Source organism: Cyanistes caeruleus, chromosome 14, assembly GCF_971803275.1.
Source record: "Cyanistes caeruleus chromosome 14, bCyaCae1.hap1.1, whole genome shotgun sequence".
NCBI lineage: Eukaryota > Metazoa > Chordata > Aves > Passeriformes > Paridae > Cyanistes > Cyanistes caeruleus.
In genome coordinates, this window is record NC_141714.1 from 1,354,607 (window position 1) to 1,472,500 (window position 117,894).

The window sequence follows — 117,894 nt, forward strand, 5'->3', positions numbered from 1 at the left end:
TCATCCCCTCCTTCCCTGTGATCCCCACGTGTGTCCGAGCAGAAATGGCACTTTCACTTCTGCCCTGCTCCCTGGAGCGTGGCTGCAGAGCAGGAGGGGGTCAGGGCCCCCTGCCAGCCCCTGGGGTGCCAGGAGGGCTGGGCAGGGCTGGCAGGGGACACCGGGGGCTGCTGATGTCCCCGTGCTGTGTGATGTGACCACCAATGTCTGTGATAGTCAGGGGCAGCCAGGAGCTGGCTGAGAGACTGTGTGCCAAGGTGGTGACACTGAGGGGTGTTTGTGACACTCAGGGGTGTCTGTGACACTGAGAGGTGTCTGTGACACTCAGGGGTGTCTGTGACACTGAGAGGTTTTTGGGACACTGAGGGGTGTCTGTGACACTCAGGGATCTCTGTGACACTCAGGGGTGTCTGTGACACTCAGGGATCTCTGTGACACTCAGGGCTGTCTGTGACACTCAGATGTCTGTGACACTCAGAGATCTGCCCGTGACACTCTGTGGGGACTCACAGCCCCCATCACTGGGGCCAGGGCGGTGTGGGGACTGTCCCCAGCGTGCTGGTGGCACTGTGTCACCTGTGGTTTTCCCGAGTCCCTGCTCTCAGTGTTCTGCCCTCGCTGCCTTGCTCTGGCTCTGATGTTTGTTCCACCCCCGGCACCACCAGCTCCTCCTCAGCCTGTGTGGAAGGGGCTTTAAAAACCTGGCTGGGTCCTGACTCGGGCTGTCACTGTCCCCTCGTGGGTCCCACCCCCACGGCAGTGGTAAATGTTGCCAAGCTACAGAAATAAATATTTTCCAGCCCCAAAAGTGCTGAGGCCGATAAGCCCCGCAGGCACAGCCCAGCTCTGGTGCTGCTCCGGGGCTTGCTTTGTTTTGGGGGTTGCCAGGAGCAGGTTGGGGTCACCCCGGGCTCCTCCAGCCCCTCGGGATGGGTGGGTGGGAGCTGTCCCCATCCCATCAGCACACCCAGGGCCACAGACCCCAGCATCTGCTCGGCCTGGGGGGCTCAGGGGGTGTCTGGGCACAGCTCTGTGCGTGGGGTGACAGCCCCTAATGCCAGCCCTGTCCTGTCACCCTGCACCTGAACCTCCCTGCTGGGCTTCCCAGGGCAATGGTGGAACCTCCAGCCCTGGAAATAATAAAAAACCGTGTGGATGTGGCATTTGGGGACAGGGATTAATGGAGGCTTTGGCTGTGCTGGGGGAACAGCTGGGATCAATGGTGTTTTCCCACCTGAAGGATCCCGTGACCCTGTGGCTCCTGCATGTTGCTGGAGCAGCTCCCTTTGAGCACAGGGGCTCTTCTGGGGGGACAGGGGCTGGGTTTTTTTCCCCTGGGAACCCCAGCAGAGCTTGGGGACACACCAGAGTGGCACTGAGATGGAGGCTGTGACATCCACAGACCTGTGGAGGGGCAGCTGTCCAAGGGCAGCCTAACGGGAACCCTGACCTTGCTCCAACACTGCTGGGGATAGAACGCTGAGGGGTGGGGGGTCTGTGGGTCACAGGCTCTGTGGGTCAGAAGCTCTGTGGGTCACAGGCTCTGTGGGTCACAGGCTCCGTGGGTCACAGGATCTGTGGGTCACAGGCTCCGTGGGTCACAGACTCCGTGGGTCACAGGCTCTGTGGGTCACAGGCTCCGTGGGTCACAGGGTCTGTGGGTCACAGGCTCTGTGGGTCACAGGGTCTATGGGTCAGAGGCTCCGTGGGTCACAGGCTCTGTGGGTCACAGGCTCCGTGGGTCACAGGCTCCGTGGGTCACAGGATCTGTGGGTCACAGCCTCTGTGGGTCACAGCCTCTGTGGGTCACAGGCTCCGTGGGTTGCAGGATCTGTGGGTCAGAGGCTCTGTGGGTCAGAAGCTCTGTGGGTCACAGGCTCCGTGGGTCACAGGCTCCGTGGGTCACAGGCTCCGTGGGTCACAGGATCTGTGGGTCACAGGCTCTGTGGGTCACAGGTCCGTGGGTCACAGGATCTGTGGGTCACAGGCTCCGTGGGTCACAGGTCCGTGGGTCACAGGATCTGTGGGTCACAGGCTCCGTGGGTCACAGGCTCTGTGGGTCACAGGCTCCGTGGGTCACAGGTCCGTGGGTCACAGGCTCTGTGGGTCACAGGCTCCGTGGGTCACAGGATCTGTGGGTCACAGGCTCCGTGGGTCACAGGTCCGTGGCCCTGCACGTGCCCTGGAGCTGCTGTAAAATCAATCATGGTGAACACGCACGTCCTGCCATACAGGCAGTTCCTCCCCAGGGTCCTGCTCCCCACAGCAGGAAAAGCATCCAAGGCAGGCCTGGCCAGGCTGCAGTGGGGCTGTGCTGCTGCTCAAGGCCACCAGCGAGGCTGTCCCTGCTCTCTGCTGCTGTCCCCAAGGGCCCCGAGCGCGCTCAGAGGCAGCACTTGGGTGGGACGTGGGGAGCTCGGAATGGTTTGGGGTTAAAAGGGGCCTTAAAGCCCATCTTGTTCCACCCCAGCCATGGCAGGGACACCTCCCACTGTCCCAGGAGCTCCAGCCCCAGTGTCCAGCCTGGCCTGGGACATTCCAGGGATCCAGGGACAGCCCCAGCTGCTCTGGGCACCTGTGCCAGGGCCTGCCCACCCTGCCAGGGAGCAATTCCTGCCCCATATCCCATCCAGCCCTACCCTCTGGCACTGGGAGCCATTCCCTGTGTCCTGTCCCTCCATCCCTTGTCCCCAGTGCCTCTCCAGCTCTCCTGGAGCCCCTTTAGGCTCTGGAAGGGGCTCTGAGCTCTCCCTGGATCCTTCTCCTCTCCAGGGGAACATTCCCAGCTCTCCCAGCCTGGCTCCAGCTCCTTTGGAGCATGGAGGGATTTTCCCACCTTTCCAGGAAAGGGAGGATTTGGGCCCTTTTGGGTTTGCCAGGGGTTGGGGCTGCACCCAGGGCTGGGAAGATCCCAGCAGTGCTGGGACTTCAGCGGTCCCTGTGGGACAGGAGGGCTCCTGGAGATCCCAGCCCCTAGGGATGGAAGGAGATGGGACTTCAGTGGTCCCTGTGGGACAGGAGGGTTCCTGGGGATCCCAGCCCCTAGGGATGGAAGGAGATGATCTCCCCCTGTCCCTGGCAAGGCGCAGAGCATGGCCACTGCTCAGGGTTTGGTGTTTGTCCCTCTGCCACTGCTCCGTGCTCAGCCTCTGACTTCACCCCGCAGCTATCCAAAGAGACAATGCACAGCATCCTGTCCCCTGGTGTCCCCCCTGCCCGCTCCCTTCCCGGGATTGTTCTGCTCCATGGCCGGGCCTGCCTGTGCTGTCCCCCGGGAGCAGGCAGGGATGAGCCACACGTGCTCATCCATCCCCCTGGAGCTTTGCTGGGGCATGGAAAAGTCATCCCATCCCTGAGCTGGCACCTTCTGCTCCACCAGGAGCTGTCCTGGCGGCACCAGCCCCGCTCCCATCCCGGACAAAACCTTCTCCTGCCAGTTCTGAGCTCAGGGAGCTGGACCCTGCTGGATCAGTGCTGTTAACCTCAGAGCTGAGCTGTTTAATCCAGCAGCAGGAGAATCCAGCCCTGTGCCACCACTCCTGGCTCTGAGCCTCCATTCCAGCAGGGGCTGAGCCTGCAAACACCCTCCTTGCCCTAATTCCTGATTTCTGTGCCCAGGGGCCAGCAGTGATCTTTGGACCTGGAATATCTGCTTGTTCCTGTGCAATTCTCTGTGTTCTGGGAGCACAGTGTCCAGCCACGCTCCTTCCTCGCCGTGTCCCTCCGTGTCCTGCCTGTCCAAACGCTGCTGGGAATGCTCAGATTGTAAAGTGCAGCTCTTTTCCCATTTGGCTCTGGTATCTACTCTTTTTAGGGATGTGTTCATGGAACCCAGGACTAGTTTGGGTTGGGACCTTAAAGATCCCATTCCACCCTCTGCCATGGCAGGGACACCTCCCACTGTCCCAGCTGCTCCAGCCCTGTCCAGCCTGGCCTTGGGCACGGCCAGGGATCCAGGGGCTGCTCTGGGCACCTGTGCCAGGGGCTCCCACCCTGCCAGGGAAGGATTTCTTCCCAATACCCCACCTGCCCTTGCCCTCTGTCTGTTTGAAGCCATTCCTGGCTTGTCCTGGGGAGCAGAGGAGCAGCAGGGAAAGCAGCTCCTCTCCCCGGGGTGCCCTCTCCAAGTGGGGTTCTGCTGGGATCCAGAGCAGCCCAGGGCACTCAGGGATGGTTCCTGGAGCACTCAGTGCTTTGGGCTGGGTTCTGTGGGGATCCAGAGCAGCCCAGGGCACTCAGGGATGGTTCCTGGAGCACTCAGTGCTTTGGGCTGGGTTCTGCTGGGATCCAGAGCAGCCCAGGGCACTCAGGGATGGTTCCTGGAGCACTCAGTGCTTTGGGCTGGGTTCTGTGGGGATCCAGAGCGGATCAGAGCACTCAGGGATGGTTCCTGGAGCACTCAGTGCTTTGGGCTGGGCTCTGCTGGGACCAGGTGGGTGGGAGATGAGGATCAGCAGTCGAGGCAGAGGGCAGTGGGCTCATCCTGGAATGATGCCAAGGGCCTGTGCAGGGAGCTGGGGGGACACTGGATGCTCCCAGCTCCCCCTGGCCACGTGTTTCCAGCTTGTGCTATTTCAGGGCTTCCTGTTTCCCTCAGCAGAGTGCATTCCCGGCAGGCTGGGACCAGCCTGGGGCTGTCCCCGGCTCCACATCCAGCCAGGGGGGTTTGTTCTTCCTGCTGGTGCTGCTCCCGAGCGTGGAAAACAATGGGCAGGAAGCTGGGATGGGGTCTGTGATCCTCCCCCATGGAGCAGACCCGGCTGGGGGAGCTGGGGGGCAGAAAAGGAACCTCAGGAGGGACCTCCTTCTCCTCCTTCTCCTCCTTCTCCTTCTCCTTCTCCTTCTCCTTCTCCTTCTCCTTCTCCTTCTCCTTCTCCTTCTCCTTCTCCTTCTCCTTCTCCTTCTCCTTCTCCTTCTCCTTCTCCTTCTCCTTCTCCTTCTCCCTCTCCCTGGTAACAATTGGCGGGACAAACCCCTCAAATTGTGCCAGGGGAGCTTGAGGTTGGATATTGGGATAATTCCTCCATGGAAAGGGCTGTGCAGCCCTGGCACATCCCTGGAGGGACGGAACAGCCTCGTGACACTTGTGGGTTCGGGTGGCCTCGGCAGGGCTGGGATCTTGGAGAGCTTTTCCAACCCCCAAAATTCCCCAAAACCCCCAAAATTCCATGAATCTGTGATGGCTCCGTGCTCCTCTGGGTGGCTCCCAGCAGGGACCGGACACGTTTCCAGAGCCGGAGGAGAAACCGGCGGCTTTTGAGCCAGTCCTGGTGGGATGTGAGGAGGAGGAGGAGGACGAGGAGGAGGAGGAGCAGGAGGAGCAGGAGGAGGAGGAGGATCTGGCTCTGCCCCTGCCTGGGCCACTGCCGCCCTCTAGTGACCCCCAGCACGAGGACACTGGGGGACACTGGAGGGATACTGAGGGGACACTGGGGGGACACTGAGGGACACTGGGGGACACTGGAGGGACACTGGAGGGACACTGAGGGGACACTGGAGGGACACTGAGGGGACACTGGAGGGACACTGAGGGACACTGGGGGACACTGGAGGGACACTGGAGGGACACTGAGGGGACACTGGAGGGACAGGACGGTGATGGTGGTGGCGCTGCGTGGGGGGACAAGGGGAGATCATTGGTGGGGGGCTCTTCTGGGGAGGCCAGGGGTCAGTGATGGGGGGGTCAGTGATGGGGGGTCAGTGATGGGTCAGTGATGGGGGGGTCAGTGATGGGGGGGTCAGTGATGGGGGGGTCAGTGATGGGGGTCAGAGATGGGGGGGGGTCAGTGATGGGGGGGTCAGTGATGGGGGGGTCAGTGATGGGGGTCAGAGATGGGGGGGTCAGAGATGGGGGGTCAGTGATGGGGGGGGGTCAGTGATGGGGGGTCAGAGATGGGGGGTCAGTGATGGGGGGGGTCAGTGATGGGGGGTCAGTGATGGGTCAGAGATGGGTCAGTGATGGGGGGTCAGTGATGGGTCAGTGATGGGTCAGTGATGGGGGGTCAGTGATGGGTCAGAGATGGGTCAGTGATGGGGGGTCAGTGATGGGTCAGTGATGGGTCAGAGATGGGTCAGTGATGGGGGGTCAGTGATGGGTCAGTGATGGGTCAGAGATGGGTCAGTGATGGGGGGTCAGTGATGGGTCAGTGATGGGGGTCAGAGATGGGGGGTCGGTGATGGAAGGTCAGTGATGGGTCAGTGATGGGCAGTCTCTGCTGGGGGACCGGGCGTGAGGCTGTGACAGTGACGGGGGTCCGAGGTGGGGTGCGAGCGATGGGAGGGAGAGCACAAGGCAGGACAGGACAGAGCCCGGTGCCGGTGTCCCCGCCGTGTCCCCGCCGCGCAGAACGAGGCGCTGCCGCTTTAAGAGCGTGCTGCCCTCACCCAAGATGGCGCCGGCGCGGTCCGCCCGTGCTCCCAACGCGCACGCGCGAGGCGTGACCTCGCTGACCACGCCCCCAAACAGCCCCGCCCCTTCCGCCCGCCCCGCCGGAGCAGCGCCGGAGGGGCCGCGGGCACCGGGCCCGGGACGGGCCGGGCCGGAGGTACCGGAGCGGGGCCGGGAACGGGGCCGGGAACGGGGCAGAGCCAGGGGAGCTCAGAAGGCGGCAGCGCAGCCTCTTCCCCTCCCGGTATGCGCCCTGGGCCCTGGGGGCGGAACGCGGCCGCCGCGCCGGGAGCTTTGCAGAAGGGGCCGGTGGAAGCTCGCGGCGGGGTCTGAGGGCTGCAGCAGTGACTGCCAGAGGACAGGGCTGGATGGGATTTTGGGCAGGAATTGTTCCCTGGCAGGGTGGGCAGGCCCTGGCACAGGTGCCCAGAGCAGCCCCTGGATCCCTGGAATGTCCCAGGCCAGGCTGGACATTGGGGCTGGAGCTCCTGGGACAGTGGGAGCTGTCCCTGCCATGGCAGGGGTGGGATGAGATGGGCTTTAAGGTCCCTTTTAGCCCCAAAGCCCTGTGTGACCCTGTGAGTCCCTGCGGGAAGTGCCCGCAGCTCCCCTGCTCCGGGTGCAGGGCTGGCCCTGCCCCACAGCCCAGCCTGGGAAGGGCTCCGTGCCCCGGCTGGGCTCCCCTGCCTGCAGCCCTCCTCCTCATCCAGCAGCTCCAGCAGCTGCCAGAGCGGCGCCAGGAGCTGCGGATCCTTGGCAGAAGGGACTGATGCAGCTTGCTGGATGGATAAATGGATAAATGATCCTCTGGAATGGTCGCTGATCTCTCCGGGGGGGAATGCCGGGTCTGGGGGCAAAGCATGGGATGGTTGGGATGGGATGGGATGGATGGGATGGGATCCATGGGATGGGATGGGATGGGATGGGATGGATGGGATGGGATCCATGGGATGGGATGGGATGGGATGGGATGGGATGGGATGGATGGGATGGGATCCATGGGATCCATGGGATGGGATTCTCTCCTGCCTGTCCCTGCTGCAGTGCACAGGGTGGATGGAGCTGATGTCCCTTTGGGTCTGTTAGGGTGCTCAAGGAGAACTCTCTGAAGGAACCTAGGAACCTCCAGGAATAGAGCAGCTGGAATCTGGGAATCCTGTGGTACTCTGTGGTCCCAGCCTCTGGATGCTGTGAGCTTTGGCTTGTCCAGGCTTTAAAGCCTTCCTTAATCCTGGAGCTTGTTCCTCAGGTTTTTGCAGCAGGAATGAAATGAATTATTCAGCTTTTTGCGTCTGATCAGAGCAGGTGTTTGTGGAATGCACACTTTGGGATTTTGCAGGTGTTGGTGGTTCTGTTCCAGGCTCAGGGGTCTGTGGGGCAGGGCTGGGAGAGACTGTGGGGACATGGCTGGCAGACACTGCTGCTCTTGTGACTCCCTTTATTCCCACAAGGACTCAAAAACAGGATTGTTTTTGTTTTCACGTGCTGCATGGGTGGTGCTTGTGTAGAACAGAGAATTGTTTTCAATTCTTTGGGCTGCAGCAGCAAAATCATCTGCTGGCTGTGCTGAGCCACCCTTGGGAATGGCCCCCACCCTGTGCACGGGGCAGGGAATGGGCTGGGGGTGTGACCTCACACTTGGCTGCACCAAAATCTCTTTTGAGATTTGGATTTGTGCTCCTGTGCCTTGTATCTACCTTCATCCCCCCTTCCCCAAATCTTTCTCTCTCTCACAATCCCTCATTTTCCTTCCTGTGTCTCCAGCTGGGGGTGGCTGCTGGTCAGGGAGGGCAGGTTGGCTCCCAGATTTCTCACCTGGAGCGTGCTCACCCCAAGTTCATCCCTGCAGTGTCCCACGTCCCCTGGCTGCTCTGGGAGCTGGCCAGGACTGTCTGCAGCCCAGGCTGCCCAGACAGGCCAGGGCTGGCACCGACTGACCCTGCCCTGGGCACAGACTCGTCCAGCAGGTCTGGCCAGCCGCTTGGATTGAGGTGGGAGTGCAGGTGACAGCAGGGTGTGAGTGCGGGTGACAGCAGGGTGTGAGTGCGGGTGAAAGCAGGGTGTGAGTGCGGGTGACAGCAGGGTGTGAGTGCGGGTGACAGCAGGGTGTGAGTGCGGGTGACAGCAGGGTGTGAGTGCGGGTGACAGCACAGGTGTGAGTGCGGGTGACAGCACAGGTGTGAGTGCAGGTGACAGCAGGGTGTGAGTGCGGGTGACAGCACAGGTGTGAGTGCGGGTGACAGCACAGGTGTGAGTGCAGGTGACAGCACAGGTGTGAGTGCGGGTGACAGCACAGGTGTGAGTGCGGGTGACAGCAGGGTGTGAGTGCCGGTGACAGCACAGGTGTGAGTGCGGGTGACAGGATGGGTGTGAGTGCGGGTGACAGCAGGGTGTGAGTGCGGGTGACAGCACAGGTGTGAGTGCAGGTGACAGCAGGGTGTGAGTGCAGGTGACAGCAGGGTGTGAGTGCGGGTGACAGCAGGGTGTGAGTGCGGGTGACAGCAGGGTGTGAGTGCAGGTGACAGCACAGGTGTGAGTGCGGGTGACAGCACAGGTGTGAGTGCGGGTGACAGCACAGGTGTGAGTGCGGGTGACAGCACAGGTGTGAGTGCGGGTGACAGCAGGGTGTGAGTGCAGGTGACAGCACAGGTGTGAGTGCGGGTGACAGCACAGGTGTGAGTGCAGGTGACAGCACGGGTGTGAGTGCGGATGACAGCACAGGTGTGAGTGCGGGTGACAGCACAGGTGTGAGTGCGGATGACAGCACAGGTGTGAGTGCGGGTGACAGCAGGGTGTGAGTGCAGGTGACAGCACAGGTGTGAGTGCAGGTGACAGCAGGGTGTGAGTGCAGGTGACAGCAGGGTGTGAGTGGTTCTGTGCATCAGGCCTTCAGTGTCTCCCTCTGGGATAACAGCCCACTCCTGGTGCTGCAGCACAGCCTCACGTGCAGGGCTCTGGGACTGGGAGCCCTGGATTTACAGGTCCTGGAATACTTTGGGGCCATGAAAGCCCATCCAGTCCCACCCCCTGCCAGGGACTCCAGGCTGCTCCAAGCCCTGTCCAGCCTGGCCTTGGGCACTGCCAGGGATCCAGGGGCAGCCCCAGCTGCTCTGGCAGCCTGTGCCAGGGCCTGCCCACCCTCCCAGGGAAGAATTTCTCCCCATAACCCTGCCCTCTGGTAGTTTAAGCCACCATTCCTTGCTCTCTGTGGATGAATAGGTGGATCAAGGATGCTGCAGTTGTCCCTGGAGTTTGGGGAGAGGAGCGAGCCTAGCTGAGCACTTTGGTGCAAGCGGCAGCATTTTGGGGTGGGATATTTCCATCATATCCCTGATTTCCTTCTTAACAGTCCCTTTTCCTCCTCATGGCTTTTCCTGCGGAATATTTGGATGCAGAAATGTCCCAGTTTGAGCTGTTGCCGGGTGGAAGGTGAGGTTGGAATGTGGGTCCTGCTTTGGGAGGAGGTTGGAACCATCCCTGGAAATTCAATGAGCCTGGAGGGTGCCTCCAGTGCTGTGCTGGCCCTGTGCTGCTGTGCCAGCCTGTTGTGCCGCAGTGCTGTGGGGCTCAGAGCTGCTGGGCTGTGATCCAGCACTTCCAAAGGGCTGCTTGTACTCCTTCCTTCCTTCTCCAGGAACTTCTCTTTGATTCTTAACCATCGGCAAGGAAGGGTTTAGAGTTCAGGTCAAGGAGGTGCCTGTGAGGGGAATGAGATCCTGTGGTTTGATAAAAGTGTATAAAATCATCTCCATGTCACGTGCTGAGCAGCTGGGATGGATTTTGTGGAGAAGGAGGGCTTGGGAAGGTCTCTGGTGTAATTCCCACTGCAGCTGGGAGCAGCTCTGGGTCATCCACGTGGCTCCCCGGAGGCTCAGCAGCAGCCCTGGGCTCTGGCTCTCCTCCCCTGACCCTTTCCCTTGCCTGGGAGGCTTTCCCAGCCTGTTCTCAACGAGGATTTTATGCAAGTTGGGTGTTTTGTGTTCTCTCTGTGCCTGAAAATCCCCTGTTAAACCTCTTGTAGCCCATATTTCAGTATTGTGGGGGTTTTCTGCCTTGCTGAGCGAGGGGCAGAGCTCAGTTCTCCTCAGAATGAGTCTGGAGCAGGTTCCATGTGGTGCTGTTTGGACTGAGGTGTCTCCTTAAAGGAACACCAAAAGGGGAAGGTGTTCCGCTGGAATAGATCCAGTTGGGTGTTCACAAAGTAAGGAATGACAGGTTTCCAGCTGGGACTTGAGGCAAGCCTGACACTAAACTGGACTATAAAATATAATTGGAAATATCTGTTGAGACCTTGCTTTTGTGGCCATGGTAGTCCTTAAAACAAGTAAGGGAGAAAGAAAAATGGGAAAAAAGAGTTGGTGTTTGAGGTGAGATGGTATTTTATCAGTGGTTATTTGGCTTTTTTTTTTTTTTTTGTCTGGCACAGTTGTGGGCATCAGCTTTCTCTGTTAGATCTGTAACAGCAGATCCCTTTTCCTTTTGAATTCCAGGAAAGTAACTACACATAGATATGGGAAGAATGGGATAAATGTAAGGCACGTGATCCAAAGGTGTGGATCCTCTGGGTGGTGAGCAGTGTGTCACTCCAGCAGAGACACTGATAACCTGGAGAATGGGAATGAGCTTACAAAGAACAAACCCACAAACCAGTAACTCACTTATTTGGGAAGCAGAGAATTCTCTCGTTACCCAGGGAAGCTGTGGCTGCCCCTGGATCCCTGCAATATTCAAGGCCAGGTCGGACAGGGCTTGGAACAACCTGGGATTGAGGTAGGTGATGAACACTGAGGTCACTTCCCACCCCAATCATTCTGGAATCCCGTGGTTCGAGTCATTACCATCTCATTTGCATTGTCCTGGATGTTCCACATGGAATCCAGCCCTGTTTGTTTGGGCTGGGTCAGTGTTGGGGACACTCCCGAGTGCCCAGGTGACAGCTGCTGGGTGGCATGCAGGCTGTGCTGGCCCAGGGTGGCACCTGGCACTCACGGCTTGGCAGCCACACAGGGATATTGGGAAAACAGGGTGATCCTCCTGCACGGGGCTGTGGCACCACCCTGGATCCCAAACAGCCCAGGAGCCACAGAGAATTAGGGTTCATGCTGTGTTTGAGTGTGAGAACTGCTGTAAAGATCTGGATTTAGTCTGGAAAAGACAGTTCAGAGTCCAGAGGCAGCCTCCCCTCAGCTGATCACAAACTACCTGTAACTTTGGTCTTGGGCATTTTCACGTTATGCTGGTTTTGGTTAAAACATTAAGCAAAAAGGAAAGGAAGTAGTTGTGAGGAAACTCCTGGCAAGAGGTGGCTGAGCTGAGATTGTGGCTTTTTAAGTGAGAGCTAAAATGGTAATGATGGAAAGTTTAGGAGGAAAAAAAGAGTTTTTTTTCAGTGAAATAAATGGATGGGGCAGATAACTGTGAGTAAGCAAGCAAGAGGTATTCCTGATTCTGAGTTGTGATGTACCAGTGCTCCCAGCTCGGCTGGATTTGTGTTAAACAACATTTATTTTGGCTTTTGGAGGGCTGGTGCTGGTTCTGAACAGGGCTGGCAGTGCCTTTGGGCACATCTGTGTGCTCACCTCGGTCTGTACGTGCTGCTGGAGCTGCTGGGGTGCTTTTGGGATGGGTGAGTGGCTCTTCGCTTCTCTTTGGGTATTCCAGTGTCCCGGGCCGAGGGCCAGCAGCTCTGTGGGATGCTGGATTGTTCCAGAAGAGGGTCCTGGTGTGGATGTGAGGATGAGGGGCTCCCTGGGATGGCAGCAGGTCCCACAGCACCCCGTGAGCCCCAGGCTGTGTGTGCTGCTCTCTGCCCAGCCCCTGGTGCCCTGCTGCAGGGCTAGCAGAGCAGAGCCTGCGGGTTCCCAGGGGAGCACACATCAGAGAGCAGCGAAACAGCCCCAGAGGAGCCCTAAACAATGCAATTCTTTGTGTTCAGCCTTGTTGGTAGAATTCCCAGTTCCTCTCAAGCCTCCTATTGTTGGGGCTGGCTGGCTGGAGAGCCCTGGCCCTGCACACCAGCATTCCCAGGATGTGTTTGCCTGTGCTGGAGGGGTCAGCACAGCTCTGTGCCCCTGGCCCAGGAGGGACAGCTGCTCCAGGATCCTGCACTGCTGCAAGGCTGGGGAGCATGGCCAGCCCGGGAATGGAGCTGCCAGAGAATCCTGGAATGGTTTGGGCTGAATTGAAGACCCTCTACTGCCATGGCAGGGACACCTTCCACTATGCCAGGTTGCTCCAAGTCCTGTCCAACCTGGCCTTGAATATTCCAGGGATGCAGGGGCAGCCACAGCTTCTCTGGGCATCCTGTGCCAGGGCCTGCCCACCGTCACAGGGAGGAATTCCTTCCCAATATCCCAATTTCCCAACACCCCATCCATCCCTGCCCTCTGCCAGGGTGAAGCTGTCCCTCCATGTCCTGTCCTGTCACTCCAGGCCCTTGGAAATTCGGTGTAATTTCCTCTCTAGCGAAGCCAGGGCTGGCTGTGGTCACTTCAGACAGCACGGGGAATAGGAGAGAATGGCTTGGAAAAATAACATTGTCTTGGACCTGCCTGCAGCAAATGATCGGCTCTTGTGTGACAGCATGGGCACACAGGGCTGGCCCCTCCCTGGGGCATTGGTTTGGCAGCACAGCTGTGCACGAGGCTTCTCAGTTCAGCTCCTCCTGTGGAGGGCTCTGCGTCTCGAGGGTTGGAAAACAGCAAAATCCAAACCAGCTCCCTTAGTTCACACACAGGTGGAGTTTCACCCTCATGGAGTCCCTTCCTTTGCTCAGGATGGGAAATGTGGGGATTTTTTCGTGTTGCTGGGAGCCTGTAGAGTGATGATGTTGCCCAGAGAGGTTTTGGACTCCCTGTCCCTGGCAGTGTCCGAGGCCATGATGGAGCTGGGATAGTGGAAGGTGTCCCTGCCCATGGCAGGGGTGGGATGGGCTTTGAGGTCCCTTCCAACCCAAGCCATGCCAGGACTGTGAAAGCCTGGCTCTGCTGGCTCCCAGCCAGGCACCACGAGTGTTGACACAACAGCCAAATGCTACATGTTTTCCTCCTTTCCTTTTATTTGTTTTTTTTCCAGTTACAGTTGGCTTATTCTGCAGTTTTTCCCAGTCTGTAACGCCAGTGGGTCTGGTACTTGTGGGAAAGGATGTGCCTGAGAACCACGAGGGGCTGGGGAGGAAGGAGAGCCCTGAGCTGTCAAAGCTCAGCTTAGATTTGCTGATCTTTAAAGAGCCCCCGGCGCTGTGATCCAGGATTTTGATTTCCCGGAGGAAACAGCCACTAGGTGACAAACTGGCTCCCGAGGTGGCTGGCTGGGATTGCTGCCCGCTCCTGGCTGGGTTTTCCTGCTGTGATGTCCATGTGGAGCTGGGGTCGAGCCTCTGTGTCGTGGGACAGGGAGGAGAAGACGCCGTGGGAGCTTTTTGCGTGCTCTGGGTGGGACACCCTGGAGCCCGTGTGCTGGAAGGGCTCCGAGCCCCGCTGCCATCCCCTGCTGCCACACTGGCACTGGGACAGCCGTCACAGCCAGAGCGAGGGATCCCCTCTGCCGGTGACACCGAGACCTGGATCGAGGAGAAAAGCTCGGAATGCTCAGTTTTGGATTGGGAATGAGGGCCGAGCATCCCGGCAGGAGGGCAGAGAGGCTCCAGCTTCCTGCTGCCAGCGCTGTCCTGAGTCACTCGCAGGCGGTGGCGTGGGGACCCTGCCGGCTTCTGCTTGGCTGCTTCCCTTTCCCCGAGCGCCGTGGGCAGCAGCAGCACGGGGGACGTGGATGGGAGCAGCTGCAGGAGGATGGTGTCACACGGGCCTTGGGGACACCGGCAGCCCTGGGGTACGTACGGGTGCTCTGGGGGCTCTGGCACTGCCAGCTGTTCCCTGATGGAGAACTGGGGTAAATGAACATCCAGATAAACATGAGAACGGTCTGGTTTTTATTTTATTTTATTCCTTGTTCCTGGGAAAGCATGGCTCACCTGTAGAGGGAGTGTTTCAGTAAGAAAAGGTGTCTTAAACCTCTGTCTCGAGCTGACAGAAGTGAGCATGGAATTATCCTGAGTGTCCTTCTCGTGCTGCTGAGTGTTCCTAGGCTCTGCTGTGGATGGAAGGTGCTGTGTTTGCTGCCGTGGTTTTGGGTTCTAAAGCTGTAAATGAGAACCAGCTCAGGGAGGCATTGAGGGGGAGCAGGAGGTGCTGTTGCTCTGGGTCCAGCAGGGACTGTGGCTGCTTTCTGTGCAAAGCACGGGGGTTTAGATGGAATATTGGTGAGAAATTGTTCCCTGTGAGGGTGGGGAAGGCCTGGCACAGCTGCCCAGAGAAGCTGTGGGATCCCTGGCAGTGCCCAGGGCCAGGTTGGACACTGGGGCTTGGAGCAGCCTGGGGCAGTGGAAGGTGTCCCTGCCCATGGCAGGGGATAGAATGGGAGGGACTTTAAGATCCCCCCCCCCCAGCCACTCTGGGATTCTACAAATACAGATTTTGTATACAAATACCCATTTCCCACATATTTACACACACTGAGTCTTATTGGAAAATCCCTGTGAAACCACCTTATGCTGCAAACGAGCCCAAGACTCCGGCAGTTCCCTCAGCTCTCTGCCAGGCTGGGTGGGCCATCCCTGCCTGCCAGGCTGGAGCTGGATCTGCTGAGCTCCTGGGAGCAGCTCCCTGCAACAGCATCACAGTGCTTCAGTTGAGTTATTCCATGGGGAGCTGGTAAATACCAATTTGAATCCCCAGGTTCCTCCTGCCCTCGGCTCTCTGGGCTGTGCTGTCTGTGTGTCTCAGGGTGTGCAGCTCCTCTTGTGCCTTCCCAAGCACCCAGCTCCCCTCGGTTCCCTCTTTTCCAGGATCTTCTGCAGCAGTTTAGTGAGAAAACACGGCCTAAAAGTTAAGGGACGTGGTGTTAGGCTGAGCAGTGCCAAGGCTTTCAGTGTGTGCTTTTCTGTGTAATGGGAAGGAAGTGTTTTTTGCAGAGTGTGTAATTCAGCCTGTTGGGAAGTGCTGGCTGGCACAATTCCCTTCCTGGAACAGGTCTGAGCTGTGTAGTTTGTTTCTCTCTTCATTCTCTGGGAGAAGATCAGTGTTTGCAAGAGCACATGGCCAGCAGGGAGTGCAGGTAGGCAACCTGGCCTGCATCAAGAACAGCGTGGCCAGCAGGACCAGGGCAGCCTCAGGCTGTGCCAGGGGAGGCTCAGGTTGGACAGCAGCAGGAATTTCCTCACAGGAAAGTTTGCTAACACTGGAAGGGGCTGCCCAGGAGGTTTGGGATCTCTGGAGGTGTCCAAGGAAGGCCTGGATGTGGCACTCAGTGCTATGGGATGAGGACAAGGTGGGGATTTGGCCCAGTTTGGACTCAATGGTCTTGGAGGTCTTTTCCAACTGAAATGATTCTGTCTTCTCATAGAGATGCAAAAATTTCACGTGGCAAGAGCTGTTCCTGTTTCATTCAGTTCAGTTTATTATTACATTTTCAGAGCTTGTGCTTTTGTAGTTCCTCTGCCATCCTGGAAAAGAGGAGGAGAGAAAATGGCTTGAGGAGAGAAATGGTTGTCATGATCTGGCAAGGGCAGCTCCTTGAGACTGGTGGGGTCCAGGAAAAAGAAAAATCATTTCAAACCTGTTGAGAGCAGGTGTGGAGTAATTTAATAAATCCATTGGAGTGGCTCTTGGCCTGGCTAACACTGCAATTCCAGCCTGAACCTGAGGTGACATCGCTGCATCCAGCCTTCCCACGGGAGGAGAGCAGTGCAACTCTCCAGGGTCACTGCTCAGTCCAGCTGCGTTAGAAAATGACTTCTGCTGCTTGTGCTCTGAAAAGCTTCCCTTTGCTGGCAGGGTTGGAAGCTCTGGCCATGGATCAGAAGAGCTATCGTCGGGGGAGCTTCCAGAGCGCCACCAGCGATGAGGATATGCTGGAAATCGCTGGAGCATCCATGGATTTCTCCATGGCAGACGATGACCCACCACTCGACAGGGAGATGGGAGGTAACACCCACGAGCTCTCCCCTTTCTGTGTTCCCTGATGGCTTTGCAAGGATTTCATGGGAATATTTGCAGCGTGGGTCCCACTGGCCAGGATGGCTCTGGTGTTTCCAGGCACCAGGGGGAAGAGTTTGCAGGATTCTGTGCTGGATTGCATCGCTGGCTGTGTGGCTCCTGGGCTGTGGCATGGAGCAGATCCTCTGGCTTCAGGCTTGTCCTTCCTGGAGTTTCCCAGAGTAGCTGTTGTGGAGAAGAGCTGGCAGTGGCAGGAGGGAGGGATGTGAGTGCCGTGGAATTGCAGCACTGAGCCTCTCCTGAGGGTTGTGATGTGAGCACAGGCTGCCTCCTCCCTTCCCTTCCTGCATGTCTGTAATTCTGGAGGTTTTCCATCGTGGAGAGAATCTCTCCATGGGGCAGCACAGAGGATTTGGTGCTTCCCCTGCCACCCCTTGTCTGGCCAGAGGCTCTGCTCCTCCTCCTCCTCCTCAAGTCTAGGCACTGAAATTCATGGAGAAGGGATGAATCCACATGGATCTGCTTCCCCTGGAGGAGGCTCTCTCTGTTGACAGGGTGCTCAGGTCCTCAGGGGAGGTGACACTGAAGTGAAAGAGGAAATTGTAAAGGGGGAAGAGCTCCTTGCCCAAATGCCAGTTTCAGTTCTCCCTGTGAACTTCCTCTGCTGATTTCAGATGTTTGCTGGCAGATGTTGGGGTGCCAGGTGTGAAACCTGAAGCTGTGAGGGCCCAGCTGGGAGGTGGTGGCTGAGGTTCTCTCCTCCTTTCAGAGGAAGACTCAAAAGTGTTTCAGTGGTGGAAAGTCTCCTTTTCTCTGTGGCATTTAAAAACTTCTTCTCACTTTGAGCTCTAAAGGCAAGAATTGAGGCAGGTAGTGACAGGGATGGGTCTGAGCTGAGAAAGGGAAGGTTGAGGTTAGATTTAAGGAGAAATTGTTCCCTGTGAGGGTGGGGAGGTCCTGGCACAGGTGTCCAGAGCAGCTGGGGCTGCCCCTGGCAGGGTCCAAGGCCAGGTTGGAGATTGGGCCCAAACCCTTCTGTGATCCATGATCAGAGGTCTGAGTGCTCAGTTTACCCTGAATGATTCCTGGTGCTTATAAGCACAAACAGCATTTAGCAGAGAGCTTTATTCTCCATCTTAAATGAAACATTAAATCAAAATTGAAGTGGGAGCCTTGAGCTGGCTCACCTCCCCTGCTTTCTTCACTTGCCTTCCTCCTTGACCCCAGACAGAACCCAGGAGCTTTTATCACTGAGACCAAAGTCAACGTGGGGAGTGTGCAGAGTTTCAGCCTCCCAGACAATGCTTGAGTGACAAGTTATCACCAGCAAATTGGAGCCTGAGGAACTTAATCTCCAGCCCCTTTGAGCTGTGTGTGCACTGAATAAAGGCGAGATAAAGGCTGCTCGTGGGGCTCAGGCTGGGAGAGCCTTTGAAGTCTGACTGTGCCCAGAGGACAAAAGGAAAATCCAGTGGCTGCCTGCTGGAAAGACAGTGAGCAAAGAGTGTTCCTGGGAGTTATTCAGCAAGGAAAGTGCCAGCTGGGTGGGAAAAGAAGGGGGTTTGTCAGTACATCAGTGACTGAGCTACCGCTGTCAGGAGAGTGTTGGTAAATGTGTTTTCCTGTGCTGCTTGGTGACGTGGGGCAGAGCTGGGGGCATGGGCTGCAGAGCAGGGAGTGACCCAGCCTGGGGTCCAGGAGCATCCTGAGTGGGGAATGGGGAGTGGAGTGTGTGTCTGGGTGTCCCTCTGGTTTGGTGGATCTGTGGCTGGTGGGTGAAGCAGAGCCAGCACCTGGGTGGGGGTAATGGCAGGAGGAAATCCAGCCTGGAGATCAGCTCTGGGGAGAAGGGCTTGGGGCTCTTGCTGGATCAGAAGCTCAGCTTGCCCTGGCCGTGGTGCTGGAAGCCCCCCATGCCCTGGGCTGATCCCCAGTGTGGGTGGGGGGGGGATTCTGCCCTGCTCAGGTGAGACCCCACCTGCAGAGCTGCCCCAGCCCTGGGCCCTGCATGGGAACGAGCTGGAGCGGCAGGAGGGGTCCAGAGGTGTTCCCACCAGGGCTGGCAGGGCCTGGGGCTGGTGACAGTGTCCCCGGGCAGGGGCTGGCTGTGGTGACAGTGTCCCCTGGCAGGGGCTGGCTCTGGTGACAGTGTCCCCTGGCAGGGGCTGGCTCTGGTGACGGTGTCCCCTGGCAGGGGCTGGCTCTGGTGTTCCCCGGCGGGTGCAGGGGCTGGCTCTGGTGACGGTGCTGGTGACGCCACAGGGAGCAGGGAGGGCTGAGTGCTGCTGCGGGATCAGCCCCGGCAGAGTCCAGAGGAGAAGGAAGAGAAGGAGGAGGAGGAGGATGAGGATGCTCCAAGTGCCGCTGTGAGCCCCAGGAATGTCCCCCTGCGCCCGGCCATGGCACAGACAGACCCCCGGAGCTGCTCCTGCGGGATGGGGAGCAGCTGAGCCAGGGTGAGGAGACCCTTCCAGGGAGGAAGAGATGTGAGCCGAAGGGAATGTGTCCCTGTGTCCCCGTGTCCCTGTGTACCTGTGTCCCCATGTCCCCGCAGGCTGTGGGGCAGCGGCTCCAGAGCCAGGATGAGGGTGGTGGGTCAGGCTGGGTGTGCTGTGGGATTTCTGCTGTTTGCTCACTGTGCCTGTGACCCCCCTGATTCCTGGGGTTTGCTGGAGCAGGGAAACAGTGCTGGAGCTCTCCGGGTGCCGTGGCTGTCCCTGGCTGTCCCCTTGCCCCGGCAGGACAGTCGGAAAGCGCTGGGGCTTTGTGGGGTGGCACAGCCTGGAACTTCACCAGGTGCAGCCTGCTTTTCCTGAGCCCACAGGGGCTGAATGGAGCATTAATTAACCCCTTCTGGGGAGTGGTCAGAACACAGAAATGGCTGTTTGGAACGAGCAGGGTCACTTTGCATTCGCTGTCTCTGATTTGGAGATCTGGATGTTACAAACAGGGAGATCTGTGCAATCATCTTGGATGTGTCTTGGCAGGGCATCACAAAGCTCATTTTCCTCCTTTATTCCTGACTGGGAATCCTAGGATCCTTGATTTGCAGCAAGCTGAGGCAGGAAATATGATCTTTATAAATATTTATGGCTGTCAGCCATTTCATAGTTCTAGATTACCCCTGAAAAAAATATAAAGATGTTTTCTCATCATCATCTGTCAAATGAACAATTGTGTGTGGCTGGAGACCTCGGGATTCTCCTTTGGGAATAGAAATCCTGGTGCTGTGGGAGAGCAGGCTGGGCTGAGTGGGGATCCTGGTGAGCAGGATCAGGCTCCAGCCTGCACCTGCCTGGTCTGGAGTGGGATCAGCCCATCCCATCTGGGGATGGGATCACTGGGAATGGGATCCCTGGGGCTGGGGATGGGATCCCTGGGGCTGGGGATGGGATCCCTGGGGCTGGGAATGGGATCTGGGATCTCTGGGGCTGTGCCTGAGGGATCCTGCAGGTGCCATCAGGATCTTGTGGGGGTACCAGGACTTGCAGCCCCTCTGTCAGTGCAGCTCTGTGCTTGCTTTGTGCCTCAGGGTCTGGTTCTTGGTGCTCCAGGGCAAATTTTTGAGCTGGGAGAATGTTCCCAGGACAGCTCAAAGTCGCTGGTCTGGGCAGTTATTCCAGGAGAGTGAGCATGGAATGTGCCTGATCTCATCTCCTTGCAGAAAATTCTTCTCAGGATGTTCTGTTAGCTTGGTTAACTGTCCTTCATTAATACTTTTCTTCAGGACAGCTGTATCTTTTATCTTCAGGAAAGATTTTGGTAGATTGATAAAGGAAAAAAAGCCTATCCAGAGAGAGCCTGCAGTGTGCAGAGAGGGGTGATTGGGGTGATTCTGGGAGAGGTGATCCCTCTGTGGGAACAAAGCTCCTGCTCGGGGCTGCAGCTGGGACTGCTTCAGGACGAGGTTCTGTTCCCTGGGTACCTGTGCCAGGTCCTTGGAGCAGCACCAGGAGGAGTTCCAGGCTCTTCAGTGTCCTCCCCTTGCTCGTGTTGTTGTCAGCAGGGTTTATTCAAGGAGGTTCTGATCCATCAGGTGCAGAGAGCAGCAGCCAGGATTTCCTGGGGGGACATTTCAGTGGGGAAATCTCTGGAAGCCTTGATACTAATTTCACATCTCCAAAAGCTGCTGGTCTCAAAAATGCTGTTAAAAGCAGGGATTCCTCCTGGAAAATGTGCCCCATTTTCCTCCCAGTGCAGTTGGGGCTCACAGGCTGTGCACTCAGCATTTGGAAGAGCTCTGCAGAACTCCACCTTTTTTTTTTTTGTCCCAAGTGAAGCGAGGAGCTGCTTTAAGTGGGTTATTTTGTGGTGGTTGTCAGGTCTGTACATGACTCATCTTGTTTTCCTGCAGCTGTGGCAATCTGGGAGATGGCTTTGGGAAGACTTCACAGCTCTTTTCCCTTCCTGCTTCAGATGCTGGGGCAGAGGGCAGCTCTTTGCATTCCTTATTTTTCCCATCTGGAGACACCTTTGCCCCCGTGATATCTGCAGGCTAAATGTGCTCAAGTATCACCCATTATCCTTCTGCCTGGCAGTTTTAACCCTCCTTTCCCCCCACCTATCAGTTTTGACTGGATTTTGGGTTTTGCTCTTCTGTTTTTCCCTCTGAATGACTGCAAACACTCAGTGTCTTCCAGAACCAGGGTTTTGGGAATGTACAGCCAAGCTAAGCATTGTTTTCCATGGGTCTGGAGCAGGTTGAGCAGGAGCCCCAGTGGTTTGGCTGAGTTCTCACCTGAGGGAGGCTGCAAGTCCCAGTTTGGTGTTTCCCCAAGCCCCCATTTGGCACCACTTTCTATTTCCCAGGCCCCACTGGATGTTTTGCTTTCCCTGTTTCCCTGCTCCCATCCTGCTCTCATCCTTGCCAGATCCACCTGGGATACCCTTCAGCTCTGTTGGAAGTCCTAAATATTCCTTTTCTCCTCTCCCACCTGCTTGCCTCAAATGGCAAAATATCCTCGTGGCAAGTCCTGGATTTAGGGAAAAGTGTTCCTGTGCTATTCAGCTCAGGGAACACCCCTGTAGCTCTTTATTCCCACTGAAATCCATGATTTTCCTCCTAAATTAATTCTGGTTTGTTTTTGTTTTTTTACAAAAGGAGGCAAAACTAAGGACTGTTCAATTTTTGTCCCTTGCTCCCCCAGCAGGCTTTTCCTCCTGTAATGGAGCAGGGATGAACAGCACCAGCACCATGATGGATTTCCTGGAGGAGCCTCTCCCCGGCGTGGGCACCTACGAAGATTTCAACACCATAGACTGGGTGCGAGAGAAGTCCAGGGATCGAGACAGGCACAGGGAGGTAAAAATCCCTCCTCCTTCCCCTCCTCCTTCACCTCCTCCTTCCCCTCCTTACTGGCTCTGAGTGCAGGATAACTAACGTGTGACTCTTGCTGGGGTAGGGGGGCACTCCCTAGAGACCCCTGGGGTGGAGGGGTTGCCTTTAGGATGGGAGCTGAGAGTTCAGTTGGAGGAAAAGGAGCATTAAATCCAACATGTTGCAGTTTATTGGCTGCTGCTTCTCTTCTGAAGGCTTTGATTTATTCCAAGTGGGGGTTTGGAGTGTAGAACCAGCCTGGTTTTGTGCTCTCACATTTGCACTGGTGAATGGTGCTCTTTCTATTGGACTTTTTTTTGCTTGAGGAGACTGAGTTCAATTCTTCCAGAATTCCTTCCTGGGACTTCACCAGTCTGCAATTAAAGGAATCTACTCAGAATGCAAGGGGGGCTTTAGCTGAAGTGCCCGTGTCCCCACCTGCTCCTGCCTGGCAGGGGTGACCTGTCAGGAGCACTGAGACTGACAGGCCTCAGCCATCCTGGGCACCTGGGGCAGGGCTGCCTCCCACTTCCCAGTGCCTCCAGTGCCCCTTCCCATTCCTCCTGGGAATTCCATCCGGGCCATTCCTCCCTGCTGCCATTAAATCTGTGACCCCTCGTGTCCATGTCCTCGGGACTCTGGCACAGGTGCCCAGAGCAGCTGTGCCCCATCCCTGCAGGTGCTCCAGGCCAGGCTGGACAGGGTTTGGAGCACCCTGGGGTGGTGGAAGGTGTCCCTGGTACTGGCTGATCTTTACTGTCCCTTCCCACCCAGCCATTCCGGGATTCCACGGTCCTTGATCCATCCTCCCACCCACACCCAGAGCTGCACCAGCTGTAGGAGCAGCCACTGCCAGATGCTTTTTCTCTCCCCCCTCAGATCAGTCACAGTGTCACCAAGTAGCTTTAGAGCATTTACAGCACAGTGGGTCAGAGTCCTCACAGATTTTTGTTTCTTCCTGCAAAGAAAACAAATTTTGTTTCTTCCTTTCCCAGATCACCAACAGAAGCAAGGAGTCCACCTGGGCACTGCTGCACAGCGTCAGCGACGCCTTCTCTGGCTGGCTCTTGATGCTCCTCATTGGTTTGTTGGCAGGTGAGAGCAAACTTCCAGGTAAAACTAATTCCTGCACTGCAGCATCAGGATCCCTTCCTCCCCAAGGCCTGGCAGATCCTTGGAGCAGCAGGATTTTGGAGTGGGGGCCTGTGCTGACACCGAGGGCTCTGCTGCTGCCTTGTAAATTCACAGGGAATTATTTTTAAGTGCTTTGAGGCTGTGTTGGTGCAAAGCCAAAATACAAAACTGAGGCTGAGAGGCGTCCTGGACACTGCTCTGGGTCTGCTGCTGGCATAGACCTCTGAAATAAATGAAAAATGTTCATTAATGCAGAGCTGATCGAAATGCTCAGAATGTCTGTGTCAAAAGCTCCTCACGGGTACTGAAGGGGTTAATGCCAGGGGTTGCCAGCAAGAGTTTCTTATTTTTGGGGGGTTTTCCTTCTGTACTTGGATATAAAAAGGGAGAGGTGCTGCTTGGAAGCCAGGTGTCTTTCAGAATTCAGCTAGCTGAGACATTTTATATTACTTAGAAACAAACTTTGGCCCCAGGGAGGCAGGAATAAATCACTTGGGTACAAATCTTCCCAATAGGAAGCAGCAAGCATCTGTCACGAGGGATGCAGTGAAATCTGCTGTTAATGTTTACCCAGGAGGGCTGCTGGCCAGTTGGTCATTAACTGGGGGGTTTGCTGAACGTTTATTGCTTATCTGGAGCTTGTGCTGCCACTTGCTCCTGTGGATCAGAGGTCCCTGGCCTCTGCCTTGCTGTGGGGGTTTTGGGATTGGAGGAGTTACTAACAAAAGTGACTTGAATTTCCTCTTAAAACCTGACTTTCCTTCTGTGCTGGCTCTACTTGCCTTGTTTTACTTGGCACAGTTGTAACTTTCCCCTCCTTTCTTTTCCTTTTTTTAAATTAGGGTTGGAAACGTTTTCTCCAAATTCAGAGTTATTCCTGTCACAATGTTGCTGTTGTTGGTGCAGCTCCTGGGTCCTGGTGACACATTTTGTCTGAGTCCCCCAGGAATGTGGGACATCCCTCTCTGCCCTCCCACTGCCTCTGTGCTGTACTTAACAAACAGTCACTGAGGAGAATTAATTGCTGCTGCTGCAGGGGTGGGGCTTTGAACACAGAGAGCTTTTAAAGCATCATCAGCCATGCTCTGTTTCCTGACCTGCTCTTTTCAATGTATTGAAATTATTTAGAATTAGGCAAATCCTCTCATTTAGCTCTCCATAGAATGGAAGTGAGTTGTAGGCAGAAAATCCACACTGCTCTGTGTGCTGAGAGGTGAGTTAAAAATCGGTGTGGCACACTGTGACCTTCAGGTGTTTGAATCTGCTCATTAAATGACTTTTTTTCCCTTTCACCCAGGTTCCTTGGCAGGTCTGATCGACATCTCTGCGCACTGGATGACGGATCTGAAGGAAGGAGTGTGCTTGGCAGGGTTCTGGTTCAACCACGAGCACTGCTGCTGGAAATCCAACACCACCTTCACCGACAGGGACAAGTGTCCCGAGTGGAAGAGCTGGTCCCAGCTGATCCTTGGCCATGGAGAGGTGATGAGTGCCTGGAGCTGCTTTTGCTGTGAATTCTGTTTGCCCAGGCTGCAGCATCCCTGGGGTGATGTGGGCACCGGGAGCCCGAGCTCTGCGTGGTTCAGTGGTTCATCGTTGCGGTCCTGGAGGGGTGTCAATGCACAGGTTATGTGGGTGTTGTCCTTGGAGGGGATGTGGGGAGGCAAAACCTGCCCCATTTCCAGCTGCTCTGTGCTGCTGATGTGCCCAGATGTGCTGTTGGAGGGGGTTTGGCCATGAACATTCCGGGGGAATGCCAGGATTGGTGAGCCAGCAAATGGAACCTGGCCTTGAAACCTCAGACTTGGGGCAGGTCTCTGCATCTTCAGCTGGTAACTGTGGGGTGGCCTGCAGATTCCCTGTGCTCACTCCAGTGCCCAGCTCTGATGTGGTTTCAGTTGAAGCCATCTGATTCTGGCAATTTCCTCTGTGTTTCAGGGGGCCTTTGCATATATCCTCAATTACTTCATGTACGTTATCTGGGCCTTGATGTTCTCCCTCCTTGCTGTGCTCCTGGTGAAGGGCTTTGCTCCCTATGCCTGTGGCTCAGGGATCCCAGAGGTGAGTGAGACTGGGTTGTTTTCCAGCTGGGGTAGGGATCCACCACCCAAAATTTACACGTGCATGTTATGGGATAGTATATTCCACTTTAGATGATGGCTTCATACACAGGTGTTTTTCCAGGCTGTTTGGAACATGTCTAATGCTAAAATCTCCGTGCAGCCCCTTGGGAAATCAGATGTGTTGGCATTGCTGCAGGAGCTGTTCCTCCAGCAGGGATAGTGGCCCTGAGGGAAGGACTCAGGTGGCTGCTCCTGCCTTTGCCTGGAGAGAGATTTCCATGGACTCTCACTTTGGATGGCTCAGGGGGGCTCTGGAAAGCTGTAGGGAAGGGCAGGAATGGGAGCACCCAGTAAATCAGGAGCTCTGAGCAGGGCTTGAATGAAAGCCTGTAGAGCTTTGTGTGCTTGACTTCCAGATCAAAACTATCTTAAGTGGTTTCATCATTAGAGGCTACCTGGGCAAGTGGACGCTGGTCATCAAAACCATCACGCTGGTGCTGGCCGTGTCCTCGGGGCTGAGCCTGGGCAAGGAGGGGCCCCTGGTGCACGTGGCCTGCTGCTGTGGGAACATCCTGTGCCACCTCTTCACCAAGTACCGCAAGAACGAGGCCAAGCGCAGGGAGGTGCGTGGGGACACGGCCTGGGGAGAGCTGGGGCTCTGTTTTTGGGCACAGGGTTCTGTTTGGGGGTACAGGGCTCTGTTTGGGGGTACAGGGCTCTGTTTGGGGGTACAGGGTTCTGTTTTGGGGTACGTGGTTCTGTTTTGGGGTACAGGGTTCTGTTTTGGGGTGCATGGTTCTGTTTTGGGGTACAGGGTTCTGTTTTGGGGTACAGGGCTCTGTTTTGGGGTACGTGGTTCTGTTTTTGGGCACAGGGTTCTGTTTTGGGGTACGTGGTTCTGTTTTGGGGTATGTGGTTCTGTTTTGGGGTATGTGGTTCTGTTTTGGGGTAAGTGGCTCTGTTTTGGGGTAAGTGGCTCTGTTTTGGGGTAAGTGGCTCTGTTTTGGGGTAAGTGGCTCTGTTTTGGGGTAAGTGGTTCTATTTTGGGGTATGTGGCTCTGTTTTGGGGTAAGTGGCTCTGTTTTGGGGTATGTGGTTCTGTTTTGGGGTACAGGGTTGTGTTACCTAACACTGATTTATTTTTTGGAGCTCCCTCTGAGGGAATTGGCTCACTCCCCATTTCCCTGCTGTTTTAAAGCAGGTCACACCTAGCTGGCTGTGCTGTAGATAAATTCAAGTGGAGACAAACCCAAAAAGGGGGATGGTTGTGAGGGCTGAGAGCTCTGAGTGCCTCTGTGTGTCCCCCAGGTGCTGTCAGCAGCTGCTGCCGCCGGTGTCTCTGTGGCTTTTGGAGCTCCCATTGGAGGAGTGCTCTTCAGCCTGGAGGAGGTAACCTTGGGAAGCTGCTTTACTGCACACCTTACCCTGTGGGTTAGGAACACAGCCTGTGGGGAAATCCCTCCTGATTTCAGTCCAGCCTCACCCTCCCCTGGCACAGCTTGAGGCCTTTTCCCTTCTCCTCTCTCCTGCCAGCTGTGTCCCAGGGTAGCTGGGAACAAACTTCTCTGGGTTATCAATCCTCTTTTCTTCCCAAGGACCACCTAATCCTTAATCTCTTGATCTGGATGAGAAAGGATTATTGCTCTTTAGCTCAGGGGAGAGTACCAGGATGGATTTCAGAGGAAGGCGGGGATGGATTTGCTCAGCTGAGCAATAGTGGGTGGCAGTGATGGCGGGCGCTGCTGTTTGGTACTTTGGACCTTGCAGAGCCACAGAATTCCCTGAATTCAGCTCGTGGCTGATGTGTAACTGGTTTTATTACCCAAGTGAGTCGCTCCAGGGATCACAGAGAGCACATGCACGTGCTGCAGGCCAGGGCCCCTCACACTCACTGGGGGCCCCATTGAACTGGAGCTGCAGAGCAAGCCTGGGGCGCTTGGCTGGAGAGCAGGGAATGGGCCAGCGCTCGTGGATCTCTGTCCTGGCTTTACTCCCTGCAGTGGGGCCGTGCTGAGTGTTCAGGTGACCAAATGTGCTTTGCTCTGCCTTCCAGGTGAGTTACTACTTCCCTCTGAAGACGCTCTGGCGCTCCTTCTTCGCCGCGCTGGTCGCCGCCTTCACCCTGCGCTCCATCAACCCCTTTGGCAACAGCCGCCTGGTGCTGTTCTACGTGGAGTTCCACATGCCGTGGCACCTGCTGGAGCTGGTGCCCTTCATCCTGCTGGGGATATTTGGGGGGCTCTGGGGAGCCTTCTTCATCCGCAGCAACATCGCCTGGTGCAGGCGGCGCAAGACGACGCGGCTGGGCAGGTACCCGGTGCTGGAGGTGCTGGTGGTGACGGCCATCACGGCCGTGCTGGCCTTCCCCAACGAGTACACCAGGATGAGCACCAGCGAGCTCATCTCGGAGCTCTTCAATGACTGCGGCATCTTGGACTCGTCCAAGCTCTGCGAGTACGTCAACGACTTCAACAGCACCAAGGGCGACGATCTGCCCGACCGCGCCGCCGGCCCCGGCGTCTACACCGCCATGTGGCAGCTGGCCCTGGCCCTCATCATGAAGGTCTTCATCACCATCTTCACCTTTGGCATGAAGGTGAGGGCTGCCTGGAAAGGAGGTTGTGTTCTTCCCACACTGCAGGACACGTAGAGTTTTATTTCCTCCCTGACCAGGTGTGTGTGTCCCCCCAAGCTCTGTCAGAAGGGGACAGACTGCAGTTGTTTGTCCTGCTGCTTCACCTGAGGGCAGTAAAAACCTTCCAGCCCGAGTGTGGGCACCAGTGCAGTCACAAAACCGGTGTCTCAGGGCTCCACGTCCCATTTTCCAGACACAGAATGCTCCTAAACTGTCCTGCCTCGAGCTTTCTTGATAAATAACACGATTTAGATGAAAGAGCTAATTGCAAAGCAATCAGTGTCATAATTTGTTTGTGCATAATTGGAGCTGTTCCTTGCTCAGAGGCTTTGGAGGTTGTTTGGTGCAGGCTGTGGAGCTGCAGTTTGCAGGTGTGAGCTCTCCTGCAGTGGATGGAGCTGATGGGCAGTTTTCATGTCCCTGCTCAGCGCAGGGGACTTGGCCCAGATGACTTTTCAGACGTCCCTTGCAGCTGAGCTCCAGCAGAGGCTCTGCCCCGCTGTGGTTTGAGGTTCCAGCCCTGCTCTGTGCTGTCAGGGCACTGCTGCTCACTACCCCTGTTCCCACAGGTGCCCTCGGGGCTCTTCATCCCCAGCATGGCCGTGGGGGCCATCGTGGGCCGGCTGCTGGGGGTGGCCGTGGAGCAGTTGGCCTTTTACCACCATGACTGGGCCATCTTCAGCGGCTGGTGCAGCCAGGGGGCCGACTGCATCACCCCTGGCCTCTACGCCATGGTGGGCGCCGCCGCCTGTCTGGGTAAGCTGGGGCTGGGTTGGGCAGTGGTGGGTGAACAGCTCCATCCCTCATCTCACAGATCTTCCCCAGCCTTAATCACTGAGCCACAGGATGCTCTGGGCCGGGAGGGGACCTTAAAGATGATCTCATTGCAGTGTAGTGATTCTGTGGCTGAGGAGCTGTGGTTGTGGCTGGCCATCAGAGCTGGTGTCACCTCAGGAACACCAGGAACTGCTGCAGTCGGGTGTTCCGCGTGTTCCTCACCTCCTGGCGGTGCTTCTGCCACCTCCAACCTGCTGCTGAGCACGGCAGCTGCGCTGGGGAGCTCCTGAGGCTGCACAGGGACTTGAATTTCCCTGTGGGGTTTTAATCCCTTTTTTACTTCCTGTTCTGGCCTTGAATCTCGTGATGCAGTTCTGCTTTTGAGTGCTCTGTTTTTTGGTAACACTTCTTCCTCTTGGCTGGGTTGGGGAGTCTGGTGCACGTGACTGAACTTCACTTTCACAATTCCCAATTCCCTCATCCATGGAACCTGTGTAACTCCTGAGGGAATATTTTATCATGAAAAATAATATAAAAACATGCCACCAAACCCCATCTTTTGCCTTTTTAGAGGGGGTGCTCCTTTTTTGAGCAGCCCAGTGCAGGGGAAGGCATCCTTGCCTGTTACGGGGGTTGGAATGAGATTGACTTGAAGGTTCCTTCAAACCCAGGCCCCGCTGGGGCTGTTTGTGTGGAACTGATGGAAGATAAACAGGCTTTGCCTTCACTGATGGTTCTGTTTGGTGCTGGGGGGTCTTTGCCCCTCGGGGAATGGGGGCTGGAGCAGAACTCCTGTGACAGATTTGGGAGCAGCTTCGGGGCTTCAATCTCAGAGGCAGAACTAAAACAGGCCGAGACAGCACCTCACCTCGAGCTCCGTGCCGTGGTGGGGACAGAGGTTCTGGTGCCGGTGTTCAGTGCCGGTGTTTGGTGCCGGTGTTTGGTGCCGGTGTTGGGTGCCGGTGTTTGGTGTTTGGTGCTGGTGTTTGGTGACAGTGTTTGGTGTTTGGTGCCGGTGTTCGGTGCTGGTGTTCGGTCTGGCTGTGCTGGTGTTCGGTGCTGGTGTTTGGTGTTTAGTGCCAGTGTTTGGTGTTTGGTGCCGGTGTTCCGTGCCGGTGTTCAGTGCCGGTGTTTGGTGCCTGTGTTGGGTGCTGGTGTTTGGTCTGGCTGTGCCGGTGTTTGGTGCTGGTGTTGGGTGCTGATGTTCAGTGCCGGTGTTGGGTGCTGGTGTTCAGTGCCGGTGTTGGGTGCTGCCGTGCTGATGTTCAGTGCCGGTGTTGGGTGCTGGTGTTCAGTGCCGGTGTTGGGTGCTGATGTTCAGTGCCAGTGTTGGGTGCTGGTGTTCAGTGCCGGTGTTGGGTGCTGGTGTTCAGAGCCGGTGTTGGGTGCTGCCGTGCTGATGTTCAGTGCCGGTGTTGGGTGCTGGTGTTCAGTGCCGGTGTTGGGTGCTGCCGTGCTGATGTTCAGTGCCGGTGTTGGGTGCTGCCGTGCCCCGAGTGACCCGAGCTGTGTTGGCAGGGGGCGTGACCCGCATGACGGTGTCGCTGGTGGTCATCATGTTCGAGCTGACCGGCGGGCTGGAGTACATTGTGCCGCTGATGGCCGCGGCCATGACCAGCAAGTGGGTGGCCGACGCCATCGGCCGCGAGGGCATCTACGACGCGCACATCCGGCTGAACGGGTACCCCTTCCTGGAGGCCAAGGAGGAGTTCTCGCACAAGACGCGTGCCATGGACGTGATGCGGCCGCGCAAGAACGACACGCCCCTGACGGTCATCACGCAGGACACCATGACTGTGGAGGACGTGGAGAACATCGTCAGCAGCACCACCTACAGCGGGTACCCCGTGGTGGTGTCCCGCGTGTCGCAGCGCCTCGTGGGCTTCGTCCTCAGGAGAGACCTCATCATTTCCATCGGTAAGGGATGGCCCTGCCTGGCTGAAGGCGCTGTCCTTGGTGCCAGCTGTCGCTGACCTGGGGGGTCACACCCTCCTGGCGCGGCCCTGAGTGCTGTGGGTGGGCTCTGCTCGCCTTGGATGTGGCTCCTCACACAGGGTCATGAGATCATTTAGGTTGGAAAAGCCCTCCAGGGTCATCGAGTCCAACTCGAGTCTGATCCCCAGCCCAGAGCTCTGAGTGCCACCTCCAGGCCTTCCTTGGACACCTCCGGGGATGGGAACTCCAAACCTCCCTGGGCAGCCCCTGCCAATGTTAGCGAGCTTTCCTGTGAGGAAATTCCTGCTGCTGTCCAACCTGAGCCTCCCCTGGCACAGCCTGAGGCTGTGTCCTCCTGTCCTGTGGCTGGTGGCCTGGGACAACGTGGAATAAAGGACAGGAACAAGTGCATCAGGGTATTTTGTACATCGCCCACCTTCTGTGGTACCACCACGAGTTTCTGCTCTTGGGTTCCTTGGAATCTGCAGGGATTCATTGAGAGTGGCCCTGTCCCCAAGCTGTGACACACAGGATGGGATTTGGGTTTTCATGGTCAAATATCCCAAATATCCTAAAGCATTCTGAATATCGAGCCTGGTGTTTGGGCTGCCCCTTGCCAGGAAGCCTTGGAATGCTGATAGCAGATTGCAGTGTGGCAGGTACCCACAGGACCTGTCTGCACTGCTGGGAAGGTCTGAGGCCAGTCCTTGTTTTCCAGTCCTGACCCTGATGATGTCCACAGAGCCTGTGCCAGTCATTGAGTGCTTAAAAATAGTCCTTTAACTGCTCTGCACGGGACCCAGATCAATGACTCATAAAAGTACAAAGCACTTTATTCACCTCCTCTAAAAACTGGGAACTTGAAAGTTCTCCAGAACTTGTATTTACCTGGCCAGAGCCTTGGCTTTGGGCAAAGCTGAGGTGCTGATCCTGCCCCTGCGGTGGGACTTTGGAGACCTTGGAGGTTCTCCCGGGTGAGGAGTGACAGGACAAGACCTGTAATTGTGCCCAGGTGAGGTTTAGGTTGGATATTGGGGAAAGTTTTTTTCATGGAAAGGGTTGTCCAGCCCTGGCACAGGCTGCCCTGGAGTCACCATCCCTGGAAGTCTCCAAAAAATGTGTGGATGGGGCACTTGAGGGCATGGGCTGGTGGTGACCACGGTGGTGGTGCTGGTCAGCAGCTGGACTTGATGGTCTTAAAGGTCTTGCCCAACCTTAATGACTCCATGGTTCCCTTAGAAGAGAGGCTGGGAACCCATCACAGCCTCCTGGGGTGGGAACAGCTCTGGAAAAGGGAAGGAAAGGACCTCCAAGGCCATTAAATGTGAGCTGAGGAACAGGAACGCTCTTGTTTGGAAAGTGGAGTGCTGGTATTGAATCGAACATTTCCCTTTGCAGACAACGCCCGGAAGAAGCAGGACGGGATCGTGAGCACCTCAATTATTTGTTTCACTGACTACTGTCCCCCCCTGCCCCCGAGCTCCCCGTCTGTGCTGAAGCTCAGGAGCATCCTGGACCTCAGTCCCTTCACGGTGACGGACGAGACGCCCATGGAGATCGTGGTGGACATTTTCCGCAAGCTGGGGTTGCGCCAGTGCCTGGTGACTCACAACGGGTGAGAGCCTTGGGGCCAACGCCTGCCCTGCTCCCAGGGCACAGGGGACAGCCCTGCCATCCCCTGGGGCTGGGCACTGCAGCAGCTCCTGCCTGCCAGAGGCACCGGGGACAGCCCAGCCCGAGCCCTGGCCAGCCTGGCCTGGGACGCTCCAGGGACGGGGTGTTCCGGCTGTGTCAGTGCTCTGCCACCCTCAGAGGGGGCAGTTCTTTCTGTGGGGTGGCACTTGGAATCCCAAACGACTCTTCAGCACCGCCAAGGGGCTCAAGTGGCCCTGCCTGGCTTCCTTCTGATGGTGTCGGTGCATTAAAAACGTGTTTTCATTTTCCAGGAAGCTGCTGGGGATCATTACCAAAAAGGATGTGCTAAAGCACATTGCACAGATGGCCAACCAGGACCCCGAGTCCATCCTCTTCAACTAGAGGCAGACTGTAGGGACTGTGTGTCCCACACACCTGGAACTTTCTAACCCACCCTGGGTAGACTTTCCTATTTTTATTGAGACCATGGAACTGTTTCCAGCCTTTTCCTCCATGGAGCTGAAGAAGATATTTTCTGTTTTTCTACCAGATAACCAATTGCACTACGGGATCTGTGGAACATAATCTTCTTTTTAGAAGAAAAAAAAAAAAAAAGAGACTTTATTTACGTTGCTTTTGTGAAGTTACGTTGGAAAGATTCCATGAAGGAGTAAAAACAAAATGTTAGAGAATTTTTTATTTCCTCCACTTCTTTTGTTGGAGCTGCTGTTGCGAAGGTGGGGAGGAAAAGCCAAGGTGTTTGTGCACTTGCAGAGGTGTGTAAGGAGCAGGATGGTTTTGCAGTACTGAGGTGCTGGCAGAGGGTCAGGGCTGGGCTCAGGGTCCACGTGGGAAAAATCACAACCTTGGGAAGCCAAAATAGGGGAAAGAAAAATAAAGTTTGACTGGCTGAGGCTGCTTGACTGAAGGAAGGAAAAATAACCCAAATAAAGAAAACCCCCCACATCACATCTCCTTAAAATTGGGCCGAATTTCTCATTGGGAAGATGCTGGTTTTGTTTAATTAGTGAATGTGTTAATTACTCTGCCGCTGCCTTGTCAGGAGAACCCCAAGGAAGAGGCAGGAAGAGGTACCGGGTGTCTTCCCATCCTGCTCCCTTTCTCTCATCCATGCCCAAGGATCCCTTGCTCTGCCCTGAGCACATCCCCAGGATCCCAGAGGCTGAGTCCTGAATCCCTGCCCTTCCCCAAGACCTGATGGTGTTGGACACCTCCTCCTCCTGTCCCTGTCCCCCTGGGGAGCCGGGGACATGGGCGCTGCTCCTGCTGTCCCTGGATCCCAGCTGGAGGATTCCCAGCAGCCGTGCCAGGAACCCTCCCCACCAGCCCCGGTGCTCCTCCGTCCCTGTGCCAGCACTGCCCAGGTGATGTTCCTGTTGATAAAACTCTGCCTGTTCTCTGCAGTCTGGGAGGTTCTGGATGCCCAGGGAGCTGATGCTCTTCACCAGCCTCAGCTGTTTCCTGGGAGTGAAATCTGGCTCCATCCCTCTCAAAACCCCTCCGGTACGAATTCCATGTCTTTCCAAGGAGCAAAAGGCAGATTCCTGATCTTCCAGAGCCATCCAGCCCCTGCTCTGCTGCTTCCCTGGCGTCTGAGTCCTTGGACAGCTCAGAGCTGCAGGTGTCACTGACAGATCCAGTTCTGCTTGGGGAACAGATGCCTGGACTGGTGTGTGTTGGTTTTGTGCAGCAGGAGATGGCTGGGATTCCTCATGTGCTGCCTCAGCCCAACAGCACCAACAGCAGCTTTGCTTTTAAATGATTATTTTTTGTTCTGTTTGGAGGCCAGGTGGATGTTCTGGGGTCTGGGGCTGAGTTCAGGGAAGAAGCTGCCTTTTCCCAATCCCCTGGGAGCTCCTTTCTGGGGCTGTCGTGTTGGCTTCCCTTCCTGTGGCACACCTGGGACAGCAGAAACGCAAAGCTTTCCCCTTTTCTCCTCACCTTACCGTCCTCAGGAGGTCCCAGCTTGGGAAACGTGGTCCTGCTTCCATTAGATCCGTGATCCATGAGCAGATTCCTTGTGGGAAGGCTGCCCAGTGTGAGGAAAGGTGCTCAGAGGGAAATTCTCGTGCAGGGTTATCCCAGATGGAGCATCCCAGCTGTCCCAGGGATGCTGTGCCGGTGGGGATGGGAGCCCGGGGCAGGAAACAGCTGCCCAGCAGCTCCTCACTCAGTCTGTCCCATGGGTTGTGTTTCCAGCGGGACAGGCGGCCTGGGATGCTGTCTGGAGAAAGCCCTGTCCGGCAGGGTGGGAGTGGGAAAGGCAGGAAAAGCCCCGCGGGGCCGGGATTTCGGGAGGCTGACGGGGTTTGGATCCTCACGGTGCTCTGAGCTCTGCCCTGTGCTCTTCGTGCTCTTCCATCGCTTCACTCCGGGAGGAGCCCGTGGTTCCCTGCGGGAGACGGGCGGGGTGCAGGAGGGCTCCAGGCATCCCCTGGATATCCAATATCCCATTGCTGGCCCTGGTTTTGGGGGTCTCTCTGGGGCCAGGGCTGGATGCACTCTGCTCTGGGGTGCTGGAAGGGCAGGACAGGCTGGGGGAGCTGACCCAAACCCGTTTGGTTCCGTGGTTCTGTGGAACAGTGCCGGGCTTTGGACAGGACACAGAATGAGGAATTTTCTTTAAAAGTGGAATTATTTTTTCCTGATGTCTCCAGCTTGGCTGGCGGGGGAATAAAGGAGAAAGTGTGAGTTGTGCAGGAGCCTGGCTGGAGCTGGCTCAGCTCTCCCCTCGTGCTCTGCTGCCGGGAGCCAAAGGCTGCACAGGGGACACAACTGCTCCTGGAAAGGAGAAAAATCCCTTTCTCTCCCCTGGGGCCGTGGGAAGGGGCTGCGAGCAGCACAGCTGGGATGGGATTGCACTAAATGGATTTTAAAAGTCCTGACCCGACCATCTGTGACCCCACAAGGGATGGGCTGGCAGGGTCTGTGTCCCCTGCTCCCCACCCCAGCATTCCCGTTCTCCTGAGGGTTTGAGGAGCATCCCGCAGCTCCACGAGCCCTTCTGCTGTAGGAAAGAGATTTCTGTTTTGTTTTTCTCTTTTTTCGGGCGGAATTCCTGCCTGGGGCTGGGGTGAGGTGTCCTGGGGCAGAGCGAGGGGCGATGCTGGGCTCTCACCCCACCCGCTGCTCTCTCTCTGTGTCTGTGCTTTATTTACAGCGTCCCAAGGAATGCTTTCCTGCCCTGGTGACGTGGATTTCAGCGTGGATTTCCGCTCCCTCCTGTCAACTCGGGCCAGGCTGGGGACTTGAAACTAAAACGAGATCGTGTCTGGGCAGGGATGGAGGCTTGGAGGTAGCAATGAGCTGGTTCATAATAACAAAGAGGCAAAAAGGAGCCTTTGGCCGCAGGATTTATTCAGAGAGGGAGGCTGGGGCCGTGAACACCCTGAGGTAAAAGCAGCTCCTTGGCAGAGGAGATCAGAGGGTCTTTGGCTGCGGCTGCAGGAAGCACTTTGTGTCTGGATTGAATCCCCAGGGCGAGGCCATGGGAAATCAGGTCAGTGTGGAGGTTTTATGAGTGCTGCAGCCAGCCCCACCTCCCAGGCTGGCTTAGAGCAGGAGGGAATCACAGAATGCAGGAATGGGCTGGCCTGGAAGGACCATAAAACTCACCCCATTCCACCCCTGCCATGGCAGGGACACCTCCCACTGTCCCAGGCTGATCCAGCCCCAGTGTCCAGCCTGGCCTTGGGCACTGCCAGGGATCCACCCTGTGCCAGAGCCTGCCCACCCTGCCAGGGAACTTCTCCCCGTTATCCCCTGAGCCTGTCCCCTGCAGCTCCAGGTGGAGCTGTCCCAGTGTCCTGGGCTGGGACAATCCCACGCTCAGAGGGCAGGAGCAGCGGGACCCGGTGCTGAGGAGGGCAGGAGGAGCTGGGATGGGCTCAGATTCCATGGGGTCTGTGCAGGAGCTGGCCCAGCGAGGATGAAGGCACTGGGCTGAGGAGCAGGAACACATCCTCTCGGCACTGCCCCGGTGTGGTGGGGCCGGTGGCCGCAGAGCCCCTGGAGCAGGAGCCTCTGCTGGGCTCTGTCTGGAGCCCTGGCAGTGCCCCAGCAGTGCCCTGCTGCCCCCAGATCCTCCCTGCCCAGCCTTGTCCTGGGTGCAAAGGGGCCAGACCCGTGCTGGAGTACAAGGCTTTATTCCATCCTCCGTGGGAGCCCAGCCCACACTGCCCGCAAATCCCCCTGGTCTCAGCAGGATACAGAGTACGGGGGGAGTTAGACAAGGGGGCTGTGTCCATGGGCTGAGCCAGCTGGGCCCTGCCTGAACCCACCTTCAGCCTCTGGGGTGCTCTCCATCACCCCAGGGCTGGTTTGGTCCCTCTGAGGTCCTGCTCTGCCCACCGGGCTCAGCCAGAGCTGGACTCCTGCAGGGACTGCCAGGCCTGGAGGTGTGAGGAGGTGGGGACTGTGCTGTCCACGAGGGCTGGGGGGGACAGAATCCCCGTGGGAAGAGGTTCTTGCTCAGCAGCCGTGCTGAGCTCCTGGGCTCTGCAGCCCGGCTCGCTCACCACGTGCCCCGGTGCCACGTGCTGGGTGCGGTGCCAGGCCTGGCGCCTGCTGCGGTGCCCTGCCCTTTGCCCTCCCTGGAACCATCTCCCAAACATCTCCCAGACTGAAACTCCTTCCTTCCCTTCCAGAGGCCGACATTGCACCTGCCCCACCCTCACAACCCAGAGGTGCCACCCTAGGGGTGCTTCCAGCCCCAGGTCCCAGCACCTGCAGCCCTGGCCGAGGTGGGGTCATGCTCACGGTGTCACCACGGGGACACTTTGTGTCGCAGTGGCAGACGTGGCCCTGGTGCCTTTCCCGCTGCAGGGAGCCGTTGGGAGGTGTCACTGAGGCTGGGATGTCCCCTGTGGGTCCTCAGAGACCCTTCCCTGCAGGGTGGCACCGAGCCGCAGCCGTCCCCGGGCCATTCTTGGCTCGTCCCTCAGCACAAGGGACACCACGGGCACAAGAGGCTGTGCCAGCCCCGGGGAGCGCAGGGGGAGTCACAGGTCGAGGCGGAAGGCCCCGAAGTAACTGGCTGCGGCATCGTTGGAGTCGATGGCCAAGGAGGAGACGGAAACGAAGAGCTCATCCCCGGCCTTGAGCTCGAAGAGTCCGCCCTGGTAGAGCGCGTGGAGCCCGTAGTCGGCGTCGGGCGCCCAGCACTTGGTGCCCACTCCCTTGAGCAGCAGCACGGGCGGGCTGTGGGCCGGCTGCCACTGGATGCACTGCACCAGCTGCGGGCCCGAGTCGCGGCCGGCACCGCGGTAGCGGAAATAGATCTGGGAGTACACGTAGTACTTTCCAGGCTGCTCCACGCGCAGCCGCCCGGCGCGGTAGCTCATGTTGTGCACGTGGGAGCGCAGGCTGCCGTGGCCCCAGTGCGCGATGGCGTGGCGGCACGACTGCGACAGGTTCCCGAAGCTCTGGGAGCGTCCTGCGGGAAGGGAGAGGCTCAGAGGGGAGCCAGGGGCACACCGAGGGGAGGGGAGGGGGTGGCTCTGGCTCCTTCCCGGTTGCCCGGCTCCGAGGGCCGGAGCTCGGCTCTCCCCATCCGCCCCAGCGCCTCCTCCGTCCGGTTCCCTGCCCTTCGATCTCGGTCCTGAGAGCTGCTGCCCCACTCACCATCCTGAGCCAGGCTCTGTGGGCGGAGGGTGAGATGTGCCGAGGGTTTCCCAGCTGTTCTGGGAGGAATCTGCCCCTCTGAGGTGTTGAAGTAGCTCCGCCAGGCCTCTGCAGGAGAGGGACAGATGCTGTAAGGACAGCGTGGGGACGGCCGGCCCCACGCCAGCAGGGCAGGGACTGCCCCACTGACCCACCAGAGCAAGAGGTTATTGAGGGATGGAAATGTCTCGTCAATCATCAACCAACACATCTGCGTGTGCCACCGCCCTGGGTCCCCGGCCTGTTCCCAGCCCAGCCCCAGGACGTGTGTGACACTGCAAGTGACAATCCTGGCTCCCCCCTCTCCTGCCCCAGCTCACGGCACTGGAGTGTGCCCCAGGAGTGACATCCCCCCAGGACTGCTGGCCTCCCGGGATCACAGCTCCTGGGATCACAGCTCCCGGGATCACAGCTCCCACAGATCACAGCTCCTGGGATCACACCAGATCACAGCTCCCACAGATCACAGCTCCTGGGATCACAGCTCCCATGGATCACATCTCCCATGGATCACACCAGATCACAGCTCCCATGGATCACACCAGATCACAGCTCCCAGGACCAGGCTCTGGCTGCAGCCCCAGAGCTGGCCCAGGAAGGACTCACCCTTCACGGCGCTCCTGCGGATGATGTTCTCGGTCACCTGTGCCACAGAGAAAGTTCCTGCTTAAAGCTGACCTGGGGGTTCCCCATGCCTGAGCTCCTGCTCCAAACCTCCACCCCCTCCCTGTCACACTGTCTCTGGGCCCCACCGCCTCCTCACCGTGGAGGGCTTGAGTCCCACTCCCACCCTGAACCATCCTGGCTATTCCCCCTCCCACTGCTCCGGTGAGGAGGATGGGGAAACTGTGGCACGGGGACAAGCAGGAGCTCTCCCATCCTCCCCTGGTCCCGGGCTCACCGTGGCCACGTAGGCTTTGATGGTGCTGGCCAGCTTGAGGCAGCCCTGGCTGCTGCTCAGCTCCTCCAGGCTGGAGCCCTCGGGCTGCTGATTGAGCACCTGCAGACACCGCAGCTCCTCCGCGCTGCCCGGAGCCTGGGATTTCAGCTGGGATGGAAACAGAGCGGGATGGCAAACTGGGACAGCCCGAGGGAGCAGCCGGGATCCTGCTGGGGTGAGAGCAGGGGGCAGCTGCCTTCAGCCCGGCTCCTCCAGCACCAGAGAACAACCGGATACTGGGATCAGTTCAGCCCCTGTATCCATGGGATACTGGGATCAGTTCAGCCCCTGTATCCATGGGATACTGGGACCAGTTCAGCCCCTGTATCCATGGGATACTGGGATCAGTTCAGCCCCTGTATCCACGGGATACTGGGATCAGTTCAGCCCCTGTATCCATGGGATACCGGGATCAGTTCAGTCCCTGTATCCAGGGGACAGCTCTGGGAGGTCAGATTGAAGGGATGTAGGTTCATCTCTGCCCTCCGGAGCCCCGGCCGGCGCTGGCCCTGCCCGTTCCCCCCGGGCTGTTCCTGCACACTCCTGCCCGCCCGGGTGGGAGTGCGGCTGCTGCCCAGCAGCGAATCCCCCGGGACAGGGCTGTTCCCTTGGGATGCCGCGGGAATGCTCCGGGCTGGCCGCGGGCTGTGCCCGGCACGGGGAGCTCCAGAGGAGCCCCGGAGATGTTCCGAGAGCGGAGCCGCTCCGCTCTGCGGCCAGGCTGGCGGCGTTCACCCGGACAAGGCTCCAGGGAGAGCTCAGAGCTCCTTCCAGGTCACAAAGGGGCTCCAGGAGACCGGTCCCTGCTCCCAGCACGGATCCAGTGACCGGCCGCTGAAATTAGCCCAAGTGGTTCCACGACAGCGGTTTCCCCTCCCTCCGCCTCTTCCCTCGGGCTGCGTCTCTCAATTCCCCTCCTCTCCCCGCCTTTCATGTAAATCCCTCTCCGCGGGACCTCGTGTGAGCCAGGGATGGAGACAAAGGCCGAAGGAGGGCTGGAGCCGGCTCCAAAGGATGCTCCGCTGGATCCAGACAGGCTGTTTATTCCCCTGCATCCGTGGGCAGGGCTTTTCCTTCTTCCCCGTCTCTGCTGTGATTTGTGGAATGTCTGGCACTGCTGGACCCTTTTTCTTTCTTTTTCTTTTTTTTTTTTTTTTGCCGCACCCTCAGGGATGAGGGCGGCTTCCATGGAGCTGCTGCCAGCCCTGAACTTCTCCTGCCCACGGATCTCCTGGCTGGCGTTTCCCTCCGCTGCTGGGGGGTTGTTGTGGGTCAGCAGCCGAGGGGAGCGGCTGGCGAGGCTGCTGAAAGGATCAGAGCCGTCACGGCCAAGTTTGGGAGTGGTTTTTTCCCGAGTGAGCCCGTGGGAGGTGGGGATGGCGGGATCCCAGCACAGTTGGTGGGGCTGCGCTGGAACGAGCAAAGAGCTGCTGGAATGGGGGGGTCCCACATCTCACAAAGGATTTGGGGGTCCTGGAGGGTGGGGGAGATGGGAATGGGAGGGGGGAGAGATGAAGCCCAGGGAAGTTCCCCAGCACCCCCACCTGGGGCTGGAGACTCCGGTGGGATCCCAGGGCAGGGCCCCCCTCTCCCGGTGCAAACCTCAGCTCCAGGAGGGGCCCGGGACAAAGGCGCCACATCTGGATCGGCGACAGTGTCCACCCCTCCGCCCACGCCTGCACAGCTGGATCTGCAGCTCCGGGCGGAGCTCGGGCAATGTCCACCCCCACCCCACATCTGGATCTGCGGCTCCCTGCGGACAGTGCCCACCCCCAGTCCACATCTGGAGCCGCCTGTCCCAGGGCAGCTGGGGCAGTGCCCACCCCCAATCCACATCTGGAGCCGCCTGTCCCAGGGCAGCTGGGGCAGTGCCCACCCCCAATCCACATCTGGAGCCGCCTGTCCCAGGGCAGCTGGGGCAGTGCCCTCCCCGCGAGCCGGCCGCTGCCGTGCCCGGGGCTCGGGGCTGGAGGGGGCAGAGCCCGGGACCTGCAGAGCCCTCCCGCAGCCGCCGGGACTCCCGGGGCCGCAGCCCCGCCGCCGGGCCCGGGACAAAGCTCACCTTGGAGATGGCCATGGTGAAGTAGACGAAGAGGCCGGTGGTGGAGGCGATCTGCAGGGCCAGGATAGCCATGACGGCCACGCTGCCCCACAGCGGCCCGCACCGCCGCCGCCGCTGCTCCCGCGCCGCCCCGGGGCCGCCGTCCGGACCGGCACCGGCACCGGCAGCGGGGCAGGCACCGGCAGCGGGCCCGGGAGCCTCGGGCAGCATCGGCGTGTGGGAGCCGCCGCTGTCGGAGCGCAGGTACTGCCCGGCGCTGGGCGGGTGCGGGGCCATGGCCCGGCCCGGTCCCGGTCCCGGTCCCGGTGCCGCTGCCCCGGTCCGAGCGCGGCGGGACGGGCGGGGAGGGACGGGCGGTGGGCGGGGCCTGTGCCACAGAGGGCGGGGCCTGTACCAGAGGGGCGTGGCCTGTGCCACAGGGGGCGGGGTCTGCGCCCGAGGGGGCGGGGCCTGTGCCCTAGGGGGCGGGGCCTCTCCTGGCCACCGAGGGGACACCGGGGCCGGGGGTGGCCCCGGGGCTGGGGCTCGGGAGGCGGCGGGGACGGAGCGTGTCCCCTGCGAGCCCCAGGGTGTCACTTCACGGCTGCAGAGCCACAGGACACAGGGAACGGGTTCCCACTGCCACAGGGCAGGGTGGGCAGGCCCTGGCACAGGTGCCCAGAGCAGCTGGCGCTGTCCCTGGATCCCTGGCAGTGCCCAAGGCCAGGCTGGACAGGGCTTGGAGCACCTGGGACAGTGGGAGGTGTTCCTGCCATGGCAGGGGTGGCACTGGGTGGGTTTTTAGGTCCCTTTCTCTCAGTGCATTCCATAATTCATGAATATGCTTCACGCCACCATCACAGGACAGTGTGGGAATTTCTGGGGAGATCCCAGGCGAGAAGAGCCCAGTGTCCCTGGGCTGAGAACAGAGGCCTCAGGGCTGGAGGGACATGACCCGAGCTGGGGTTAGGTGAAGGGCCTCACGTCAGCTCTGGCCACCAGCAAAGGCTCAGAAAGGTGCAGGTTTGCAGGATGGGGGGCAAGAACTGCTGAGCATCTCCTGGAGGCCTTGCTGGGGTGGCCGTGCCCACCCTGCCCTCCTGGACGGGGCACAGGGCTGCCCCTCCCTGCTGAGCCCCAGGCTCTGTCCTGCTGCTGGCTCACATTCCCATTCCTCTGCAGTAGGAATGGGAGCAGGCTGGAATGCAGGGATGAGCTGCTGCTCCCTGGTGCTGCCGTGGAGGCTCTGTGCTCAGGTGAGTCTGGCTCCCAGTGCTGTTACCTGTGAGATGAAAGTGAGACCCTGAGAGGCCACAGGAACACTCGTGTCCCTGCAACAGCGCTCCCTCCTGTCCTGCTGGGCCCTGGGGAGGGTGGGTGGCCTCAGCCCACACTCCAGGCAGCTCAGCAGCCCCCAGACCCACCATGGTGGTGGCTGCCCCGTGGGTTTCCCCTTCCCAGGACGTCCGACCCCGCAGTGTCCCCAGAAGCCAGAGCTCCTCTGCTCAGAGCAGGGGATCTCCCACCCCAAAGCATCTGCCAGGAGTGATTTCACTGCCTCTCTGCCAGCTCAGTGTGTGCCCAGTGCCAGAACCCCATCCCTGCCCGGGCACGGAGCTGTTTCCCCAGGCGAGGTGCCTTCCTTGGAGTTTGGGAAGGGCTCTGAGCTGGGAGAGAGGTGACTAGTCATGTCTAAAAAAACCCCATGACAGCTCAACCCTCCTGGCTGTGCTCAGGAAAAGGGCTCAGGACCTGCCGAGCCAGGAGAGGAGAGAAGAGCTGCAAAGGGCACCTGGGGAACAGTTGCCAGCCTGGTCTAGTGGAAGGTGTCCCTGTCCATGGCAGGGCGTGGAATGGGATGAGTTTCAGGTCCCTTCCAAAGCAAACCATTCCACAATTGTAGGGTTTGCCATTTGGGGCACAGATGTTTGTGCTGAAGGAGCCTGGGGCCACTGCTGCCTGTGCTGCCCCGTGGGATGGGACAGGGGCACGGCTGAGGAGCAGAGGGAAACCAGGAGAAAGCCGGGGAGAGAGAAGGTTTGTCTGTGAGTCAGGGCAGGACCAGAACTGGAGCTGTGCAGAGAAAATTGGGTGGAAGCCAGGGGGGAAAAGAACGCCTCAATCCTGGCTGAGGAGTTGTTTTTCACTTCTAATGTTTCCTGGTCCGTGCACTGGGAGAGCCGGGTCATGGAAATCTGTTTCCTCAGTGCTGTGTGCTGCAGAGCAAGTGCAGGGGAGCAGGAGAGGGGCTTTTTGGGGTCTCTTGGTGCCCTCGGTGAGGCTGGCATGGGGGAAACCCGGCAGGAGATGCTGCCATGGACCTGGAGCTGCGGCTGGCTTTCCCAGCCGGTCCCTCGGATCGGCTTGGGTTTGCTTCAGGCAGGATGGTGCAATTTTAGATGTTTTCCACGTTTCCTGGGATGGAAGGCAGACCCCCTGAGCAGGATGCTCCTCCCCGGGGAGGTTCCAGAGCCGGCTCGCAGCTCCTTTCAGCAGCCCGGCTGTGGCTGGGGCAGCTGATGGCTCGGAACATGCGCTGGCCACACGCTCCTGCCTCGGGAAACAGCAGCTCCTGCGGCCTGAAGTCATCGCGTGAGGCTCAGGAGCTGCTGTAACCTCCCTGGAATGTGCCCTCAGATGTTTGTCTTTCGGCTGGAACCCATCAGTTCCTGGGCTGAGGTGTATTTTTTGGGAAAAACCTCTTCCTCATCACACCGTATTCCCAGTGGGAGGGTCAGGCATCCAACCTCTTCCCTCCAGCCCTGGGAGCAGCCCAGCCCTTCCCTGGCTCTCTCCTGCCCGGGGTTTGTTTGTCCCCGTTATCACAGAGCAGGTGACATTCCCTGCCTGGTGACACCGGAGCCTCCTCTCTCCGATCTGATCTTCTCGCTCCCTCTAGTAGGATTGGGACGGCTCCTGGGCACACCTGTGTCCCCTGGAAACACACCTGTGTTCCTCTGGAAATCCTCCTGGAGATCCTCACCATGTCACGCTGGCTTCTTTTGTTGCTTTTTGGTTTTTATTTTTCCTGCCACAAAGCCCGCAGCGCTTCCCAAGCTGCCCAGCCTCTTGGGGAAGGAGAAGAGTATTGTCCCGATCCCTCCTGGAAGCTCCCGAGGTGAATCTCCTCCTGCAGGAGCAGCGTCCCAGCCGTGTCCCGTCCTTCCCCCAGCAGGGCTGCTCCGGGCAATGGTTAAATCCCCGCTTTTGTGGCTGAGGCGGGATCCCGGGGACAGAGCACGGGGCGAGGCCGTTCCCCGGTGCCCCGAGCTGGGATTTTGGGGTTTTACACCGTGGCAGGCGGAGGAGGGACAGGAGGGATGGGGGAGGCAGCGCCTTGGGGGGTTCTGTGTGTTGGGTTTGGATGTCCTTGGAAAGGGGAGAGGGAGGAGGAGGAGGAGAGGAAAGGAGGGGAGAGGAGGGAAGGGAAGAAGAGGAGGAGAAGGGCAGAAGGGGAGGGTGAGGAGGGGAGGAGGAGGAGGAGGAGGCGGAGGGGAGGACAGGGCCCGCCCGCTGCCGCCCTAAGGAACCGCCGGGGCCTCGTGGCGGAGCTGCCGCCGCTCCGGCCCCGCCGATGTTCCCCGTCCCCTTCCTCCTCCCCCTCCTCCTCCTCCTCCCCCTCCTCCTCGGCCCCGGCAGCGCGGCGGCCGCCCCGGCGGTCACAGGCGAGTGTCAGCCCCGGGCCCGTGGGTCCGGGCCGGGCCGGTCCCGCTCCGGGCTGCCCGAGGCTCTGCCCCGGCCGTTTCGGGGCGGTTGGGCCCGGCTGGGCCCGGCTGGGCCGGGGGAGGCGGGCGGGACCCCCCGTCCCGCATGGAGCCGCTCCCGCCTTTGGGGAGCTTTCCCTGGCGCCCGGTTAAGGACGCGAAGGCGGCTCCGGGCTCGGGCACGCCTTAATCCCGGGGAAAAGCCTTAGGGCCCGGTCGGGCAGGGGCTCGGGGCTGTTTCGGCTCCCAGCGCGGGGCTCCCGCAGCTCTGTGCCCTCAGGAGCGCTGCATGGCCCCGCCGGCAGGGCCTGAGGGCTGGGGCCCGGCACGGCCGGGGGGTTCGGCCCCTCAGGGGAGACCCCCAGTCCCGGCCAGCACAGGAGGCACCTGGAGCTGCTGGAGAGAGCCCAGAGGAGCCGCGGAGCTGCTCCAGGCCTGGAGCCCCTCTGGGGCCAGGCTGGGAGAGCTGGAGGCGTTCAGAGAGGAGAAGCTCCAGGAAGAGCTCAGAGAGAGCCCCTTCCAGGGCCTGAAGGGGCTCCAGGAGAGCTGGAGAGGGCCTGGGGACAAGGGATGGAGGGACAGCACACAGGGAATGGCTCCCAGTGTTAGACTGGGCAGGAATTGTTCCCTGGCAGGGTGGGCAGGCCCTGGCACAGGTGCCCAGAGCAGCCCCTGGATCCCTGGCAGTGCCCAAAGCCAGGCTGGATGGAATTGGGGCAGGGGAAGGTGTCCCTGCCCATGGCCCTGGCTGATCTTCAAGGTCCCTTCCCACCCAACCCCTTCCACGACTGATGAGTCTCTAAACAATCCCCGTGAATCTGCGGCTCGAGGGGCTCCTGCAGCAGCTCCCCGTGGCCGTGGGGTGACTCCTGCTTTCTCTTGCAGCCCGCACGCTCGCTCCCTGCTACTCGGCCGACCTGCGCCCGGCCGTGGGGAGCCTGGTGTCGGCCGTGGGCTGCAGCGTGCTGCTGACGGCGCCCGTGCAGCGCGGCAGCGGCACCGTGCTCTGGGAGTACCGGGTGGGCTCGGAGGAGGGGGTCATCCTCAGCTATGCCTTCCCTCAGCCCCCCAGCGTGTCCCCGCTCTACGAGCACCGCGCCACCTTCAACGAGTCCACGCTGTCGCTGCAGGTGTTGCTGCAGCAGGGGGACGACGGCAGCTTCTACCGCCTCAAGACCCAGGAGGAGACCACGGCCTGGTTCCATCTGCACGTCCTGGGTGAGTGGTGCCACGGCCAGCCCTGCTCTGCGGGCCGGGCTTGGCACGGGTTTGAGTGCTGACGCTGCCTCTGCCTCTCCCAGAGCCGCTGTCCCCGCCGAGAATCGAGGGCAGCTCCTTGGTGAAGGCAGGAGGCAACACCAAACTGGTTTGCCACTTGCTGGATGGGAAGGCAGACGCCTTCTGGTGGACGAAGAACGGGGAGCCGCTCCCGGAAAGTGATCGAATCCAGCTGGTGAGGAACACCACGCTCTACATCCTGCGGGTGTCCATCAGCGACAGCGGCTACTACACGTGTGCGGTGAGGAACGCCGTGAGCCAAAACGAGACCTCCTTCCTGCTCAAAGTCCACCGTGAGTGCATTCCCTCCCCGTGCCCGGGAGAGAACCAGGGGCACAGCCCCACGAAGGGGATTCTCTCTCCCTGCCTGTGCTGAGCAGGTTTGGCTGGGTTAAATTCAATTTGCTCTGGTGCAGAGGCTCTGGGTTCTCCCCTCTGCAGACTCTGCCAACGTGGTGCTGCCTGTGGTCCTGGCCTGTGTCATCATCGGCATGCTCGCAGGTGGGTGCTGGGGTGACTCTTTGCCCTGTTTCTGCCTGGTGGGTGCCATGGCCACCAGACGTGGGTGAGAGGGTCCCATGTGGCACATCCCTGCCAGGACCTGGCTCTCCCACCCTGGCATCCTGTGGGCAAGGGCTGGGCTTTGTCACAGCTGCTGTTTCCAGTCCAGGGAGGTGATGCTGGCCCCCCTTGATGATGATGATGATGATGATGGTGGGACTCTGAGCAGCCTGGGCTAGTGGAAGGTGTTGCTGACCATGGCAGGGGTTGGAACTGGATGGGCTTTGAAGGTCCCTCCATCCCAAATGCTTCTGGGATTCTCTGATGCTGCTGCTTTGTCCGCAGGTGTCTTTGTCTGGTGGCAGAGAAAGGAGGACTCATGTGACAACTGTTGGTAAGATGTCTCCAGTCCCCTCTTGGGGTGGCCCCCTTGCTCCAGCCAAAATTTTCTCTCTAAAAGCCCAAATATATCCTTGGCTGGATCTGAGTGAGCTGGAGAAGTGGGAGAGCTCGGGGGGCTATTCCAGCCTCTCTGGTAAGAGGCTGCTCCCCCACCGTGGAGGTTCAAAGGGTTTGCTGTCCTCTCTATTTAATCCCCACTCTGGAAGTATTCCTGATTCCTCCACCCAGAGCCTGACACTCCTGCTTATCTTAGCTCTGACTAATGGGTGGGCTTTTAAATACTCTGGAGATTTCTGGGAAGCAAGTGGTTCTCGAGGTTTTCTCAGAAATCACTCCCTCTCTGTGACCACAAACACACTCAGGCTGTTCACTGGAGCTTCCTGGAGGGTGAGGATGAGGATGTGAGTCCCTTGGGATGGGAAACCCATCCTGTGAGGTGTCTGGTTACAAACAAGGAGCTCTCAGGTGTCTTGTGCAGTCAGATCCCAGGGAACTCCAGCCAGAGATAAACTGGCCCAGGTAGCTCCTGGAATTTGGAGCAGGGCAGAAGTCCAGACCTCCTGGTGCTGCCAGCGTGGGACACTCTGAACTGGCTGAGGCCCTGGAGGAGTCCAAGTGCCCAGGACATGGCTCATGTGGGGCCCTCTCTTCTCCTTGCAGGTAGAGCTGGCTCAGCTGCTGCCCCTCCCTGGTGGTGGATCCTCTGGGAGTGCCGGGTGTCCCATCCCAGCCTCTCCTGGGCTCACCTGTCAAGTGTTCAAGCTGCCAGAACCTGCAAATATTTTTTTGGAAAGCTTCAGTTTGGACTCTTTCTGTGTTGTCCTGCTCTTCCTGTTGTGCATCCCTGGGGAAAGGGATGTTCCTGCTCCCCCCTCCATCCTCCTGGCTTCCTCCAGGGGCCTCGATGGGCTCACAGCTCTGCAGAGAGTTCAGTTTCTGAAAGCAGATCCCAGGGAAATCCTGCAGCCAGCTGAGGAGGGGATGCCCCCGAGCCCATCTCCTCCCCCCTGGGCTCTGCAGCATCTTGGGGACATCCCTGGGGACACCCCTGGGGACATCCCTGGGGACATCCCCTCCTCTTCCCAGCACCATGCTGGTGCCAGCTTGTCCTTCCCGTTTGCTGCTCCTGCGGGTGACATCAGCCCTGACTGGCTGCATCCAGGGAGCTCTGCTCCTGTCCCCTGCTGTCCCCTGCTGTCCCCTGCTGTCCCTGCTCTCCCTGCTCCTGTCCCTGCTGTCCCTGCTGTCCCTGATATCCCTGCTCTCCCTGCTCTCCCTGCTCTCCCTGCTCCTGTCCCTGCTGTCCCTGCTATCCCTGCTCTCCCTGCTCCTGTTCCAGCTGTCCCTGTCCCTGCTGTCCCTGCTGTCCTCTGCTATGCCTGCTGTCCCTCCTGTCCCTGTTCTCCCCTGCTGTCCCTGCTGTCCCCACTGTCCCCTCCCTCCCCGTGCTGTCTCTGCAGGGCTCTCCTGGCCTTTGCTGTGCAGGGGATGCTGCTCCTTCAGCCGAGTCTGGAGAGCACTGGGGTCTGTGCCAGGTGCTGGACCCCACTGTTGGTCAACCTGGCACATTTGCATCCCCTTTTAGTCTGATCCCAGGGCCCTCCCTGAGCCAGTGCCCACCTCTGGAGCAGGCTGGGGACCTCTCAAAGGCAAACTGGAAAACTGTGGGACACTGAGGGGCCATCTCAGCCGGGGGTTTCGTGGAGCCCTTAGAGGAAGCTGAGGAGTTTGGGTGGGATAAATGAGATTGCAGCCCCGTTGTCACGTTCTCTGTTGCACTTGAGGGTGTATAACGTAGCCAGATGTTCTACAAGAAATACTTTCCTAAGTGTTTTGGGGAATTGTCTGTGAATGCTTTTGGAGACTCTGAGGTTTGTTGGAGTCTGTTGTTGCTAACAAAGAGTGTGTGTTACCCCAGAAGGTTTTGCTGTCGTGTTTGGGGGTGGGCAGTGGGGCTGGAAGCAGCCCCTGGTGGGGTGTGGCAGATCTGGGAATGCTGGATTCATCCCTGGCTCCGGGAGGGCCCTGGCTTAGGGCAAAAAAAGAAATCTCTGAATGGATTCCTTCCAGAAAGCAAATTCAAGCAGCCCCTCCCCCAACTGGCTTGGGAAAAGATTTCCTTGGAGAAAAGTGTAAAAGCTTTATTTACTTTATTTTGTTTATTTAACAAGCAGAGCATTCACAAGCATGAAAAATGACTAATATTAATAAAACCTCTCACAGTTCTGAAGGGGTGGCAAATTCAGCAAGTCCTTGTCATGGGGTGACCTCAGCCTGCTCAGTCCCAGGCCCTGGGGGGTCACAGCTGTGAGCTCCTGGTGTTTTCCTGGGGTTTCAGTCCAGAGCAGGTTCGAACAGATCCGAGAAAAAGGAAAAATAAACCAAAACCCACAGTGCAGGGAACTCCTTTGCCTCAGCTGGCTAAAAAACATGAACTATAATAAAGCCAAGGAGAACTGTCCTGCTGTCTGTCCGTGCTGCAGAGAACAGAGCCCAGCAGGAGAATGTGGAGGAGTCAGTGCCCTTTCTGCAAACAAACTGAGCTGCTTTTCTCCCCCTTCGCTCTCAGAACCTCACTTGGAGGTGCAGAACCTCAGCTGCAGCATGAGCAGAGCAAACTGGGGACAGGAGCACCCTGAGGTCACCCCAGGTCACCCCAGGAGCACCCTGAGGTCATCCCAGGAGCAGGAGAGGATCCCCTGCTCTTGAGGCCAGCCCTTGCTCCCCTTGTGGGGTTCCTGCATCCCCATCCCTCCTCCCCTGCTGCTGTGGCAGTGACAGCCCCAGGGGCCTGGCTGGGCTTGGGAACAGCCCAGAGCCCTGCTCCAAATCTGGGGAGGGTATTTTTAACCTGGCCCCGTTCCCTGAGTCACGGGGGCCTGGCAGGGAGGAGCTGCTGCCCAAGGAGCTGCGTCAGGGCTGCCCCGGGGGCTTTTTGGGGGGGTTTGGGGTTCACCTGGAGGTGCAGGGCTGTGCTCAGCAGCTGTTTGAGGCTGGAAAAGCCTGCAGGAAACACCTCAGTGCATTGTGAGAGCCGGGAAAAACAGCCCCTGGCACAGGCTGAGCATGAGCTGAGTCCTGCCCGGAGTAAATCAATCCCAGAGTGTGTCAGACACCCTGGGCTGGAGCTGGGGAAGAGCTGCTGACAGCATCCACCTCCTCCCACCCCGGGTGTTGTGCCTTCCTGGCCTTCCTCCTCCTTTACTACTGGAAAAGCCAGAATCTATTTCAAATTACTACAGGGTTACTCACAGAAAAGGATTTCATGCTACTCCCAGGTAAATCTTACACATACAGCTCTAAATTGCTGTAAACAAATATTAAGTAAAGATAAAGCAGTGAGATACTCCTGCAGCTGCTGCTAAAGGAGCTTCTCTACTTCAGGCTTTGGTTTTCTGGAGGAAGAAAGGGGGAAATGCGCACTTGCCCCCCCCCCGGGTCTGTTTTATAAAAAAATAAAAGGCAGAATCAGGTTAATTTCATGGACATTTATTATGAGGATCATAGAGGAACCAAAACTGAGAGCCCTGAGCCCACTAAACCTGGGGGAAGTGAGAGACACCCCGAGATGGAGCTCAGCTGGGAGCGGTGTCCTTGGTGCCAGGCTGAGACATCTCAAAGGACCTGGAAGGAAGAGGAGGGGGAAATTCTGAGCACCAAAACTTCCCTGGCAGGGTGGGAGCCCCTGGCACAGGTGCCCAGAGCAGCTGGGGCTGCCCCTGGATCCCTGGCAGTGCCCAAGGCAAGGCTGGACATTGGGGCTGGAGCAGCCTGGGACAGTGGGAGGTGTCCCTGCCATGGCTGGGGTGGAATGGGATAATCTTTTAAAGGGAAAGAATTCCCTTTCCACCCAAACCATTCTGTTAATCCATGAATCCAGGAGGAATTAAGGTTTAAAAGCTTGAGGATGAGGCCATAAGGAGGAGTTTTGGGTGGGCTCTCACGTGCTTTGCTGGGTGGGGACCCCACCAGAGCCCCCCCCTGAACCCAGCAAGAGCCCAGGGCTGGAGGCCAGTGCTGGGCTGGGTGTTAAACTAGAACACAGGGTAGTTTCCATATCCTGCTTCCTTCTCTTCAAGCTGTACAAATTCATGTGGAAAATAGGAATTTATGTGGAAAATAGAAATTTATGACAATGAGGAAAATAGGAATTTATGTGGAAAATAGGAATTCATGAGGAAAATAGGAACAAGGGACCTACCCAGCTTTGTCCATCCAACAGACATCGCTGTCCTTGCACCTGCCCTGGGTTTTGTGATCTGCAAAAGACAAAATCTGTCCCCAGATCAGGAGGTGTGAGAGGCACCAAGCACGGGGAGCTGTGTTTGGGACACAGCCCCTGCGGCTTCCCAGGGAAGGGAAACACTCAGTGGCAACCACTGGCTTCACAAGAGCCAAATAAAGCGCTTTTAAAGGATTCCTGTGCCTGCTGGATGGTGTGGGGACCCCGGAGCATGGGGAGGGGCTGAGGAAGAGGATGGAGGAGCAGACTCACAGCAGAGGCCGATGGCGAGGAGCGGCAGGGCCGACACGGCCGCCGTGCTGGCCACCAGGACAGTGACATCCAGGAACTCCGAGCATCCTTCTTCTGCAGCAGGAGAGAACAGCAGGGGCCGGGAAAGGAGGAAGGCAGGTTGCCACCGTGAAAGCAAACACACAAAAGACAGAAAATTAAACAGGAGGAGGATGCTGAGATTGAACTTTGCTGCTGCCAAGGTTTCACTTCCCCAAAACTCCCGGTTGGTTGGGTTTGTCTTTGGAGGTGTGGAAGGGACGTGGGGGTCCCAGGAGGCCTCGGGGAGGTCCCTGCAGGAGCTGTGCTCACCGTGGCGCTGGTAGGAGCTCCTGATGAGGAAGGCACTGCTCAGCACCACGACCACCACGGCCCCCGGCGCGGCGTAGCCCATGGTGCGCTGAGCTGCGGGGGAACGGGGTGAGGATGAGTGTCCAGAGGTGTGGCTGTGGGGCTGGCCTCACCCAGCCCGAGCTCAGCACTGAGTTCTCATTTTCACAAGTTGGGGGTGATGTTTTGGGCAGAATAACCCCCAGTGGAGCAGTTTGGTCCATCCTTGGTGGCACCGCTCACCTTTTTTGCTCTTCGGATGGCTGAAATCATTGGGCTGGAAAATCACAGTGGTGGCAACCAGGAAGGTGACCACGGTGAGATAGCTGAGGGTGATCTCAGGCAGTATGACAGCCACAGAAGGGCCTGAGAGACAACAGGACAAGGCAGAGAGCCTGAGGTTCCAGCGCCCACCCCCTTCATGGTTCTGCATCACATCCCTTCCCCACCCTCCTCCGACTCCCAGCCTTTCCCTGCAGCCTCTCCATCCTCTGACCATTTACTGTCCTGCTGGGACTCAGCCTGGGAAAGGGCTCTGGGAAAGTTAAAATAATTATCTCTATTAATTGTGCAGGGGGGTGTGTGATGAGCGTGGTGATCCCACATGGAGATCCCACATGGATCATGGATTGCCCCAGATGGGTCTGGCCCCCTCATTCCATGGCGTGGCTCCCCTGCCCCTCACTGCCTTCCTCCCTGGGCCCCACAGGGCTCTGCACCTCCCCTGGGCTCTGTCCCCCTCCCCACAGCCCCCTCCCACCTTCCTCCCACATCCAGAGGATGCCGGCGGTGCCATCCAGGACGCAGGCGATGCACACCAGCCCGCAGGTGTAGGAGCTGAGCCACCTCCAGAGCTCCCCCCCTACAAACCAGAGCAGAGGGGGGTGACTGCTGTGACCCCTGGAGTCCCCTGCCAGCCGTCCCCCCTTCCTCAGGGGGTGCAGCCCATCCCCACCCGGATGCTGGAGGAAATCCCAGCATCTGGCGCTTCCCAGAGCAGTGCTCCTCGCTCTCCCCCACCAGAGCAGGGAAACGGGGTCCTGTTCCCCCCTAACTCACTTATCCTGAGCTTTTCGGACTGGCAGACGGGGATAATTAATCCCCAGGCCGAGATGACAGCGAAGACCACGGCGACCACCGCAATCCTCAGGGTAATCTTCAGGCGATGGGAGAGACCTGGAACAGAGCGACCCCGAGGGCAGGGACATCAGCAGGACCAGCCCCCCGGCTCTGCTGGCTCCATCACCAGAACAGATCCCATTTATTTGCCAGCTGGTGGCCAAATTCTCCCCTTGTAATGCCCAGCCTGGGCTGGGAGCTCCCTCAGGCTTCCCGGCCACCCTCCTGCCCCTGCTCAGCATCGCCCTGGCCTGTCCCAGCAGGGAATGGCCAATGTGCCCAGGACTGTGCCTCAGGGCATCTCCTGCCCAGGACTGTGCCTCAGGACATCTCCTGCCCAGGACTGTGCCTCAGGACATCTCCTGCCCAGGACTGTGCCTCAGGACATCTCCTGCCCAGGACTGTGCCTCAGGACATCTCCTGCCCAGGACTGTGCCTCAGGACATCTCCTGCCCAGGACTGTGCCTCAGGACATCTCCTGCCCAGGACTGTGCCTCAGGGCCGAGTCCTCTGCATGCAGAGCAGGGACCAGAGGCTGCTGATGCTCCCACGATGTATGGGCAGCTCCTCTGGGCACAGTGACAGTGGCTGAGGGTGGGATGGAGGCGCTGAGGCACCCCGGGGAGGGCTGGAGGAGTGGTGGGAGCTGAGACCTTCGATGGTGACCTTCAGGGAGGTTTCTTGCCAGCTGATCCCGTTGCTGGCGTTGCAGGAATAGGAGCCGCAGTCGGATCTCTTGGCCGGGCTCAGGTGCAGAACGCTGCGGCTGCCGGACAGCCGGGGAGCCCTGCCCGGGGCAAGGGGCTGCCCATCCTTCCTCCAGGTGATGCTGTCCACTCTGCCCTCTGCCACCTCACAGACGAGCTGCCCAGGGGCCCGGGCCAGGAGAGAGCTGCTCCAGAGCCGGGGGAGGGACACGGGCTCTGGGAAGGGAACAGAGAACTCAGAATCACAGAACGGGTCGGGTGGGAAGGGACATTAAAGCTCATCCCACCTCACCCCTGCCATGGCAGGGACACCTCCCACTGTCCCAGGCTGCTCCAAAACCCCATCCAGCCTGGCCTTGGGCACTGCCAGGGATCCAGGGCTGCTCTGGACACCTGTGCCAGCATCCCTGGAGCATCCCCGAGGTGCCCTCGGGCTGCAATTGCCACCACAGCATCAGCCACAGCCGCCTTTCCCTTGGCACGCCCATCCCTGTGCTTTCCAGGGCTGGATCTTTATCCAGCCGAATCCCTGCTTTTAATGGATGTGGGTAAATCGGGAGCGCTTGGGAATGCGTCAGGAAATGAGACAAGAGCAGGGAGGGCAGCAGCTGCCGCTGGGATGAGTGGCTGGGAGGGGAGGCTGCTGAAGGGCTGCGGTGGCATTGTGGCCATGGAGTGATTGCTGAGGCTGGGAAAGGCAGGGTGAATTAAGGGAATTGCTGGGGAGGGACCTCTGGGCCGTTTCAAGAGCCTCTCATCCCTGCGGTGGCGCCTGCGGAGGGCAAACAGCCCGGCCCGGGGGGGCGGTGGCTCCTCCAGAAACCTCAGCCCTGCCCGGTGTCCCCTGGCAAAGCGCTGGGGGAGGGACCCACGGCAACCCAGCAGTGCCCCCATCACCCCCTACTTCATCCCTCCTGTTCCAGTCCCTCCATCACCCCCTACTTCATCTCTCCTGTTCCAGTCCCTCCATCACCCCCTACTTCATCCCTCCTGTTCCAGTCCCCCCATCATCCTGCCGGTCACTCCCTCATCCCTTTGTCCTCCCTCCATCCCTGCATGGAGGTGTGGGAAACAGGGAGGGAATTGCCTTTCCAGGCTGGAACTCGTCCCTGTGTCCCAGCCGGGCCCCTGGGAGCTCTCACTGGGCAGCATTTCCACATCTGCTGGCCCAGGACAGGTTGGGAACCTCTCCAAGGTCTCTTGGTGAAGTCTCCACACGTGGCAGGTGCAGAGCAGCTCGGGACTGGCCCATCAGCCTCTGCTCAAATCCCTTCTCCAGCCCCTCTTGGACCCGGATCCTGCCTGGACCCCTCCCCGTCCCACGGTCCCCACTCACGGAGCACTTCCAGCTGGATTTCCAGGCTCTTCCCTCCTCCGACAGTCACTCTGTAGGTGCCACTGTCGCTCTCCTGGACGTTCTCCAGCAGCAGAGATCCATCGGATGTGTGGAAAAGGGCTCGTCCTGCGTAGGTCGGGCGGGTATCGGGGCCGGGGGCTCCTCCGGGCTGCTGCAGGATGCTGCGGGCGCCGCTCAGGAATTCCCAGAGTGTGGAATCGCTGCGGCTGTTGTTATCCAGGCCGGGGAGCAGCAGCGAGGATCCCACGGCAGCCGCTCTCCGGATGGGCCCTGCCCTTCCCAGAGCCGGAGGGAACAGCAGCAGCAGCCCTGGGGCGAGGACAGGGGTGGGCATGGGAGAAATCGCTCCTGGAAAAGTGTCCCGTGGCAGGGGAGGGCAATGAGCTCCTCCTGCCTCAGCTTTAACATCCCCACCCAATTTCCACGGCTTTTTCAATTTCAATGTCAATGTCAATTTCAATTTCAATTTCAATTTCAATTTCAATTTCAATTATCAATTTCAATTTCAATTTCAATTTTAATTATCAATTTCAATTATCAATTTCAATTTCAATTTCAATTTCAATTTCAATTATCAATTTCAATTTCAATTATCAATTTCAATTATCAATTATCAATTTCAATTTCAACTTCAATTTCAATTATCAATTTCAATTTCAATTATCAATTTCAATTTCAATTTCAATTTCAGTTTTGGAGTCTGAGGCACAGAGCGAGCCCTTGTCTCTGATACCTGGCTCTGGCACCCAAGAAAACACTGAATTTCATATAACACCCTGAAAAAAACGGTTAAAGTTAAATAGAAAAGCTAAAAGTGTGTATAAATGAGAGAGTTTTCTAAAGCCACTGGGTGAAAAAATTAAAATTTAGAGTATAAGCTAGTTTAGAGAACAGAAGGCAAGATGGAGGATTTAGGGTGTTGTCTCTTTTCCTTCTTTCTTCATGTTCTTCTAGAGGTTTTTGGGTGATTGGATAGAAAATGTCACAGTGCAGCTCACAGGTGATGAGTCATTGGGTCATTAATACAAATAATTTATGTGTCTGTTGTTAATTGGGTAAGAATGAGTATAAACATAAAAAGGCTGCATAGTCTGGGGTCATTTTGTGCTGTTCAAGCCAACTTGAGCCAAAGCTGTGGAGGATAAACTTGTGCAGAAAATCCGGGGGAGAGCTGGCAAGTCTTTTGATTCTATATTAATAAAAAATATATTCTATATGAATAAACAAGATACTCTATATGAATAAACAAGATATTCTATATTAATAAGGAAGAGATTCTATAATAATAAAGAAGAGATTCTATATTAATAAAGAAGAGAAACAAGAAGCTAAGGAGCCTCTTGGAGTATCTTTCTTGAAACAGAACTGAGATAAGGGAAACGCCCCTGTCCTCTGTCCCAGAGGGGCTCAGCCCTGAGGAGACCCAGATCCCACAACAAAAACTACAACAAAATAATTCCAAATTCATGGAGTACAACAAGTGGAACAAAATAATTCCCAGTTCATGGAACCCTGGAAAGGTTTGGGAGGGAAGTGAGCTCAAAATTCCAGCTCTGCCTTCCACTGGAGCAGGCTGCTCCAATCCCTGCTCACCTGCCCTTGGACACTTCCAGGGGTGGGAGAGCCACCAAATTCCTGATCTTGTTTGGGGCTGAAGGTGCTCACATGCTCCTGGCATGCAGGGTGCAGCCATCCTCCCGGAATTCCTGCCTTTGGGCTCAGGGACTCAGGGAAGAGCTGCTGTGGGAAGGTCCCAGCAGGGAGGATTCCAGGAAAGAGGAGAGGGGCAGGGCAGGGAGCCCAGGGATGCTCACAGCCCGTGTTTGCTCTGTGTGTTTGTTGTGTCTCAGCTCCTGGCCTGATAAACACCTGTGCACCTGGAAACTCCTGCTGCTCCCACAGGTAAAGTCAAGTTCATGAGGTGGTTTTCATTTCTCACTCTCATAACCTTGAAAGGCGGCTATTTTCATGCTTTCCTGGCCCTCAAACTGTAGATGTGGAGGAAGAAAATACAATTTAATGACTAAAAGACTTTTTAATTTAATTTAATTTTAATTTAATGACTAAAAGACTTTTAAATTTAATTTAAATTTAATTTAAGGACTAAAAGATCTTTTTCTATGAAAAAAAAAATCTCTGAAAAATTTCCTTTTTCTGCTGGGAAAACACTATTTACACAGAACAGAACAATGAGCTGAGGGAAAGGGGAAAACGCTCCACATTTTGCAGCTGCAGTGGCCAAAACTCATCCCACAGACCCAGAGCTCACTGACACCGTCCCAAAACCAGGCTGGAGGGTAATGTGTAATTCTGTTTCAGATGTTCATCCTGGAAATCTTTGTGCATTTGGATCAGCTGTGGCTGCCCCAGCCCTGGAAGTGCTCAAGGCCGGGTTGGACGGGGCTTGGAGCAGCCTGGGGATGGGATGGAATGAGCTTTAATGTCCTTTTCGACCCAAACCCTCCTGTTTTCCCTGGGTTTGTGTTTCAGGGCAGCCAGGGATTATTTAAGGAGTGAAAACGCTCACACGACTTTAACTGCAATAAAAGCTGTGCTTTTAAAAGCATCGAATATTTGTACACATCAATTTTTAACACAAATATTGTTACCACAAACACGGATATTAACAAATATAACATTTCTGTGTCAGTACATCTACCGGCCCCGCTACAGACGTGGCTGCAGCACGCTTTTATCCCGCTTTATCCCGCTTTTATCCCTTTTATCTCCTCTCTCCCTGGACAAACACAGCTTTACCTTCCAGGTTAAGCCTTTTACCCCCCAGCCCAGCCCTCCTCACCTGCGAGCAGCATCCAGGTGATGCCCGGCAGCTCCGGGGGTCGGCACAGCAGCATCAGCCGAGGGAGAACAGCCCCAGCTCTCCCGGATTCCAAATATTCCAAATATTCCTCGCAATTCCGCGCTGCTGGGCGAGGCTGGCTTGGCAGCCCTGCCGCGGATTCCCGGTGCCGCGGGGATTCCCAGGATGTTTTCCTGCCCTTTCCCCTCCCAGGCTCCTCCCGGGAGCGGCGGCTCCGGCTCCTGTCCCCGCTTCTGTCCCTGTCCCTGCTCCTGTCCCTGCTCCTGTCCCTGCTCCTGTCACCGCTTCTGTCCCTGTCCCTGCTCCTGTCCCTGCTCCTGTCCCTGCTCCTGTCCCCGCTTTTGTCCCTGTCCCTGCTCCTGTCCCTGCTCCTGTCCCTGCTCCTGTCCCCGCTTCTGTCCCTGCTCCTGCTCCTGTCCCCGCTTCTGTCCCTGCTCCTGCTCCTGTCCCCGCTTCTGTCCCTGTCCCTGCTCCTGTTCCCGCTTCTGTCCCCGCTTCTGTCCCTGTCCCTGTCCCCGCTTCTGTCCCCGCTCCTGTTCCTGTCCCTGCTCCTGTCCCCGCTTCTGTCCCTGCTCCTGCTCCTGTCCCCGCTTCTGTCCCTGTCCCTGCTCCTGTCCCGCTTCTGTCCCTGCTCCTGTCCCCGCTTCTGTCCCCGCTCCTGTTCCTGTCCCTGCTCCTGTCCCCGCTTCTGTCCCTGTCCCTGCTCCTGTTCCTGGGATGTGCAGATGGTAAAGGAGGATCCCAGGGTACAGCAACAGCTCCCCAGCTCCTCTCGGGCTCCTTCAGACCAGCCCCACACCTCGGCTCCCCCATTCCCTCACTTCATCCCTGCCCTGTGCACCGCATCCCCTAAAAACCCATCCCCTAAAATCCTGTCCCCTAAAAACAACCCATCCCCTAAAAACCCATCCCCTAAAATCCTGTCCCCTAAAAATCCATCCCCTAAAACACCATCCCCTAAAAACAACCCATCCCCTAAAAACAACCCATCCCCTAAAAATCCATCCCCTAAAAACCCATCCCCTAAAAACAACCCATCCCCTAAAAACTCATCCCCTAAAATCCTGTCCCCTAAAATCCTGTCCCCTAAAAACAACCCATCCCCTAAAAACCCATCCCCTAAAATCCTGTCCCCTAAAAATCCATCCCCTAAAACACCATCCCCTAAAAACAACCCATCCCCTAAACCCCATCCCCTATAACCCATCCCTCTGGGCAGCAGTTCCCGGCTGCTCCGGAGGTTCGGGGAGGGAGCGGCACCGCCGGAGCCCCGGAGCGTTGGTGGCACGGGAATTCCTGGCAGCTTGTGCCACCGTGCGGCCGGGGACAGGCGGGGATGAGGAAGGGCTGGCTGGGATGGGATGGGATGGGATAATGCGATGGGATCCATGGGATGGGAGGGGATGGGATGGGATGGATGGGATGGGATGGGATGGATGGGATGGGATGGATGGGATGGGATGGGATAATGGGATGGGATCCATGGGATGGGAGGGGATGGGATGGGATCCATGGGATGGGCTGGGATGGGATGGGATGGATGGGATGGGATGGGATGGATGGGATGGGATGGATGGGATGGGATGGGATAATGGGATGGGATCCATGGGATGGGAGGGGATGGGATGGGATCCATGGGATGGGCTGGGATGGGCTGGGATGGGATAATGGGATGGGATCCATGGGCTGGGCTGGGATGGGATGGGCTGGGATGGGCTGGGATGGGATGGGATGGGATGGGATGGGATGGATGGGATGGGATGGGATGGGATGGGATCCATGGGCTGGGCTGGGATGGGCTGGGATGGGCTGGGATGGGATGGGATGGGATGGGATGGATGGGATGGGATGGGATGGGATAATGGGATGGGATCCATGGGATGGGCTGGGATGGGATCCATGGAATGGGCTGGGATGGGATGGGATGGGATGGGCAATGCTCCGGGGGCTCAGCTCGCCCAGGACACGGACAGCGACATTCGGGGAACGCTCAGACACCTTGTTTTTCTTTCCTTGGGGGAAGGGAGAGGCTTTGTCCCCTCCAAAAAGGAGGTGGAAGAGGAGGGATCCTCTTTGTTTTGCTGGGATCACTGCAGGAGTCACCGCGGGTCCCAGCTGGCCACACCAGGGCCACCCCTCACCTCTGTGCCAGTGACACCTTGCCCTGGTAAATCCCCTTTTCGTGGGCAAACCGTTCTCCTTTTCTACAATCTTTTATTCATATCACTGTGATTATTGCGATTTCTTCAGAAAACTGTGACTTCAGCTCGGAATCTCTCGCAGTGTTTTTCTTCCACCATGGAAAGGGGTTGGCTGCAGGGGGCTTCGTTTTCCTGCTGAGTTTTAAAACTGGATCCTGCCACTGGAACTGTAGGGACAGAGGGCACCACCAGCTTCCCAGCCTGGAACCTCAGAAATCCCTCTGGGCAGCCAGGGAAACGCTGGGAACAGCGGGACTGGAGCATCAGGGAGCTCAGCCCTCAGCAAGAGCAGATTTTGGGATTGTTTGGGCACCACACCGAGTGTCTGCAGCAGCTGGCTGCCCTGAGGCACCTCACACAGCACAGCCAAGCTCAGAGCAGAGGGAACACCCCAAAAGATGAATGAAGGATTCTCTAACAGCAGGATTGGCTTTTGCTCCTGTGGCACTCCAGTGTGACAGGTCCCAGGAGCTGAAAGGCACCTCTGAGATACATTCAGAGCAGGAGAATTTGGGGAAAAAATACACCCAAAGAGTGAGGGTCACGCAGCAGAGAGTGTGCAGATGGGCTAACACCACGTCCTGAGGAAGGCTGGAAGAGCAGGCACGCTGGGAAGCTTGTCAGGAATCCTGGGAATTCCATCCCTCTGCTTCCCAACGTGCAGATCTTGCTGATTCCCTTTTCCTCCTCTAACCCAAACCTTCAGAAATGCCCACAGTACACCAGGATCTCTCCAGGCCCTCTCTCAGGCAGCTTTGATTGGATCAGTGATAAAAGATCCCAGAGATTTCCATTCTGCTCTGCTAGAAATCCCCTAAAAAATAAGGCCAAGGAGGGAATAATGCAAAGCTCCCAGATCCTGAAGGCACTTGCTTGGAGGAGCATTGCCATGGTGGGATTAACCAGGACTGAGGGCCAGGCTGGCAGCACGGACAGCAGGAGCTGCCTGTGCTCAGAGGCAGAGCTCCCAAAAAATGGTCCCAAAAAAAGAGCTCCCAAAAAATGGTCCCAAAAAAAAGAGCTCCCAAAAAATGGTCCCAAAAAAAGAGCTCCCAAAAAATGGTCCCAAAAAAAAGAGCTCCCAAAAAATGGTCCCAAAAAAAGAGCTCCCAAAAAATGGTCCCACAGCCTTTGGTTTCCACCTGCCCCCTCTCCTGAGCAGGCCCTGGGGCTGCCTGGGGAGGCTGGAGCTGTCTGAGCTACTGCAGGGTCAGGGTTGTGCTGAGGCACCGGCACAGAGGGCCTGGAGCAGCTGGCAGCTCCCCTGTGGGGCTGGGGGCTCCTGCCACTCCTGGAGGTGACACTGGGGGCTCCTGCCTTCTCCTGGAGGTGACACTGGGGGCTCCTGCCTCTCCTGGAGGTGACACTGGGGGCTCCTGCCTCTCCTGGCATTGAAGGGGCTGCTGGCCTGTCCCAAAAGTGAGACTGGGGGCTGCCAGCCACTCCTGGAGGTGATACTGGGGGCTCCTGGCTCTCCCAGAGGTGGGTTTGGGGGCTCCTGGCTCTCCCAGAGGTGGGTTTGGGGGCTCCTGGCTCTCCCAGAGGTGGGTTTGGGGGCTCCTGGCTCTCCCAGAGGTGGCCCTGGGGGCTCTGGAGGGCTGGGCTAGGCCTGCAGCCCCAGCAGGCGGGCGGTGTTCAGCACGTCGTCCCTCGTCAGGTAACAGCCACAGAGCTGCCGGTACCCCGTGAACGCCTCCCGGCCGTGCAGGACACGCCAGTTATCCACAAACAGGACCTGCAGCAAAGGGAAAAGGTGAGCAGGAGGACAGCAGGCACGGCAGGCAGGTCCTGGGGGTGCCTGGAGACTGCAGGAGCAGGTCAGGGTGAGGAGCTGCTCTTTCAGCTCCTCGTGGAGCCAGCCCAAACACATTCTGGTTTCTTTGCCTTTCTGCTGGGGAGGAAACAGTTCACAGCAACAGACACCTGACCACTGAATCCCAGAATGCTTGGAAGGAACCTTGAAGCCCATCTTGCTCCACCTCTGCCATGGGCAGAGACACCTCCCTCTATCCCAGGCTGCTCCAAGCCCTGTGGATCCTGGATTTGAACATTTCCAGGGATGGGGCAGCCCCAATCTCCTGCCTCTGCCCAGGTAAGGGCTCAAATGTAACCTCAGAACTGTCATTTCTTCTGGAAGAAGGGAAAGCCTGAACTTAAAGTGTTCTGGCCTCTCTGCTCCTGAGGATTTCTCCTTTCAGTGGCTGGAAGCTGGGAATAACTTTCCTCTGAGGCAGAGCTTGAACTGAACATGGGAGCTCATATTGCTCTAGGACAGGAGAACACACAGGCAGAAACCACTGCTGCTGATGCTGGAGCACCAGGAAAACTGCTGGATGTGGAAACTGCTGGATGTGGCAGTGCCCAGACACCAGAACAGCCACAGAGCTCCCTGTACCAAACCCCCAGCACTCAGCTCCAGGTGCCACCCTGGGCCAGCCCCAGAGGATGCAGCCCCAGAGGACGCAGCCCCAGAGGATGCAGCCCCAGTCCCACCTTGCCTGGCTTCAGCTTGACCCAGAGCTCGTTGCCGGGCCGGCGCAGCTCGGCGGTGAGGGCGCGGTGTGCACGGTACCAGCGGCGCACCACGTCGTGCGGCACCGTGTTGATCACGGCGCGGTCGTAGTTGTTGTACCTGCAGGGGAGGAGAGATGAGGGACTGCCCCACGGGCTGCAGGGCTGCCAGGAGAACCTCGGGAGCCTGTGGGATCAGGGAGGCTGAGAGGGGAGCAGAGAGCTCCAAAAAGCACAGGACTTTTGGGAACGCAGCACTTGCTGCCGAGTGTACACCTGCCCTTCCTGGTTTTCCATGGGAGGACACGGCAAGTCTGGGGGTTGCTCAGAATTAAAGTGCAAAACGGTGCTGGACAACCTCCAGAACTGAGCCAAACTGGAGTTTCAAAAATCAGCCCAAGTTCCCTTTGGAAGGCAGCACCCTGTGCTCTCCCTGTGTGCCAGGATGGCTTCCAGAGGCTTCTCCAGAGAAGGGCTGAACTCTCCTGCATCTCAGATGGAATGGGATGAGAGCCTGGAGCTGAAGGGGGAATGCCAGGAGTGAAAAATCAAAGCTCAGCACTGACACCCAGCTTTGTACCAGCGGTTCTGACGCTTCCTCTAAAGCGGGAGGAACACGGGGTGTTCCTGTGCTCTCATCCCTGCTCCTCAAGGATACGCTGGTTTTCAGCCCATGGAAGGTTCTGGAAAACCACCACCGCCAAGCTCTCCTCCCCAGAGGCCTGCTGGCCGTTACCTGATGAGGTAAAGCTCGTTGTTCCAGGGGTAGACGTTGAGCACCGGCCCCACGCCGATCATGTGGTTGTGGCAGCCGCCCACGTTCTCCACGTACTCGTGTTTGAGGGGCACCTTGGCCAGCAGCTCAAAGTGCTCCGGGGCCTCCTGCAGCAGCTGCTGGGCCGCGTGGAACCCGTCCACCAGCAGCGTCCGCCCGCCCGTGCCCTCGTGCTTCAGGCAGTGGAACACCTGGATGCTGCAGGGAGACAGGATCCCAGGGAATGAGCCCGGCTGCCTGTGCTCCCCAGGGACGCAGCCATGGACACACCACCCGAACCTGCTGCTCCTCCACACCCAGGCCCACGGCTTGTGCTGGCTCAGGAGGCACAAACTGCCCTGCTGCTTCCCAAACCCAGTGACAGGAGCCTGGGAGACGGCAGAGATGCGGGATGAAGGCCGTGTCACCCAAATCCCAAACCCAAAGAGCAGAGTGGCTGCCCCTGGAGGTGTCCAAGGACAGGATGGATGGGGCTTGGAGCAACCTGGGACAGTGGGAGGTGTTCCTGCAGCAGCACGTACCCGCAGGGCTCCTGGAAGTAGGTGGTGTCCGTGTGCCGGTCCAGGGCCAGCTTGGTGTAGGCTGTGTCTCCTCGGGAGAAGTCAGAGGTGAAGTACCACATCCTGCCATAGATGGTCTCCCTGGAAAAGAGGGGGCTCAGTGTCTGGGTAAGGCACATCCTCCCCGACACTGGAGTTATTCCCCTCTGCTCCCACGCTCAGAGTCGTTAAAGCAGAACAACTTCACAAAATTCTGATGTCGCTTCTAATTCCTCTCGTGGTGTTCAGCTTCTCTTTTTCCTCCCCAGAAGCTGGTGGTGACCAGTCTCCCACTCCACAAACACCTGTGTTTCCACACCAACCCTCATCCCCAGCCATGGAGTGTGCCAGCCCTCACTTGTATCCACACAGGCTCACCCAATAATTCCATTTCTTCCCAGAATCCTGTTTTCACCACCTCCCCCCTCCAACATGCACAGGAGAGCAGGGACAGCAGCCCAGGCCAAACAGCACTCAGGGGCTACAGGGGGAGGGTGCCTGGACACAAAAGCTGGCTGGGTATTCCCTGGAGCCCCTTGTTTCTATCTGGAGTGACTGTTCATTAACAGGAACCCCTTTTCCAATGGCCCCAGGCAAATCAAAGTGTTCCTGCAGCTTGAGTAAAGCCCCGAGCTCAGCCCCTGGCCTGCCAGGCTGCTGGGGCTTTACACAAACCCAGCACCAACACCTCTCACTGTGTTTCTCCAGCAGGAGCTCCAACTGCTTTTTGATCTCCCTGGCTCCCAGGGCCAGGCTGCCCTCGCGACCCCTCAAGTCATAACAGGAAACGTCTGTCCTTGCAAAGCTCTGCTCTTCCCAGACAGACACTTCCTGCAGTCCCACTGTCACAAAAGTCACGGGATGCTCTGGGGGCAGCTCAGGGAGCGATTCCCAGCTCTCCCATAAAGGATCCCACAGTGCCATCCTCCATCCCAGGCCAAGGGGAGCATCTGTCTGCAAACCAGGCCACGCCACACAAACCACGGGACAAGGAGGCAGCAGCTTTCCAAACAGAAAGAAAACAAGTTTGTCCTTCCCAGGATAGCCCAGACACCTGATGATGCTGATCCTCTCTGCCAGGATTTCCGTGTCCTCCTTGGTGGGAGTGACGTTCTCCACGAAGGCGATCCCGTACAACAAGAAGTTCTGCAGGAATTCCCTCAGACCCTCGTCTGTCTCCAGGAAGCTCCGGCAGTCGATGGAGGGGACCTGGGCTTGCCGGTAGATCTCAGCATTCCAGAGGATCCGGGGGTGCATCACCTGCTGCTTCTGCCCCTCGTAGCTGTTCCTCGCCAGCCACTCCAGCCCATAGCGTGTGACGTGTCCATCGGGCCCTGGCACGGGGACGAGGGCAGAGTCACCAAAAACCCCACTGGCCAGCCCAGGACAGCCCTCACCCTTGTCACCTGGCTGGGGACGGGCTCTTGGCACCCTGCTGCCACCCAAAACACCACCTGAAAGGCCACGAGCCCCAAAGGTGCTGTCACTGCTGCCACAACTCCAAATTCCGGGCAGCTGCTGCGGCCCTCTCCCAATTCCCAGCCAACTGTTGCTCCTGCAGTGGTTTTGGGTTTTGTTGACAGGACTCCAGGGACAATGAAAGCTCTGAAGTCAAGCCCTCATATAAAGGTGAGCCCCAGCAAAAGGGAGAAAGCAGTGGGAGAGTGAGGAGAAATGATGGAAAAGGGGCACGGTGAGCAGGGCTGACAGCTCACGCGGGACAGGGAAGGAAAAGAGAAACAACCGTGCCATTCCCCATCTGTCAGCACCTGCTGGGGGGTCTGACCAACCCAGCCACCGCACACACAGAAAGGGCAGGGGCAGGAAAACCACAGCACGTGGATGCAGGGCTGTGTTTGCAGTGAGAGCAGCGTTTAAAACCCGCTGGTGGCTCGGCACCTCCAGATGGGCACTGACATGGAGCCACTGGCAGGCACAGGAGGGCACAGGAGGGCACAGGAGAGCACAGGAGGGCACAGGAGGGCACAGGAGGGCACAGGAGAGCACAGGAGGACACAGGAGAGCACAGGAGGACACAGGAGAGCACAGGAGGACACGGGAGAGCACAGGAGGGCACAGAAGGGCACAAGAGGGCACAGAAAGGCACAGGAGGGCACAGGAGAGCACGGGAGGGCACAGGAGGGCACAGGAGAGCACGGGAGAGCACAGGAGGGCACAGAAGGGCACAAGAGGGCACAAGAGGGCACAGAAAGGCACAGGAGGGCACAGGAGGGCACAGGAGAGCACAGGAGGGCACAGGAGGGCACAGGAGGGCACAGGAGGGCACAGGAGAGCACAGGAGGACACGGGAGAGCACAGGAGGGCACAGAAGGGCACAGGAGAACACTGGCAGGCACAGGAGGGCACAGGAGGGCACAGGAGGGCACAGGAGGGCACAGAAAGGCACAAGAGGGCACAGGAGAGCACAGAAAGGCACAGGAGGGCACAGGAGGGCACAGGAGGGCACAGAAAGGCACAGGAGGGCACAGGAGGGCACAGGAGGGCACAGAAAGGCACAAGAGGGCACAAGAGAGCACAGAAAGGCACAGGAGGGCACAGGAGGGCACAGGAGGGCACAGGAGGGCACAGGAGGACACAGGAGGACACTGGCAGGCACAGGAGGGCACAGGAGGGCACAGGAGGGCACAGGAGGGCACAAGAGGGCACAGGAGGGAACAGGAGGACACTGGCAGGCACAGGAGGGCACAGGAGGGCACTGGCAGGCACAGGAGGGCACAGGAGAGCACAGGAGGGCACAGGAGGGCACAGGAGGGCACTGGCAGGCACAGGAGGGCACAGGAGGGCACAGGAGGGCACAGGAGGGCTCAGGAGAGCACAGGAGGACACAAGAGGGCACAGGAGGGAACAGGAGGACACTGGCAGGCACAGGAGGGCACAGGAGGGCACTGGCAGGCACAGGAGGGCACAGGAGGGCACAGGAGAGCACAGGAGGGCACAGGAGGGCACAGGAGGACACAAGAGGGCACAGGAGGGAACAGGAGGGCACTGGCAGGCACAGGAGGGCACAGGAGGGCACTGGCAGGCACAGGAGGGCACTGGCAGGCACAGGAGGGCACAGAAAGGCACGGGAGGGAACAGGAGGGCACAGAAAGGCACAGGAGGGCACAGGAGGACACTGGCAGGCACAGAAAGGCACAGGAGGGCACAGGAGGGCACAGGAGGGCACAGGAGGGCACAGGAGGGCACAGAAAGGCACAGGAGGGCACAGGGGCTCAGCACTCACAGGTGAGGAACAGCGTGGCCTCGTCCACCCGCACAGCCTGGGGCTGGATGGCCAGGTCCACGCTGGCCGTGTCCAGGCTGCGCTGGTTGGTCTTGGCGTTGTAGCAGGAGGCAGAGCGGCAGTGGTCCCGCAGCCACACGAAATCCAGGCGCATCACCGTGCTCCCGTACCTCAGCTCTGCCAGGGATGGGACCAGAGGAGGCTTTGGGGCAACAGGGAGGACAAACAAAGCCAAGAACTGAAGCCCAGAGCCCACACCTCATTGTCTCATTTACAGGGGATGCAGTGGGAGCCCTTGACATAAATTGGCACATGAAGACCTGGCAGAGGGGCTTCTCCAAGGCCTGGCTCCTCTGCTTTGGAGGCACTGTGTAAAGTGCTGAGCAATTCCCTTTGCCTGTGAGTGACTCAGAGCACTGAGACCTCTCTGGCCCCAGCTGCCAGCACCCTGCACAAAGTGGGGCAGCAGAGCTGGGCCCGCACCAGAGCCGAGGGGGCTCTGCCAGGGAAAGCCTGAGCCTGGCACAGAAAATGGTGCCTGACAGGGCAAGGCTCGGACAGATTTTGTTCAGGAATCCCTGGATTTGATCACTTATTTAGCAGTGCCTCACTTATCACAGAAGACCAGGCTGCTCCATGCTGCCTTTGGGAATTCCCGCAGGGAACATGGAACAGGCCCCAGCGTGCATCCCTCTAGGACAGGGAAGGAAAACACACATCGTGCCAGGGAACAAGGGTGGAAACCCTCCCTGCTGTCTCCGGGCACAGCAGGAGCACCCAGACCCAGCACACCTACCGAGATGGTCGCGGTGCAGCTGCCAGGCACAGGGAGGGGACGCTGGGGCCGTGGGGAGGCAGCGCCCTGGGACAGCCAGGACGGCTCCAGGGGCCCGGGGCAGCCACGGCCAGCGGTGCCCGGTGCTCCCACGCCGCCCCCGGAGCAGCCAGGCCAGCCTCTGGCACCACATCCTGGCACTCAGGAGGGAGGGAACGAGGTGACCTGGAGGTGATACTCGGTGCTAAAGTCCAGCAGGACACGGCCCTGAGGAGACACAATGGAGATGTCGGGATCCCGTGAGGATGGGGAGGCCCTGAGGGTGCCCAGAGCAGCTGGGGCTGTCCCTGCATCCCTGGCAGTGCCCAGGGCCGGGCTGGACACAGCCTGGGACAGTGGGAGGTGCCCATGGCAGGGCTGGAATGGGATGAGCTCTAAGGTCCCTTCCAGCCCAAGGCATTCTGTGATTTACCAGGCAAAGCCATTCCAGGAGAGACAGCTGCGTTCAGCACTCCTGTGCAAAATAGTGGCAAAGCCTCACCTCTGAAGGCCTCGTCCCCCCTCCAGCATTCCCAGTTTAATTCACCACTCCTGGATGGAACTGCAGCAATGGGGGAAGCAAAGTGACCTTGGCTAGGGAAGCAGTAACAGAGGAATCCAGAAATTGGGTCAGTTCTAGGAAAAGCAGGCAAAACGAGGAGGAGGAGGAGGAAGATCTCTGCTGCTGGTGAAGGACACAGCTGGCATGGAGGAGAAACCACTGTGATTAATTTCAGGATAGAGATGAGAAGGCAGCTTCTCCAAGGGAAATTTGTAGGAACTCTTCAGTGCAAAGAGCAAGAGCAAGAACCTGACAAGTTTTAAGAGATGACGCCTCAGACTAAATGCCCGTTGTGTTTATGAATTTCTGGGGGCCAGGTCTAAACCCAGCAGGATTTTAACAACACTTTGAAGCGCACTGAAATGTGGTCTCTCTGGATAAGACACAGGCTCAGAAAGCATTTCTTATCCTAGACTTCTGATTTTCCTTCATTTTCTTATCTGGAGAGCCCAGGCACCGGAGCTCTGGCTGTCCAAGCTGCTTCTGCTCTGCAGAGACCTCAAAAGCTGGTGATAACAACCAAATCCACAGAGCACCACGTTCCCAGGCAGCAACTTGTAAAGAGGCATAAAAGAATGCAGACATCCCCAGGGAGAGAAAGTGGGAATGTTTTTGAAGAGAAGGTTTGAGATGAAGGCACACTGACACATTTCAGCCCTTTCCATGAGGAATTTTCCCAACATCCATCCTAAACCTCCCCTGGCACAGCTTGAGGGTGTTTCCACTTCTCCTAGCCCTTGTTACCTGGGAGAAGAGACCAAAGCCGGGCTCCAGCCTCCTTTTCCAAGATATCCATTGCCTGTTCCTGGCTTTGAAACTCTGCTGTAGGGAATGAGCCCCATCTGACACACAGATCTGGTAACCAAGAGAACAGAACCCACAGCTGCAAAATCCAGGAGCTGCCCCTGATGTTAGCAGCTTTAAAATTAATTAAAAAAATTAATATCAGCTTTAAAATAATTCAAGAAATTATTTAAATCCCTGAACCAACGACTCACAAAGCTCAGGATTATCTGAGAGAGGGGAAGCTCTGTCCAGTTTGGCTTTTGGATCCGCTGTCCCAGTGAGGGGTGGGAAACAGAAGGAATTTTGTTTGCACACACAAACAGCACCCAAAATGCCTGGGAGGGCTCACCCACAAATCCATCAGCACATGGCCTGTGCCTGGGGCAGCTCCAGCCTCAGTTTGAGCTTTCCACACACATTTCTTTTATCTCCTCCTCTCCCAGTATCAAAACTGAGCAGGGAATTAACACAGGCAATGGGATATTTAAACCAGATATTTAAACCTTATCGGGGGGATCTCGTGCTGCTCTTCTGGAAGAAAACACCACAGGCAGCTCAGTGAGAGCTGAGCTTCAATCCTTCCAAGAGATACTAAAACCAAGAGGCATTAAACCCCCCAAAATCTGAATGCTTAGGGAGGATTTACAGTTTTTGTTGTTTCATCAGAGCTAACAGCTGGATGAGCTACGTGAACAGCAAACTCTCATCCCACACCTCCTGCGACCTCACCTTTATGCTTTATGTGGTTCAGACACCTGGGCAGCAGGGAAATGAGAGAATTCCAGGAAAATCTCCCTCAGAACTCAAAGGGAAAGGGCAGGAGGGAGCAGACATTGAATACTCAATGCACAGACACACATGGTGGGTGACACAGTACAGAAGCCACAGGGTGAAGGAGAGAAGGGAAAAGCAGAAACCTCAAATCTATCGTTTGGTTGCATTGGTTTGAGGAATTCCCATCAGTCTTTGGAGAGGAGATGCTGTGGAAGGAGCAGAAAGCTGGGTTTCACAGGGGTGAACCCCAACACTGCAGCTTGTCTCACAAGAAACATTTAAAGGAAACAAAACCAGGTTTGATCTCTGAGGAAAAGCCACAGTCCCCATTCTGGGCAGAGGAAATGGTGAAAAAATGAGTGACCAAATCGTTTCATCTAGGAAAGGAGAAACCCCACAAATCTGGAGGCTTTCACCAGCTTCTAGACAAACCCTCCTGGGTTTGACCCTGCTGCCCTCCCTGCCCTGCTCCAGCCCCTCCAGCCTGTCTGTCCAGCTGCTCTGAAGAAAAAAAGGTGTTTTCTATTAAAAGACACCCCAAACATTCAGCTGCTCACACTCACTCAGCTTTTACTTCTGGAAGCACCTGGCTGGAGCCAAGATTTCTGATCCATATGGAACAGGGAGGTGCCAGTAGCACAACAGCTCAAAGTGAGGGAAAGGAATTTGGGTTTTGATCCTCTGGGATCCTTTAAGCTGACAGTTCTCCCTGCAGTGAAGGAACACCAAGAAAAAGAGGAATTCTGCAAAGGCTGAGCCGCCCTGAGGGCTCTGTCGGAGCCAGAGGAGCCAAGAGCACAAGCCCAGGTGACAAACCAGATCCCCCAGGATGGCAGCACCTCTTGGACAGGACACAGGCAGAGTTTAACAGCCTGAGCTGACTCAGTTAATTAGAATTAATTAACACAGAGACAAAAAGCAGACTGGCTGTTCCCTGCTGAGCTCCTGCCCTCACCCTGCAGACAACTCCATCAGATCTCAGCTGTCAGGGACCAGATTCCCCTTCCAGCCCTTCCCCACAGGGGATTTCAATGAAATTAAGGAGCTAATAAAGACATCCCAGGCACTGCCAGCTTCACAGCTACTTCATTTTCCTGGAAGCAAAGGGAATTATCTGCTCACCCCACGTTTCACACTGGCCACCTGACTCCAGACCCCCTTCCCAGAACCTCATTCCAGCCTCCTGTTTGTGTTTCTCCCAAGCAAAGCCTTTCCAGGCCACACAGCTCAACAAAAACAAGTTCTAATTCTGTTTTATTTTCCGTCAAAGCAGCCAGCCCTGACGGTAGAACCCCCCCAGAGGAGTTACTGCTATTGCTAAACCACTTGGTGCTCTGTGTCCTGCCCGGGCAAAGAGCAGCCAGGCGGCTCTCCCGGGCAGGGAGGGGCTGTGATTTTCCAGGGAATGAGGGAAGACAGCTCTACCCACGAGATTCCCTTTCGATGGGATCGTAATCCCCGTTGGCATTACCTGGGCCCGGAGCTGGGGATGATGGAGCGCGGCTGGGGCTGGGCTGGGATGGATCGCGGGGGGAATCCCGCAGGATCCGGGATGGATCAGTGGGGGCTGTACCGGGGGGAATCCCGCAGGATCCGGGATGGGATGGATCAGTGGGGGCTGTACCGGGGGGAATCCCGCAGGATCCGGGATGGATCAGTGGGGGCTGTACCGGAGGGAATCCCGCACACTCCGGGATGGATCAGTGGGGGCTGTACCGGAGGGAATCCCGCACACTCCGGGATGGGATGGATCAGTGCGGGCTGTACCGGGGGGAATCCCGCAGGATCCGGGATGGATCAGTGGGGGCTGTACCGGGGGGAATCCCGCAGGATCCGGGATGGATCAGTGGGGGCTGTACCGGGGGGAATCCCGCAGGATCCGGGATGGATCAGTGGGGGCTGTACCGGAGGGAATCCCGCACACTCCGGGATGGATCAGTGGGGGCTGTACCGGAGGGAATCCCGCACACTCCGGGATGGGATGGATCAGTGGGGGCTGTACCGGAGGGAATCCCGCAGGATCCGGGATGGATCAGTGGGGGCTGTACCGGGGGGAATCCCGCAGGATCCGGGATGGGATGGATCAGTGGGGGCTGTACCGGGGGGAATCCCGCACGCTCCGGGATGGATCAGTGGGGGCTGTACCGGGGGGAATCCCGCACACTCCGGGATGGATCAGTGGGGGCTGTACCGGAGGGAATCCCGCACGCTCCGGGATGGATCAGTGGGGGCTGTACCGGAGGGAATCCCGCACGCTCCGGGATGGATCAGTGGGGGCTGTACCGGAGGGAATCCCGCAGGATCCGGGATGGGATGGATCAGTGGGGGCTGTACCGGAGGGAATCCCGCACACTCCGGGATGGGATGGATCAGTGGGGGCTGTACCGGGGGGAATCCCGCAGGATCCGGGATGGGATGGATCAGTGGGGTCTGTACCGGAGGGAATCCCGCACGCTCCGGGATGGATCAGTGGGGGCTGTACCGGAGGGAATCCCGCACGCTCCGGGATGGATCAGTGGGGGCTGTACCGGAGGGAATCCCGCACGCTCCGCGCTGCTGCTCCGGGCTCCTCGCCGCTCCTTCCTCCTCCTCCGGCTCCCCGCTCCCACCAGGCCCAAAACGCCGCCCGCAGCTTTCCCACATTGGCCGCTGCTGCCCGAGGGAACCGGAGTCTCGGCGATCCTTTAAAGAGGAGGAAAAACAAGGCGAAAAGCTCCGTTACAAACGGGTCCCTCTGCGAGGGGGCCCAAGCGCAGCCCCCGAGAGCCGCGGGCAGGACGAGCCCGCTCCGAGCCCGGGGGGCCCCGCGCCCGCCCCGGCCCCGCCTCACCTGGGCTGCTCCCGGTACCTCGGAGCGGCCCCGGCACCTCGGAGCGGCCCCGGTACCTCGGAACGGCCCCGGTACCTCGGAGCGGCCCCGGCACCTCGGAGCGGCCCCGGCACCTCGGAGCGGCCCCGGTACCACGGAGCGGCCCCGGCACCTCGGAGCGGCCCCGGTACCTCGGAACGGCCCCGGCACCACGGAGCGGCCCCGGTACCTCGGAGCGGCGTTACCGGGACACAGAGCCCGCGGGCGGCGGTGGGGCCGGGCCGGGAGCGGGGCAGGGCCGGGCAGGGAGCGGGGCAGGGCCGGGCAGGGCCGGGAGCGGGGCAGGGCCGGGCCGGGAGCGGGGCAGGGCCGGGCCGGGAGCGGGGCAGGGCCGGGCAGGGAGAGGGGCAGGGCCGGGAGCGGGGCAGGGCCGGGAGCGGGGCCGGGCAGGGCCGGGAGAGGGGCCGGGGCCGCCTCAGGCCGCCCCGGGGCGGAGCCGCCGCCGCCATAGAGAGCGAGCGGCGGGACAGAGCGGCCGCAAACAGGCGGCAGCGGCCGGCGGGAGCGGGGCACGGCAGCGCCGGGACGGGGCCGCTCCGCTCCCGGAGGCCGCGGCACGGAGATCGGGAGGGGGCGGATGGAGCGGCCGTGGGGCCGCGGGCAGAGCCAGCGGGGCCGGCCCGGGACACGGAGCGAGCTGCGATGGGCGGCTGCCCCCGGGCGGGCCGGAGGGGACACGCACAGCCAGAGGGGTGGCACTGTCCCCGTGTCTGTCCCTGCGGCTGTCCCGGTCTGTCCCCGTGTCTGTCCCCGTGTCTGTCCCTGTGGCTGTCCCTGTGACTGTCCCGGTCTGTCCCTGTTCCTGTGTTTGTCTCTGTCCCTATCCCCATCCCTATCCCAGTGTCTGTCCTTGTCACTACCTTGCCCCATCTCTGTCCCCGTCCTTGTCCCTGTCTCCGTGTCTGTCCCCGTCCCTATCCCCATCCCCTTCCTGTCCCCGTCCCTATCCCCATCCCCTTCCTGTCCCTGTCCCTATCCCCATCCCATTCCTGTCCCCGTCCCTATCCCCATCCCATTCCTGTCCCTGTCCCTACCCCATCCCATTCCTGTCCCCGTCCCTATCCCCATCCCATTCCTGTCCCCGTCCCTATCCCCATCCCATTCCTGTCCCCGTCCCTACCTGCCCCTTCCCTGTCCCTTCTCCGCCCCGCTGCAGGTGATGCCCTGCCGGGGGAACCCACCCCACTTTTGGGTTGCAAAGCGCTGATTTTCAGCCGCACTCAGCGGAGCATTGCCGTGAGCCCCGGGCAGGCGGCGGATCCCCGCTGGAGGGCTGCCTTGGCCCGGCGGTGGTGTGCGCTGCCCCTCGCCCCCCTGCACCACCCCCGGCCCTGCATCGCGGGGAGGACCCGCCGGGACCCCCGGGCTCCGGGCCCTGGAGCTCCGGCTTGTTCTGCAGCACGGAACTCCCGCAGGGACTGAGCTGGTGGATCAGAAAAAGCTCCAGAGCCGACAGCGGGAGCGGCGGGTGGCACCGGGGACACGGGGCTGGCGGCCTGGGGGAGCACAGATGACACGAGAAACCCGGCAGTGCTTACCTGAGGATTTAGGATGAACCTGCCAGACTCAGAAAATTCCAGAAGGGTTTGGGATGGAATAGACCCTAGAGCTCATCCCGTCCCAGCTCCACCTTCCACTGTCCCAGGTTCCTCCAAGCCCCATCCAGCCTGGCCTGGAGCATTTCTAGGGACATCGGGCTCTGTGCTTACAAGTGCTGGTACCTCCCTGGGCTGGGGATGGGGCAGGGTGAGAGGGCTGGGGATGGGGCAGGATGAGGTCTGAGCTGTGTTTCCCTGGGTTTGGAATGGGGCAGGGTGAGGTCTGAGCTGTGTTTCCCTGGGCTGGGGATGGGGCAGGGTGAGGTCTGAGCTGTGTTTCCCTGGGCTGGGGATGGGGCAGGATGAGGTCTGAGCTGTGTTTCCCTGGGTTTGGAATGGGGCAGGGTGAGGTCTGAGCTGTGTTTCCCTGGGTTTGGAATGGGGCAGGGTGAGGTCTGAGCTGTGTTTCCCTGGGTTTGGAATGGGGCAGGGTGAGGTCTGAGCTGTGTTTCCCTGGGTTTGGAATGGGGCAGGGTGAGGTCTGAGCTGTGTTTCCCTGGGTTTGGAATGGGGCAGATGAAGTCTCATCGGTGTCTCCCCGGTACCTGTGCAGCCAAACCTCCCAACCAAACACTGGGAGAAATTCGCCAGTGCTGTGCCGGAATTTCCACGCCTGCTTTTCCAAAACGCGGGTGTTCTGAGTGTCTCCAGTTTCCCTGCCGGGGCTGTGTGGGCAGAGCTCGCTGTCGCTGTCCTCGCAGCGAGGGGACGCGCTGGTGCCACCGCGGATTCCTGATTTCCCAGCGTTTTTCAGGAAAGGGGTGGGAGCGGCGCCTGGAGCAGGCAGAGGAGCTGTCGGGGATCTGCCGCTTCCCAAAACCTCGGGGCAGCTCCCGGGGGAGATAAACCAGTCAGTCACTGGCTGAGCTCACGGCAGAGGCATCCCGGCCCCCACGGGAATTTGTCACGGGCCCTTCCCGGGGTGCGATCGTGCCCCGGTAGCGGCTCCCGAGAGGGGGCAGCGGATGCCAGCAGCAGCCCCGTGCTCCTCGTGCTGTCCTGTCGCCTGTCCCTCGGTCCTGCCGGGCTGGCAGCCCTGTCCCCGCTCCATCCAGCAGGATCCCGGCAGCGATGGATGCGAACGAACGGGATCAAACCTCAGCTGATCAGGGCTGGGAGCCCTGGGGGGCTCTGGCAGGGGGGGACCCCACTCCCGGGGTGTCCCGCTGCCTTTGGGATGCTTCTGCTCGGGCTGTGCAGCTCAGCGGGGTCCGTGGTCCCTCGTGTGCCCGTGGGACAGGGACAGGGACGGGCAGAGCCAGCCCCTCGTGTGCCCGTGGGACAGGGACAGGGACAGGGACAGGGACAGGGACAGGCAGAGCCAGCCCCTCGTGTGCCCGTGGGACAGGGACAGGGACAGGCAGAGCCAGCCCCTCGTGTGCCCGTGGGACAGGGACAGAGACAGGGACAGGGACAGGCAGAGCCAGCCCCTCTCGGAGGAGCCCAGCCCTCCAGGATGCTGCTGCTGCCCGGCCTCTCGGCTGCCCAGAAACGCCTGGGAACTTTCTGGGGGTTCCCAGGGAGAGCCGGGGTCTGGGAATTCTCTGGCCTCCCCCTTGTCCCCTCCTTCCTCACTCACACTCCGCTCCCGGGGTCACAAACGGCTTTGAAAAAAGCAACAGCCCCCACAAAGCTCTTCCCTTCTCCGGGGTGCCGGTGATGATCCCGCACCCGGAGGGGCCCGGAATGAAAGCCCTGCCTGGGAAAGGCTCTGCCAGGCCCTGCCCGCTGCTCCGGCACCGACACAGGAGCAGAGAGGCTCCGGATCCACCGGCGCATCCTCCCCTGGGCAGGAACCCGTCCCTTCCCCGCCCGGCACAACCCGGGGGATGCGCGGGGCACGCCGAGCTTCTCCCCGCACGGGGGATGCTCCTGGCCAAGGTGAGGACACGGAATTCACGTTTCCCAGGGAATCTTGTGGCCATTTCCACAAGAGAGCAGCAGGAACCACGGCTGATCCTTTCTACTCACAGTACAGAGGGGTTTTCCCATAAGTTGGTGGGTGGTGGATGACGATGCGAGCTGGAACAGCATCGCTGCCACCCCAGAGGAGGAAGAAGAAGAGGAGGATGAAGGGGACATGGTGGCAAAGTCCATTGATGAGTGCCCCGACCCTCCCCCTCCGAGGACCTTTTTATTTTAAGGATATAAAAAAAATGTTAAAAATTAATTTATTAAAATTTATTAAAATTGTAATTTAAAAAGTATATTAAAAAACTTTATTAACCTAATTAAAAGAATTTAGTTAAATTAATTAAAATATTTAATCATTAATAAATCATTATAGTTATATACAATATAATTATATATTATAATATATAAAATAGATAATTATATATAATATATTTTATATAATAATATAATATAATATAATATAATATAATATAATATAATATAATATAATATAATATAATATAATATAATATAATATAATATAATATAATATAATATAATATAATATAATATAATATAATATAATATAATATAATATAATATAATGTAATATAATGTAGTATAATATAATGTAGTATAATGTAATATAATGTAATATAATATAATACAATGTAATATAATATAATAATATATAGTTTTTATTATCTATTATATATAATTATATATAATATAATCGTTATAATATATATTATATATATTATCTTATATATATTATATATAATATAATATATAATGCACATAATAGATAAAAATATATATAATATATAATCACCATAATAAATCATTAATGAAGAAATTATATTTATTGTATTTGGTATTATGTTACAAATAATTATTTAATTATTATTTTTATTCCTTTATTAAAGAATTAAAATAAAAATAATAAAAAATCATAATAAACCTTCAGGACACTTCTCCTCCCCCCACATTTCCTTTCTTTTTCCCCACTGACAACACAAAGAGACAAATTTGATGTTTTCAGTCAGTTCTTTCAGTTTACTTGGGGAGAGGAGTCTCTCCTGCCATGCCATGGAGACTTTTCCACAAGAAATTGTTCTCTCGTGGTTTTAATTCCCGTCAGCAGCAGCAGCCCGGAGCTCTGCCATCATCAAATCCCTGACAGGGTTTTGGTAGTTTTTCTCAAAATTACCACCATGGGTCATTTCAGCTTTCAGAATGAGCGGTTCTAGTACAGAAACTGAAGTTCTCTTTTATCTCTGGGAACAGAGGGTTTGTTCTTCCATCCCTGGGGCGAGGTGTTTCACTTCTCCCATCCTCTCTGCTCGAGCCTGTCTCTGGATCTCAGCTTCCTCAGCAGTGGTGCCTCTGCTCGTGGCTGTGCTCAGAGCGCACCCCGTGGCTCACAGGGATAAACCAGCCTGATGGGTCAGTCATACCTGAGCTGTACACCACAATTTCAGGGCTAAGACATCTCCTCGTTCTCCTCCACCTGGGATTTGATTCCTTCTTTCCTGGTGCTGACCTACCTTGGCTTGGAAGGGACCCTAAAGCTCATCCCATCCCAGCTCCACCTTCCCCTGTCCCAGGTTCCTCCAAGCCCCATCCAGCCTGGCCTGAACATTTCTAGGGACATCCTGCTTTGTGCTCAATCGCTCTCATTGCTGTTGGAATGAAACAGGAGGAGGAGAACAGCCTCTCCCAGCAGGATTTCCCCCCCAGCAGGCTGTGAGTTCCTGCAGAGCCAGGCTGTGTGTGGGACCTGGGGGTGCAGGGAGAGCTCCTGGTGCTCCGAGGGCTCTCAGAGCCACGGGGCTGATGCTGATTCTGGTCCCTTTTGCTCCACCTGGGGCCACGTGCGGCATCACCGGCTCTGCTTCTCCCCAGGGCCGAGCTCCCGCTCCCAGGAATGCATCCTGTCCCCATGGAAACACAAATGCTTATTTATATGACTTGTGTCTGTCTTGTTAAATCTAATTGAATTCCCCATCTCTCTCTCTCTCTCTCTGTTATTTTTTTGGTTATTCGAAGGAAGGAAGGAAGCCCAAACTCGGATGTTTGTTTGTTCTGTCCTGGCTGATGTTCCCTTGGTTGCTCTCCAGTGGTTGATGCACTGGCAGGGAAGTGGAGCGTGGAGCACGGCAGAGCCTGGGAAAGGCCAGGACCCCACTTCCCCTGGCCTTACGTCACGGTTTCTCTCCGATTATCTCGGCCTCTGCCAGCTGTCCCTGCTGCCTTTGTCACCAGCTCAGGGGACATCCACAAGGAGAGCATCTCCTTGCCACCACATTCCCTCTGCCTGCCCTGGTGTCCCCTCCAGGGACACCCCTCTGGGCTGCAGGTGACACCCACGGCTCACCCTGCCCTGGGACCGTGCACGGATCCGGGCTCAGGGGTGGGCTCTGCTCCCCTCATGGAGCTTCAGCCGCTCCAGCCAGGCAGGTCCCACCTGAGAGGCCCCACCTGGTGATGCCTGAGGCTGTCCCAGACCTCGGGCAGGGGCACAGGGGGTGCTCGCTGCTCTGAGCGATGCCAGGAGTTATCCCACGGCTCCTGCCATCTGTGCCCTGGGAGCTCCGTGCTCCCCTGGCTGGGACAGGGGTGGTTCAAGGCAAGGGTTGACGGGGGTGGGATGAGCTCGGGAAGCTTCTGAGGCTCCTCTGGGAAGAGCATCTTCCCTGGGATATCGGGGTGACTCCAGGGGAGGTGCGAGCCCTGATTCCCCAGCATCCCTGGGCTGGGAGAAGCATTTGAGAGGGCTGAGGGGATGAGTGCCTGGAGATTTGCGGGGTGAACGAGGATGTGGGAGGTACCAGAGGAGAGGAGCGCTGGGAAAGGCTGGAGCAGGAAGGCGCTGGGGCCATCTGTCCATCGGAATGGAGCCTTTCACTCTCTGTGGTCTTTGAGGGGCCCTGGGGACCCCCTCAGGTGTCCTCTCTGTAGGGGAGGGAATGTGGGTGTCCCCCCCATCCCTCAGGTCCTTGTGCAGGAGACTCCAACTTCTCCCAGCCAAGACAAGCCTGGATGGCTCACAAAGCTCCTCTCTGGGGTCCCACATCCCAGCAGCGCTGCTGTCTCCTGCTACAGAGCAGTTTCTCCCAGGGATGGCAGCAATTTTCCTCAATTCTGGGAAAAGGAATTGCTTCAGTGATCCGGAGCAGCCGGGTGTGGTGAGGGGAGCGCAGGTGGCTGAGGAGGGAGGTGTCTCTGTGCCCACCCTTCTGCTCCAGGTCACTCTCCCTTTCCATGGTCCCAGGAACCACTCGGGAGGCTCCCAGCCCTGGCTCCCTTCTCCCAGCCCCATGTGCTCCATATGGAGGAGGTTCTGGGCTCTGCTGGGCTGTGAGGATTTCCTGGGGGTGTCAGGGGTGCTCCAGGGGGTCCCAGATCTGGTGCTGCCCAGCCCCTGCCCTGGCTCTCTGGCCCCCAGCCCGGGACCCTTTACAGAGGATAAAAGATGACCTCGGTGCTGCAAACTGGGGCTCTTTCCCCACATTCCTCCTCTCCCTCTCGGCTCCACAGGGTGCAGAAATGACCCGGGGTAGGCAGAGTGCCCGTGGGCTCCGTGTGGGAGCAGCCGAGGCTCTCCCAGGTGGGAGGAGGGGGGTCACATCCTTAGGGGGAACCCCCCAGAGCCCCCAGAGTGCGAGGCAGATGCTTCAGGGTCTCCTCCATCCCATCTTTCTCCCACTGCCTGGTTCTGCTGCCTTTCCCCGTGTCCCTGGGTTCCCCCTGCACCTTCCCCATGTCCCCCCTGTCCCAGCCCCTCTCGGGCTGGCAGACACCGCTCTCGGCTTTCCTGGCTCAGCAGAGCGCGGCCGTGGGGGGAGCGGGGCAGTGGTGACACGGGGATGGCAGCGGTGACACGGGATGGCAGTGGTGACACGGGATGGCAGCGGTGACACGGGGATGGCAGTGGTGACACGGGATGGCAGTGGTGACACGGGATGGCAGCGGTGACACGGGATGGCAGCGGTGACACGGGATGGCAGCGGTGACACGGGGATGGCAGTGGTGACACGGGGATGGCAGCGGTGACACGGGGATGGCAGTGGTGACACGGGGATGGCAGTGCTGGCACTCCGAGGCTCCCGGAGGAGCTGGCAGAGGAGCCCAGCCCGTGCCCAGGTCCCCACCAGCCCCGCGCTGCTGCGGGACACGGGCGGCTCTTCCCTCCCTGGGCAGCAGGAAACCTCCGGCCTTGCTTTGGGGTCAGGAGCCCTTCTCATCCTCCAAAGGAGCCCGGGTGATTTTCCCCAGCCTTCTCTGAATTCCCACCGTGTCCCCAGAGTGCCCGGGACACCGGCAGTGGGTGGTGTGTCTCCATCCAGCGCTGACCGGATCCTCGCCCTCTCTCCAGCCTCCTAGAACCATCCCTGGGGAAGATTCTTTGGATCACGGCATCTTGGGAAACAGCCGGGGGGACGCCGCTGTCACCCCTCCATCCCCAGCCTGCTGCCTGTCTCGGAAGATGCTTTTCCCTGGGAAGGGTGAGCTGGGTGTGGGAGAGCCTGGAGCACGGGATCACCGCGGCTTGGCTCTCCCCTCTCCCCCAGAGCCACCGGGAGGCAACAGGGGATCCTCTGCCCCTCTGCCCTGGCTGGAGCCCCTCCACCTCCGAGGCATTGCCAGCCCCTCAGGGACCTCCTTCCACGCTCCGGGAATCTTCATGAAAGGAGTGGAAATTCCTGGGGGGTCTGGGGGCTCTCAGGCACCCACGGGGGGTGGGAGATGTTGGGGAACACCGAGGGATGGGGTGTCAGGGGGTCCTGGCCATGGGGCAGAGGAAGGAGAGCAGGTGACAGAAGGTCAGGAAAGTTTTTGCCTGGCCTGAAAGCCTGAGGCAGGAGGGTCCAAGATAACCACGGTTATTTAATTTATTTTTTCTAAATAAAAAAAAAAAAAGGAAGGAAGTTAATAAATAATGTAAAGTAGAGAATGCATTAATGAAAGGGAGAGCGAGGCAGAGAGAGGGAGAGAGAGGAAGGGACAGGGCAGAGTGAGAGCTCGGGGAGCGTGGGGGGAGATATTCCTGCCGGTATCGATTGGATATGATTACATTAGAGCTATCAAATATTCATACTACATTCCACAAGAGGTCATTGTGTGTGTTTTTCCAATTTAACTGTGCCTCGCTGCAGGCAGCAGGCTCCGGGTGGGCCGGGGCCGCGAGCCCCCGGGGCTGGGGGATGTCACCCTGCAGGGACCGGGGGCTGGGCTGGGCTGGGCTGGGCTGGGCTGGGCTGGCTGCCGGCTCTGCGGGTCCTTCACGGAGATCCTGAGGGTCGTGCACCTCCCATGGGCACGGAAACAGCGCCACAGGAGTGTCCCAGCCCTGGCACCTCGCTCCTCCCTGGCAGCTGCTCCTGCTGCCTCCCGAGCCAGATCAGGCCCCACGGTCACTCTCTGCTGCCTGCTCCAGGCTCTTCCTTGTCCTTCATCCAGTGTTTCGGCTGGGATGGGATGGGCTCTGCCAGCCAGGAGGGTCAGCCCGGGCCGCGGAGCCAGGCGGGAGCTGCAGGAACTGAGGCCAGGGATGCGTGGTACCCACCAGGGCACTCCTGCCCCTCTCTCCCTGCTTCCATCCATCCCTCATGGCCAGGAACCTCCGCAAGGAGGGGACAGCCAAGAGGAACAGGGGCTCTCAGCATCAGGGCTTCCATCCATCATCCATCCATCCATCCATCCATCCATCCATCCATCATCCATCAATCTATCATCCATCCATCCATCATCCATCCATCCATCCATCCATCCATCCATCCATCCATCCATCATCCATCCATCATCCATCATCCATCCATCCATCCATCCATCCATCATCCATCAATCTATCATCCATCCATCCATCCATCCATCCATCATCCATCAATCTATCATCCATCCATCCATCATCCATCCATCCATCCATCCATCCATCCATCCATCATCCATCCATCCATCCATCATCCATCATCCATCCATCCATCCATCCATCCATCCATCCATCCATCCATCATCCATCCATCATCCATCCATCCATCATCCATCATCCATCCATCATCCATCCATCATCCATCCATCATCCATCCATCCATCCATCCATCCATCCATCCATCCATCCATCATCCATCTATCTGTCATCCATCCATCCATCCATCCATCCATCATCCATCCATCCATCCATCATCCATCATCCATCCATCATCCATCCATCATCCATCCATCCATCCATCATCCATCCATCCATCCATCATCCATCATCCATCCATCATCCATCCATCCATCCATCCATCATCCATCCATCCACCCATCCATCATCCATCCATCCATCATCCATCCATCCATCATCCATCCATCCATCATCCATCATCCATCCATCCATCCATCCATCCATCCATCCATCCATCCATCCATCATCCATCCATCCATCCATCCATCCATCATCCATCCATCATCCATCCATCCATCCATCCATCCATCATCCATCCATCCATCCATCCATCCATCCATCCATCCATCCATCATCCATCCATCCATCCATCCATCCATCCATCCATCCATCCATCATCCATCCATCATCCATCCATCCATCTATCTATCATCCATCCATCCATCCATCCATCCATCCATCCATCATCCATCCATCATCCATCCATCCATCATCCATCCATCCATCCATCATCCATCCATCCATCATCCATCCATCCATCCATCCATCCATCCATTGGATTTTACTTCCCCACAAGGCGCTGCCCTCACCCATGCCTCAGTTTCCCCATTTGTCCATGCTCCCGCAGCATCACCGTGGCACTGCTGCCACCCCCACCGAGCCCCCGCCAGGTGCTGGGAGCCAGCGCTGCCTTCTCTCCTTACATTAATAAAAATTTTACAGCACGGTGGCAGGAAATGCATTTTCAGTTCATGTGCTGCAGCGATTAGATTACCAGGAAATGGCTGGCTGGCCGGCGGCCAGGGCTCCGGGGGGCTGCGGGGCCAGGGAAGGCGAGCCGAGCGCCGGGATGAGTCCGTGGCACCAGTGCCCATCCTCCTGGATGTTCCCGTGCTGTGCCCACCCACTCTGCCAGGCTCCCGGGGGATTCTCCGAGCTGCCGGGGATGGATCTGGTCCCTGCTGCTTTGGGAAATGGGATGAGCGAGGGGAGGCGTCTCCTGATCAAGCTGCTCCAGCCTGAGAGCAGAGCCCAGCTGGCCACAGCCTTTGCTGGGAATGTGCTGGGTGCAGGGAGAAGGGGAACATTTGGGATTGGCACCAGGGAGAAGGGCGAGATTTGGGGCTGGGACCAGTGAGAGGTGGGAGATTTGGGGCTGGGACCAGTGAGAGGTGGGAGATTTGGGGCTGGGATCGGGGAGAGGTGGGAGATTTGGGGCTGGGATCAGGGAGAGGTGGGAGATTTGAGGCTGGGGTGCAGGGAGAAAGGGAAGATTTGGGATTGGCACCAGTGAAAGGTGGGAGATTTGGGGCTGGGACAGGGAGGATGCATTCACTGAGTGCAGCAGGTCTCTCTGCACAGGTTGGTTATCCCACGCTGTGGGATTTTCAAGTCCCCAGGCTGGGCTGGTGTCAGGCAGAGCCTGGGGAGGAGTTAAATGTGTGTTGTCTGTGACAGAGCCGGGAGGAGGGGGCAGGTGCTGTCTGTAAATACCTGTACCTGCCTCGGAGGTGGCCGTGCTAATGAAGAGAGGGAATTGTGAGCAGCCCCTCGGGGAGGGGGCAGCAGCAGCAGCAGCAGCGGCTGCAGTGGCTCTGTGGGCCCTGGGGAGGGAGGGACAGATGGAACAGGGTTTTAGGGACAGGGTTTTAGGGACAGGGTTTTAGGGACAGGGTTTTCAGGAGAGCCCTCTTGCAGGTGACTGTGGCTGAGTGCTGGAGCTGCTCTCTACAGGTGGGACAGTTTCACGCTGGGACATCCTGAGCCCAGCCCAGCCATGGGCCTTGGGATCCTTTCCATGGTCCTGGAATGATCCTGGGATCATCTCCATGTGAACATCAGGCATCAAAGTGAAGCATCTTCCCTTGGTGGGGATGATACCCTGGGACAGGAGGTGGTCCCTTCCTGGAGCATCCTCGGCTCCAGAGGGGTGCTACAGACTCCAGGGGGATGTTCCAGGTCTCCAGGGGGATGCTCGAGGCTCTAGGGGGATGCTCCAGGCTCCACAGAGAGGCTCTAGGGGGATTTTCCAGGTTCCACAAGGATGCTCCAGGCTCCAGGGGGATGCTCCAGCCTCTAGGAGGATGCTCCAGGGGGATGTTCCAGGCTCCAGGGGGATGCTCCAGGCTCCAGGGGGATGCTCCAGGCTCCACAGGGATGCTCCAGGCTCCAGGGGGATGCTCCAGACTCCACAGAGATGCTCCAGGCTCCAGGGGGATGCTCCAGGCTCCAGGGGGATGCTCCAGGCTCCACAGAGATGCTCCAGGCTCCAGGGGGATGCTCCAGGCTCCAGGGGGATGCTCCAGGCTCCACAGAAATGCTCCAGGTTCCAGGGGGATGCTCCAGGCTCCAGGGGGATGCACCTTGGCAGTGCCTGGCATCATCCCGAGGGGCTCAAGCCCTGTCTGCCTGCCCGGCCCCCCAGACCCCCTGAGCTGGGTGTGGGGTGCTGATTTTGGGCAGGAGGAGACCCCAGCCCAGCTCCATCCTCACTCTGTACAGACAAGACTGGAGGGAAGAGAACACCCAGGAAACGAGCGGTGGAGAGCAGGAGAGGCGAGGAATGATGGAAAGGAACGGAGCAGGGAAGGGAGCAAATTGTGGGGAGAAGGGAAGGTCTGAGCCTCACGGGGTTTTATCAAAGTTTGAAAGAACAGGAACCCTGGTTTGCGTGGAGGGGACAGGCTATTTTTAGCCGTGGGTAGGATGTCAGCTCCGAAAATAGCCTGCTACCAGATCCTAATGAAATCCTCTCTTTGGCTCTCACAGGGAGCGGGTTTGGAGGGGGAGGATCGCTGTCACACCCGCAGCCGAGGAGCTCCTGACATTCACAATGACTCGCCTGCTTTTCTCTTATTTATTTATTAATTTCATTTTTTTTTTTTTTCCTTCCCCCTCCGGTTTCTCCTATTCTTTGCCGGCTCTGCCTTACGCCGAGCAGAGGAGTCACCAGCCAAAAAAGTGACTGCGGGGGCGGTGCTGCTTAGCTACGGCCAAATCCCAGCAGCATGTGACCAGCCTGGCAATTTAATCCGGAGCCTCGCTCCCCGGCACACTCGAGTTAAAGTGACATTGAAACCGGGACTCCAAGCGCTGAGGGATCCGAATTTCGGGGGAGCTGATTCCCCCCAGCCCCCGCCATCCATCCCTGGGGAGCTGGGATCGCTCCATGGGCTGTGGGGAGGGAGGGAGGGAGGGAGGGAGGGAGGGAGGGAGGGAGGGAGGGAGGGAGGGAGGGAGGGAGGGAGGGAGGGAGGGAGGGAGGGAGGGAGGGAGGGAGGGAGGGAGGGAGGGAGGGAGGGAGGGAGGGAGGGAGGTGGTACCCAGGGGAGGGAGGATGCTCGGGACAGGTGGGATCGGGAGGGAGCGGGGCTGGGAGAGCGGCAGGGTGGATGGATGGGAGCGCTGAGCACCTGGAGCACCAGCAGGAGGGATCCCGGTGGGATGCTCGGTGTGCTTGGGGTGGCCTGGAGAACACGGGATACCTGGGATATGGGGGATACCTGGGACATTTGGGATACCTGGGACATGTGGGTTTCCTGGGACATTTGGATTCCTGGCACATTGGGATTCCTGGGACATGTGGGTTTCCTGGGATATTTGGGATTCCTGGGACATGTGGGATTCCCGGGACATTTGGGTTTCCTGGGACATTTGGGTTTCCTGGGACATTTGGGATTCCTGGGACATAGTCAGGATAACACTTTCCCAACGACACTGGCAGTGAGAGATGTCCATCACAAGACGTGGATCAGAAAGAATGTACACATCTCTATGTTTACAGTCACTGTCCTGGGAAAGTCTTTAGAAACTGTGTCAGCAAGATCGAAAAGCTGAGTTTTCAGGGCAACAGGTGATGCCATGGGGGCAGGGATGCAGTGGGCAGTGATGCCATGGGCAGTGATGCCATGGGGTGATGCCATGGGGAACGATGCCATGGGGACAGTGATGCCATGGGGGCAGTGATGCCATGGGGGACCGTGATGCCATGGGGACAGTGATGCAGTGGGGGCAGTGATGCCATGGGCAGTGATGCCATGGGGGCAGTGATGCCATGAGGACAGTGATGCCATGAGGACAGTGATGCCATGGGGGCAGTGATGCCATGGGGGACAGTGATGCCATGGGGGGGCAGTGATGCCATGGGGGCAGTGATGCCATGGGGGACAGTGATGCCATGGGCAGTGATGCCATGGGCAGTGATGCCATGGGGGCAGTGATGCCATGGGGGGGCAGTGATGCCATGGGGGCAGTGATGCCATGGGGGACAGTGATGCCATGGGCAGTGATGCCATGGGCAGTGATGCCATGAGGACAGTGATGCCATGAGGACAGTGATGCCATGGGGGCAGTGATGCCATGGGGGGGCAGTGATGCCATGGGCAGTGGTGCCATGGGGGCAGTGATGCCATGGGGGGGCAGTGATGCCATGGGGGCAGTGATGCCATGGGGGGGCAGTGATGCCATGGGCAGTGGTGCCATGGGGGCAGTGATGCCATGGGGGGGCAGTGATGCCATGGGGGCAGTGATGCCATGGGGGGGCAGTGATGCCATGGGCAGTGGTGCCATGGGGTGATGCCATGGGGGCAGTGATGCCATGGGGGGATTCCATGGGCAGTGATGCCATGGGGGGGCAGTGATGCCATGGGGGGCAGTGATGCCATGGGGGCAGTGATGCCATGGGAGGATTCCATGGGCAGTGATGCCATGGGGGGCAGTGATGCCATGGGGGCAGTGATGCCATGGGGGGCAGTGATGCCATGGGGAATGATGCCATGGGGAATGATGCCACGGGGTATCACTACCCTGCCCTCCTGTGCCCCTGGGCTGGGCCGGGGTGCCGGATCCCTGCTGCTCCGGGCTCTGGAGAGCCCCTGGAGACGCCGCTCCTGCTCCTGCTCCTGCTCCTGCTCCTGCTCCTGCTCCTGCTCCTGCTCCTGCTCCTGCTCCTGCTCCTGCTCGCGCGGGGCCGGAACCATCTGCATCAATGAGTCAGCAGGACCCACTTAACACTTCCCCGGCAGAATCTGCTCCTCTCTCCCGACAGAATGGGCAGCTCCGGCAGGCTCTGGCAGCGTGTTACAATCTCAGCTCATTAAGGGACGCATCCTGAGCGCTTTATTGATGTTTTATGCTGCCTGGCTCCATCTTCAGAGGGAAACTCTCATTGCAGTCAATGACTGCACCTCCGGCCGCTGCAGGCTGAGCTCGGAGCTCCGGATCCGGCTCCGGGAGAGGCAGGCTCAGCTCCCATGGCTGCGAACCGTGGGGTTCGACCCCGAAATGGGCAAGAAACGTCTCAGAGCATCCCTGTTATCTTTCCAGGGACTAGGGAACACTCAAAAGGAACACACAAGGAAGGGGTTGGGTTTTTTCCCTTGCTTCTCTCCCCGTTTCTGTGAGAAGGAGCTGCATGACAGCAGGGAAGGGAAATGATGTTTCCTCTCCCCCAGCGCTGCCGTCTGTTCAGCCGAAGCCCAGCCGGGTGGGTGTACCTGGCCTCCTCCTCTCCCAGCATGCTGGGAGCCACATGTCCCCACCTCGGGAGAATCACAGTCCTTTAATAAGTTCCCCAGCGCTGGCTGTTGCTTCTGAAAAGCTCGTGGCACTGTCTGGCTTCAAGTGGCTTTTACATAATACAGACTGTCAGGCTAGATGAGCATCACGGTCCCTTCTGGCCCTAAAATCTGTGAATCTCCAAATTAGAGGGCACCAGCACCTCCTTGTTTCTGGCTGATTGAATCAGGGGAATCGCGTGTTCTCTTTCTCCTCTCTCTTTTTTTTTTCCTCCCTCCCCTGCATCGTCTCTAAGTGGAGGTGAATTACCCTCCCCCTGAGCCCAAGCTCAGCAAACAGCAGCAGGAGAGATCAGGCAGCTTCAGCCTTGCTCTGGGATCTCCTGCTCTTCTTCCCACTCCAGGGCTGATTCCCTGGAATTGGCTGGCTGTGGCCACAGCCAGGGCTGGAGCTGCTCAGCCCCAGGGGCAGCTGGAAAATCTCTGTGTGGGAAACGGTGCTGAGCTCTCCTGGTCGTTTTAAAATCCCAGTTAAGTTCTCCAGGCTTCGGACCGAGCTGCTTGGGATTTGTGACCAAGGTGGGGATGTAGAGAAACACTTTTTGGGAAGGGAAAGGAAAGTGAGTGACTCCCCGTGTTTTGGGAGGTGTTTGGGGTGTGTAGGGGGAACAGGAAGAGCCCAGCAGGGAGAAACTGCTGATGATCTGAGGATTGGTGGGGATGGGGTTCCCCAAAGGCAGGGGTCTGCAGCAGGAGCCTGGGAACCCCGGGATGTCCATCCCCATCCCGGCTGCCCAGGCAGGAAAGCACCGAGAGCCTCAAACATCAACGGGACACGCGGGAGCTGCTTCTCCCCATCCCTTCGGGCAGGACCCCAGCGCTTCCCCGGGATTTCCACGGGGCTGGGGAGGGGCACCAAGCCCAAAGGCGAGCTGGGGAGCCGGCGTGGGGTGCAGGGGGGCTCTGGGAGGGGGCTCCAGTCCCTGTACACACCCCACCAGGGGAGGGACGGCCAGAAACCCGCAGAGCTCTCACACCTTCCCTTCAGGAATAACCACATCCCTCTCCCAGCAGCCAAACCCCCTCCTGGGCGGGGGGGGCTCCATCCCAGACCCTTCCTTTGGGGGAGGCTCTGAACTCTCCTGCTCTGCCCTGGGGTTCCCAGCCCTGCTCTCCGGTGCTGTGGTCAATAACTCAGCGGCAGGCTGCTGCTCTCCCGGCTCATCCCACCCTCCCACTCCTCCCGGGAACTCTGCATTCATGCCTTTCTGGCCCTCCCTCGGCAGCGAGCGAGGAATAAAGCGGCGCCGGCTGAGCACGACGCGGGCTGCGCTGGGATGCTGCGAGGCAGCGAGGGAAGCCTGAATCACCGGCACCTCAAGGTGGGAGTGAGAGATTGGGGCTGGGAGAAAGGGAGGACATCACACGTGCTCCCGGGAGTCAGGTGCTCTGGGCCAGCCGGCTGGGAATCGGGCAGCTCGGATCCTTTCTGCGCCTTTAAAGACGGAGCCGGGAGCGATGGGGAGAAGAGGAGGGGCCGGTGGGAGCGCAGGGGGATTCAGCCTGGAGGCTCTGAGCTGGAGCCGAGGCTGAGGGATGCTGTCAGGGACTCGTCCTTCTTGGAGAAACTCCTGGAGGAGCATCCCTGGTGGGATCCCATGGAGATGGAGAAACCTCAGCCCAGAAATGCCTGAAAACGAGACGGCAAAGGCTCAGCTGGGCACCGTGGGGAGAGTGGAGCCCCTGGCCCCAGCTCGGGGGTTCCAGTGCTTCTGCTGGCATCAGCTGTGAGAGAGCCCCTGAGGTCCGTGGGGTCGCCCCAGTGTGTCTCCATCAGTTACAGCCACAAGCAGCAGAGCTGGATTTGTCACTCTTGCTCCAGGTGCTTCCCTTCGCCCGTCCCCGTCCTGCTGTCCCACCCTCACCCCTGCGTTTGCCATCCAGCCTGGGCACCCGAGGGGGTCCCGCGGTCCCGGGCACCAGCCTGGGGGTGCGAGGGCTCCGTGCTTTCATCTTCACGTGGCTGAGACACATCCTGAGCCCTCCCCGAGCTGGGGGTGTCGCTTTGCTCATCTGGCGAGCACTCCCAGCAAGGATGGGTGACCGCCCTGGGAGTGCCGAGGGGAATGGGGGGAGGGTGGGGGCTCTGCCGGGGCCCACAGGTGACAGCCGGTGTCATCAGGGTGGCCTTGAGCCTTCGGGACCATCGAGCCGGGTCCACTTCATTATAAACGGGGCTGAGGGGGGTCACAGGGACCCCTGGTGCTCCTGAGCCACGGGCAGGAGAGCAGGAAGGACAGAGCAGAGCACGCAGCGACTTGGGAAAACCTCCGGGATGGGAGATCCTGCTGGGACCTTGAGTCCTAGCTTTTCGTTTCTGGGAGAGTGGGATGTGTGTGGGCCGGTTCTGTGGGTCTCGGTACGGAAAAGCTGCTTTCCAGCCTCTCCGCCGGGTGTGTCTCTCCAGGAGCTCGCTGGGGGTGGCTTTGGGCTCTCGGGAAGTGTCGCAGGCGGGTGGCACCTGGGCTGTCCCGGCTGGGAAGAGCTCATCTGGGAGAAGGTTGGGCTCCATGACCTCAGAGGTCTTTTCCCACCTTTTCCATGACTCTGCGAGGTGACCGCGGCCGTTTCACGGCGATTTACGGATCAAACCCCAGGTGAGGGATGCCGAGCCGCTCCCGGCCCTTTGAGGCCCGGCCCGAGGGGACCCTCCCGCGGTGTCGCGCTGACCCCGGCCCGTGCCGAGTGTCGCTGCCGTGTCCCAGGGGCGGTGTCGCGGTGGGCGCAGGGGGAACAGCGGCCCGGGCTGCGGGAGCGCCGTCCCGGGGGGCGCCGGGAGGGTCACGGAGCCCGGGCCGGACGGAAAGGTTTAAAGAGCCCTGAGCATCCCGCGGCGGGGCCGGGCGGCAGCGGCGCCTGGGGAGCGCTGCGGGGCTCTGCGGAGCCGCTAATGGGCCGAGTCCATTTCAGCGGGATGACGCCACTTGGGTAAAGCGTTAAGAGCTCCGGGAAGGCAGCGCAGAGCGAGGGGGAGCGCGATGCTCCCGGGCAGCGCCAGGTCCCTCCCTCCTCCCTCCATCCCTCCTCCTCCTCCTCCTCCCTCCTCCCAGCCTCCCGTTCCCACCGAGCGCGGGGCCCCCCCCGCCGCTCCCGGGGCTCGGGGCTCGGGGCTCGGGGCTCGGCTGCGGGGCCGGGGCTGCCCCCGCCGCGCTCGGGCTCCGCGGGCGGATGGACCGGCGGCGGCTGCGGGGTGAGTCCGCAGGGCTGCGGGACGGCGGCGGAACGCGGCGGGGGGACACGCGTGGGCCGAGCGGGCGGGGGTCCCGGGCCGCTCCGGAGGGAGGGGGTCCCCGGCTGGCGCCGGCCGTGCGAGGGAGCTGCGGCTCCGCGCGGTGGGGGCTGCGGTCCCGCACACGCGTGGGGTGCGGGCGGTGCGGCCGGGGCCGAGCGTGGCTCCGAGTCACGCCTGGCTTGTCCCGGGGGCTGTCCCGGGGGCTGTCCCGGGGGCTGTCCCGCACACCAGCGGGCTGCGGGCGCGGCGGTGCCCGGGGATCCCGGGGACGCGGGGGCTGCGGGACCGAGCCGGCTGCGAGCCCCGCGTGGGCTGCGCGCTGAGCGGGGCCGGGGGCGCAGCCTCCCCCCGGCACCCAGACAGGGCCAGCGGGTCCCTTTTCTCCCACCTGGCGCCCTGAGCCGCTTGCCCCCGGCTCGCAGCCACCTCCAGCCTGTAAATCATTTGCTTTTACGATCCCTCCTCTGGCCCATTATCACACGAACTTTATATGTTTGGGGCTGGTGGTGGCCATAAAGCTGGCCCGATTTCCGGGGCTGGCATGCCCGCCTGGCAGGCCGGGTGTGAGGAGGAGGAGGAGGCTGGGGGGACGCTGCCCCGGGCCCCCCAGGCGGGCAGGTAGGCAGGAGGGGCGCAGCAGAGCCGCGGGGATGCTCAGCTCAGTGGGGCTGGATACGGACTGCGGGCAGCCCTGGAATCGGGCTGGAGCAGGGAGGGATGGGAGGGAGTGGGGGGCACTGGGCTGTTCCGGGGGTCCCAGCTCCGGACGTCCAGTCCCTCTGGAGAACCCACAAAGGTTCTGTTCCGCTCCTTTTGGTTCCCACGGGGACATTTCCATCCCCCCAGCCAGCGAGCCCAGGTCCCTGTCCGATCCCTGTGCCTGGGAATCACAGCTCGGGGGGCATTTGGGTCCCGGACCAGTGCTGGGAGTGCTCCCAACATCTGTCCTTCTCAGGGTGCTGTGTCTGAGCCCCCAGACCCGGAGTGTCCGGCACAGCCCGTGGCCAGCTCCTCTCAGGCTGTGTCCCCCGGGCTCGGCTCCTCCTCACGGTGTCCCTGCTGCCCCAGCCCGGCTCGGGGATCTCCTTGTGCCCCCTGAGCTCCAGGAGTCCTGCGGTTTGTGGTCCCTGTACTGGGCCAGCCCTTTGGCTGCCCTTTATCTCCCAGCCCCATCGGCTCCGTGGCTGCAGGACCCTCTGTGGGGTCTCTCCCTCTGGGGGTCCCCGTGGTTCAGCCCCCCAGGACCCTCACGGGGGTCATTCAAGCCTGAATGACCGAGTACCGAGCCCAGGTGAGCAGGGATGGACACCCGGGTGGGAGCAGGGTGGAACCAGCATCGTTCCCTGGCTGATCCATCCCGACAGGATCCAGCTCACGGGGGATGTGGGAATGCACAGAGGCTGCTCCCTGCTCCCCTCGGCACAGTCCCAGCTGCTCCTCAGGGGGGTGCCGGGGCTTCAGTGGGACCCTCCGAGGCTCGGAGCTCGGTGGCAGCAGGTGACAGGCACGAGAGCTTTGTCTCAGGCCTGTTCCCATCCCTGCAGGGCGCTCACAGCCCTTCCCCGGGCCAGCCCTGCCCTCCTGGTACTGCTGGGAGAGAAAAAGCTCCCTAAATCACCCGCGGGCGTCCTGGGTGAGCGACTCCTCACTGGCTGCATCTCCCCGCACGGGGAATGGCGTTTTCCCCCGAAAACCCCAAATCTGAGCGGATCAGTTGCCTTTTCTTTCCGGAGAGGGGGATGGGAGAGACGAGATCTTGCTTGAACAGTCAAAGTAAGTTGCCTTTGCTTTTCCCCGCTCCTCAAGGTCAGCCTAGCTAATGAAAATCAATCTTTCCTCTGCCTCTCTCTGCTGCATGAGCAGATTCTACCTGTGGCCCCTTCACCTACATGAAAGTGGCGGCTGCCGAGTGTGGGCAGCGCCGGAGGAGTTTCCTCCTGGAACGGCGTTTTCCTGCGGCCCGGCCACCGGGACAGAGTCGGTGTCACGGGGGGATCGCTCCTGTCATCCCCCTTCTGGCTCCCGGGGAAGCTGCCTGCACGGGAATCACGGATCCCGCGTGGAAATGTGGGCTGGAAGCGCTGGGGAGGCTGGTGGCCAGGCTCTGGAGGGCAGCGGGTGATGCCCGTCCCCTGTGTGCAGGTGGCAGCAGCGGCAGCTTCGTGTCCCTCACTGCCAGAGCCGGGAGCTGTCACCCGCTGCTCCCTGTCCTCCCCCAGCCCCAGCCCGGGCTCTCCCTGGCCAGCTCTGGCAGATGTGGGTTTGGAGATGGAGCCATGGGGTCAAACATGCCAGGAAGGGGAGTGGTGGGACACGGAATCCTCCCCGCCCCGTCCTCGGCGTCGCTGACCGTCCTGGGCTCTGCTGCCGGCCGGGAGGCGCCGTGTCCTGAAAACAGCGGCGAGGGGCACGGCAGGGCGCTGCGAGGGGCACGGCAGGGTTTGTCTGTGCCAAGGCTGCCTTCCCTCGTGCCTGTGCCAGGCTGGGAGGGAAACCCGCCCTTCCCGGAGCTCCTGATGGGAGCAGATTGGCTCCCGGGCTCTGCATGGGGCACTGGGATGCTGCGGTCCAGCAGCACTTGGGGTCTGTGGGACAGCCCTGTCCTTGGCCAAACGTGGGGCTCATTAGTTGCAATTTCATCCCTGGAAGTGTTAAAAAGAAAAAAAAAGCCCATAACTGGATGTGGCACCTGAGGACACGGTTCTGGTGCTGGGCTGGTTGGAGCTGCTGAGCTTAGAGGGCTTTTCCAACCTTAACGATTCCGTGATTGGAATTTGTCAGTGTCTGGAGTTAACCGTGCTCAGATTCCCCGTCCCAGTGCTCCCAGTGTGTGCAGGGAATGGGAGCAGAAGGCTGCTCAGGGTGTGCTGGGAGCCCCCAAGGCAGAGAGCTCTGAAGGGGACGGCGTTCCCAGCTCTGCTGTGCCTCTGGATCTGTCACCGCTCCCATTTCCCCTCCTCTGGACAGGCCCAGCACACATCCCCGGGCAGGGAGAAGGAGGTGCTGGTGAGGGGTGGGAAATCCTCTGGAAGGACACGAGAGGCTCAAAAAAAGCTCGGAGAGAGGCTGTGCCCGCCGGGGTCGAGGGGCAGATCCGGCAGCCCTTCCCTCGGGACGTGTCCGTTCCCAGGCACGGAACTGCTCGGATCTGACTGCTGGAAATCCTTTCATTTGGAGCTCTCCAGCCCTGCTTTGCTCCAGAGGAAGGTGTCCCTGCCCACGGCAGGGGGCTGGAGTGAGATGAGCTTTAATGTCCCTTCCATCCCGAGGCAGTCTGTGATTCAATGACCGGGATGGACGGATCACGTAACGGGGATGTTTTCTCTCTTCCTGCCCCATCCTTTAGGATTTTTAGATGTGCCCTGATGCCGCAGGGTCTCCCGGCTCCTGGAAATGCAGCTCTCTTCCAGCGTGGCTGAACTCAGCTGCGACGAGACCATGGACCCACCCGCCGAGGACTTCCAGCAGGTCCTGTCCATCGACCAAATCCGCTCCATCCGCGCCAGCAACAACTACGTGGAGAGGCCGGCGGCGTGCTTCCAGCAAACCCGCTCCAACCCCTCGCTCTCGCAGCCCCCGCACAAGCAGGAGTGGCCCCAGGAGCGCCTGGCGTCCTCCACCTTGCAGGACCTGCACCGCAGCCACAGCCAGCAGCACCAGATGCCCCTGCAGCCGCACCTGAGCCACTCGAGCACGGCCAGCTCGGTGTCGCAGAGCACCGCGGCCTCCGAGCAGCGCCTGCTGAGCAGCCTGACCCCGTCGCACTCCGGGCACTCTCTGGTGCGGACGCAGCCCCTCGGAGGGGAGCTGAAGGCGGAGGATTCTCCGCGGAAGGGCTCGGAGCAGCCGGCGGGGCACGGGCACCTGCTGCTGTGCGAGGCCTGCGGGCGCTGCCGCTGCCCCCGCTGCACGGCTGCCCGCAGCCTGCCCTCCTGCTGGCTCTGCAACCAGCGCTGCCTCTGCTCCGCAGAGAGCCTCCTCGACTACGGGACCTGCCTCTGCTGCGTCAAGGGGCTCTTCTACCACTGCTCCACCGACGACGAGGACACCTGCGCCGATGACCCCTGCTCCTGCGGGCCGGGCTCCTGCTGCGCCCGCTGGGCTGCCATGAGCGTCCTGTCCCTCCTCCTGCCCTGCCTCTGCTGCTACTTTCCCACCCTGGGCTGCCTCAAACTTTGCCAGCGGGGTTACGACGGCCTGAAACGCCCCGGCTGCCGCTGCCAGAGCCACACCAACACGGTCTGCAGAAAGATCTCCTCCGCCAGCGGCACGCCCTTCCCCAAAACGCTGGACAAGCCGGTATGACCCTCCCGAGGAGGAGAAGCGGGCTTTGCTCCTCTTCCTCCCCCTCCTCTTCTCTGCTCCATCCCCCCTCTGCTCCGCACTGCTCCCCCCTCCTCACCATCACCTTTTGATTGAGACGGGTGACCTGGGGGTCCCCCGGGCTTTGGGACACCCGGGCTGGGCGGCCGGGGGAGCCGGCACCGAGCCGGGGACACCGAGCCGGGGACACCGAGCTGGGGACACCGAGCTGGGGACACCGAGCTGGGGACACCGAGCCGGGGACACCGAGCCGGGGGACACCGAGCCGGGGACACCGAGCCGGGGACACCGAGCCGGGGGACACCGAGCTGGGGACACCGAGCTGGGGACACCGAGCTGGGGACACCGAGCCGGGGACACCGAGCCGGGGACACCGCTGGTTTCGCACACTCGGGAGAGGGACGGGAGAGGCAGGGCGAGCTGAGGGTGCCCTCTCTGGCTGTGTCCCACAGGGAAAGGTGACCCAGAGGGTCCTCGGGGCTCTGCCCCCACGGCGGGGGTACCTGAGGCCCCTCAGGACTCCGGTCTCAGAAGTTTTGGGAGCTGCCCCACAGCGTGGTCCTTATCCACGGGGGAGGAGACGGTTCAGTGCGTCCCTGTGCCAGAGCCCCTCGGGAGCCAGACCTCCTCCTCCCACTCTTCCTCCCTCTCCAGCACTTTCCGTGGTTGGCCTTTCTCCCCTCAGCTGGCCACAGGTCCCTTTTCCCAAGGGGCTGGGCTGCCAAGGGGTCTCCTCCAGGCTTGGAAGCCGCTGGGAGAAGCGAGCGAGCTCCAAAATGAGGTGGCACTGTGTTTTTCTGTCTCAAAGAGGAAGAGAAGGTGTGGGAAGCTTCAGAAACCTTCTGGCAGGGGAAGGAGCTATCGGAGGCAGCCCAGCCCACTCGCTCCTGCCCGACTGCAGCGAGGGAAAGGTCCCCTCTGGGATTTGGCTGAGAACAAGGAGCTGCTTGGAAATTGCCATTCATTTCTCCAGGCCTTGGAGGGCTGCCTGAGGTGGGAGCTGCCGCCTGGCTCCGTCTCACCAGCCAGCAGATGCCACGGGCACCGGCTCCGTGCTCGATCCCCGATCTGGTACCTTCCACCAGCACTGAATTCACTTTAAAAAAACACGGCAAGGCCAACTGTGAGCAGGCACCGCTCCGGGGACTCCCCAGCGGGGGCTTCTGTCACCCCGCCTTGAGCTGGAGGACACGGGGAGCAGGAGGGGGTGTCGAAGCTGGGGACACCGACCTTCCCTCCCTGCCACGTTTCCTTTGAGGCCTCTCCTCCCTGAGGGGTTCTGGAGCCTCGGGAATGGGGCTGGAGGTGCCGCTGGGGCCGGGCTCTCCATGGAGCAGACGATGCTGAGATCCAGGTCAGCACTCTGCCTTGCCTCGCCGGGATGATGATGATGATGATGATGATGATAACCCCGGCTGGGGCTCTCCTGCTGCTCCTGGGCTCATCTCTGGGTACTGCCAGCTCCTGCCTGGGACCCCGCTGGCGTCATTTGGGGGAGTTTGGAGCGGGGATGGCGTCCTGGAGCCAGCCTGTCCCCCTTGCCAGGTGTGTGAGCGCAGAGAGGAGGGAAAAGTGTCCCTGGAGGAATATATGCAACACATATATTCATATATTGAATATATGCAACACATCCCTTGGCTTCTCCCAGACCCAGCTCCCAGGGCCCGTCCGTCGCCTCCTCCCAGCCGCCTCCTTCCGTAGAGTTCTGTGGATCTATTTTTGTAGATATAAATATAACGTTAGGATGGGTAGGTCTATTACTAATAATAATCATGATACTGCTGTGAACGGTGCCAGGTACAAGGTTTGGCTTCCTGGTGCACTTGCACATGCTGGAAAAGGTGATTTCCCAGTCAGTTTGTTGCTAATCCCAGACCCTTGTTCCCAGGTTGTCGGGAGAGGGGAAAGGCAGGGGTAGGGGTTGCCTGGGGGTCTGCTCTGCAGGGAGGGGGGGGATCCAGCGCTGGCTGGGAGGTGAGGCAGAAGTGGAATCTCACTGTGGAACTCCTCCTTCCATCCATTCGCTTTCTAAAAACCGTGGTGGATCCAAGCTCCTTCTGTTGCGGGGAGAAGTGGTTCCAGGCAGTGATTCATCCCGCCTGGAAGCATTATTCATTAAATCCTGTGCTGGCTGTGCCCGGCTCCCCTGACTCAAATGGCACCCAAACATTGATTCCGAGGTTCCGTGGGGAAGGGGGGGATGAATCCCACCCCTGGTGGGAGGTTTGTGTTGGAGAATGTTGCGGACAAGAGTGAAATCCTCTCCCTGATTTCACCCAGAGCCTGGGGAAGGATCTGTGGGTGTCTCAGGACGATGCAGAGGGATCTCCTGGCATTAGGAAAGGACAGAGCCCCATCTGTGCATGCTCCATCCCCGAGGCCAGCCTGGACCCCGGAATCATTTGGATTTTAAAGCCATGACTTTCTCAGAGGATGCCCTGTGAACCCCTGTAAGATCATTCCCAGGGCAGCAAATACAAAATGCATTGCAAACACATTAATCCTTATGCCAACAATTGCTCTGCTCCCTACTCCCAGGTGAGGCTGTGGGGAGACACTTCCTCCAGGAGCCTCCTTCCTTTGGAAGGCTCAGTTCACTCTTCTATTGGTGCTGATTAAACTCCTTCTTCATAAACACCAGAGAGCGTTTTTAGGGAGAAAAGGTCCCTTTTTCCCTGTGGGTTGGAGGAACTGTCTCCCTTGAATGAGAATGTGAAACAGTTCATTGAAACTTTTTAAAGAAAACTAATGAACAGAATTTTCCAACTTGCTCTACTTTGATTTTTTTTTTTTCTCCTCCTCCTTTTTAAACGGATCCCACTTGTAAATTTAGTTACCACCTCTGTATCTTTGCAATTCATTGCTTCCTCTCCTGATGGTGGAATGACTCAACATGTGAAGCTTCATCATTTTCACGGCCTCCCAAGTCATGCGAGCGCGGGGTGACCTCCCCCAGGTGCTGGAGCTGGGGGATGAGGAGCAGGCTGCCCCATGGATCAGCTCCCCAGAGCCTGCTCTGTTACCTGCAGGAGCTGGGCTCCACCCAAGGGGCTCCTCCTGGGTCAGGGCAGGAGCTCCTTTCCAACCAGGGAATGGTGCCACAGCCTGCTGGGAGCTGAGGAGCATGGCCAGGGCTCTGGAACGTCTCCTCTCCTCGAAATGACAAATCTGGGAGACGCATTCTATCAAATACCCAGAGTGTAGAAGGGCAGGGATTTAAAATCTGCGGACATGGTTCGGTGCTGGGTGGATGTTTGGACTCAGTGGTCCTAGAGGGCTTTTCCAGCAGGAATGATTCCATGATTCTAGGAAGTGGAGAGGAGGAGAGCTCCAGCTGGCACCGAGGGACCAGAGCAGGGCTCTGTTTTCACCGAGGGCAGACACAAAGCCGCATCCAGGACCTGCAGGGGCTGGAGGAGTTCAGCCTCAGGTCTCTGCCCTGCTCGTGGGCCAGGTGCCTCCACCTGGAATTCCTGCTCCCCACTCGAGCTGGGGCCCTCGGCACATCTCCCCTCCTCGCTCTCAGCAGGCTGGAGAGCTCGGGAAGCACCAGAAGCTCTGGTCCACAAAGCTCCCCCATGGTGGGGAAGGCTGTGGGCAGCCTCAGATTCTTTCCCAGAGCTTTTCCCAACTGGATCCATCCTGCTCCATCCCCACCTTGGCTGTTTGCTTTGCCTGTGGAGAGAGCCCCAGTTCTGCTTGGGGCTGGGAGCCCCTTTCCTGCCCCACCCTCCGTGAGTCAGATCCCAGCTGCTGGGGGTGTTTGGCTGCCTGTCCCAGCGCTTGGGCTTTCTCTCTGTCCTGACGTGTCTTTTTTTGGTTTTCTTTTGGGAGCGTCGCACTTGGAGCCCTCTGCTCTCCCACAGGGATGGAGCCACCTTGTGAGGGAGCGTTCCTGGCTTGTTGTCTTTCCTTTTCTGGGGAATGTGCAGGGCTGGGGGCAGATTGGGGCAGGGAGAGAGACTCAGGTGCCAAAGGAGCAGGAGGCAGGAGCTGCTGAGCAGGACCTGAGCTGGCCCTGCTCTGCTCCCCATCCAGAGCCTCCTTTTCCCACCCAGGAGTCCAAAGCTCTATCCATGCAAGAACCTCTGATGGTTCTTGCTTCCTCCAAGGCTTCCCTTGGTCCCACTCCCCTTTTTCCCCACTGGCAAATCAGTCCCAGCATTGGTGGGGAGGGGTCATGGGACCAGACTGGAGTGTCCCATCCATTTGACCTCCTGCTGGAAGGTCCTTGGGCTGCTGTCCACCCATCCCTGAGAAACATCAGTGCCTCAAAGAGCAGGGGGAAGCCCTTTGTGACCCCCAGATTCCCATAAAATCTCTGCCCATGCCCAGGGGTGAGCTCAAATGGAGGGAGGACAAATGCCAACGACCGAAAGGTGCCAAAGCCTGGAATCAGAGATTGGGAATGGCCCTGGAGTGTGGGAGAGAGGGATGAGGGCATCTGCTGAGGGATTGGCACAGGATTGGAGCCCTAAACTCCTGTTCCCAGCCCCGCTGCTGTTGCTCTTTCCTGGGATGTTCCGAGGCTGGAGAAAATCTGGGAGTGTTCCGGCACTGGAAGGCCGAATGTTTGTGATGGGGATGTGATAAGGGCTGACCCCAGCCCAGAGCTCACTCTTGGTCTTTAACGGGATCCAGCTCAGCCTTGGCTCCTCCAAGGAGCCCATGGAGCCCATGGGGTGCTCACTGATCCAGGCAGCCCAAACCAACCTGAGCTGGGGCCTCTTGGGCTCAGTTTGCTTTGGGTATTTCTCTTGGCAGCAGGAGAAATCTGATCTGAAATCTGAAGATCTCTTGCAGACCCTCCTGGAGTCACCCTGGGAGCTGGGATCTGTTCTCCTGCTCGGGGTGACACTGCAGGAGCATCCCCTGGGGACACAGGCCCGGGGTTCCTTGGGGCACTGCAGGCACGAGGGGTTTTGGATGGATGGGAAGGGCTCTGGGGAACGTGTGAGGGAGGCTCTGTGCCCAAAGGGCTCCACCACAAGCAGGACCAGTCCCACCCCGAGAGCTGGGCCTGGCACAGGAGGTCCCACAGCTCTGTGCCAAGGACACCCCGAGTCCCAATCCCATCCCCACCTCGCCCCTTCCCCCCTTTTCCATCGGGATGCTCTCCTGGCAGCGCCTCCGCATCCTCCTCCTCCTCCCCCGGTGTCCTCAGCACAAAACTCTCCTTGGAAGATCCCCCAGGACAGGCCCAGGATCCCAGGGCTCCCATCCCAAGTTTCTGGGTACAAAGCCCTTCTGTACAGCCTCCCTCAGGATCCCTCCCCGGCTCTCTCCCTTCCAGTTCCTTTCTATAAGGTATAATATATGTTTATAACCTGATGGCTGGTTTTTTTCACAATACTCTTGTACCTTCTAAGGGAAAAAAAAATAATTAAAAAACCAAAGTATTTATTTGAAAAGTTTATTTTAAAGATAAGAGAAAAAAAAAAAAAAACAACAACCCAAAACCTATTTATTTTACTGCACCCTCTTCTGTTTGGTTTCCTTCTCTTGCAAAGCTGATAACTGTTACAGAACCACTGCTGAGGTGAAAGAAGTGATTCTATGGGTGGCTTCACAAGCCCACTTAGAGCAACTATTCAATAAAAATATATATTAATTTTGAAGGTGGTCTCGTTCTTGTCTCTGTGCTGGCTGGGGCACAGCTCAGGCTTTGCCTGGGGCGCTGCATGGCTGGGCAGGGGCTGAGAACCGGGGGGATTATCCTGCATGAGGTCTGCCCTGGGAATCTTCTGATGCTCAAACCTCCAAAATCCTGCTTGGGCTTCCCTGCTGCAGCCGTCCCAGATCCCTGAGGAAGGGCTGGCTGGGGTGGCAAAGGGCAGGAGCAAAGAGGGGGGGCTTAGGTAAGAAATTCCTGAGTGCCTGGGGGCTTCCAGTCACCCCACAGAGATTCCAGCATGGTCCCAAACCTCTCGCAGTGGGGCCATGGGTGCCTTCCTCAGGAGGAGCTGCAGCTCCTGGCTCCTTCCCCAGCACCTGGAGCTGGGTTTAGCCCAAAACTGGAGGAATTCGGGCCATACCCCAGCAGCTCCTGGGCCAGGCTGGTGCCTCTGCTCCCTGTGCACACCCCAGGGCTGGGCATCCCAAAGCCCTGCCCGTACAGAGTCCTGACATCCTCATCCTCAGGGGCTCTGTGCTCCAGAGCTCTCCTCACACAGCTGGTGGAGCTTTACCCCAGCACCTGCAGGGCATGAGGACCCTGCTCACAGATTTGGTGGCTGATCAATCCCAAGGTCAGTGGCACTCCCCTCACTCCTCCTTCCTTTGTCACCTTCAGTGTCCACCCCTTGGCTTGGGCTGAAGCTGTTTCCTCTCTCTGCAAGTCCTGCCTTTCCTGGGAGGGTTTCCCTAGGCCAGGCTTTGCTGAAGAGCCTTCCCAACCCCGGTGCTGAATCAGAACCGCTCATCCTCCTCGTCTCTCACCATAACCCCTTCTCCCAGGCTGCTTCCCTGCTTCTCCCTGCCCGTGGAGTCTCTGCTATCCGAGCCCGCTTTCCAAAATCGCTTCCAAAGCCTCATCCCCGGCATCCAGGATGTGCCTGAGGGCTCTGGAGCACAGATGCGAGCCCAATCCCTGCTGTGACTCACTCTTCCCCCGCTCTTCAAACAAAAGATGGCTCCGGGCCATTTGTCACCCATTGGCTCCTTTCAGTGCCAAAGTCCCTCTCTTTTGGACAGAGCCAAGCACTTTCATTCCCAGATGTGCAGCTTTCTGTTAACTGTGTTAGAGCCCTGTCGGTGCCACCTTCCCAAGCCTTCCCTGTCCTCACTCCACCAAATCCCCTGGCATCCCTGGGTCTCTCTACTGTGGTCCCCTGGAGGAAGGCTCAGGAGCTGAACTGCAACCATGACCATGCTGATCTGAAAAAGATGTTAATTGATCACTTGAACATTTTCCTTCTGCTTGAAGGAAGTCATAATGGTCCCAGGAACGACAAAAAACCTGCAGAAATTGGTTTTTCCCCCTAAGATTAGGTGATTCTTTGAAGTGCACAGTCATTTTCTGTTTTGCATCTGTGTGAGGAGCAGGAGGGGCTCCCCAGGCTCGAGCACCCCATGGCACCTTCTCCAGGTGAGCTGTGGCTCTGAGCCACCCTGGGGCTGAGCCTGCAGTAAAACCCCAGCTGCTCCTGGCTGACAGAGCTTGTTCAGAGCTGAGATGTCCAGCTCTGTCCTGCCCCAACTCAGCTCCATGAAATCCTCCTTAGCCACAGACAAAGCTTTCCAGAAGTGCATTTCCACCTTCCTGGTGTTGAAATCTCCCCTGGCCCGGAGCGAGCCAAGTCAGGCCAGGCTCAGATCCCCCTGAGGATGCCCATGTGTGACCCAGCCCCGTGCCTGGAGCATCCCCGGCATCCCGGGAAGGATGAGCCCTGGTGGGCTCAGGAGAGCCAGGGAAGGTGTTTGCAGTCAGAGCTTGGCTGTCTAGACAGCAGAGAGAGAGAGAGGAGCCCTCAGAAGGAGTCATTCATCTCTTCCTAAGATGGCTAAATAGGTCAGATGACTCATGCCCTGAAAGTGCCGATTTCTCTGCGCTGACTACAAAGAGGGAAGGAGCTGCCGCCGTCCCCCCGCACCGCAGACACCGAGGAGAGCGGATCCGAGCTCTCCTCGTGGATGTTCCCTGGGCCAGCAGCGAGTTCAGCCTCCCCAGGGATCCTCAGTGCTGGTCCCCAGGGATGCTGAGGAGGAGATGGAGGGTTAACGAAACACGGGTGGGTTTTGAAGGTGCTGCCCGTGGGAATGTGGATGTGACGGGGCAGAGGGCCCAGTGCAGCTCCCTGCTGTCACCCTCGGCCGCAGGGACCATGGGACAGGAGTTCAGGCTGCAGGGATCTGCACAATGGCTTCTCCAGCATCAGAAAGCCTTCCCTACCTGGCCATGGTCCTGCTCTGGGCAGGGCTGTGGGCACCTCTGCTCTCACCTCTGGCCTCACAGAGCCAAAGCTGCCCTGGGCAGACACAAGAGGCCATTCCTATGTTGCCCCAGCACTGTCCAGAGCTGCTCAGTGAGGTTTAGGAATCCCTGAGGGCATCACGAGGTTGAGGGGGCAGCTCTGAGGGCAGCCAGGAGCCTTTGGAATATCCCTGACAAGAAACAACCCCCTCGAAAGAGTGACCTGTGCTGTGGCTGCAGCCCTGGGAATGTGGGGGATTTGCTCCCTGCAGGAAGGAGGCTCTCCAGAACCCCAGTGTGTTCAAAAAGGACAATTTGCACCCCCAAAAACCCCAAAACGCCTGCGGGTTCCGGCACTGCCCGGGCATCACAGAGCCACACTCTGGCCCTGCAAAACATCACGAGATTGGCTTAAAAATCAAGATGCAGCTCACAGCAGATTCTTGTTTTTCGCTGCTGCTTTTGGAGGCTGACTGAGTCATGCTCACAAGGCTCCTTTGCCAGACACCGGGGCTGGCAGCTCGCTGGGGCCGTGGGGCGAGCGCAGGATCTTCTGGGAGCGGGGCTGGGGTGGCAGCCGGGCTCGGGGACTGCCTGGGCACCCCTGGGCATCCAAAACTGGGGGTGCTGCCCAACAGCCAGCAGGGCTGGGAGCTCCATCCTCTCATTTCAGCCCGGTCACCCACTGGCTCCTTCCTCCGGCCGCCTCATTTGGGCTCGGCGGCTGTCGATGCTCCGAGCATGGGGCCGAGGGTCCGGCCAAGCCCCCGGCCCTGGGTCAGCGGCTGCAGAACACCACAAAGCTGTGTCTGAAGTGGGAGCGTTTTCCCCTGGCTGGAGACCCTCTCAGCGGGGTGTTCCCCATCCTCCCTCCTCTCCGTGCTCTGCTCCCGGGGTGCGCCTGAGCTTCGGGGTGTTTCTTCAAGGCACATCTAGAACAAAACTGTTTTCCTGGTGTGGAACTCCAAATCCTCCTGGGGAGCTTCTGAGGGATTTATTTCCTGTATCCACTTCCCCTGTGCCTTGCTGCTCTCGGTGAGGACATTTGCATGGAACAGTAGGATCTCAGTCTTTTGATGTGCAATTATCATCTGCAGAAATGACTAATCAATTAAGGACAGTCACTCCCAGGCTTTCTATTTATTTCTTTCTCATTGAAACCAGAGCAAATGTGCCCTTTTTTCACGGGGAAATGATGTTTTTTTCCAGACGTGGCCGCTGAGAACTTCCCAGCGGATCTGAGAATGACATCATGCCCTTCTTGGTCCCCACTGTTGTCACTGTCAGCGCTGAGCTGGCCCCGCTGCTGACACCCAGCCCCTGTCACCAGCCCTGCCAGCTCAGCGGTGCCAGCAGCAGCGGGGACACGCCAGGAAAGGCTCGGATCACACTTGGAGAGCAGCTCAGGCAGGTAAAAAGGGCCCAAAGTGAAAGCAAGAGTGAAGACAATTCACCTTAAAGGTGGTGAACCCTGAGGAGAGAGGGACCCTTCACAAGGACACGGACCAACAGGACAAGGAGAACGTCTTTAAGCTGCCAGAGGGCAGGGCTGGATGGGGTATTGGGCAGGAATTGTTCCCTGGGAGGGTGGGGAAGGCCTGGCACAGCAGCTGGGGCTGCCCCATGGTCCCCGGGACCGTTCCAGGCTGGGACAGTGGAAAGTGTCCCTGGCCATGGAGGGGTGGAACGAGATGTTCTCCAAGCTCCCTTCCAACCCAACCCATTCTGTGATGCTGTGTTCAGCCCAACCTTCAGCAGCTGAGGGGGCAGAGGGGCTTCAGAGCAACGAGCCAAGGGACGAGGGGGCTCAGCTCCTTGTCCCCTGCATATCAGGACAGCCAGGTGTGCTTGGGGAGGGGCTGTGCAGGACACCTGGGGGCGAAGGGCTGGGCACTGGCACCCTGAGGAGCAGAAGAGATGTCCCAGCCAGACCCCTCTCTGCCCTGCCTGCTCACAGCACCTCTCCCAGAGCCCCCGGGTGACCCTGAGCAGGGGGACAGAGCTGGGGCTGGCCCCGAGGCTGGGCTGGGGCTGGAGGAGAAGCGGAGCTGTTTTGTAACAGCCTCCCCCGGGGAGGGATCACACCACACCGGAGAACGCCTCCGGAGAGGCGCTGCGGGCACGGAGGTGACCAAATAAATTGACACCAGGCAATTCTCAGCGGAGCTCCTGAGACAAAGTAATTGAAAATAAATGAAGGAACATGACACCTGGCTGGCAGATCAGTTATCTATAGCGTCCCTTTCCTGAAATAACTGCCTCCCAAAATCCGTCCGCCGAGGCAAAACCAAGGAGATGCTCACGCAAAATAGGCCATTCCAGCAGGGACCTGGAGGCCCCTTTATTTTTAATGGAAGTTGCCAGAAGGGTTAATTGGATGGTGCATGGAAGAGCCCTCCATCTGAGGATCTCCTGCCCTTGCCACCACCGCAGGAATGCTGAGGGTGAGGCGCCCCATCAATCCCGTCCTTGGGAACACTCGGGTCACAGACCAGTGCCAGAGGGGTTTTCCTGCTTCTCCAGCCCTGGCCACGCCAGGGTGTGCTGCTCTCACCCCACAGGTTTGGGTCATTAGGATTTGGGGTGAGTCAGCAGCACAGCAACGCTCAAAAATGTCCTGGAACTCTTCTAACAGGGTCCTGCAGAAGCCACTGACCCCAAACTGTGAGGATTGTTCAAAAGTGCTTTTATTCTTGATGGGGCTGAGCTCCTGCAGAGCCTGGTCTGGGCAGTTCCTGCCCCTGTGGAGAGGTGGAAGCAAAGGTGAGGAGAAAGGAGCTTGTGGAGGGCTGGTGTGCACAGCCCAGCCAGCACAACCCTGGGGTCAAACCCACCAACAGCAGCCAAAGCTGCAGCAAATCCCAGATCACCCACCGGCCTCTGCACTGCTGAGCTGGGTCACACCTTCCCCCTGCACCCCCGGGCAAGGGGGTGTCCTGGAATCAGGGAATCACAGGGAATCACCTTCCCCCAGCACCCCCGGGCAAGGGGGTGTCCTGGAATCAGGGAATCACAGGGAATCACCTTCCCCCAGCACCCCCGGGCAAGGGGGTGTCCTGGAATCAGGGAATCACAGGATAGCCTGAGCTGGAAGGACCCACAGGGATGATTGATTGAACTCCTGGCCCTGCATAGACACCCCACAACCCCAGCCACAATCCCTGAGAGCGCTGCCCAAACACTCAGGGCCATTCCCTGAGTCAGGAGCTTGGGAGGGATTTGGCTGATGAGCTCAGAACCCAGGGGCCCAGGCTGGCAGAGGGGTGGCTGTGGCAATGCCACGCTCGGTCCTGCACCCTCTGCAGGGCTGGCCTGTGCAGGGGAGCAGATTTATCCTGGGTATTGGCATGAGGAAAAACCTCTGCCCACAGGAAACAGCTTCAGGGGAAGGAGCTCTGCCCATGGCAGCCGTGTCCCTGAAAGGGAAGAGGTGTCCTGGACAGTGACATTGGCACCACCAGCCTGGCCCTGCCATTGCTCTTCCAGGACCTTGGGGACGGGACCCACAACAAGTGCAGAAGATCCTGTGGGCACCTGGTCCCTGCCCATTCCCAGGGGAATGCTTTGGCTTGGACCTCACTGCTGCTTTTCCTCCCTTTTCCTGGGTTAAATCTCCCTTTGGGAGCAGCTCCATCCAAGCCTGTCTGTCCCAGGGAGACACCACCTGCTTTTCCCCTTTCATCCGCTCTGCTCGTTCTGCAGATGAAAGCAGCCAGGACAGAAAGCATGTGCTGTACCTTTTGAACAGAGAAAAGGAGAAAATAAATGGCACGGGGAAGGTCTGGGCCTGAAAATAGAGTGGCCTTCAAGCTGAGGGGCCTAGAGACATCCCAGCTCACACAGCCCCAGCACTGGGCTGAAGGACCCCCACCTCTCCCCATCACCTGGGGCAGGGCAGGGCCGCACCTCACTGGGGACCCCCTCCTTGGAATAAAACTTGGCCACGCAAGGGGTTGAGCTTTGGGGACAGACACCAGGTGCCCTGAGCACTCCTGCCAGGGCTCTTCTGGGGCCTTTGATGGGTCCTTCCACCCCCAAACACCAAAAGACACAGGCAGGAACAATTCCTTTCTTACAGCAAGACGTGCTCCTGATTTTTCTGACTTACCTCATCAGTTCTCCTGATTTTTGGTGGTTCTGGCACTTGCTGTCATTAAATGAGGCAGAGGAGGGGACGAGCAGCCAGGAGTGTCCCAGCTGGGCCACGTCTTTCTGAAAAGAAAGAAAGAAAACAAGAAAGAAAAGGGTGTCCCTCCCCCTCCAACAACCCCTGTAATGAAAACATGGCCAACGCTGGGCTCTGCCCTCTGCCCTTTTTGGGGCGGGTTGTAAGGTCACAGGGACGTGGTCCCCTGGTATTGATCAGGGCTCTTTGGGGGCTGGCATATGGCACCAGGTTTCAAAGGCCGAGCAGCTCGAAAAGAATTAAGTGGGGGCAAAGAGTGGAACGTCCCAGATTGAACTCCTGACACGCGGGGGTCAAAGAGCGCCGCAGATAAAGCGGGGTCTGGAACGGCCGGGGCAATGGCAAAAATAAATACGCAGGCGTTAAAAATCAACACCCCCCCCAAGGCTGGGGATGAAATCCCACCGTGCTGCCCAGGGAGAGATGTGGGCTGGATGAATTGGATGTGCTGGGGAATAACCAACGGGGAGAATGTCCTTGTTTGTCCCAGGGGTGAGAGCAGGAGAGCCTCGCCTGGAGAGCGGCCCCGTGGGCTCCATCAGCTGGAATTCTGTGGGGTTTCACCTTCCTTCTGAATGTCCCTCAGCTCCTAAAGGACAGAAGGGCCACCTTTGGAAAGGGAGAGAGGTGGAAAGTGAACCTCTGGCTGTGCAGGACAATGGCTGGAATACGAAGGAAGCAACGTCAGTGATCCCTACTCCAGAGCAAGGTGAGGTGGGAGAGGTGGAAGGGTCCAAGAAATCTGTCAGAGGCCTTTTCCCTGAGCCACAGCGGCCGAAGGGTCAATCCCGTGGGCAAGGCACACCTGAGCAGGTGCTGAGGGCAGGGAACCACGTCCTGCCCCTCCCATCAGAGGGTCCTTCCTGTGCCCAGGGGCTCCAGGTGGGAAATGGGGTGCACAAGGATAAGAAAATCAACAGCTTCACCCATAAAGCTCGTGGAACACCGTCCTGGTGAGGGTTGTGGCCTTGGGCCCACACTGGGCATCTCTCCCCAAAATCAGCAGTTTTTTCCAGCTTTTCTCCTCGTCTCACCCACTGCAAAGGCCAACTCCTGAGCTGTGTTCCTCAGGGGAAACTCCAGCTCTTCCTTCGGGCTCCAAGGAGCCAGACTCCTGTGTGTCCCTATCCTTATCCAGCAGGGATGGCTCCCAGGCCCTCCCCTCTCCTGGTTCCTCTCATGGTTCTGATGCGGGCCCTCAGCTCCAGGCCGTGCTAAAGGAGCGGGATGGAGCTGGAGGGATGTGGTGAAGGACAAGGGAATCTGTGGAGATTTTCCCTGCTGGATGGAGGTTTGCCTGGCAGAGCAGGCCCAGCACCGCCTTCCCCAGAGCCCTGAGGCTGGGAGCGCTGGGGAGGACACAGAGGACGCCCAGCGTGCCATGGGGACCAAATTCTCACAGCCTGGATGGGCTGGGGAGGCTGCAGACACCTCAGGAATCGTCTTCCTGAACCTGTGGATGCTTCAAGGCAGGTTGATGAACTCAATCCCGATTTTCCAGCTGGCTCATCCCGTCGGTGTGCAGTGCCAGGCCCCGATCCCAGAGCCCTGCTGAGGGGAAAGGCCCATGGCCTGGAGGGAAAGCATAAAATGGAAGAAGCTTTCAGTTCATGGCTTTCCCGTGGTTGTTTGGGTTCTTCCCAGCTCTGTGGGAATCCACCAGGCTGCATCCTCATCCCTCTCCTGCCTGGGCCGTGTCCCACACGCAGGAATCCCACGGTGCCCTCTGCTCCGGCTTCTGAACCCCCAAAATCTCTGGTGTTCCGTGCTGAAAGTCTTGGAACAAACCAGGGAGCTTGTTTTCCTGGCTGATTTCTGTTGTTTCCTCCTCTCTTGTTCTCCCAGAGCCTTTCATGCCCAGCCAAGGTGCTCTATCTCCCTCCCCAGCTCTGCCTGCAGGGCCTCGCTCGGCTCTGCTGTGTCTCCTCTGTCTGGTTCCTGATAAAACAAACTGCTCAGCATGGCTGGGTGAGCTCCCAGACGTGGATCAGGCATCCAGAGCCTCGCCACCACCAGAACACTTCCACCACAGCACCTGGCCATGATGTCTCCAACAGTGATTTCCCAAAATTTCCTCTCAGAGTGGTTCTGGTGCGTAAGAGAACAAGGGCCTCCCTGCTGAGCACCTTATCAAGATTTTAATTTAAAGAAATATAAATTTTTTTATAAAATCTTGGGGAGGGGTTGAGGGGTAGCTCAGTAGCCAAAGAGAACGGCTGGATACTTGGAGAAATGGGAAAATTTCTGGCTGTGAAGGCAAATTACACATCCAGAAGGTTGTGCTGCGCCTGCCCTCTCCCTTGACCACTCAGGTGTGGCAGACAGGAGAGGCAGGGTGGCATTTTGTGCCCTCAGATGTTTCTCCTCCGTCTGTGTAGGTGGAATCCTCTGAGTGACACGTTATCCCTTCCACTCCGCACTTCCCCCTGGATTTCTCCTTCTCATGACTGCTCCAAAATGTGTTCTAGAGCTGCTGTACGATGAGCAGTCAGTGCCTGCAAACGCTGCCTCCTTCCCCCTCCCGTTCCTCGTGGTGAATTCAGTAGCAGATGGCAGCCTCAGAGCCCTGAGAATGAAGTGCTCCAGAATTGACAGCACAACACGAAATCTTCCTCCCTCTCCCAGCGCCGCGGCTCCGATGGCGCAGAGTGAATAATTTAGCATCCATCTCTCATTCAGCAAATGCTGCCGGTGAGCTCTGCGAGGATGATTTTTATTAACTGGCCGGCTGGATGCAATTTTCCAGCAAAGCCTGTGTGCAAACAAATTGGAGCTGAGTGCTGGGTGAGTGCCAGTGCTTCTGGCTGCCTCCTGCTCTGGGGAGATGAGATGCCCACATCCTGTTACACCATCTCCGCTGCTCCTCCACTCTTTCCCAAGCCCACAGGGAACTTTGCTGCTGGACAATCCTGGGTTCCTATCAGCCAGACACATGTTCATGATGGTTGGTGGGTTTTTTTGTTGTTGTTGTTGTTGTTCCCTGGGAACACTTGAGCAAAATCTGGCTGCCCAGCCTGGTCTGGAAAAGCCATCGCGGATGTCGCTGATGGGGCTCATGGGATCTGACCAAGAAAAACAGTTCTGAGCCCTTTTGTTCCTGCGCCATTTGTCCCTTTCCGCCTCATTCCAGCATCAGGGTGACGGTGTCAGGAGGTGAGAGTGGCATCTGGGATCACTGGGCCCCTCTGCTCTCACCTGCTGCCAACAGGAGAAGTGGGGCTAGCCTGGAGCTGCCAAAGCCTGGCAGGTCCTGGAACCCCAGGGTGGTTTGGGCTGGAGGAACCTTAAAACCCACCTGGTTCTACCCCCATGGCCAGGGACACCTTCCACTATCCCAGGGTGCTCCAAGCCTGGCCTCGGACACTGCCAGTGTTGATTCCTGGTGAATTCCTGCTTTGGCACTGCCTCTTCCCCACCAGCTGTTGCTTGCAGCCCTCCACAGACCCCGAGGGGTGATGCTGTGGGGGTGACAGGTCCTGCAGCCCCTGTCCCTGTCCCACACAGGCGTGGCCCCAATCCCCAGGGCTCCCCGAGCCTGGCAGAGCGGCAGTGGCACCCCGAGACGCCCGCAGGGGAGCGTGATGGATACGGATCTTGCAGTGGGCAGGTAGCAGAGCTCTGTTGGACAGGTGCCTGGAACATTAGGCTATTATTGGAAACACCAGGCTTTTATGGTAAGTAATTGTGATGTTATTGGGCGTTTTCCCTAAATAATCCACCACACTCCCATCTGCCGGCAGCTGATGCTGAAGGGAGAGGAGGGTGGGTGCCAAAAACCGGGAAGGTGAAGTGGTTCTGCTCCAGTGGGATGTGAAATGGGGAAGGTCTCCACGGCTCTGCTCCTGAGCAGGGGCTGTGTCCCTCTGCCCTGGAGCCTGGCCAGACCCGAGAGCTCTTTTCCAGCTCTCTCTGAGTTCTGTGTGCTTGTGGTGTCCTTCTCCTCTCCCTGGCCTTGGCTGGGGCAGGGAGGTGCTTGGGGAGATGCAGGAGATAGCGGTGCCTCGCTATCGCTATGGGATGTGGGCAGGAGCTTCCAGCAGGAGTGGGGAACTCCTGGAGCTCCACTCAGGTCTGGGATGGGCCAGAGCCCGTCCGTGTGTCTGGCTGCCCCACACAGCCCCTGCTGGTGCACATCTGGAGATCCCTGGTCTGCTCGGCCATTCCTGCAGCTCTGTAAATACTGGGATTTACTGGGGTGTGAGACCCTGCCCACTGGAACTTTGGAATTCCTGCCTCGCCCTTCTCCACACCCCCACGACGTGGGATATTCAGAGAAATGCACCGGAGAAAAGGGTCCTGGTTTCTGCAGGAGGTTCTTTTCCATAGAAACATGGAGCTGGTGAGGTTGGAAAAGCCCTCTCAGGTCATAGGGTTGGACTCAGCACTGCCAAGGCCACACCAAACCACATCCCCAAGTGCCACATCCATGCAGTTCTAAATCCCTCCAGAGATGGGGCCTCCACCCCTGCCCTGGCGTGCCTCCTTCACACTGGGGGTATGGCAGAAGCGACTTTTTGGGTCACTTTTTCCCAAGTCCCAGCCAGAGGAAGCCTTTTGGGAGCTTGGAGGGTGGATATGGGCACCTGAGGGGCTTTGGCACCGCACCTTGTGGAGGCATCTGGGTCAGTGCTGTGCCACGGTGAGATTCGTCCTCTCCTGAGCACCTAGGGAAGGATAAGAGCATCCCCAGAGCTGGAATCAGCAAGGACAGCTCTGGCAACTAGGCCACCCTGGCTTGAAATAGCCCATGGGGCAGGATTAGCATCGTTCTCCCCGAGGAGAATCCCGAAAGGGAAGAGGTCTCCCTGGAAATTTCAGTCTTCTCCTTTTTTCTCATGCTCAGCCCAAAGGAGAGTCTCGCTGCTCCTCCCAGCCCCCCTTTCCTGGCTGTGTCGTACACAAACCCCGTCACTCGGCAGGATCCTGGCTGGCCCTGGAATTACTCACCAGGAATGAGCCATTTCCATGTGCACACTGTCACCCTACAGTTGTCTGTGAGAGCTGGGCTGCCAACATCTGACAGCTATAAATAGCCCAGGGCTCGGAGGAGGCAGGAAAACACCTTTGAACTCTCCTGAAATCTGGTGGAACTGCAAAGGGACAAACCATAAATATTGGCCTAAAAATACAGTTCATGGAATGGCAGAACCCTGGAATGGTTTGGGTTGGAAGGGAGTTTAAAGATTGTCTATTTTTTACCCCCAGCCATGGCAGGGACACCTTCCACTGTCCCAGGCTTCTCCAAGCCCCAATGTCCAACCTGGCCTTGGACATTCCCAGGGATCCCACAGCTTCTCTGGGCACCCTGTGCCAGTGTTTTACCACCCTCATCACCTTCTCCTTTTTCTCTGATTTAAACGGACCCAGTGGGGGCTTGGAGCAATTCAGGGCTCAGCTTTGGCATCTCCCCTGCCAGCAGCGCCTCCAAGAATCCACTCCCGGAGCCGCTTTTTGGGATTGGCTTCTGCCAGCGCTGTCTGGACCTGCCTCTCCCCTTCCTCCCCATCAGCCCACCCTCCTCCTCCTCCTCCTCCTCCTCCTCCTCTCCTCCTCCTCCTCCTCCTCTCGTTGTCCTGGCAACCAGAGGCCAGGACGCCTCTGCCCCGGGTGACAGCCCCGCAACAAAGGCGGCTTTGAGAGCGTCCCCAGCGCCCTTCAATGCGGGCCGGCGAGTGCTGGGGGTGGCCCCGAGCCCCGGGGGATCCCCGCAGGCTCCGGCCGTCCCTCTCCGTGTCCCGGGGGTCAGGGGACAGCCTTCACCGGCTCCTCTCGCCCACGGGGCCAAGGTGGCTGAAGGAGGGGGCACGGGCTCATTCTTGTCACTGTGGCAGGGTGGAGAGCGGGTCAGGCACCTCCAAAGGGCTGACACAGCCCGGTGGGTCCCCAAGTGTCATTCAGAGTGAAGGAAGTTGTCCATCAAAGCTGGGGGGGCTGTGGGAACACCTGCGGGAGCGCCTCGGCAAGAAAACTCCCAAAACTCTGGCCCTGCTGTTTTTCCCTGTTCCCTCCTCTCCCCAAACCTGCTGCTCTTTCCCAGAGCCACGAGACCCCAGGAATTCACGGGTGCAAATGTAGAAACAGTTTCCCTGCAGCAAGACATTCACTGGGGTGAAGGATGAGGCTGGATGAGGATGAACTTCCCTGGAAGTTACTCCAGGGAAGAATTGATCTGCAGATGTTCTTGCCTGAACCAGCAGCAGTGCTGGGTTAATGGCTGGATTGATAATTACAGTGATCATTCCCACCCTAAATGATTCCAGGATTCCAGGGATGTCACAGCACATCAGCCAGAGCTGAGGCAAACAGGCTTTCCCAAAAATGGGAGGCAGGGAGGATGAAACCCTGCTGGAACACAGACAGACCCCACTCTGGGGGCAGGTGGGGGTCAGGAAGCACCAGGGGTCCCTCAGTGTCCCCTCTGCTCTGTGGCCACTGACACCAGCTGGGGGAGGAAGGAGCTGCCCACATTTTTCATAGAAGGGACCTCAAGCTCAGCCCATCCCACCCCAGCCATGGCAGGGACACCTCCCACTGTCCCAGGCTGCTCCAGCCCCAGTGTCCAGCCTGGCCTGGGACATTCCAGGGATCCAGGGGCAGCCCCAGCTGCTCTGGGCACCTGTGCCAGGCCTGCCCACCCTGCCAGGGAACAATTCCTGCCCCATATCCCATCCAGCCCTGCCCTCTGGCACTGGGAGCCATCCCCTGAGGGGGTGAGGTGCCCATCTGCAGGCAGGGTGGCCCAGGGGGTGCCACATCCCTTGTCCTGCCCCTCCGGCTCCTGACACAGCCCCAGTCCTCACCCAGCCCAAGCTCCCTCTTTGTGGGCTCATCGCTCCCTCACTTGCTCTTGTCCCTCTTGGCTGAGGGCAGGAGGGAGGCAGTGTCCTGGGAAAAGTAAAACTTGAAAGCAAAGCTGGACTTTCCATTGTCAGGAGGCTTCTTGTTTTTTTTTTTTTTGATGCATTTCCTCTGGGTCGTTTCCTTTTCATTCGAATGCGGGATAAAAATATGTTTCCTCTGACATCAGCCCGCTGTCCCTTTTGGGCAGGGATCTGCTGCTGGCCTCCCTGAACACCCCAGGGCTTTGCATTCCTCTGACAGCCATGAGAAACACGCCAGGAATGAGTGGCCAGGCCAGCTGGGGGCACTGGGAAGGACCAGCTGGGACATCGTGGGGCTTTTTAGGGGGTTGTTCATGGTGCTGCTGTTGCTGGGAGGGGAGTTCAGCTTCGTTTGCTCCCCCACAGGTGAGGAGATGGGGAAATTCACCCCTTGTGCCCTTTGGAGCAGCAGCCTCGCATGGAGGGAGAGGATGGGACACCCTGCCCTGCTGCCCTGGCACAGGAGCCCAGAGCAGTCCCTGGACCCCTGGCAGTGCCCAAGGCCAGGCTGGAAGGAGCTTGGAGCAGCCTGGGATGGTGGAAGTTGTCCCTGCCATGGCAGGGGTGGAATTGGGATGAGCTTGAACGTCCGTTCCCACCCAAACCAGTCCGGGTTTGGATGAGAGGGTTCATCTAGGCCTGAGCCCGGGCTTGCACCCAGGCTTGGAGCTGGAACCAGGTGATTTTAAGGGCTCTTCCAAGCCAAAGCATTCCATGATTTCATGAACACAAAGGCTGCTCGGAAAAGTCAAGGCTTTGCTGCAGCTCCATGGGAGAGGAACTGGAGCTGCTCCCTCGGTGGGGACGGGGGTGAGGCTGGAGCTGCTCTCCCTCGCTCACCACACACACACTGAGAGGTCCCAGGGCTCCTGGAGACCCAGATGTTTGCACAGCTGTGCTTTCACCCTGTTTGCTTTGTGCTGGGTGGCCCTGAACTCCCACAAAATGTTTGGTGTGGGGGGCGTGGGGTCCCTGCAGCCAGGGCTGGGACTGCTGGCCTGGATGGGGATCAGGGAAGTTTCTGGCCTGGCCTCTGACGGATGGAGCTGCTGGGAAAGGATTTCTCTCCAAGCTCTCTCAGTTTCCCATCCTGATGAAAGCGCTGGGGAAGCCAGAGGCCAAATGACTCCTCTGGAGCTGGGCTCTCCAGAGGGGCTGGTTTGCTTAAGAGAGAGCTTCAGGAAGGAAAAGCTGTCCCAGGGAACATGTGGATGTGGAAAAATGGGACACTTCAAGCTCTTCCAAACATGTTTCCAATGAGATCTGGAGGAGTGGAACAGCTCCAGCTGAAGGACTCATCATTTTGGGATGGCAGTGGTTTATTTGGGAAGGTCCTGGCCGGGACAAGGGCAGGAATTCCCCAGGAACAGGCGCAGAGAGCCCTTTTTCCATGGCCAGACCATCCTCCACGCCTCCCTGCCACTGCTCCACGTCTCCAGCTTTCCACTCTTCTGGAAAAGGGGCATTTCCCCTGTTGGATCCCATTCCCCAAGAATTCCCCTCTGCTCACCTCCTCCATTGCTCCTCCACCTTCCCCAAGGGCAACTCCATCCTCCTGCTTCCCTCCTGGCTGCTTTCCCCCTCCACCTTTCCATCCCTGTCCGTGTCCTGCTGGCCCCGGGGGCTCCATCAGACCCACGGGGCAGCTCCTGCTGTGTCCACGCTGCTCCTGGAGAGCTCCGAGGGGCAGCCACACCCCAAAACCCCGGGCTGGGGGCTCTGCATCCCAGATGGGATCCAGCCATGGGCATCTGAGGCTCTGCTGCACTCTCAGGGTTCATCCCCAGGGGTCTGGCTGAGCCCTGGGTGCGGTGGGAGTGAGACATGGTCGGGTGAGACATTTTTGGGTGCAGAGAGCGCCGTGGTGGGACAGGCTGCTCTCAGCGCCGCTCTCACCGTGCCTGTGCGGGAATGTGGTGCCGTGGGGGAATTTCAGGAGCAGCTTTGGGTTCAGGCATCCCCTGGGTCCCGGGAAAGGAAAATCCGCTGGCCCAGGCTGCCCCAAGCCGGGCCAGGAGCGGGAGCGACAGACGGGACAATTGCTCCATCTTGTGACACCGCCTGCCAATGCAGCGCTCGGGAACGACCAGGGCTTGGAATGGCAGCATCTCCTGGGCTGGGAGGGACCCCCAGGATCATCCAGCCCAGCTCCCGGCCCTGCACAGACCCCAAAAACCCCACCCTGGGCATCCCTGGAGCGCTGTCCAAACCCTCCTGGAGCTCTGGCAGCCTCGGGACCGTTCCCTGGGCAGTGCCAGCACCTCTGGGGGAAGAACCTTTCCTGATCTCCCACCAAACCCTGCCCTGGCCCAGCTCCAGCTGCAGGAATTGCAGGAGCTGCTCCATCAGGGGAGCTCCGTGTCCCACTCCCCAGCAGGAAACCTCCGGGAATCCTCTCCATCCTCCCCGTGGTTCCCATGGGAGGCAGCAGCTGGATTCCCTGGGATTCTTCCCTGCTCCCTCCTCCTGCCAGTGGGAAATGAGGATGTGGGAGAAGCAGTTCCTGGGCACCAGCTGCACCCCAAGCCTGGGAATGACCCCGGGCACCGAGGAGCCTCCTTGGCTCGGATTCAGGGCTGCTCAAGGGGGAGCAGAGGGGAAAAGGCTGAGATTCCAAGGGCTCTGCAGGAGAAGCAGAGCAGCTCCGGGGGTTATGGATTGCTCTGGTCCAAACATAAAACCAAACATTGAAAGCGTTTGTGACCGAAGTGGCTGCCTGGTGATTTACAGCCCCTGAGGCAGAGCACGGAGCAGAGGGGAGCTGCTCCCTCCTCCTCTCCCCCATCCTCTGGGATTTCAGTTTGGGAAAGGTCCTGCTGATCAGATCAGCCCCAAATTCCCATTCCTTTGAAACCTTCTTGCTGAAAGGCTGCAAGATGAATTGAACATGGTGGAATCATGGAAGCTGGGGATCTTCTGGGAAGCCTGACTCTGTTTTTTGGTGTTTTTTGGGTAATGTGCTGAGGTCAGGGATGGGAAAGTGGCACCAACTATCATCCAGCCCTTTTAGCTGAGGCACAGGAGAGTAACTCCATGGATAAAATCCCAGTCTGGGGTCTGGAACTTCTGCCCCCCATCCCAAATTTCCTGTGAGATGTCACCTGTCCCCAAGCCCCAGCAGTGACCCGTGAGCTGTGAGCTGACTGTGTCCCCTGGGCAGTGGTGGCCCTTCCCCGTCCCCAGAGCACTCTGGAGAAATCCCGGAGAGGAGCAGAGCACAAAGTTCCGAGCGGCCATTGGCACCTCAGGCACGTTCTGCTTTCTTTGATTTGATTTCTTTCAGCAAAGTGCCTTTTCCACCCGGGATCCTCGGCGAGTGTCACCCTGCAGTGACATGGGCCCCAGGGAGAGGCAGCAGAGCGGAGCCTGGCCGTGTCACAGCCCCACAAACCAGCCGGGGCCTCGGCTCATGCATCACTGTCGGGGCTGGCAGCGCTCTCATGGAGATAAATGGGGACGTGGCCCCGGAGTCACTTCCACTTAGGGGATGGCAGGAAGAGACGGGTCCCAGACAGGTCAGCAGGAGACAAATCAGCCCCAGGGTCACGGCTGAGCTGCTGCTGGCAGGGATGTGTCCCATCCCACAGCATCCCACAGCCTGTGTCCCATCCCATAACCTGTGTCCCATCCCATAACCTGTGTCCCATCATATAACCTGTGTCCCATCCCACAGCACCCCATAGTCTGTGTCCCATCCCCTCCCATAACCTGTGTCCCATCTCACAGCCTGTGTCCCATCCCATAACCTGTGTCCCATCCCATAACCTGTGTCCCA

At 58.5% G+C, this 117,894-nt stretch overlaps 6 protein-coding genes and 1 long non-coding RNA gene across 47 annotated transcripts; 3 read left to right on the forward strand and 4 right to left on the reverse strand.

The window, feature by feature from the left end:
- The first annotated feature begins 6,443 nt into the window (after nt 1–6,443).
- LOC111929271 (H(+)/Cl(-) exchange transporter 5) lies at nt 6,444–32,571 on the forward strand. Of its 15 annotated transcripts, none has more exons than XM_086850043.1 (13): nt 6,461–6,545; nt 16,222–16,371; nt 21,534–21,685; nt 22,696–22,795; nt 24,132–24,316; nt 24,773–24,895; nt 25,314–25,520; nt 26,206–26,286; nt 26,951–27,493; nt 28,102–28,288; nt 29,828–30,226; nt 31,643–31,859; nt 32,191–32,571. In XM_086850043.1, exons 2-13 carry the CDS (start codon nt 16,239–16,241, stop codon nt 32,279–32,281), a joined length of 2,418 nt encoding a protein of 805 aa, XP_086706169.1. In that variant the 5' UTR covers nt 6,461–6,545; nt 16,222–16,238; the 3' UTR covers nt 32,282–32,571. The 15 variants fall into 15 exon arrangements, with proteins under 15 accessions (XP_023782578.1, XP_086706169.1, XP_086706171.1 ...); XM_023926805.2 differs by having other exon boundaries at nt 6,468–6,545; nt 21,531–21,685; XM_023926804.2 differs by having other exon boundaries at nt 6,495–6,632; nt 21,531–21,685.
- A 2,666-nt stretch (nt 32,572–35,237) lies between these two features.
- Nucleotides 35,238–40,901, reverse strand: LOC111929310 (tumor necrosis factor ligand superfamily member 10-like). The gene is made up of 5 exons (XM_086850046.1): nt 40,564–40,901; nt 38,463–38,609; nt 38,168–38,204; nt 37,523–37,630; nt 35,238–37,334 (listed from the first exon to the last, which is right to left on the reverse strand). Exons 1-5 carry the CDS (start codon nt 40,837–40,839, stop codon nt 36,901–36,903), a joined length of 1,002 nt encoding a protein of 333 aa, XP_086706172.1. The 5' UTR covers nt 40,840–40,901; the 3' UTR covers nt 35,238–36,900.
- Nucleotides 40,902–43,942: 3,041 nt separating this feature from the next.
- LOC147650485 (cell adhesion molecule CEACAM2-like) lies at nt 43,943–48,344 on the forward strand. Of its 4 annotated transcripts, none has more exons than XM_086850007.1 (7): nt 44,006–44,207; nt 45,132–45,265; nt 45,377–45,464; nt 45,548–45,817; nt 45,966–46,025; nt 46,371–46,419; nt 47,088–48,344. In XM_086850007.1, exons 1-7 carry the CDS (start codon nt 44,117–44,119, stop codon nt 47,089–47,091), a joined length of 696 nt encoding a protein of 231 aa, XP_086706133.1. In that variant the 5' UTR covers nt 44,006–44,116; the 3' UTR covers nt 47,092–48,344. The 4 variants fall into 4 exon arrangements, with proteins under 4 accessions (XP_086706131.1, XP_086706133.1, XP_086706130.1 ...); XM_086850006.1 differs by having other exon boundaries at nt 44,053–44,207; nt 45,941–46,025; XM_086850005.1 differs by having other exon boundaries at nt 43,943–44,207; nt 45,132–45,464.
- A 1,556-nt stretch (nt 48,345–49,900) lies between these two features.
- Nucleotides 49,901–58,081, reverse strand: LOC111929270 (uncharacterized). Of its 4 annotated transcripts, none has more exons than XM_023926801.2 (10): nt 57,254–58,081; nt 54,433–54,762; nt 53,043–53,312; nt 52,330–52,446; nt 52,031–52,132; nt 51,514–51,636; nt 51,253–51,345; nt 50,923–51,015; nt 50,629–50,686; nt 49,901–50,051 (listed from the first exon to the last, which is right to left on the reverse strand). In XM_023926801.2, the coding sequence occupies exons 1-10, from the start codon at nt 57,306–57,308 to the stop codon at nt 50,003–50,005; spliced, it is 1,290 nt and encodes a 429-aa protein (XP_023782569.1). In that variant the 5' UTR covers nt 57,309–58,081; the 3' UTR covers nt 49,901–50,002. The 4 variants fall into 4 exon arrangements, with proteins under 4 accessions (XP_023782569.1, XP_023782570.1, XP_086706127.1 ...); XM_023926802.2 differs by having other exon boundaries at nt 50,629–50,702; XM_086850001.1 differs by having other exon boundaries at nt 54,433–54,801.
- A 1,393-nt stretch (nt 58,082–59,474) lies between these two features.
- TMLHE (trimethyllysine hydroxylase, epsilon) lies at nt 59,475–72,971 on the reverse strand. Of its 18 annotated transcripts, XR_015276095.1 has the most exons (11): nt 72,500–72,589; nt 72,311–72,423; nt 72,009–72,162; nt 67,341–67,586; nt 66,545–66,721; nt 64,355–64,634; nt 63,283–63,402; nt 62,723–62,959; nt 61,969–62,107; nt 60,498–61,210; nt 59,475–60,439 (listed from the first exon to the last, which is right to left on the reverse strand). XR_015276095.1 is itself a non-coding variant. In XM_086850008.1 (10 exons), exons 4-10 carry the CDS (start codon nt 67,510–67,512, stop codon nt 61,079–61,081), a joined length of 1,257 nt encoding a protein of 418 aa, XP_086706134.1. In that variant the 5' UTR covers nt 67,513–67,586; nt 72,009–72,162; nt 72,311–72,423; nt 72,500–72,593; the 3' UTR covers nt 59,475–61,078. The 18 variants fall into 18 exon arrangements, 11 of the variants coding, with proteins under 11 accessions (XP_086706134.1, XP_086706139.1, XP_086706143.1 ...); XR_015276097.1 differs by having other exon boundaries at nt 72,367–72,971; XR_015276094.1 differs by having other exon boundaries at nt 72,311–72,724.
- Nucleotides 72,972–88,544: 15,573 nt separating this feature from the next.
- Nucleotides 88,545–100,758, forward strand: SPRY3 (sprouty RTK signaling antagonist 3). 4 transcript variants are annotated; one of them, XM_086850266.1, is made up of 2 exons: nt 88,545–88,907; nt 94,164–100,758. In XM_086850266.1, exon 2 carries the CDS (start codon nt 94,211–94,213, stop codon nt 95,120–95,122), a length of 912 nt encoding a protein of 303 aa, XP_086706392.1. In that variant the 5' UTR covers nt 88,545–88,907; nt 94,164–94,210; the 3' UTR covers nt 95,123–100,758. The 4 variants fall into 4 exon arrangements, with proteins under 4 accessions (XP_086706392.1, XP_086706391.1, XP_086706390.1 ...); XM_086850265.1 differs by lacking the exon at nt 88,545–88,907 and adding an exon at nt 89,669–90,182; XM_086850264.1 differs by lacking the exon at nt 88,545–88,907 and adding an exon at nt 90,217–90,775.
- Nucleotides 100,759–111,744: 10,986 nt separating this feature from the next.
- LOC147650486 (uncharacterized) lies at nt 111,745–112,705 on the reverse strand. The gene is made up of 3 exons (XR_015276350.1): nt 112,573–112,705; nt 112,186–112,328; nt 111,745–111,902 (listed from the first exon to the last, which is right to left on the reverse strand). It is a non-coding gene; the product is annotated as an uncharacterized LOC147650486 (long non-coding RNA).
- Between the last annotated feature and the right edge of the window lie 5,189 nt (nt 112,706–117,894).

What these genes read in the sequence shown, in the direction of transcription:
- LOC111929271 (XM_086850039.1), top strand. Translation starts at nt 14,179, where the DNA reads ATGGTGTCACACGGGCCTTGGGGACACCGGCAGCCCTGGG. An exon ending in TGCTCTTCAGCCTGGAGGAG is followed by an intron (nt 26,287 to 26,950) that starts GTAACCTTGGGA and finishes TCTGCCTTCCAG; the next exon opens with GTGAGTTACTACTTCCCTCT. An exon ending in TCTTCACCTTTGGCATGAAG is followed by an intron (nt 27,494 to 28,101) that starts GTGAGGGCTGCC and finishes CTGTTCCCACAG; the next exon opens with GTGCCCTCGGGGCTCTTCAT.
- LOC111929310 (XM_086850046.1), bottom strand. Translation starts at nt 40,839, where the DNA reads ATGGCCCCGCACCCGCCCAGCGCCGGGCAGTACCTGCGCTCCGACAGC. An exon ending in CCGCAGGAGCGCCGTGAAGG is followed by an intron (nt 37,631 to 38,167) that starts GTGAGTCCTTCC and finishes CCTCTCCTGCAG; the next exon opens with AGGCCTGGCGGAGCTACTTC. An exon ending in ACAGAGCCTGGCTCAGGATG is followed by an intron (nt 37,335 to 37,522) that starts GTGAGTGGGGCA and finishes CCCTTCCCGCAG; the next exon opens with GACGCTCCCAGAGCTTCGGG.
- LOC147650485 (XM_086850004.1), top strand. Translation starts at nt 44,117, where the DNA reads ATGTTCCCCGTCCCCTTCCTCCTCCCCCTCCTCCTCCTCCTCCCCCTC. An exon ending in GTTCCATCTGCACGTCCTGG is followed by an intron (nt 45,465 to 45,547) that starts GTGAGTGGTGCC and finishes TGCCTCTCCCAG; the next exon opens with AGCCGCTGTCCCCGCCGAGA. An exon ending in CTTCCTGCTCAAAGTCCACC is followed by an intron (nt 45,818 to 45,940) that starts GTGAGTGCATTC and finishes GCTCTGGTGCAG; the next exon opens with AGGCTCTGGGTTCTCCCCTC.
- LOC111929270 (XM_086850001.1), bottom strand. Translation starts at nt 57,308, where the DNA reads ATGCTGCTGTGCCGACCCCCGGAGCTGCCGGGCATCACCTGGATGCTG. An exon ending in CCTCTGGATGTGGGAGGAAG is followed by an intron (nt 51,637 to 52,030) that starts GTGGGAGGGGGC and finishes GTTGTCTCTCAG; the next exon opens with GCCCTTCTGTGGCTGTCATA. An exon ending in CCTCGCCATCGGCCTCTGCT is followed by an intron (nt 50,687 to 50,922) that starts GTGAGTCTGCTC and finishes TGTCTTTTGCAG; the next exon opens with ATCACAAAACCCAGGGCAGG.
- TMLHE (XM_086850009.1), bottom strand. Translation starts at nt 67,512, where the DNA reads ATGTGGTGCCAGAGGCTGGCCTGGCTGCTCCGGGGGCGGCGTGGGAGC. An exon ending in GGCCACGCTGTTCCTCACCT is followed by an intron (nt 64,635 to 66,544) that starts GTGAGTGCTGAG and finishes TCCCCGTGCCAG; the next exon opens with GGCCCGATGGACACGTCACA. An exon ending in TACTTCCAGGAGCCCTGCGG is followed by an intron (nt 62,960 to 63,282) that starts GTACGTGCTGCT and finishes GTCTCCCTGCAG; the next exon opens with CATCCAGGTGTTCCACTGCC.
- SPRY3 (XM_086850266.1), top strand. Translation starts at nt 94,211, where the DNA reads ATGCAGCTCTCTTCCAGCGTGGCTGAACTCAGCTGCGACGAGACCATG.